The sequence below is a fragment of the Melanerpes formicivorus genome, unplaced genomic scaffold, assembly GCF_026170545.1.
Source record: "Melanerpes formicivorus ecotype bairdi unplaced genomic scaffold, bMelFor1.0.p_v2 SCAF_13, whole genome shotgun sequence".
Lineage (NCBI taxonomy): Eukaryota > Metazoa > Chordata > Aves > Piciformes > Picidae > Melanerpes > Melanerpes formicivorus.
Window position 1 is genome coordinate 6082515 of NW_027142365.1, and position 144179 is coordinate 6226693.

At 44.1% G+C, this 144179-nt stretch overlaps 1 protein-coding gene and 1 long non-coding RNA gene across 3 annotated transcripts; one reads left to right on the plus strand and one right to left on the minus strand.

The window, feature by feature from the left end:
* Positions 1-2994: 2994 nt before the first annotated feature.
* ACVR2B (activin A receptor type 2B) lies at positions 2995-106382 on the minus strand. Its single transcript, XM_068145945.1, has 11 exons — positions 105979-106382; positions 26747-26954; positions 22960-23069; positions 21490-21641; positions 20232-20375; positions 18991-19134; positions 17948-18096; positions 13059-13173; positions 10781-10919; positions 8251-8381; positions 2995-5862 (listed from the first exon to the last, which is right to left on the minus strand). The coding sequence occupies exons 1-11, from the start codon at positions 106028-106030 to the stop codon at positions 5668-5670; spliced, it is 1539 nt and encodes a 512-aa protein (XP_068002046.1). The 5' UTR covers positions 106031-106382; the 3' UTR covers positions 2995-5667.
* A 63-nt stretch (positions 106383-106445) lies between these two features.
* Positions 106446-116383, plus strand: LOC137444867 (uncharacterized). 2 transcript variants are annotated; one of them, XR_010988292.1, is made up of 4 exons: positions 106446-106709; positions 109947-110176; positions 111665-112655; positions 115556-116383. It is a non-coding gene; the product is annotated as an uncharacterized lncRNA (long non-coding RNA). The 2 variants fall into 2 exon arrangements; XR_010988291.1 differs by having other exon boundaries at positions 109947-112655.
* Positions 116384-144179: the final 27796 nt, after the last annotated feature.

Consider the following 144179-nt stretch of genomic DNA (forward strand, 5'->3'; position numbering starts at 1 on the left):
CATCTCTTACAACACACACATATATTTGAACGTGAGCCAGACACAGTTCAGCTCTGCTGTACTACTGCAATTTCATTAGCAAGTCACAGCTCTAGTGGCTCAAAAAAAAGTAAAAAATAAAAAAGCTATTTTAGTTCCTGTGCTATTTCCAGTTTCAAAACATGAACCTAAACTTCCTTCACCTAGGAAATCAGCCTAGCCAGAGCAATAAATTCATAGAGGCAGTTACTCCGGAGAGAGGGGAATTGTGGCTTCTGGTGTCAAGAAGAATTTTTACCCAGGATATTCAAGGTTACTATTCACTTAAACAACTGCCACACAAGATGGGAAGGTCAACAATAAAATTCTGCAGCAGTTTTTGAAGAGCTACTTCCTCTAAGTCTGAATGAGAAGTGAAATGTAGTGCTTAGGAAGTAACATAAAAGGGGTTGTACCCATCAGATTCAAGGGAGTGTTAAAAGAGCTGCAATTACTTGTTACAGCTACACCTATGGACATGCTCAATTGCTGACTTGGAAAAAGCCTCAGCAGTACTGACAGAACCAAAATCATGTTGTCAATGGGAGTTCAAATGCTAGATTAGCAGTGAGGACACTACTTGATTGACAGCTCAAGCGTTGAAAGACCAATAAATTAATCAGAGCCTGTCTTCATTAATAAATAAATACCAGTTTGAAAGAACAGCTTTAGCCAAACTGGTACAGGTTTGTAAATAAGCAAAAGTTCAGGATTTCCTTCCCTGCTGCGACAGCAAGACACACATACCTACAGACATTTAAAATCTGCAACTGAGCACACATGCAATTTAGAAACTCCTTTTAAAATCGGTTTCTGAATCCTGTTGACAAGATGATCTATAAGGAACCGTTACACCAGGGAAGATGCAGTCCTTTACAATCAACATTTGGTCAAAGTCCGTACGGTCGTGCAGTTCCCTGCAGTAAGATACGCTACACGTGAGAATTTTTGTTTATGCTTCCTCAAGAGAGAAGATTTCCGAGACTGTCTAATAGGCTATCAAAAATCATATGGCACTTTCAATAAATACTTTAAAGCTTCTTAAAGAAATCAGGATAAAAAAGCAACTGCTGTAATAAGCCTGTTTTAGCCATAATACATAATGCTGAAGGAAAAAATCCAGAACAGCAAACAGATATTAACAGTTAAAAGACAGTACAGCTTTTTTCTTTCTGCAGCAGTATGAACTGGCTCCCACTCGTGGGGAAATGGGAGCGAGCCCACCTCGAAACAAGTATTCACTCAATCGTAACTGCTTTACACTCCACCCCAACCCTTACATCACTTCACTTCTAGAACATAGTCACATTTTTCATATAAATCTCAGTGCAGAAATGTATTAAACATGAAAAATACTGATCCTGCAAACATTTACGATCATGCTTAACATTAAGCGAGCGCCTAATGTCATGACACCAGAAGAGCGACCTACACACTTAATGCCAAGCACGGGTATGTTGCAGCATCAGGCCCAAAGATGCAACCCACTACTGGGGACATCATCTGGGTGAAAATGGTATCGTTCTGTCTGGTTTTGTCACGGTGTTCTCAACAGAAGCACATCAAGAAACAGAAACTTCCAAACCTACACACGGAAATACAGTTACATGTGTGTACATACTAATATGCAATATACATTCAGTAACTTGAAAGAATAGGTTAAGACTTTATTCAGATAGACAAATTAAGGCAATTTTCTTAATGTCTCTTCAAGGTAAAGGACCATGTCCTCATCTGTGACCTCTAGGTTTTAAAGCTATATTTTTCAAGAAATGTATTTCAATTTTCTTTGTGTTTTTTTTTTTTTTCCAATTAACAATTTTGTTTGCTTAATAAATTAGATGGGTGCAAGCTGACAATTTGGCAGTGGCAAGAAGTCCAATTCATTCATATAATACAGGCTTCTCACATTTTCATGACAGGGTGATTAGTTTAGGACTGTATTTTGGCTTAACACAAAGCAAAATTTAGAAGTTCTGGCCATCCAATGGACTTAGCTTTGTCAGTCTAGCAAGACACGGAATTCATGTTGTGATCAAAGCCAACGAAATTGAAAGTAAGAAAGATTAAAGAAAAAATAAAGAAGGAGAAGAGAAGGGAAGGAGAAAGGAAAGAGAAGGGAAGGAGAAGGGAAGGAGAAGGGAAGGAGAAGGGAAGGAGAAGGGAAGGAGAAGGGAAGGAGAAGGGAAGGAGAAGGGAAGGAGAAGGGAAGGAGAAGGGAAGGAGAAGGGAAGGAGAAGGGAAGGAGAAGGGAAGGAGAAGGGAAGGAGAAGGGAAGGAGAAGGGAAGGAGAAGGGAAGGAGAAGGGAAGGAGAAGGGAAGGAGAAGGGAAGGAGAAGGGAAGGAGAAGGGAAGGAGAAGGGAAGGAGAAGGGAAGGAGAAGGGAAGGAGAAGGGAAGGAGAAGGGAAGGAGAAGGGAAGGAGAAGGGAAGGAGAAGGGAAGGAGAAGGGAAGGAGAAGGGAAGGAGAAGGGAAGGAGAAGGGAAGGAGAAGGGAAGGAGAAGGGAAGGAGAAGGGAAGGAGAAGGGAAGGAGAAGGGAAGGAGAAGGGAAGGAGAAGGGAAGGAGAAGGGAAGGAGAAGGGAAGGAGAAGGGAAGGAGAAGGGAAGGAGAAGGGAAGGAGAAGGGAAGGAGAAGGGAAGGAGAAGGGAAGGAGAAGGGAAGGAGAAGGGAAGGAGAAGGGAAGGAGAAAGGAAAGAGAAGGGAAGGAGAAGGGAAGGAGAAGGGAAGGAGAAGGGAAGGAGAAGGGAAGGAGAAGGGAAGGAGAAGGGAAGGAGAAGGGAAGGAGAAGGGAAGGAGAAGGGAAGGAGAAGGGAAGGAGAAGGGAAGGAGAAGGGAAGGAGAAGGGAAGGAGAAGGGAAGGAGAAGGGAAGGAGAAGGGAAGGAGAAGGGAAGGAGAAGGGAAGGAGAAGGGAAGGAGAAGGGAAGGAGAAGGGAAGGAGAAGGGAAGGAGAAGGGAAGGAGAAGGGAAGGAGAAGGGAAGGAGAAGGGAAGGAGAAGGGAAGGAGAAGGGAAGGAGAAGGGAAGGAGAAGGGAAGGAGAAGGGAAGGAGAAGGGAAGGAGACGGGAAGGAGGAAAAAGGGAAGAAAAAAAAGGAAGGAAAGAGAAAAAGGAAGAAAAGAGAAAAAGGAAGAAAAGAGGAAGAAAAAAAGAAAAAAGGATGAAAAAAGAAACAAGAAAAAATAAAGATAAATAAGAAAAAAGAAAGATAAAGAAAAAATATAAAAGCAGAAAGAAAAAAGAAAGATTAAAAAAAGGAAAAATGTAAAAAAAAAGAAAATATTAAAGAAGGAAAAGGATTTTAAGAAAATAAAAAGAGACAGATTGGGAAGAAAAAAAAAAAGATGTACTGTCCTTTCACTAAAACAGACCCAAAAAAATAGCACAGAATGGAAACAGCCTTCACAAATAAGAGTGAATAATGCCCAGGTACCTTATATAGGCAGTTATTCTACAACTGTATACAGTTATTTACAACGGTGCTTTATAAAACAAAACAAACCAAAACCGGTAGCACTTCCTAAAAGATTTTGGAACATTATTATTATTATTATTCATTTTATTTTTCCCCCCCTCTTTTTTTTTTTTTTCTTCTTCTTTTTTTTTTTTTCCTTTTTTTTTTTTGTGTGTTTCTTCTTTTTTTAAAACTCCCTTGTCATAAAAGCCAACTTACGTTAAAATATACTTACTACAAGACAACACAACTAACAAAATATATAATAAAACTCATACAAGTAGAAAATTCTGAGGTATTTCTGGTTTGAGGTGGTCTGTGGTCATGAAGTTTTTAATATTTTTTGTTGTTTTTTTGTCTTTTTTTTAAATTATTTTGCTTTTTTTTCCTTTTTCAGTTTAAACCTCGGAAGCCACGTAACCTGTGTGTGTGTGTGTTTGGTGGTTGGGTTTGGTTTTTGTCCTTGGTTTCGTTTTTGTGTCGTTTCGTTTTTAAAGTTGTTTTTTTTTTTTTCCTTTTTTCCTTTTTTTCTCTTTTTTTTTTTTTTTTTTTTTAAACATTGCATGTTTTGCAAATTAAAAAAATATTCTCGGTGTTGAATCAGCAGCATTAGGAACATTCACTGACTAGAGCGAGTTTATGGCGTAAAAAGAGCGACGGTGTTTTAAGATTATGCACCACTTTTAAGACAAAAAAAAAAAGACGTTTTCGTCACAGGGTAAGGAGAAAGCGGCGTCAAAGAAACCAGCCGGAGAGGCGCTGCCAACAGGCGCCGCTCCTCCCAGCTGCCTCCGCATCCTGCCGCTGGGCAGTTCAGAGGCTGCTCAGATGCTCCAGGAGCCATCTGCTGCTGGTTCAGGTATTTCCACCCCGCCCCCAAATTAAAAATTAAATAATACAGAGCCAGCTTTCACGCTTTTCCTCTTTTCACCATCTGCACCACTAGCTTGGGTTGTCAGACAGTCAACCCCAATGGCGAATTTCTTGATCCAGCTTGCACTTAAAGCAAGATGCAAAATTTTCCCCACCTTCCGGTATTAAACAAAGGTGCTTCTAAGAACTTTCCCACCTCTTAATGATTACACTGCTATACTATCTGGAGTCAAAAAATAAAGGTAATTTATAGCTCTGCTTTGTTCTTTTACCACCCGGGATACTGGAGGATAAAAGAACTAGCGCCCCGCTTACAATCATTGGCTCTTTAACTCTGCTTTCTCCAGACACTGCAGCGGTTAATACTCTGCCCAGAAATGTCCTTTCCCTCCTCTAATGGTTACCTGAGAAGTAGCTCCATAGCAAATGATGTTTCCCCAAATGCTGCCACATCCAACGTCACTCTCCCCACCCCTATTCTACTCTTCCCCCCTTCAATTCTACCATCAAGAATTAACATTCTCCGCCCGGTCGCCTCTGTTTGTTTGTTTTTTTCCATGTTACAATGACACCCGTTAGATCCGTAAAAGACACATCTGCTGTTTGTTTTTTTTTTTGAAGCTCACTTCCAAAAAAGAAAATAATAATAATAATAGAAAAAAAAAAAAAAAAAAGGAACTGAACCCAAAACCAAACCAAAACGGGGAAGGAAAAAACCCTAAAAATCCTTTTTGATGAAGGTGGATTCTTTATATATATATATATATATAACAGTCTTAAGTTTCCTCCACAGTTTGCAGCATTGTGTTTTCCAAGGTGGTAGGTGGTTGTCCTTTATGTCACAGATGCTCCACGCCGAAGACGAGACCGACAAAGAGAAACCCAGACAACTGAATAAAAAGAAAAACAAAACACAACCGAAGTGAGTTTGTTGAGGTTCTGAGGTACCTGCACCTTTTCTGCATTCATTAGTCGGCACCTGAATGCTTGCTGAAATGTCCAGTATTTTTTCTTTTTCTTTTTTTTTTTCCTGTTTTTGTTTTTTAATACAGTAGAGCAATGTGCTGGTAAAATTGATCCAATCCAAAATAACAATAATAATAATAATAATAACAACAATAATAATAAAAAGTCAAGATAAAATAGCAGCTGCATTCATGTGTTTGTTGGATTTTTTTTTTTTGTGTGTTTTTTGTTGGGTTTTTTTTTTTGTGTGTGGTTTTTTTTTTTCCTTTTCTTTTCTTTAAACTCCTTTCTTTTCTTTTCTTTTCTTTCTTTTTTTTTAAATCCACTGAGTCTGGAAAGACCAAAGTGAACCAGGACTTAGATACTAGACTCTTTGGGCGGCAAGTCCACGTTGGTGACGGACGTCACGATGGAGACGAGGCAGTCCGAGGTAGTGCCGTTTACGGATTTGCGGATCTGCGCAATGCGCTCCTCGACACAGCCCGCCGAGAGCCGAGCCTCCGCGTCGTGGTCCCAGCACTCTTCGATGGTCACGCAGAGCTGCGCCAAGCCCTGTGGATGACAAAGGGGAGAAAGCTGTGGGTTTTCCTGACTGTATCAAGTGATATGTTGACCCCGGATCTGCCGGTCTCAACATGGAGAGCAGAAGTCATAGAATAGAATCATAGAATCAACCGGATTGGAAAAGACCTAAGAGATCATCAAGTCCAACCTATTACCTAATACCTAACACCTCCTGACAATTAAACCACGTCTCCAAGTACCACATCCAATCCTTTTTTGAGCAGTTCCAGGGATGATGACTTCACCACCTCCCTGGGCAGCACATTCCAATGGCCAATTACTCTTTCTGGGAAGAACTTCCTCTTCACCTCCAGCCTAAACTTCCCCTGGTTCAGCTTGAGACTGTGTCTTCTTGTTCTGGTGCTAGTTGCCTGGGAGAAGAGACCAACCCCCACCCGGCTACAACCTCCCCTCAGGTAGTTGTAGAGAGCAATAAGATCTCCCCTGAGCCTCCTCTTCTCCAGGCTAAACATACCCAGCTCCTTCAGGTTCTCATAGGGCTGGTGCTCGAGGCCTCTCCCCAGCCTCATTGCCCTTCTCTGGACACATTCAAGTATCTCAATGTCCTTCTTAAATTGAAGGGCCCAGAACTGGACACAGTACTCAAAGTGTGGCCTAACCAGTGCTGAGCACAGGGGCAGAATGACTTCCCTGCTTCTGCTGGCCACACTGTTTCTGATGCAGGTCAGGATGCCATTGGCCTTCTTGGCAACCTGGGCACACTGCTGGCTCATACAACTGACAGACCAGTTATGAGGAGGTGACCACTGCCACGGGGTGGACAAAATGGCCCAGAGCTGCAGAACCAGTAGCTATTTATTAAGACAGCCATGAATGTTACACTTCCACTTTCCCACAGCCTACCTCCTTAAATCCACTGATGTATCTTTATGTGAACAGGTGCCTTTCTTCCCATTTGCATTCCCATCCATTTCTAAGAGGCAGTACTTTGTTATTTTTTACTCCCATCCTTTTCTCACATGGTTTGAAGCTACAACATCTCTTACCACCTCCAGGGCCTCACAGAAATGATGGCCACCTACACATTATTATTCACTTTTTGGGTTCCCACATCGAGCACCTTCATCAACAAAGTCTGTCTAGGGACCTTAGAGAAGGACAGGAAGAAGGACCTTGGAGTCCTGGTGAACAGTAAGTTATCCATAGGACAGCAATATGCCCTTGTGGCCAAGAAGGCCAACAGTATCCTGGGGTGCATTAAGAGCAGTGTGTCCAGCAGGTCAAGGAGGTTCTCCTGCCCTACTGCTACACCCTGGTGAGATCTCATCTGGAGTACTCTGTCCAGTTCTGGGCTCTGCAGTTCAAGAGACAGCAGGATATACTGGAAGATGGTTAAGGGACTGGAACGTCTGTTTTATAAGGAAAGGCTGTGAGGCCAGTCTCTTTGCAGTGGTGCCCTGTGACAGGATGAGGGGCAACAGCTTCAAACTGTTTCTGCTTTCTAACACTGTTTGGTCACATATGCTTTTTTTTCTTGGATATACCCCAAAATACTTGTTTTAGTATCAAACTACATCCCAAGATTCAGCAGTTAAAGTTTTAAAAGACATCAAGCAGTACAATTCCCATGATAAAACCATAAGAGCTGGCAGCACTGTATCATTTACTACAAAACCACTGCTTTGTTTGCAGTCACTTCTGTAGATCACCCCAAAATACCCAAATTCACACTACTGAAAAGCACTGCTCTCATTTGAACTGGAATCCTCCTTTTTATCTACAATCCACAGCTCTCCTTGACTTCTAGGCAAGAAGTTAGCATGCTGAGTCTAGCCAAAGCCATGGCAGTTTGGTCAGAATAGAGGAATTTAGCTTCTTACTGAAGCCCTGTGAGATTTCTTCATCTGCTCAGTCTCCCAGTCTGAAAAAAGAAAAAATCAACTCTCTTATAACATGAGCCTAAGATGATCTACTTCTGAGAAACCCATGCTGCATTTTGCTTCATTGTCTGCTTGCCTTCCCATCTAAATAATTTTTCCTCAAGTAAATGCTCAAGCCTTGCAAAGCTACCCAGCTTGTAAGGAACCTCTCCAATAGTATGGATCTTTTTCTTAATGAAAGGGATTATTTTCCATTCCTTCACCATATTAAAGGTAAATCACCATATGCTTCACATTCAGCACTGTCTGATCTTAATCAGTTGGTTCCTAAATACAAGGGACAAATGGAAAGGGGAGGATGAAGGTATGGAACAACTCCTCATTCTTGAGTGCATCCTCTCTAGCACTGGGTGGAGGTCCAAGCACCAGGTGGACTGGTTAGCTTTCCCCTGAAGCTTATGAGTGATGCCTAACCACATCCCTTGTTTCGATCACACAGGAAAACACTTTGCACCATCAACCAAGAGGGACATACAGGGTGTTTCAGCCAGTGATCCTTGAACACAGGGCGCATCTTCTTGTGAACCACCACTTCTTGCAGGTCCTCAAGGGATGGGTGCTGACCTATTTCTTCTTCAAAAGGCAGCATGTATTCATCCACGGGACCTATGGTGCACATGGAGAACTGGGTTAGTACAGAAATGTCCTCATCAAAGTCACATCCTCCCCATGCATGAGTGAGCTGCGGCTCCAGAGCAGCCTCAGCCACCACAGCAAAGCCTGCAGTTCACATGTCATTGCAGACAAGTGTGATTTACATTCCTCCTGCACAATGGACTTTGCCATCCCTTTTGCTTGTCTGGACATGCATTTTCCATCTCATCAAGTTTTAAATATAAACCACTCAGACAGGCCTCCTGATCCCACCTCTCTCCTTGAGGAGGCCTGCCAGGTAGCCTGTGATTTATTTCAATACAAAGAGCAAATCAGCCCATCCTCCTCACGTTTTAGCAGAGTGATTCAACCCACAGTAACCTAGAGGAAGGTTTCAGCATCACAGTAATTTCATTTTAGGCACTGACTAGCAAGGTCAAGCATTCACAGCACTTAGCATTTCTTGCTTTGTGATCTGGCTTGTTCATAGGTTTGAGTCAGTCCTGAGAGGCTGGAACCAGATGCACTTGTCCCAAGTACCAGCTCCTAAGTGCGAGATGATTTCTGAATGCTTTTGTTATACCACTTATGGCTGTGAACTGCCCTGGGCAATGGGAATGAGACAACAGTTTTGAGTATCAGTACCCATGCTGGATGGGAGCAATAACTTCTGCTTACTGAAACGTCATTTGGCTTTTAGCAATCCATAGATGCTCTCTCACTCACGGCAGCCCAGCTTAACTGATAGGCTTTCTCAGGGTGCTCCACAGCATCACTTACAGCTTCTTGGTAGCAAAGAGTGACTTATTTCAAGAATGGAGATATCTCAAGAGGGCCTTTGCAGACTGAAATATAAGAGCTGACCACTTGAGCTGGTCATGAACTGTGACACCAACAATATGATGCTTAGGTGCTCCAAAAAAATAAATGAAATCACTCAACCATCTCATCATTATCCTTGCTGACACAATGCCAGTCACTAAACCAAACTGAAACATTCATTCCAACAGATGGCACAATAACACTCATAACCTTCATCCTTCAGAAGGAATCAAGGCTATGAAGAGCAGCACTGATACTCTCCAACCAAACCTGCAGTTCACACAACATCACTTCTGAGCTAGAAGTACAGATGAGGTTTAGTGTAACTCCCCATCATCCTAAAAGAAGCTTTCCCTCTGATTTAATGGTTCTGTATATGGCACCTGGAGTCTCTTGGACAGCTTCTGCCTGAGAGGAGTTGGAAGGAAATCACAAATATGACAGCCTAAAATCCAAAGGGATATCTGGGAGACATCTACAGAGATAGGTTATTCCTACATGCATGGTCTGGGTACCATGGTTTCACGTTGCTGTGCTCCTACCTCCTTGCTCCTCGAGCATTTTATTTGGTTACACAGCAAATTTTTGAAGAGAAGACCTTCTTTTACCACAAACCTATGCAGAAACCCCAATTATAACCAAGCTCCTTGGTCCTAGTGTAATACTAACAAAAACATTTGAAGTCCAGGTGACATAATGTTAATTTATGAACTTCATATTGTGTCCCGAGCACCCATATCTGTACAAGCAGAAAGAAGCTGGAGTAAGCAGCCTTGGAGCTACTACAATGAAATTATTTCTTCCCTGATGAGGGTTAAGGTCCTGCAAACGGCAAGGATGTCACCAAAGGGCAGATGTGCCATTTGGACAGAAAAGATGCCCCATTTTGCAGCATCATTTTAGGATTTAAAACCCCCTGTGACTGCAAGCTCATTCTTTGGGTCATTCAGGAGAAAGTGAGATCCTTCAAAATTGCACATGGAATAACAAACTCTGCCCGCTGCTGAGGGAGTGCTTCATCAGCCACAGTCAAAGATTAATACCTAATGACTTATGACAGCAGGGAAATAGGCTTGCTGACCCAAGAAGATCCTTCCAGCCCTGTGTTCCTGCTGTTTCACCAAGATGCTCCACTTCTGAGCTTTCCATTCAGGCTACTACATTGCCCTGTAGGAGTGAGGTTTGACAGCCAAGCTGGAGTTGAGCACAGCTCTTCTCTGGAGTGCAAAGCCTGCTATAGTCACAGGCAGGAATGTAGAGTGCCACAGCGAGCAGTACAGAGCAGGTGCAGGACTAAAGGATGTGCATTGGTGATAGAGGAGTCACCTACTTCTCCCTCTGAGTTCTCAGCCCATTTTCAACGTAATCAGCATAGTTAAAAGCACTTTAAGACTTGAACACTACCAAGGCTACTATCTACAGAGAATGACACAGCTTATGTTAAACAAGCAAGTGAAAAACAAGTTTGCTGCTTAATGAAAACACGCTATTCATCATCACTTCTTTTAAGTAAAGCCAGGTCCATTCTCTGGACCACTAAACCACACTGAAACAGAGCTCTCTTCAGGGAAGATGATCCTTATTCTTACCATCAACAGCTCTACATCTGGAGACTAGCTCCCACAAGACCAGTCCCATTGCATACATGTCTATTCTCAGGAAGGCGTCTCGTTGGAAGTTGATTGCTCCCTCTAACACTTCAGGAGCCATATACCTCCTTGTTCCCACCTACAGAGAAAAAAAATCACAACTCAAGTTACATTCCAGTTGGATCCATCAGCCTCCACTGGTTGGAGATGAGTGACAGCTGGTTTAATTAGCCTTAAGGCTACTTCTGCTAAAGTTGCACTTCACTTGAAAAACAAGCAAAGAGGAGCTGTTTTTTTCTGACACCGATTCTCATTAAGATCACTCAAGTCTAGCTAAGTGAACTAAAGGAAAAAGCCGAAGTGCAAGGCTACATATGTGATATTCATTGAGCATACACTAAAGGTCTCATTTAAATGCAGTGTGGCACGGTGAGTCCGGATGAAATCCTGCCTTCCCCACGTCCCACTGCATCTTGCGCCAGCAGCGCACCCTGCACGAGAAAAAGCTGTCTTTGGAGACACACAAAACACCCTGAGATCAAGTCAGACTTGGTTATTGTAGTGGTTCAAAGTTCCACCTCCTTTTTACTCCAAAAAAATCATGTATGTGTGTTTAAAATAAAAGATAAGAATAGAACTGATGTGTTCCAAAGTGGTAGGAAAAGGTGTTGCACAGACAGCCCTGGATAACACAAGTCTCCTGAATCCACAGAAATAGTAAAGCATGAAGACTGTGACGTCTACCCTGCCCAGGCTTGCTGTGATCTGGTTTGGAAAAGCTCCCCTGTCACTTTGAGGGGGTTCAGTCCTCATTACAGTGCTTATCTTGTGTTTAGTGCAGGTAGAGCCATACTGAGCTCTTCATCTAGTTGTGGTTATATATGGCAGAATTATAGGCCATAATGGAAGAAAGGGGACAGAAGAGCAAGGAAGAAAGCACTTTTTTAACATGGGAATTGAAACTCCTTTACTGTTTTCCTTCATCTGTTCTTGCTGTTACCTGAAGCAGGGGAGATCAGGGGGAAGTCAGGACATTAAAAGGCAAAAGGACAAGTCAAAATAGGTGACAAAAGTGAGGAAAACTGAGGGCGGGGGAGTTAACCCAGAGAAGTATTCACTTCTGAGATAAAGGCAAAAAGGGAGCTTGCAGTGGAGATGGGTATTCAGAAAACCCTTCCAGACACATGGGATGCTGGTATGACAGCAGAATGCCTGGCTGGAGGCACAGGCTAACGAGAACCTTATGAATTTCAACAAGGACAAGTGTATGGTCTTGCACCTCGAAAAAACATAATCCAGGAGTGCAACACAGGCTGGGATCTACCTGCCTGGAAAGCAGCTCTGTGAAAAGTGACCTGGAGTCCTGGTGGCCAACAAGCTCAATATGCAAGAAGTGGCAAAGAATGCCAACAGGATCTTGGCTGCATTGACAAGGGCAGCACCAGCAGAGATAAAGCCATTATCTTAGTCTACTAAGTGCTTGTCAGGCCATTCCTGGAATATTGTGTTCAGTTTGGTTCTCCTTAGACAAAAAAAAAGATGTGGGCAGGCTGTGGAGGGTCTAGAGAAAGGCTACAAAGGGAAGGAGTTCTTTGGAGGAAAGGCTGATAGAAATGGGTTTGTTCAGCCTTGAGAAAAGGCTTAGGAGAGACATTATCACTAGGTTCCAGTATTTAAAGGGTGGCTCCAAAGAAGGAGAGCCATTTTTCACAGGGAGTCAAATAAAAAAGACAAGGAGTAATGGGTAGAAGTTACACCTGGTAGAAGTTACACCTGGGAAGATTCCAATTGGACATGAGGAAAATTTTTCATAATGAGAACAATCAGCCATTGAAATAATCTCCCCTGGGAAGTAGTGGAGTCCCCAGCATTGGACACTTCCAAGATTCAGCTAGACAGGGCGCTGGGCCATCCTGTCTATACCATGCTTTTGCCAAGAAAGATTGCACCAGATGACCCCTGAGGTCCCTTCCAACCTGGTATTCTATGATTTTATGAATATTTAATTCCAAAACAATAGTCAACAAGTCTTGTGTTTGAAGGAAGAATCCACCTGCCCCTGGGCCTAAGGGGACCTTTCCTGCCCAGCAGTCAGAAGGGTTTGAGCACTCTCTCTGTGCACCCAGACAAAAGCAGCTCCTGGAATTCAGATCTGAGCACAAGCTTTTTGTGGAAGACACATATTTCAAAGAGAGACAGATGCACCTCTACAAACTACCCCTTACCCTCAGAAGCTATGGCAAGCTCAACTTTTCAAAACATTAAAGATAATGATTACCTGTCCATGAGTGTCCCCTGGAGGTTTTCCAGGTTCAAACCGTACAGCTAGTCCAAAATCAGCTAGCACCGCTGTCAAGTCATTCTTCAGCAAGACATTTTTACTCTTGAAGTCCCTATGGACAAGCCAAAAAGCAAGTTTGGGAAGGGTTTATTACCACGTGTGTTTAAATCACTTTGCAACACACCACGTTGTAAGTCTATAGGCTTAGCAGCCCCCCAGTAAATCAGCTCTCTCCTTCCTTCTCCAGATGCCCAGCATGGTCAGCTATGGGAAATTTGGCTGCTAGTCGCTGCCCATGTTTCTGAAACACAGCCAAGCAGACCTGTACTGCCCAGCACAGAGCTGGCCAAACTCTATGGTGGATTAACCTCAGAACAGATGCAGAGAGTGATATGGAAGGGGTGTTTTAATTTGAGCAGGCAGTAAAGGCAGCATTTCATGCTCTGAGCACCAGCTGTGGACACCCACCTCTGGACACTTCATACATCTGAAGTGGTGAAATACTGGAGCAGACAACCAGCACTAGAACAAGAGGACACAGTCTCAAGCTGCACCAGGGAAGTTTAGGCTCAAGGTGAGGAGAAAGTGCTTCACAGAGAGAGTTGTTAGCCATTGGAATGGGCTGCCCAGGGAGGTGGTGGAGTCACTGTCCCTGGAGGTGTTTGGGGATTGGATGTGGCACTTGGTGCCATGGTTTAGTAGTCCTGAGGTCTTGGGTGACAGGTTGGACTTGATGATCTTCGAGGTCTTTTCCAACCTTATTGATTCTATGATAAGTTGCCCAGAGATGTGGTTGAGGCCCCATCCCTGGAGACATTCAATGTCAAACTTGATGGGGCCCTGAGCAACCTGATCTAGTTAGAGATGTCTCTGCTCACTGCAGGGGAGTTGCATAAGATGATCTTTGAGGGTCCCTTCCAACCAATGCAGTCTGTGATTCCTCACTCCCAACAACAAAAGCAAGACAGGGCAGGGTGGTGCATTCAGTCCTTATCCAAGTAACAATGTTTGCTCCTATCTACAAAATCAGATCTTCCTGGAAGTTACCAGGTGCTGGTGGGACTGTCTTCAACCTGACTACACACTTCAACAGACTTCTGCCATATTCATCTATTACCCTTATGTTTTAATTGCTGGATTGATCTCCCCCAGGGAATTTGGAAGGTTGGATGGGAAGCAGCCCACACTGAGACAAGCTGTCAGGGTCACACCAGGCAGCTAACAGGCAGATGTAAGCATTGCATTGGAGATGGTGGGTCTGTGCTTGAAGGGGTTTTTTTAAGGCAACATTTGTGTCAGTGCTGTGTCATTCCAGGGCAGCTCAGGTAAATGTGCAGGGACTGGAAAGCAGAGCAAGGGGATAGAGGAGGGTCACACTGAGATACCTATGCCAGTCAAACCCTGTTCCCTGGGCTTCCTGCATTTTCATCTGAAAAGGAATGTTTGGCAATCTAATTAAATTACAGACCTTAGACGGCAGATGGCAATTGTCCTGTATGCTCAGCATTATAATTTCCCTATCATCAATTCACTCGGTGACCCTGCTGATTGCAGGACATTGCAGGCCTGCACAAAATAATTAATGAGGGCAGATACAATTGTTCTGCACTAGAGAGACCTGTCAAAATTCTTTGGGAAGAGAGAAATTGCTGGACCATAGAGAAGGGCTCCTTGCTGAGGCCTCGGATGCCAGAACACCAGCTCCAAGTACCAAAAGCAAAAATCAGCCTGTACCACCCAGCTTGAAAAGCCAGAAGAAAGGATTACTTTTTTTTCTTTCTAAGATAAAGACAACATCATGGGCATTTCTGCCTCAGGGATTAAAGATGGGGAAGTGGGGGACAAGTTGGAGAGCATCACAGAACTGGGAAACACCAGCAGAAAGTAGCCATCATCACCTCGAGAGGACACAAGAGGTTTCTAGAAACACAGTAGAGTTTTGCAGAGCCTGCACAACATTTGTACCCCTCCATTCCACCATTTAGCTAATACCTGTCATCTTAGAGACTGGCTGCTTCCCTGCTATAGCAGCTTCCCTACAGGCTTAGGAAACAGCCATAATTTAATGACACAGATAAACTCTTTTGCTCACCCAGCCTTAGGGGATTATGCCTTCCAGGATGGGACAAATTGTGCATGAGAGTTTTGTAAAACAGTGTCTCTATGAGGGCCACACAAAGTATTGGACAGTCTGTCTGAACAAAGGGTTTCCAAAGTGAAGCGAGATGCAGGCCAGTATCATTGCCTGGGCATTTGCTGCCCTTTGGGCATGCAATAGTTAACTGCTTCATCTTGGTATGTGATGCAGGAATTGGCTTTTGGGGGGATTTTGTTTGTTTGTTTTTCTTTTCCCCCCCATTTCCATAAATTTCCTCATTTTTCTATGTGTTCCTTCCTGCCACAAACCACCTTGAACTGGCAAATGTGAGCTGCAATGCAAACACATTCAGGACAGGGAGAAGGACCTGATCCTAGCCACGCTCAAGTAGAATTCTCACTAGCATTAGACCATCCTAAAATGGGCACTGATGAAGGAAAGTGGCCTGGAAAAAAAAAGACAAGAATAAAAATTGTGTAATGCTTCAAGCTAGGGAATAAAAGAGCAAGTGGACTATAAATGAAAAATGTGTTAACTGAGTTCAGACACTGGAGATTTTATTTCCAGCTTCCACGTGGGGGCACTTTTGCACCAACAAGTAGTCCCCTAACCTTAATCCTCCTTGGAGTGTGGGGGCCAGCAAAGAGTTAGCTGAACCCCTGCCCAGCAGCGACTAGGGGAGTCTCACCTGGCAACCCCAGCATCTTTACATGCATTGTGTGAAGGCATTCAAAAATACACCCCTCCCCAGGTTTCAAATGTGGGGGGTTGTTTTCTTTTACAAGCAGAATAAAACTGAAAGGAGTGGGGTAATCCAAGGGAAATCCTTGTGTGTCCTGAACTCCCTCTCTTCCATAGGTATGTGCTAAGTTCAGACAAATAGTGCATTCTCCATCTTTTATCATTTGCTAAATGGATGAGGACACTAATGAGCACGATCTGTTGCTTTAAAGCCTTTCTATAGCCTTTCTCTGTTCCCCACCCTCAGGAATTTTTATGTATAAACCACTGCCTTTATTCCACAGGGACAAATGTCAGGGACACAGGGGTCAGCTCCAGGAGCAGCACAAAGGCAGCTGCAGGCTCTTTCAACAGCTCCCAGCTCTTACAAACCTTCACGTTGAGGGAGGGGGTGTGTTTTGGGGGCAGGGGCACCCTTGCACAAACAGGGATTATCTTGCCCTACATGAAGATGGTCCTGCTGGATTGGGTATAAATTGCTGCAGCTGGCTGTGGAGTGTAAGTCCCTACTAAACAAAATTCAGTGTGTGGAGGGGGAGTATGGCCATGGATTACCATGTGAATCCCTTCTGGAAAACTCCCCTCCCTTGCTGTGCTTGTGAACTGCACTGTAGAGATGCTTGAGTCCAGGGCAAGCAATGTGGGACTTCAGAGGTGGGCTATAACAAATAAATATCATAGCAATAAGGATGCTTTAACCCCCTGCTTTCTGGATTCCCACTATCTCCATCATGCTGCCACCCAGGAGGGTTGAAACATGTGCCAAGTGGTCTCAAAGGCACCATGGTGCCTACTTTAGTGTCTGTCATAAGCATCCTGGCAAGATTTGGGCACAATAAAACTATAATGGAACTAAATTCGCTGCCATTTTCTGCATTTCTACTGTTTCTCCATTTCTTACCTAGTGGTCAACAGCTCTGTGGCAAGACAGTCGAGTGATCAGTTTAAAACACTTAGGGGAAAAACAGGGTCCCAATTTTGGTACAGCCATAAAATGCATAGATTACAGTGTGGTTTATCAAGCACAGTACTTTCAAAGAGTGGCTCTGCAGCAACCAGAAGGGAAGCACCTATCTCTCAGATGCTTGCCATAAACCATAGCCAAGGGTACTGACTGTGTCACAGTCAGGACACTTTCTTGCCCTTCCCCATTTCATATGTGGTTTAAAAAAAATTCTTGTCTTAGCAGGGCATTTGTTGGGTTAAAAAGCATTTACTTTCTAAAAGCACAATTGCCACCTCTGATCAACATCATCATCAATTCCAAGCACCGATATAGGCTGGGCAGCAACCAGCTTGAGAGCAGCCCTGAAGAAAAGGACTTGCCTGTGCTGGTGGATGAGAAGCTCAACATGAGCCAGCAGTGTGCACTTGCAGCCCAGAAAGCCAATCACATCCTGGGCTGCATCAAGAGAAACATAGCCAGCAGGTCGAGGGAGGTGATTCTCCCCCTTTGCTCTGCTGAGACCCCACCTGGAGTACAGTGTCCAGTTCTGGACCCCCTATTACAGGAAGGATCTGGAGGTGTTGGACTGTGTCCAGAGAAGGGCCACAAGGATGATCAGAGGGCTGGAGCACCTCTCCTATGAGGACAGACTGAGGGAGTTGGGGCTATTCAGTCTGGAGAAGAGAAGGCTCCAAGGAGACCTAATTGTGGCCTTCCAGTATCTGAAGGGGGTCTACAAGAAAGCTGGGGAGGGACTTTTGAAGGTGTCAGGGAGTGATAGGACTAGGGGGACTGGAAAAATAAATAGAAATGGGTAGATTCAGATTGGATGTTAGGAAGAAGTTCTTCACCACGAGGGTGGTGAGACACTGGAACAGGTTGCCCAGGGAGGTGGCAGAAACCCCATCCCTTGAGGTTTGTAAAGCCAGGCTGGATGTGGCTCTGAGCAACCTGATCTAGTGTGGTGTCCCTGCCCATGGCAGGGGGGCTGGAACTAGATGAGCCTTGAGGTCTCTTCCAACCCTAACAATTCTATGATGCTATGACCACTTCAAACACCTGAAAGCAGCACTTGAATAGTGTCAACAGAAGCAGTCATACCTGTGTGCTATAGCAGGTTTGTGTCCTTCACCTTTGCACCAAGGGACATCTTCATGAAGATAGGACAAGCCACGGGCCATTGTTTCTGCAACATGGCAGAGCTCATTCCAGCTGATAATATTGCCCTTCAAATAGTCTGTCAGAGAGCCCTGCAAAACAGGACATTGTATGTTCTTAATCACAGCCCCTGCCATGTGACAGCTGAGGAAATGGTTTTAATGAGTGCCTGAGAAATTTGAACCTTGATTTAACAGCGGGGGAAAAAAAAAAGAGTAACGATTCACTGGCAAAAGCCAACAAGAAGAAATACAACCTAGGAGTGCTCCTGAGCTCCCCACCCCTGACAGCACAGAAAGTATCTGTATGTCTAAAAGGAATCTACTGATCTGCCATGAAAGAGGAAGAAGGTTAGGAAAGGGGGGGGAAAAACAAAAAGTCAGCTCAAGACAGAGCACCTAACCTAAGCAAGGGGAAAGCCTTCCATGCAAGATGATGATGCAGCGCATCAGCTGGTTGTGGCAATGATTGACTCAGTAGACCTTGGATTAAACAGAGGGATAATGCTAGTGGCTCAACCCCGGATTTGTACGTGTTTGTTTTATTTAAGCGTTAGTCATGTTTGATAACTAAAGCAATCCATGAAATGGGAGATATGCCCCGAGCTTCAAAAGCAAACACAGAGCACATCTGCAAGGGCTGAGTTGGGACTGCAACGCTCTGACACCTGGCTCCCATGTGCTCATCCGCGCACATTAAGGGATGGTGAGCACCACGTACGTGAGCTGTGTGGCCTTTTGTGCCTCTCTCTCCCCAAGTCCCACCTTTATCAATTTTATGTTTGTGTAGGAAAGCCCTGAAAGCTAACAGAAGGGCCTTGGAAAGGGGAGCAGGAGCACTCCTCCCTTACCACTGAGCCATGGCTCACCATGGACACACTGGATAGATTACAGGGGAGCTTCTGGGAGAATAGGGGACACCAAATCCTACTGCTTTACTGCCAGCCACTTCTGCCTTCTCAAAATGTATGTGCAATGATACATTACCTTGTCATGGAACGCTGTGATCAGCCAGAGCTCCGTCTCTAGGTTTGTTCCTCTTTTCTCCGCTGCGATAAATTGCAAAAGGTTTTCATGCTTCATGCCAGGAGTATTGAAAATCTCCCTCTCACTCTGCCAAGATTGCTTATCCTAAAGCAGGGAGAAATGTACCATCAAAGATCATGCTTCCCCTTAAAGCAAACAGCTCCTTCAGCTCAGTCAGGGCTGCTCACAGTCCTCTTAATATCATCCTCCAGCATTTGGATGTGATGTATCCCTTTAAAATGACATTGTTTTCCTGAAGAGTAGAGGCTGAAGAAAGACTACAAGTTGCTGTTCTCAGTCTCCCTTCTCCAAAATTATCTTCAGCTATTCCCAAAGCACACATGAGGAGGGGGGGAGGAATCCAAACTCAATGTCACTGAGAAATACCATTTGTCAAGATTTGCTAATGATGCTTGCAAGAATAAAGCCTGTGCACACAGCAGACAGATCTGCACTGTGGCTGTAATTGTTACAATTGCAAAACCTAATCTAGGCTCTATTGAATATTTACTACTAGGTCACAGCTGGCTTGGACAGAAGATGTGCAAGTCTCCTTTAGCAACTCTATGACAGCAAGTATGGGGCAAAACATTAACGAAGGAGAAGATGGTAGAGGAGCACAAAGATGTTTCAGCTATTCTTTCGTTTGCCTTTTGATTGCTTTACTCTTCCCATCTGCAATTCCTAGAGAGTTGTCAAGAGTGTTCAAAGGTTTCCTAGAGCAAAAGACGTAATCTGACAGAAACGCTGCGGTGCAATTAGCTTTCACAGCACCAGGGCTGTGATTTGTGGAGCTGTAAACTGTTTGCTACGTTTGGGACTGGATTTACAATCTGCCCAGGCACAACACACAAAGCCAGGGCCTTTGGTCCTTTGTGTGCACTTTGGGCATCACACCTGCAGGTTGCCTCACTGGACTTGATCAACACTGACATTTGCAGAGAAGTTAAAACACCCTGTAGATTTCAAACCGTGCTTGTTTTTGCCCTTCTTGCAACAACTTCTACCACAGGAAGCATTTAGTAATGAGACAACATGAAGAAAGTAGAGGAAGTCAGAGTCCTTGAACTTTTCCCCCCAGCAGAAGAGTCCAAATACTCTTACTAATATGCTCTTAAAACACCTCCACAGGCACTCAGAGCATCTCAGCACTGGTGAGGAAGCCCAGCAAGCGACAACCTAATGCAAAGTGCCCTTCTCACCTGAATAGGGAAGATTTTCACTGCTACATAGTCATTCATCAGCTGAGCCTTCCACACACAGCCAAAACGTCCCCTTGCCTTGATCTCCAGGAGCTGAAGAGGCTTTAGGCCAACTAGGGGAGAAGGAGGTGGTGGGCCAGGGTCCTGCACAGGAGAAAAACATGGTCACCAGCTGAAGATAGACAGTAAAACAAATGGAGCGGAGAAGTGGAGAGACTGCATATGGGGAAAGAGGCATAAAGAAGTGACATTCTATTTAATACAAATTATTTAGAGGTACTGTTTGCAGCAAGAGCAGCCCCAAATTCCATATCTTGCTTTGCAGGGTATTTGTATAGAACATATATAACTACCTATGCCTCCAAGTGTCACTTTGTATCCAACTATTGCCTGCCATCCTCTGGCAAAACCTGATTTCTCCTATATTTTCAAAGCAAAGGCTATTTGAGGCTGTAAAACACAGATGACCTCAAGACTACCTCCTGCCAAAAGTAGGAACTTTTTAACCTTTGTGACCCAATGTAAAATCTCCCATTGCTTTGCACTTCCTTAGGTGTGTTTCACATAACCATAGCAATGGGCAGTAAACAGGTCTGTCAGCATCATAAAGATCCTATCTGTTTAAACTCTGCATCTGTCCAGGAGAAGCGTGCACCCCCACAGGATGTATGGGCTTGGATCCTTGTTCTGTCTGCTTTCAGATGGAAAATGTTCTCAGTATAGACTGTAATGGGTAGATGAGGGAGGGAGTGGTACCTGGTTGGCTCTTCATTAAAAAACAGAAGGCTCAGGGCACAGCAGAGCCAACAAGGACCAGTTCTCAGTGGCTTCAGGCCATGAGGATGACCTCCTCCATGCATTCTCTTATGGCTCATAAAAACTAAGCTTCAGCAAGGAAAGCATCCCCCCTTCACCCCGTAAAGCTAATAGGAGCTTTATCACCTCTCTGGTCCCCTGCAAAGTTTGCTGAAATCAGGCAACAGGTTTGAGAGTTTAGGGACAGGGTAGCCACCATTCAGGGCTGTGTTAACTCCATCCATTAGGAATCTCGCACACAGTAATAACCCTAAAGCCATCAAACCCATCAGCTTCGCAGGGAATGCTATCACCATGATGGAGGCCAATTGTATCATCAACTTCAAAAAAGAGAAGAAAAGTTAGGCCACCTAAAAAGAGTGAGGCAAAAGTGAATGTGAACATACAGAGAGCAGCCTCACTGCTTTTGTATGGTCCAAATAAAGGGGAGTGACTCCCTCACCTCATTAATGTCGACGTGCCCGTAAGGAGGCTTGCGGTGCCGATACATCCAGAAGGCCAAGAGGATGGCCATGGAGAGAACAGCAATGGGGAGCAGTGAGTACACCAGGATGTTGAGCAGGGAGGGTGTTGGTGGTGGTGGCTCATATATGACTGCAAAAAGAACCCAAAAACAAAACAGCAGGGTAAACAAGGGAAAGTACCCTTCAGGCACCCAACAGCACCGTCAGCTACTTGTCCAAACACATCCAAACCCTTCTCCTCCAATGCTCAGTGGCATGTCCCATCACATCCAACAGTTTATTCTTTTCCATATGGCTATTACTAATGGAGTTACAATGGTCCAAACCACACTCTGCAAGTTGAGTCTCCATCTGACCTTTACTTAAGATGGGCATTTCTTGCTGGGATACAGAAAAGCACAACATTTCCTTCTCTTAACCCTTCCGAATGCATTAAGCAAGCACGAAATCCCTCGCAGCACTGCTTTGCCTTTTACAGTGATTGACAAGATGTCAGTTGTTAGTAAAATGCTGCTGGAGCCACAATCAAATGCACTATTCCCACAGTAGTTCTTGTTCCAAATAACATCAGTGCAGTTGAGACACAAACAATGGGAATACTAAATGGAGCCATGTTGCTATGTTGGAGACAGGGAAGGAAAAAATAGCAAGACTTGCCAAATTAAACAAAAAACTGTGAGAGAAAGAATATTTGCTACTAGGTTGCTAGGGGTGCATTAATAACAGGAGATAATAAAGCCCATGTAAACAATTAAAAACCTAACAGGAAAGCCCAGGAAAATCTGATAATGGTCTACTGGAAGATCTCAGTAAATGCAGGTAGTCAATAGCAAAAGAAACCATCCTAAGGAGAAGATCCACCTGCTTTAATAATTTTTATTGAATGATACTTCAGCAAGCGTGCAGCTAAAAGAATCATCATTTTTCCATTAGCCTCTGAAGAAGGATGTGCTATTACTTTCCTTCTTTGAAGTATATCCACAAACTCTTAAAGCTGACACAAACACCCATTCCCTCTCAATCTTCAGATCAGCAAATTAGCAATTGAATGCAAGAATCTCAGATGCTCAAGGTATTTGGAGACCTCTGCCCTATGAAAATTAATGAAGGTACCAAATATCTTCTAACAATTTGAGTCTTGATTCATGCTCTATAAATCTGCTGTCTTTCCCTTGCATGGGAATTTGTTTTGTAGTATTTCACTGACAACTCCTGCCTTAGAGAAAACCTGATCCTTGCTGATGGTATCTGAGGTTCCCACAGAGGAAAACAATCTTAAAAAGTTGTTCTTAAGGAATGGTAGCAGAAGGACTTCTGGATTTTGTAAACAAAATGGTACTTTCTGTCCTGTTGGATATATTTTTCTGCTCAACATCCAAGGACTCAAAATTGTCACAAAATAGGTCTAAAGGAAGAGACCCCAAATCCCCATCCCCCACATCACTCACCTTCTGGGCCAGTGACTTCAGGCAAATGTGTAAATTTCTCATTGCAGTAGTTGCCCTCACAGCAGCAGAAAAACACTTGAGGATTTTCTTCTGTGGCTACACACTCTTGCCTGCATCAGGGAAGGACAGACACAGCAGTGAAGGGAAGAGAAAAAAACATTAGCCAATTCTTGCCTCTTGCCTTGGGATCTGACCTGCTCCGAACTGTCTTCTCCACGTGCCTTCTCCTGCTGCTGTACTGCATAAATTGGCAGACTCCACTAACACAAAACAACTTGGCACTCAAATACCCCAGTGAATAGCAAAGACCCTTAAAAAGACCATAAAGGAAACAAATGCTTCCATATGTACTGATGGTGAGTAATAAATAACAGCCATCACCACTAACTGAACGAGAAGCAGAAAAACGATGAAGGAATGTGTCCTTCCCTGGACAGTGTCTTTCCTACTGCCTGTATGTTTGCTGTCAGGGGAGAGGAGAATTTGATCATGTAATTATAAAGACTGTGCCATGAAGCACATATGATGAGGGCTGAGCCTTGAGCATCACTAGCTCTATACCCTAGAAGGGCACCAGACACCAGCAGCAACAGTTCTGCTGCAAGCTGGAGGGAGGCTGCAGGGTTTGATTTTACTAGTTTTGTTTTGGGATTTTTTAAAGTTTAGTTTTCAAGTGCAACTTTCTTCTCCTTTAAAAAAATGTCATCCTGCACAAAAGCCTTTAAAAAAAATCAGGCTGCAGCTCTCAGGCTTTTTTACTTGCCTGTTATGGAGGCAGTGCTACAGTCTTCTCTCAGCACTGAGGTTTCCTTCCACACTGTGCAAGGTGTTAGGGTACTTCCATGGATCAGACCAACTCCAGTTCCACACATCCTCCCTCTCCCACAGATCAATGCCAAAAGAGATGCGCACTGATTTTTGCAGCACTCTGGCAGTCATTTTTTTCTCTTTCCTAAATGCCTACTTCCTGTCCCTGTTGCCTTTTGGTACGTTACCCTCTGCTATTAGTTATTAGGGCTGCAGAGCTGCTCTCCACAGAGAACTGTATCAAACTATTTCCTGAAGCCCAGCTAAATTATATGCATAACTTCCTTCCTTTGACCACTCAGAGGAAGTAGCAAAACAATCATGTGTTTGACATTATTACTCATTTATGAACCCATGCCAAGCCTCCCTTTCTGTGGTATCACTGACACACTACCACAAGGAGAATGGGAAGGGTTCTCTTCAGTCCTAACATAGGGCAGTTTTCAGTGCTTTATTCCTCTTGAGGGAAAGGTCTCCTGCAAGGTCTCAGCTTGGGAAGCACTTGGGTTTGTTTTTCAGACTTTTTTTTTTTTAACTTCAAAGATAAAAAGCAGCTATTTGACGTATTCAAATGAACAAAGATGTTTCAACAAGTTAAGCAATGTTTCCAGATGCTTTTTCGTGAAATCAGATAACGAGCCGTTTGGATTGAACGGCATCACTATCGGAGTCTTCAATAGAAAAACACATCCTTTGCTAAATCTGTTGGTTAAGAAATCAAGCTAATGAGTGAAAACAGCCTGCTCCACATCTGCAATTCATTATCCTTGTCTTTGAGTTGGTGTGTGCTCAGGGCAGCCATCCAGGTACAGATGACATGTTATACTTAGCAAATATTACAAATGAGGCAGTGGGAGAGAATGACACATTTTTCTGTGGCAGCAAGGCCACGTTTTGTAGTGCTTCATGTGCTCTTCAAGGCAACCCAAACACAACCTCTATGGTGGAGCTGTGTAAATAAATGAAGAGCACCCAAGTAGATTTTTAAACACTACCTTTTCCCTGTAACCTTAAATGCACATGTGCCACGTCCTTGTTTCCTTAAGATAAGGAACAGAGTAAGAAGCCATCACCCTCAACATCCCAACCCTTGCACTCCTGAATTTTTCACCTTCCAGAGACTAGGAGGCAGCCTTTGGCACGTCCCAGCATGTGCTGCCTGTGCTCCAAGAGGAGCTACAGCTCGGCAGAAGAGGACTGTGGCCTGCATCCAGGGACACTGTTGAAAAATATAGGTACAGGTGAATCTCTCAGGGCTGCACCCAGGAGCTCAGCATCCAAAAATGCTGAAGAGAGAGACAAAATGCATCATCAACTGACAAAAAAAAGAATCGTCCTTTTAGCCATTTTTCCCATCTTGGGATGCAACACTACCTGCATGAAAGACTGCTGAGGGCACTCAAGGGGAAAAAAAAAAACCAAAAAACCCCCATCCTTTATTTAATTAAAGCTAACCTTTCTTTCAAATGTTGCTTTCAACACTTGCACTGTTGGTTAATTCTCAGAAGATCTTTTAGCTTTGCCCCGGAACTGCAGCTTTGAAGAATCAAGCTGAAGGATAATGGATGCTCAACCCCAGGGCTGCAAAAAGGCTTGTGAGGAGCCCTGGAAACTTTTTACCATTACAGCAGAGCAATACGTTATGACAAAGTTTAAGAACCACTACATCCCCGCACCGAGACACTCAGTGACAACACAAGTGTCACTGCGTATGAGAGCAGGCACTGAAAGGAGAAATCTGTTTACAGTAAACACTTCTGCTTGGAAGTAGGAAACTAAAGTGACCTTCTGTTCTCAGAAAGATCAGCATTAAGATGACTAATGGGCCAAGGAGGATTGATTTATTGGGAAATAAAAATTTAACTATATATAGAGCTTGGCTACACAACTGGCAGGGGAATAGGTGTGGTGGGAAAGCAACCCCAGAGCTAATAATAGAATGAGGATGAGGAACAACTCACAGTTGGGATAAGCTCTGACAATGGACACAAAAGCAGGGACAGTGTACAGTGCTGAAGGGAGAAAACTCTCCAGCCACAGGACAAAACTAGTCCCGGCTTAAGCACCCTAGCTCAGGGTTTGATGTCCTGGAACTTCTGTAATGGGAAGCTACAAAAATGCACAAAAATGAGATCAACCTACATTAGTGTTCTATCCAGGGAAATCCTTGAATGCTATGTTCTGTTCATCCTTATTGAAGTAGCTGGGTTTGGGTTGGTTGGCTGGTCGTTGTGGTTTTTATTTTAACAGAAACACCGAGTCTAGAGCTACTGAACGCTGTCCTTTTAAACTGTGACATTTCAGAGGGCTATTTTCATCAGTTGCACTTCTTTTCCCCTCTGCAGAATTGCATCAAAGGAAATGGGAAAAGACCAGTTTATTTTCCTAGCTATTTAATGAGGCTGGAGCCTTTGTACTACAAAACCTCGCTCCTTTTCAGCTTGCTACAGGCGATGACACACGAGCATGTGTATTGCTTTTGCTGCCCTGTCTCTTAACTCAGATGAGGAACAGTGAAACTTTCTGCAACCTCACAAATGTCAGAATATCTCAACCTCTAGCCACCCCCAGATATCTGTGCTTTTCTAGAGAGCTCCAAGTGATTCCAAGTTTTCCTTTGTATCGCCAAATGCTCTTGGAAGAACATACTGCTCTTCATTTGATGGTACAGGACACGTTTTTCAACACATGCCAGAATTATCAAAGCTTTGCTGAGGAAAAGAAAAAAATAATAATAATAATAACAACCACCACAACAAAAACCTGAAAGTGCATTTTGCAGCTTCTATATAGAGAAAAAAAAAAAATCAAGGCAGATAAGTGACAATTCTGAGAGCTGCTTTAGCAACAGAAATAATTACTGGACATGAATGGGCCAATTGACTTGGACTTGATTCAAAAGTCACGAGCCTTTGCACTTAGAGGAACAATTAAACCTGTGTTCAACAAAAAATAAAATAAAAATCACTTAGGTTATTACCTGTCATAACAGTTGAAGTCATCTAACCAGCAGCCCTTCTTCACCAGCTCAATGGAGCCCGAGTTGTTCCTCCAGGAGGCGTAGCAGTGGAGCCGTTTGTCCTTCTCCCCCTCGCAGCGCTCCACACCGCTCTGGTTGGTCTTCTCCAACTCCCAGTTGGCATTGTAGTAGAGGCATTCTCTTGTCTCAGCCTCCCCATGGCCTGGTCCTGAAGTGAAATTCAAACCCCAAAGATGTTCAAGCAAAATGTGAAATGGATCCCAAGAGACACATCTCTGTGTGGCTATGCTTCCCTAGGAGCTAGGCAACTCATTGGCGTGAGCTTCGTCATGGTGTGGAGGGTTACTCTCCGTTAGAGAGATCAGGTTTGCCTTGGCTCACAACAGGCGCTCATGGTGAAGTCCAGAGTCCAGCTGAGATACTCTTCCTGGTCTCCTTTGGCCAGTGCTTCAAAACCAGGATCCTAACAGGGGTATGTACAAGGCAGCCCACACCCTGTATTTTCTAACCACAAAGCCCCTGTTTAGGAAAGACAGTCTCCTAGGGTGCTACTTGTCACTGCTGTGATGTCAGACAGTGGAGTTACCCTCCACTATTTTAGGAAACATCACCTGAAAATAAATAGTTTCTTCTATGAGTAGGATGTAACTGAAAACAAATAATATGCATCCCACAGAGGAGGGCCAGATAAGTTGCCTATGGCTTACTTTGATCCCAGTTCAGGAATATTTGGGTAAGTCTCTATGTGATAAATGCCATGTTTTTAGCTGCGGTTGACAGAGCTCATGCTGACTTTCCATGCAAGGAAGACCTTCAGCAAAATGCCTCTCTGCTCCCCAAACAACTCTGGCCATCACAAACAAAGGGATCACACCTATTAAAAATGGAGTTAAGTAAGGTGACCTGTATGTTCTGTCTTAAGCCTTAGAAATCCTCTCTTCATTTGGAAATATTCTGCTTTTTGGCATCTTAAGGATTAGTTTAAAATAAGAGTAAGCATTAAATGAACATGCAACACATAAGCACACAACCAGAAAAAGGCACCACCAAGCTTGTAATTTCATAAATCCTGAGATGCCCTGCAGCCATCTCTCCTTGGGATTACCCAACCTAAGGTAAGGTCAGACCTGGCTGTTATTTTGATGGATTGCAATCATGGAAAATGTAGGTATCCCAATAAAATGTGTTGACAACTGGTAGAAAACACAAATGGGTCCCATAGGATGGTGAAATGAAAGTGCTGTGCTCCCAGAATAGCCAGACCTTCCAAAAGAGCTGAACTAAGTTGCTGCCTGGAAAATTCTGCAGTGCTCTGATGACTCTCTATCTTCTCCAAAGACCATGCAACCTTTAATGTTAAGATTAAGCCAGTAAGGGCCATGTCTGGTCTATCTAAATGCAACCCTGCCTGTGATTCCCACTCAACATGGCAAACCAGCCACTTCTGAAAGGTACCTACAATTGCGGTGATGCAGTTCAGTCTTCACAAGATACTGAGCCGTGGGTGTTTTACATATGGCAGAGAAAACACCAAGCCTGGTCACAGGCACCAGCTCCAGGCCCAGATTAATTTCTATACCTTCATGGTTATGGTTTTCATACCTGAACATCCATCCACTACTGTTGTAAGCACCCTCACAGCACCCTGCTGGAGAAGACACAACGTGCCAAGATTAAACAACTTGTCCCAAGTGAGCAGGATACTGGGGTGGGGGGAGCCTGACCTGCCTTTCCACAGCCTGCAGCTTCTTAAGTTGCCAAGTTTCCAAGCTGTTACTTGGTGGCAGGACTCACCTCCAAATTTGCAGTACATTAGAATCATAGAATCATTAAGGTTGGAAAAGACCTCAAAGATCATCAAGTCCAACCTGTCACCACAGACCTCATGACTACTAAAGCATGGCACCAAGTGCCACATCTAATCCCTTTTTGAACACCCCCAGGGACGGGGACTCCACCACCTCGCTGGGCAGCCCATTCCAATGGCTAATAACTCTCTCTGTGAAGAACTTTCTCCTCACCTTGAGCCTAAACTTCCCCTGGTGCAGTTTGAGACTTGAGCTAGAGATAGCATTCCAACTATTCATTATAGCCTGATCTGCTGTGAGGAATCAACCTTCTGCTGTCAACAGGCATCAAAGCAAGTAGTGCAGATGACCTGGCATGGAACAGTTGAACTGCAAGAAGGTTGCAGGACAAACCATGGTTTCTGCACAAGCTCAGGGTGATGTGTCCAACCTGCTTCTGATACTAAAACTGGGACCCAGTGATGGGTAATTTTCATGGTACAAAGCAAATTCATCAGACTAGAAAAATCTCTTTGCAAGTAGACGAGGTGTTCAGTCCTTTTTTTTGGGTTGGGGGGAGAACATTTAATCTGCATTGTGAGAGAGACTGCAAGGGAGGAGGGGGATAAGACAATCATGAAGCTGACTTGTGAAACTGGAAATTGTATTCAAAGCACACAGGAACAAGAGCTCAATTTCAATAGCACCTGCAGGTTTTATCGGCACTTGCAAAGCTCCATCTGAGTTTTCCTCTGACAAGTTGCTTACTATAATAAAAACAACCTACCAATATCCCTCAACACAGAACAGTGTCAATATTGACACTGCTTGTTAGAGCTTTGATATTTGTTCTCTTGATACTCACATCGTGCTTTGTTAGGGCAGATTAAGCATTTTTCCTAAAGACTGGTTATATCAGCAAGAAAGCAAAGCAGCAGTGTTTTGTGTGCAGGGAGGGTGGCATTTTTCATTCATCTTAGCTTTATTGTAATACTTACACATAGCTCCCAGCTGATACCTGACAGCTAGCACTCACTATCACCTTCTGGCCCAGTTCTCAAAATACATTTTTTGTGGTATCATTTCCATCATCCCAAACTGAATCCCCAGATGAAAATTTCCTCTCCCTTGCCAACGCCATCTCCCAGAAAGCAAGAAGATTTAATGAACCATTTGCCTGGGAAACAGCCCCAAAATCTAATCCTGGCTCAGCCACCTCCATCTGTAACCTCCAGCAATACTATGCAGCCTATGTTTTCCTCACACGCAATGAAGGCCAATGCAATACACAAAGCTACTGTGAGATTTGCTGTTTCCACTGTGCTTTGAAAAGGGAATGTTGAAAAGATGTGAAGCAGGAGCTGTATCAGCTCTGGGACCAACAAACTGAGGCTGCTAAATCCTGTGCTGAGCCCAAGCTCCCTTCCCCCAAGACAGTTGTCTTTTCTGGAACAAGTTTCAGCTGAAGACTAAGATCTGCTTGCAAACACACAAACCCAACTCTGCAAACAGCAATCGTGCCAGGAAAAAGGCCTTTTGCAGTTTTTTCCTTGGTGTCAAAGTTTAGATGACTTGAATAAAAGCCTGTATAAAGTTTTGGGTAACTAAATATCTATGTATGTTTCCCTTAAAGCAGCTCCTAAGGATGTTTGCATTAAGGACACTTTAAAAACCTGCCTGTTTGCCACCTGCTTTCGGATTAAATTTTTTTTAAGCCCTTTAGGAAGGATCCTCATCCTGCTGGGTGCTCAGAACTGTATGAAACCCTTCCCTTTGTGCCCAAGACAGTCTCAGCAGGAAGGGCACAGTTCCAGTACTGGGTGTTAATTTACCTGCTGGTTTAGCTCATCAAGAAACACTCACACCTTGCTCTGTAATGGATCATGCAGAGACCAAAGTTTGTAGCTAAATGCTCTGTCTGCACTGGCTGAATTAAAACAGTCAACTGAATAGAGGAAGAGGGAATTGAAAAAGAGGTTTGTCCCTTTGAGGAAGAATAGTGGTGAGTAAGGGGAGGAAATCTAAGCTCTGCTTCTGCTTTTGCAGGAAGCCATGTGGTTTTCCCTGCCTCCTCTTCTGTCTTTGGGCAATGGGTATAGAAAGGCCCATTCCCTGAAGGTCACTGGAGATCTGTGCAACAAACCAAGCTGGGCACTTCTGCAGAGCAGCACCCACAGAAGAAGCACAGATCAAACAGGTCCTGCTTCCATTTCCAACTGCTGAAAAATCAGAGGGTACTGCCCCAAAATGGGCACAGGAAGCATATGTCTTCTTCCCTTGGACACAGCTCATACATTAGCACATCAAAGGTTGGGTTGGACTTCAGTGGGTTTCTCTTTAATGCCCAGCAGCATAGCCTGACTCAATAGAGGTGCTGAACCGAACTTGATCAGTCAGGGGAAGGGACAGGATTGATTTTGGTCACAAAAAGGCTTTCCTGAAACAAAAGCATTTGGATGCAGTCACAAACCACAGCCTGAGACGGACTGAAGGGGCTGTCCCCCTCAGGTCCTGCCCTCCCTCTTCCTACTTGCCATCTCGCTCATGCCAGCATTGGTATGTGGTAGGAAAAGTTCCTGACCTCCTTCATTTGGTGGCATTGCCTGGTAAGGACACCCTGCTCATGCAGGGTAGAAAATACACCAGGGAACTGCTTAACTTTTGGCAGACAGTCAACATGCAATAAGATATAAAACATTTGCTAAGGAAGTGTTTGAAGATTGCTGTCGGAACTTGGTTGAATTCATCGGGCTCCTGTTCCCCTCCCACCCAGCCCTATGCAACCAGCCACAAAGTAGATGTTGGAATAAAAGCTGCTTCCTACCCAGCAGAGACATTATATAAAGACAAGAGGTACAAATGCAGGGTGGGATGTGCTGGCCCTGTCACACATGCAGTTTGCAAAGGGAGATGTTTCAACCAAGTCTGCAAGAAGATACCACTGGCAGAACCACTTTGCTGCATAGGCAGCACTTTGGAGAAAGCACTGGGCAAGCAAAGCACAGGCATGCACATTGGATAGGAGCATGGCATCTCCAGCAGCACAGCTTGCAATAAGGACCAGTCCTCTCCATGGAAAAGAGCTTCATGTCAACAGCTGGGCAAAAAATGATAAACATTTTAAATCCATGACCCACAAACAGTCACCTAAGGAATAAGGTCTGAAGTCCTGCTTTGAAATGAAGTCAAAGGAATAATTAGGTTGTGCAGGAGGGTTTTTGATATCACACTAGATCCACATAGCACTTTGGGGATGATACAGAGTGGCTTCTCTCAATACCTTCCTTGGTAAAAGCCACACACAAACACCTTTACACTAAAAATAACCTCTCAATGCATCCTGAAGGCAGAGGGCTACCCACCAACACCCATTTTTGGGGTGGAAGTCAACTTTTTTACCTCAGTCCTGAGAAACTATCATTACACCAATTCCCTAGGGTCAATTTTCTGCTCCAGATGACTGAAGCATCACTTGAATTTTGCCAAGCAAGACCCCCAGCACCTATCTGAGGCACATAATGAAGGGAAGAGCAGTTGAAACACTGTGCAATGCAAGAAGACCTCTCTCCTCTACTTGGGAGTTGCAAGGCACAGAGGGAGCTCATTAAAAAGGGTCCTCTTGAACTGAAGGACTTCAGCCTGCTGAGGCATGGGACCTTGCTGCTGATCTGAGACTAAACTGTGCTCTCCTAATTTGGAGCTGCTGACAGATCACTGAGGCTGTGTCATTATCCAACAGCTGCTAAATTACAGCCAAGATCCAGTGTAGCAACTCCAGGTCTAGGTGTTAGCAGTTGCCGGGCTCCTAACTCATAATTAGATACACAGGGAATATCTTCCCCAAGGCTGAAAGCTGCTATAAATCTCAGCTCTTTATCTCTGCCTGTCCCCTTTTTAAAAACCTAAAATGAAAGTATATATGAAAAGATGGGAAGTGTCAAAATAGTCTGCATAAACACTGAGTGATTTCCCAGACAGTCTGTTTGCCTAACTGTCAAAACCACCGGGCTTTATACATGAAACTGTGTATGCAACTGAAGATATTTGCAAACACTTAGTTCTGTCCCTATATAGCTATTTGTACATGTAATTTTATAATATAAAATGACAGAGATTGTACACTGAATTGGGGTAATTGCCCTCTAATTTGGAGGGTAATTGCATGCAGCAATTAAGCAACTGCGGATGCATTCTTGCATGTGTGATTCTGCAAGTCGGGCCCTTTGTTTGAGGTTTGGGTTTGTTTTCAAGAGCTATCCCTCAAACCGTGGCATGGCTGAGCAGAGCTGGGAAAGAAGAGGCTGCTGGGCCCTCACCTTGCAGAGCGGTATCTGCTGGGACCAGCCACTTCAGTGCCAGCTCAAGCCTGGCCCTTCCCATTGCTCGGCACCTGTGGGGGATGCTAAAACGGCTGCCTCTAAACCCAGGGCTGAATTTTGGCACATCCTTCAGTGAAGGGACCACAATCTAAGCATGTGTGGAGCACATTGGGAAGCACTGGTGGGGAGGGAAAGGCAGAGAAGAGGATTACTGCCTCTCAGCTCCCCCTCTCCCGGTCACCTGCCCAGAAATTAAGCGCAGAACTACAAATTCAAATGTTTGTTAGCATTTAGAATCCCAAAATCAAGCCAGAGGAAGGCTTGCAACTGGGAAGTTTGGAAAATGTTGTTCTGAAGAGACCACCCAGTTGCATCTCTACAGAGCTGATAATGAATCTGCAATTAGTAAGTCTTGCTCCAGCACTTATTCCCCAAGCAGGGTGATTTCATTCCTGTTGGACTTAAATAATAAGGTCTAAATACATTTTTAGGCAAAGCATCAAACTAGTGATGACATCTGTGGTTAAGCACAACTGCACATGAGGATTTAAAGACTCCTCACTTGTATATAGTAGGCTGAACATGATCCAGCAGTGTGGCCAGGTGGCCAAGAAGGCCAATGGCATCCTGGCCTGGATCAGGAACAGTGTGGCCAGCAGGAGCAGGGAGGTCAATCTGCCCCTGTATACTGCACTGGTTAGGCTACACCTTGAGTCCTGTGTCCAGTTCTGGGATCCTCAGTTTAGGAAAGATGTTGACTTGCTGGAACATGTCCAGAGAAAGGCAACAAAGCTGGGGAGGGGTTTGGAGCATAGCCCTGTGAGGAGAGGCTGAGGAAGCTGGGAGTTGCTTAGCTTGGAGAAGAGGAGGCTCAGGGGAGACCTTATTGCTCTCTACAACTACCTGAAGGGAGGTTGTAGACAGGTGGGGGCTGGTCTCTTCTCCCAAGCAACCAGCACCAGAACAAGAGAACACAGTCTCAAGCTGTGCCAGGGGAGGTTTAGACTGGATGTTAGGAAGAAATTCTTCATAGAAAGAGTGACTGGCCATTGGAATGTGCTGCCCAGGGAGGTGGTGGAGGTGTTTAGGAGGAGACTGGATGGGGTGCTTGGTGCCATGGTTTAGTTGATGAGATAGTGTTGGATGACAGGTTGGACATGATGATCTCGAAGGTCTCTTCCAACCTGGTTTATTCTATTCTCTAGGCTGTTCTTTCACAAAAGCCTTGAAACAGCAGAGCCCCTTTCTTGAGCCACATCTTCACCCCACCTTTGGAGCTCCTCAATGGCCAGCATACACTCAGGCACAGAGGGATCAAATATCCAGAGCTTGCCCCTTCTAACTGGCTGGATGCAGGGATGGGCACTGTGGTGGATACTTAAAAAAGGGGGGGGGAGGGGGGAGTTGGCATGGTAAATTATTGACTATTGCAAAACGTTCTGGTTCTTACACCAGATCAGGTAAAACCAGGCTCATGCAGCACTGAGAACAGCAATGGTGTAATGCCAGGGGAAGACATTACTTTGAATTTTGTTTTCTGTCAATACATTTGGCATATCCCACGATAAAAGAGCACTAAGTTTTCTAGTCAATCAATGGCTGTTAATCTATTATCTCAGCATATATTGCCATGGTAACCTGCAATGATGCCATTGACAACCACTCTCAAAAGGACAGGAGGCTTTAAGTCATTTTCTTTTGAAATTAAAAAAGGAACTTTAATATTAAGAAATACATCCTCCCTGCTCACCAGGGATGACAACTCAGGGCTTCTATATTCACACCATGACTCACGCTTCACAGCTTCCACGGACATCTGTGTAGCAATCCCCCCCCCCCATATACATCTCTTTTTTAACTTGTGCTTTAGTCAGTAAAAGATAACAAGGAAATTATTCAGAAGAATTAGATCTTTATTAGAATTTCCCCCCAAACTGCCAGTAAAACCTGTTTTGTGAAATATAGGGAGCATGTTTGAAGAGTCATTACTAGCAGCTTGGGGAAAGGATGCAATAAAGGTTTAATTCTTCTGAATAATTTCCTTGGTATTTTAAGACAAATAGAGTAGATAGAAAAAGGATCTGGAGAAGGACATGCAGCATTCAGCTCCTTACAACTCCACAAAACCAGGCAGATTCCTGTTTTGGGAAGATGGAGCTGAGTAAGATGACAGCGTTATTCGATTTAGTGAAACACTGAGTACACACACACAGCTGATGAGATTAATCTCTTGGCCCAAAGGGGAGGATCACTCAGGAAAAGGTTTAGTAAATCATTCCTCTGGCCAGGCAGAGCAATCCAAGGAGGTTTGGCCAGGTCATGGGCTGGACTGGTGTATGGCAGGACAGAAACGTTGCCAGTAGTTAATCAATTTTTGGAAGCAGTGCATTTTTGACTCGAACTCAGCTGGTCGCTTCTATATTTTATTTCAAGACAAGATCATTTTAGTTATCCATTAGAAAAATTCTATTTTGTAGCATTTCAGTTAAGGACAAAGCCAAAATGTAATTAGATTTCTCCCTCCGCATCGCTAACTGTATCTGTCTCCCCAAAAAAGGTTTTAGTTCTTTAATAAAACCATCAGGGAGATCAATCAAAAGCATTTAATGCTGTGGTGCTTCTGCAGTTCATGTTTAAATGCACTTTGGGTCACAAATGAGGCAATTTGGACAGAAGAGCTCAAACTGGATTAGTAATAACACACCAAAAAAAAAGGGCCTTTTTTTCTTTTGCAATACAGATACACACTCCTCCACTACACCCAAGAGGATGAAAGCAAAATCAAGTCATCCTCAAGAACACAAAGTGATGCACCCAAAATGGGCATCACCACTGCCTGCCAGCATGTGGCACAGGTTGTTAGAGAACACATGAAGTAGCTTTCGGAGATGCTGAGCTGCTGTCTACCCACCTGTGAATGCCTCCAAGGATACCACATTGTGCAGGGCCCCTGCCAGAAGTGTAACAGGTGAATGCTGACCACTCCTCATCTAAACATAGTATTGTTTTTATTGGAAGTGACCTTTAAGATCATCAAGTCCAACCAGCACTGCCAGGTCACTGCTAAACCATGTCCCTAAGCACCACATCCACACATCTTTCAAATACTTCTAGGGATGGTGACTCCACCACTTCCCTGAGCAGCCTGTTCCAGTATGGGCAACCCTTTCAGTGAAATAATTTTTCCTAATATTCAACCTAAAACTCCCCTAAGTGCAACTTGAGGCTATTTTCCTCCTTGATGCCCACCTCACTACAACCTCCTTTAAGGTAGTTGTAGAGTGCTGGAAGATCTCCCCTTTAGCCTCTTTTTCCCCAGGCTAAACAACCCCAAGTTCCCTCAACCACTCCTCATAAGATTTGTGCTCTAGAACCTTCACCAGCTTTTTATTCTCTAGACATGCTCCAGTGCCTCAGTGTCTTTCTTGCAGTGAGGTGCCCAAAAGTGCACTCAGTATATGACATGCAGTCTACCAGTGCTGCATAGAGTGGGGACAACCACTGCCACAGTCTTGCTGGCCACACTACTGCTGATCCAAGCCTGGATCCTCCTCCATCCACCCTGCTAATGAGGAGACACTTCCTGACTTCCTTTGTAATGCCACACTAAGAAAATATCTTACTCCATACCAGATTTCCATAGGAGAGGTTGAGTTTTCCCCCAGATCACAAGTTTTCAAGCAAGCATATAGTTATTGAGGTTTTGGGGTTTTATTCCTTAAAATTGAAGTGTGCATTTACAAAACCATTAAGCAGACCATTTATTTGGCTTGTATTAGCAATGACTACTCTCTGGCATGAAAAATGGACCCTTGTGGGCTGAGCACTGTGCAAATAAGCCACCGAGAAGGTTGTGTCTCAGTTCCCAGACTCTGCAGCCTCAGTAACAGAAAATATTAGCATTTAATGACAAGATTAAGATATTTCCAACTACACTCCTAAAAATCAAATAGAGGACAAATTTTGACCAGATGCCACAAATCACTAAAGCAAAACATGCAGCAAATTCTGCAATGACATTTAAAAGATGATCAGTTGTTCTCTCCAGTTCTCTTTGGAAGCCAGCATGAGGTCTCCAAAGAGCACAGGAGGAGGAAGCAAAATCATCTATGTTCGTAAATATTTTCCCCCCACACAGTGAAGTTTTGAAAAGCTTTCAAAGCAATCCAACAAAAGACATTTCCTTCCAGGCAAAGGGATGAGGATACAGGAGCATCTCCTTTTGGAGTGTGGAGATTTAAGGAGAAGTGATCACCACATGGCAGCACCTCCCTCAGCTCTTCCAAGTGTGCCTGCTCCACCCCACTGTCCTCATCCTCCCATGCTGCTGCCACCAGCAGAAAATGCTTTTTGCAGCTCCTGATTTCTAGTGTCTTCTCCAGGGAGAGACTGCTGGGCATCTAACACCTCAGCAAGTTTGCTGATGACACCAAGCTGTGTGGTGCAGCAGACACGCTGGAGGGAAGGGAGGCCATCCAGAGGGACCTTGACAGGCTGGAGAGGTGGGCACAAGCCAACTTCATGAAGTTCAATAAGAGCAAGTGCAGGGTCCTGCATCTGGGTCGAGGCAATCCCAGGCACAAATACAGGCTGGGCAGTGACTGGCTGGAAAGTAGCCCTGAGGAGAGAGGCTTGGGGGTGCTGGTGGACAAAAAGCTCAACATGAGCTCTCAGTGTGCACTTGCAGCCCGCAAAGCCAATCAGATCCTGGGCTGCATCAGGAGAAGTGTGGCCAGCAGGTCGAGGGAGGTGATCCTCCCCCTCTACTCAGCCCTGGTGAGACCCCACCTGGAGTACTGTGTCCAGTTCTGGAGCCCCTATTACAAGAGGGATGTGGAGGTGCTGGAACGTGTCCAGAGAAGGGCCACGAGGATGATCAGAGGGCTGGAGCTCCTCTCCTATGAGGACAGACTGAAGGAGTTGGGGCTGTTCAGTCTGCAGAAGAGAAGGCTCCGAGGTGACCTAATTGTGGCCTTCCAATATCTGAAGGGGGCCTACAGGAAGGCTGGGGAAGAACTTCTCAGGATCTCAGGTAGTGATAGGACTAGGGGGAATGGAATGAAGCTGGAGGTGGGGAGATTCAGGCTGGATGTGAGGAGGAGGTTCTTCACCATGAGAGTGGTGAAACCCTGGAATGTGTTGTCCAGGGAGGTGGTCGAGGCCCCATCCCTGGGGGTGTTTAAGAGCAGGCTGGATGAGGCTCGGCCAGCCTGATCTAGTGTAGGGTGTCCCTGCCCATGGCAGGGGGGTTGGAACTAGATGGTCCTTGTGGTCCCTTCCAACCCTGAACGAAACTATGAAACACACCACAGCACACCTGGCCAGACACAAAGAGCTTTGGTACCCAAGCAGCAGCACCTCATTTCGTAAGATACATGTGGTCCTCTGAGATTTATCAGCAGGGACGTTTCAAATATGCTTTAAAATGTGCTGAGTCTACTAAGATTGGGCCCCAAGTGCTTTTCTATTGATTCTGCTTGACATTTCCAAATACCACAATTCCAAATTTAATTCACTGGTAATTGGAAAAACTGTAATGCATGTAAATGGACAAGAAGACGTTGGAAGTCCAAAAGGTCAAGCATCAGGGAGTGTGTCCCCAAGAACTAAATGATGTTTTGTCTGTCGTCTTGTCACCCTCTTCCACTTGAATAATCAAAGCTCAGAGCTGGGCAGTTTTCTCAGCAGGGTGGAGGAAGAAAGGAAACAAAACAAAAATCACAACTGCTCTAAGTTGTGGGACATGGTTCAAAAATTACTGCTTGAAACTCCATCGTTGACCAACATTCAAATACACCACAGAGATGACTCAATCAGCAGATTACATGAGCAAGGCGGAAATTCAGGGAGGCATTAATCTGATAAGTCTGTCAGTAGAACAAGATTCCCTCTATGAAGAAAGCAGGTTTCTGAGATTAACTTTCTGCTACTCTGTAGTTGTACAGCCACTGAGTTTATCCTTACCAAACAGTGGCAAAGTGAAGATCTTACTGTATGTCTAAGTTCAAACCTCAGTTCCAGTGTGCTGATGGGAAGTTGGCTGATCTCATTTGGGGTCTCTACTTCATTCACCTGAGAAAACCCAACTTCTGCTTCAGAGGAACCAAAGGCTTCAGCTAGAAGAAATGCTGAGAGGACCATGGGTGAGAGCTCTTGGTAACAACAAAGCTGATGGCTGCCTTCAGCATGCTTGAGGGGGTCAATGGATTGAGGCGTAATTAAATCCTGGTGGGAGAATGACCATTCACCTGTTATAGAAAACAGAGTATGACAAAATTCCTTTGTTTCTCCATGTCCTAGAGAATAAAGCCTGCACATTTTAGCTGCCAGTGAGACCTGTGCTCCCCAGCACACAAGCAAACGCTGATGCTCTGACACCCTGGTGCATTTCAGCTTAAAGGGTATGATTAAGATTGAAGTACAGTGTATGAACAAGCATGAGCACAATTTATAGCCAAAGTTACACTGATGAAGGACAAGCATGAGTTACCATGTCCCAGTTAAGAGTTTCCTTAGCTTAGTCCACAGCAGTATGCATAAAAATGCTTGGTGACTCCTTAGCACCTTTTATACTACATCCTAGATCTTCAGATCATTCAAGTTTTGCAAAAGAAACAACCACTGACTTTTAATAGCCCCTTTCCAAGCATGCATTGGTATTTCAAGAGTTAACAAGCATGCAAAGGCAGCTGAACCTAGCCTGAAAGAGAAGGCAGGCAGGAAGAAAAGCAACTCTCTAGCCCTTGCAATCACACACTAGCCTTAAGCCCTCCAAAAGGAAGTAAAGACATTCCTAAAATTCTTCAGAGGATGAGAAGCAAGTTGTCAGCTGGATCAGAAGTCCATTTCTCCTGTCTTTATGCTCTTAATGGTAAATCCCACACGAGCAATTTTAAAAGGCTCTTTTACAATGGAGTTTTCTCCCAAGTGGCTGCAGCCCATCTAGGCCTTGTCTCATGTTTACAGGAATGTACCTTTCTCCTTTGGGCCTATTGAAAAAAGCTCCAGACAAATGACCTGAGGAAGGAATGTAGCACAATCCAATACCATCATGCAATTTCCAGTGATTGTTTCTGTTACAATAATGAAAGGCACGGAAGAAACGGCTGGATAACTGCAGTGATTCTCCAAAGACAAGTTATAAAAGAGAGCTTGAAGAGATATTATGTAAAGAGGGGTGTTTGCAGGGGGGTTGTGTTGGAGAATCAAGTCACCTATTAGGTTTCAGCTCAATTGCATGCAGTCACCGGTGTCCAGATTCCACTCTGAAATAAAAGTGTTTCAGTAGATTGTCCTAGAAAGTTGAAATTCAGCCTGTTTCACAAGTAGAAAGCAATAAAAAAACCTGTGTGCTCTTGGACAGGTCTCATCCTTCCTGCTAACTGGTTTTACAGGTCTTATCCTTCCTGGTTTTACAGCTTTCTCAGACCATAAGGAACACTAAACCACTCTGGCCCACAGTGTGCACATGGCATGGATAGAGAAGCACTTAGTACTTACCATGTCCGAGCTTTCTCGATGACAGGAGCTTAACAGCTCCACCCCAGAAAATGGGTACATTCCCTTCCAGTTCAACTTTCTATTTAGATGCCTGTTCCCATGGTGACCAGGCTCCAGTATTACGTAAAACAACATAAAGTAATATTTTAAGATTCAGTATTATACTCTAGACAATTTCCTAACCTCAGACAGCTAGGAATCCCCAGGAGTCCCACCTCTGATGCTGCTTCCGCACATTCAGCTGCTGATACATGAGAACAAAGAGATGGAGGTGCCCTTGTTTGGGCACTTTCAGGGACACTACAACTATTTAGAGGGATTTATTACTAGAAATGCAATGAGAACCCATGAGACAAGAAGGCTCCAGGCAGACGTTATTGTAGACTTTCAATGTATAAAGACACAAGAAAGACAAAAGTTCTTTACTGCAGTGACAGGACAAGGTTTTACACCAAAAGAGAATAGGGTTAGACAAGACATGAAGAAGACATTTCTAAGGATGAGGGTGGTGAGACACTAGAACTTGTTGGCCAGAGAAGTTGCAGATGCCATGCTGAGTGTTTATGGCCAGGCTGGAGGAGGCTCATGAGCAATCTGATCTAGTGGAAGGTGTCCCTACCAGTGGCAGGGGGTGGGGTGACTAGATGATCTTTAAAGGTCCCTTCCAACCCAAACCATTCTGTGACACTACAATGGAGAGTTTGGTCTCTGGAACAGAAACAACAGTATATAGCTGTCAGCCTTGATCACAATACTGTAGTGGTGACAAGAGGTTGTTTGATGCCTGGCAATTTTCTTCCTGTTGAGTGTTACCAACTGTGACCCAGAGCACACATCACTGCTCTGTTGGCAAAATTGCCATTCAGATTCCACCATAAGGCTTAAGTGACTCCCTGCCCCTTTAGATATAAAGAGTTATCAACAATCACTGACATCTGAAGCACTACGTAAGATCCAGGTGAATTTCTAAGTGATCATCTCATACATCTCCTCCCTCTGCTAACTCAGTGGAGAGACCTTTCCTGATATCCGAGAGCAGGTCAGACCTCAACAGAGCAAGCCATTTGAAAATATATTTCTTTCTCTTCCAGATTTCAGTAAGAGGGCAACCAAGGATCAATTTGTCCACGTTTAAACCACCTTGCAAAACACTTTTCAAATACATCTGCCTCCATAACCTGCAACATTATCATTTTAGGCTGTAGTCAAGCTCTTCTGTTTCTCCTCAAGAGCTTCATCAGCAAGATGCAATAATCACTTTTTTTATCTCCATGTGCATGAGTTGTAAGGTGACAGAGGTACCTGCAAGAGGTCTGGCAGCTATGCATCAATGAACAAACTGCAGCTCCCAGCATATCTCCCTGCCTCTCCCTGTCCAGATACACCTTCAGGAAGACTAGAGGAGCATTTTAGCCCACCACTACATATACACATTCCCCTTGGGTAACGCATCACAGTTGAAGCTTTTCAATATAAACACTCCAGTACAGGATTCCCTTTCTTTACTACAATAACCCCAGCAAAACATAACCTATCATTTTAACTATCCTGGGACCTCTGGTGAGCACTAAGAGATGTGCTCTTCTTAATGCTGAATTAAGACTAGAGAATAATGTCACTATCAATCTCCATCTCCAAGATGGCCCCTATCTTGCAAGGCTGAGATGACTGATGAAAAGTAAGACAGCTGATGAAGTTACAACTGCAGTTAGTGGGATTCACACTCAAAACAAACCTAGGAAAAGCAGTCCTTCACATAAAAGACAGGTGACATGAGCACACCTTCTCAGAAGGTGCCCCACAATGTTTCAAAAAGAATCATGTGTACTTGCTTGTTCTGCCATTGCCTCCCAGGCACCTTTTTGCAACAGATGGGGTCAGACCACTGTGCTGGATGGGCTTTCAGTTTGGCATTGTCCAGTTCCTGTACTAAATCTCTTCAAACTAAAACCACCATCTGAAAACACTTCAAATGTTGCAAGACCCAAGCAGTGACTGGTAAACCAAATGCAGTATGTTACTGACTGCAACTTCACTCTCAATTTTCATTTGACCTCTCCAGACAGTCTGCATTTCTTTTCATGTTGGGATTCAAGGAACCCAATCCCTTCGAACAACTGCCCTGAGCCCAGAAGTGCCATTTGGAGTCAACAGCTGCTGGGAAAAGGACACAACGCCTCCACAAGTTCCTCTCTCTGCCAGAGCCCATCCCCGTTCCCCTTCAAATCAAGGCTCGCAACCACTTCCCAAAGGGGAGAGATTTTGCATGGGAGCTTCATCTGTTCGTTTGTAGTCTCCATCTTAAAAAGTTTTTCAAAGGTTTATGCAGCAAGGATAGCCCTGCCATTTAAAGAGGGAAGCATGTAGTAGTAATTATTCATTAACAACACATCATAAGTGACCTTTACACTGAAGCTGAGGAAGCTGCTGTGCCTGTCCAGCTGTATTCCAGAGGATGTGAGCCAAGAGTTTCAAAGGGAGTAAAGAGTTTCATGCAGGGTAGGCAGCCTAAGCTATCTTGAAAAGATGCCTGATTCCTGAGAGGAGCTAAGATGTTTAAAATGTCTCCCATTCAGTACCTGCAAGCCACTGCACAGTTTTGACAAAACTAAGCAGAGAAGTCACCATAGTGCTCAGTCCAAGCTGGTGTCTCACAACCATCTTCGATCCAGCATAGCAAGGAATTTACACATTGTCTTCCTTGACAGAAGAGGTACTTTTCTAGCATGGGGTAACTAATGGAGATTACCTATCTTGTCACAAAATCTGAATAATTCTGGTGTTCCTAGTGAAAAGCAGTTGTATGGATTGAATCAAAAGCACGGGCACACCTACAACCTTGCAGGAAGAGTCCCTTGTTTACAGCAGATTTTTCTAGTGGAATACAGACTACAAGTTAGTTATGCTGATACAAGCCACACATCTCTAGTGTAGCAAAAATATAACTCCTGTCCCTGTGCCACTGTTTTTTCAGATGGAGGTAATTAAGCTTTTTTTCTTCCCTTGGAAGAGGAAGAGGCCTAGTTCCACCTTTAGATTGCCATCTCAGGCATACATGGGTGCATGTAGGAAGCAGAGCACCATACACAGAAGTGAGAAGCAGAGCCAAGACACACACACACATGGTCCAGGCACCAGAATCGTTTGCACAGTAGAAATAACATGCATCACTTTATGCACAATTACATTTCCAAAAGCAAAAAGTGTTAGGAAATTTCTCTGAAGACAGCCAGGAACGTTCTGCAAGGATCGCTGACTCAAGCCCTCAATCTGGCTGTTTAGCTGATGACTGGAAAACAGCTCTGGCTGTGTTTATTCTTTAGACAAAGTCCAGCTAAAAATGCATCCAGGCTTAAATAATCTGCGTAACAATGACCTCAAAACCCCCAACACAACATTGCATCGCATGCAGGTTTCCCAACAGGATGAAGCATTGTCAGGGCTGACATCCAGCTATCCCCTTTTGATGCAGAGTCTACTATCACAGCGTTTTCATCTCTGTACCACCATTACTGCTCTTGAAAGTAACACACTATTGCATTTCCATTTGCATTTCAATATGGCCCCAAGGGCTTAACATACATCTGGTCCTCACTGCAGCTAGTCTCTTCCCAAAGAGGATATTGCCTAAAGAAGCTGAGACAAAGGATGCACCGTGTCTTGAGCAACCTCGTGACACAGGCTCTCGGTGAAACCGTGAGCAGAGCCTCCCACACAGAGCCCACAGAGCCCAGCAAAGCATCCCAGCTTACTCTGCAGCTCTCCACGCCAGCACTGCTTTACAAACAGCAGAAAATGTCATTATCCCAGTTATCACAGGTGGGGAGAGCCAGAGGAGGCACAGCTCCAAGCCCAAGGTTATACATCGGGTCGGGAATGAGCCACCAGGAATATTTGACTCATCAATGTCAGAAGATCCCAAACTTTCCATGTTATCTAAACAACAAAAGCTTAACACTAAAAAGGGTCTGCTGAGCACAGCTTGGGACCTGGAGATCTCACATGCAGGCTTGTAGTTTTATACCCATCACCTTGAGGAAAGTGCCCCTTCTCTCCTCCCCCTGTACATTCCAAACCAGCAGTGATTTTGCTCCCATCATGAACATTACACTCAGTGGGAGAGAAGGACTTAATGTATTTTTAAGACATTTATACAGCATTATTTTTCAGGATTTTTGAGCTATTCCAAGTAATGAAATACTGGGTGGTTTTTTTTCCAGAATTTTTCCAGTATTTTTATTTTCCAGTATTTTACTTTAATTTTCCAGTATTTTTATTCACACACTCAGTGTGTCCCACCACGATGCTGATCCTAACCCCCGCTTCTAACCCACAACGCTGGAGCTGAGCACAGACGGAGATGATAAATGAGACCGAGTGCCTTGGACCAGCCATGCAGCTGATTAACCCTCTCTCCTCCTTGGAGTGCTTGGGTCAGTCGCATCAATTCTGCTCGTGCTACCCAGGGAACTGGCAGCGGCCATGCTGGGCACGGGGAGATGGTCCCTCCCACCCAGAGTAAAGTCAGCCTCTGTCTGCTGGTAAGCAGAGAACTGCAGACAGGAGGATCCTCAGATCCATTTAAAAATAATCTTAAAATAGGGCAATGCCTCTCAATCGAGCAGGCAGCACAAGCCTTGCCAAGATGCTTAAGCTTTCAGCCGCTCACTTTTCACATTGGCTGTGTGTATGTTTATTCCTACCCAACCACCTGCACGTCCCAGCCCAGCCCCAGCCTCCACCATTGAGCTGCTGCACATGTTTGGGTTTTTTTTTTCCTATCATAGGTATGTTTAGCAAGGGCTCAGCAACATGCTCTGTCGTAGAGCAACATGCCATTGCCCTGGGATATCAAAATGCAAACTGAAAAGTCTCTCCAGGAACAGGATTTGCTTTCATTACATTTAAATCACCTAATTCATTTTAAGATTATATATAATTAGCCTCTCCCTCCATTCCTCCCCTCCCCAGTTCAATATTCTCTCCCAAGCAATTTCTGAACATACCACACATGCCAGTGGTGTTTCTTCCAAGGCAGCAGTCTCTTGCTTTGCAAATAAGAGGAATCTTCATTCCTTTTTTTTTAGCATTTTCTTTCAATTGCCAGATCTTTCCTCTGTGCATCAGCACCAAAAACTACATCCACAAGATCATTTTTCCTATTTGTTTGATTATTTTGGGTGTTTTTTTATTTTAAAAGCAAACATCTCTGAGGAACTTTTTACTTTACATTTGCCTTCTGACTGCCAGAGACTTCAGGCTACCATGCCTAATGTTTTACAGCAATTTCCCCCCATCACCATCACAGTCAGCACACTATCTTCATTTAATCATACTTTCATAGTTTCATTCAGGGTTGGAAGGGACCACAAGGATCATCTAGTTCCAACCCCCCTGCCATGGGCAGGGACACCCCACACTAGATCAGGCTGGCCAGAGCCTCATCCAGCCTGCTCTTAAACACCCCCAGGGACGGGGCCTCGACCACCTCCCTGGACAACACATTCCAGGGTCTCACCACTCTCATGGTGAAGAACTTCCTCCTCACATCCAGCCTGAATCTCCCCACCTCCAGCTTCATTCCATTCCCCCTAGTCCTATCACTACCTGAGATCCAGAGAAGTCCTTCCCCAGCCTTCCTGTAGGCCCCCTTCAGATACTGGAAGGCCACAATTAGGTCACCTCGGAGCCTTCTCTTCTGCAGACTGAACAGCCCCAACTCCTTCAGTCTGTCCTCCAAATCCTTTTGATTCCAGCAGGTAAACCTGCTGCAAAGTTTAATATGAGAGAAAAAACAGAGTGCCCAGATCTCTTTCCCATCAATACACTTCTACAGCACCATTCCTAGCAAGGATGAAATCTTGAACTAGAAAAAAAGAGTCCTGGAAAAGATTTTCAGCAGACACAAAAGGACACTCTTGAGATGGGCAAGTTATTGCCCATCTGACCAGCTACTGAGTATAAAGAAATTATTTCACTATTGCTAATGTTTAAATAGAGAAGAAGGAGAGTCTCTCCCCAGGATAGAGAGGTGACATTTGCTCCTTCCTCCTGCTCTCTTCCAACCTTCTGCTGAGATTTCCCTGAATTTAGGGGGAAAATCATACTAATTATCAACCATTTTAGCACAGATGATGTTGGAGCTAAATGAAAAGCATCCAATCTCTAAACAGCACAGCATCATGGAATCCCCTCTGCTATAGAAAAAGGCTGAGAGAGTTGGAGTTGTGCAGCCTGGAGAAGAGAAGGCTCCAGGGAGACCTAACTGCAGCTTTCCAGTACTAAAGGGGGCATCTAAGAAAGATGGGGACAGACTTTCTAACAGGGCCTGTTGTGACAAGACAAAACAATGATTTTAAATTAAAAGAGGGGAGGTTTAGATTAAATCTAAGGAAGAAATATTTTACACTGAGGATGCTGAAACACTGGAACAGGTTGCACAAAAGAGGTTGTATAAGCCTCATCCCTGGAAATATTCCAGGTCAGGTTGGACAAGGCTCTGAGCAACCTCATCTAGTTGAAGATGTCCCTGCTGACTAGAGGAGGGTTGAAGTAGATAACCCTTAATGGTCCCTTCCAACTCAATCATTCTATGATTCCACAAAACTCAAAGGAAGGAAGAAGCTGGGCTGTGCAAAAATAGGGACAGGCATTATGGGGAAGGGTTGTCTGGATGTATAAATAGCAGAAGCACTAAAGCATCACAATCTTCCATGAAATGAAGATTAAAATCAGAAGGGGGAGGAAGAGAAAGAAAAAGATGGAAAGTATAGCATCCTACACTACTTCCAACCAGCAAACCCATGCAACCATGGTGGCACACCCTGGATGCCACCAGTGCCTGTCATCCCTTCAACCTGCATGCAACAATAGCACTGGGTGTGAGGACACCAGCCCTAGGACCAACTGACCCACCTGAGACCACCAGCAGCACAGGCAGGTAGAATCACAGAATGTTAGGGGTTGGAAAGGACCTCCAGAGAACATCAAGTCCACCCCCCCTGCCTAAAGCAGGATCACCTAGGGTAGTCTGCACAGGCGGGTTTTGAAAGTCTCCAGAGAAGGAGATTCCACAAAGAAGGCAGCCCAGCTTGGAAAACTCTGCCAGTGTGAATGCATCTCAAGTGCACCTTCACCTCTGCAATCTAGGAACTTCTCTCCCTACCCCAAAAGCCGACTGAAGGGTTCAGAGAGGAGCACATCCAGAGCCGTGCACATCGGCAAGTGGTGAGAGAAGAGAGGGCGATGGGGGAAACCTGCTTATGCACCTTAAAAAGGGAAAATACAGTGACCACTTATACCCACCAGAGAGATGAATTTACTTTTAGCCTAATGACTTCCTATAACCCCCTTGACAATTTCCCCATCCCCTCATATGACCACCAGTGCAAATGGCTCCCACAGAGATGTCTCCCACTCAGAGCAGGCCTCACATGAATGTCCCAGAAAATGGTGATTTGCCAGAAATTTCAATCTTCCTGCTTTGAACATACTGATCATGATGAGGAGCACCAGCTCTGTGGTTTTTTCTTCCTCAAGTGTTTTTACTTCATATTGTAATGCCTGTGCACCGCACTGCAATTTCCCATCAAATCCTAGCAGTTTATTTCCAGCTTTACTTGAGTTTTTTGCAAGCTGTTCGACTGGGAAGCAAATGTGCTGTTATCCCTCCCTCCTAGCTGATCCTCAGGTATGACTGACATATCAGCTGCACAGGATTTTCCACATCACGGGCTCCCTCTTAAAATCACAGCAGACAACTGCTGCCTGCGATCAGTTTGTGGCTTGTGCACACAGGGAGCTGTGCCAGCAGAGCTGTTCAGGCTCCTGTTCCTCCTCAGTACCCACAGGCAAGCATCTTTATCCTGGAATAACATTGCTTTGTTTCATTGTAGCTTCATGGATACACTGCAGTGGAATATAAGAGATTAAAAATTAATCTCTGCTCTGGATTAGGAATATCTACATGCATGCAGCCATTTAGGAGCAGTTATTCCACATTAAATTCATATTAGGTTATAATTTCAATAGCATATCTGACCACATCTTTAGCAGCCACTTCTTAAAAGCTGTAGTGCTCCAGAGCAGGGAAGCTAATGAGCTCCTGCAGATAGTTTCTGTATTCAGGAACTAGTAACACTTTAAACCAGGTAGGCAAACACAGGGTGTGTTGAGCCAGAGCATTACAACAGCAGTCCAAAGAGCTCTTCCCAAAACTGCATCCAAGGAGCTGTTGGCAGCAGTGTGAGGCACGTTTGTGCCACTGGAGAAAAGCCTCACGTGGATGAGATTTCACTGGGCAGAGCAACACAGCTTCTCTGCAGATACTCAAAGTTGCTCACGCAGTTGAGACAAGGACATCTTCCCCACTGTGCCCAGGATTTTGGTGTCAAGACCTGCTGGCTGCATTCAACTTCCCCCTAGGCTCCCCTCTCATCCCCTGCTACACAGTGTTCTCTTGCTCACCAAGCAAGCGTTTACAAGCCAGAGAGCCACTGCTCAGAGTTTGTCTGTAATGAAAACCCCACTCACAGCTCCACAGATGCCCTCCATGTCTTCCTGGCATACACCAAAGACAGTGCCTAAGTTGCACGGGCACCATAAAGGCAAGACATACCGAGAGCTGCTGCAGAAGGGAAGTTAAAAGTGTTCAGGAATCCCAACTATCTGCTCTCCAAAAACTTTGTTTCAAAGAGCAGCAGACAGCAAGATCAAAGCACATGTGGAAGTCCCCACAGACCTGAGTAACTCCAGAAGGGGCTTCCAAATGCCTCAGCAGATATTTCCCTTGGCTTCTGCAAGTAGGGCTGAGTCAATACCGAGTGCTTTTGGGAAATCCTGCCTTGCAAACCACCCGCCTAAGGGATGGCAAGAACAGAGCACTCCGCAGCAGTGCTAGAAAGCAAGCAACTCTCCCAAGCATTTCAACCTACAGGGAAGCCTGATGAATCTGCAGGCTGCTTTCTGGGGCACAACAGGAATCCCTACCTCAGAGCATCATCAGTAAGAGATTAAGGATCAAAAAGGATTTTTTTTTTCAGAGGAGTCATCTGCATCAGACAGCCATGCCTTCCAAGTACTGCCTCCTGATGCTGTATTCTCTTATCTCTTTTTCCTAGGACAGAAGATTTCCATCTTCCACTTCCCGATGAAGGACACAACTTCTCCACAGTTCCTCTTGGAGGCACACAAAATTCTTATGGTGGACTAGAAGAAGAGTTCAAGCAGATGGGTTTCAGCTCCAACACCAGGCTGGAGATTAGGTTTCATTACAGTCAGATTTCCTGATCCCATTCCTTCAGCAGAGCTTTCTGTCAGTATCAACAGCCTCTGCCACACGATGGGTATCCCCGCAGGATTTGGAACCGATACACCCAGTATCATTTTGCTCCTCAGCCAACCGTGCTGTTTCCAGCTCTACTGACTGCTAAGCAATATTAGAGGCTTAAGTAGACTCTTATCTTAGAACAGATTTTAAGCCTGAAAAATACCCAGTAGAAAAAAAAGAAAAGAAAAAAAAAGAGAGGCTGCAAGTATCAAAGGTAAAAGTTCCTCTGTCCATGCTATGTAGAAGGTTAAATTTGTGCATCATAGCCCTCTTCAATGTTAATGTCCACTAAATCTCAAGCCCATCACACTAAACTTCTGGTAGGTGACTCCTCCTGTCACCTGAGTGCCTTCATGAACACTCAACCTGTGGCTGGGTATCACATAGCATCTGTGAAGCACAAAAAATGAGTCATAAATCCTGCTTCAGATAGCATCTCTCCAACTCTGTTTGACCTGGGGACGGAGTAAATTTGACTGGCTGCAGTTATCCCTGTTGTTAAAATGCACTTGTCAGAGAGAAAGCGAGAAATAGACATCCTGCCCTCCAAAAATGAGACATTTCAGAGAGTAAAGCACATGGCTCAGGTAGAAACCAGTTTCACTTAATCATGAAGCATTTCTCCCATCTGGCCTTGTAAAATGTCATGGTTAATCCAGGCTCATCATGAGTGGATATTTTTTGATAACGAATCAGGTGAAAGACAATAATTTCCTCCAGACAAGGCTGAATTAGGAGGTGGCTGCAGCAAAGGCAGCTTCAGTGGAGCCGACCAGGTTTTCTTCCTACTACATTCATGGAATAGAATCAAATCATAGAATCAGTCAGGGTTGGAAAGGACCACAAAGATCATCTAGTTCCAACCCCCCTGTCATGGGCAGGGGCACCTCACACCTCATTCCTTCTTTGTGGAAGAGTGGCACACGCCACAGATCTTTCACTTGGGCATTTCATAGGGTAAAGATCATTCTGGGTCTGCTACACAGGGACAAGCAGGCCACAATCTGCTTCTTCAGTCACTGCTCACCCAAGTGGGATTTCCCATGGCTGTCCCATGTTGCACAGACCTGAGCCCAGCTCTGCCATCTCCTCTGGGTAAACCACATCCCCCACACACGTATGAACAAGGCAGGAGTATGGGACAGAAAGGGAGAGGAATGGATGAGTAATCATAGGTATTTTCTATTCTTTTTCCCCCAACCAAAATAAACTGCTTCCATCATTAATGGCAGGTAGGGATGAGAATGTACTTTACATTCTCCACTGAACAATTGCTCTGTTTCAAGAGGATGAGCGATTCAGAAGGTGAAAGAGATACAGTCCTTGTGAAAGAGATACTGTCCTTGAAGCAGGACTTGCAATGATGTGTGCCCAAAAGATAAAACCTACTTTAAAAGATACCATAATGGTGGGAACCCATCTGGTAACATGCAGTAAAAGAAGAGTATTTCCATGATGGGACAAAGCCCAGATGAGGATGCCATGTGGGTAACCAACACAAGGCAGAGATTTTCACATCAATTCGAACAGTCAGAATCCTGTTTGCAGGATTTCCTCCCAGTAGCAAAAAAAAACCCACCTGCCAGGTTCCTGGCTGCCTTTAATTAATGCAGCATATCTGCTCCAAAGCCAGACTGCTTAACCTCTACCCTAATAAAAAACATACTTTTTTTTCCCTCTCCTGGTCAACATTAAAACATTCATGAGCCACGAGCTCCCTCCCATTCTCCCTTTCATTATAGCACAGTTACATTGAGAGTCACTGGCCAAACAAAAGCCATTAGTAGCATAGTGCTCAAAGCACAGTTAATCTTTCTGTATGTTATGAAACACAGATAAATCATTCACATACACTTATTTTAAATGCAATCTCCTTCACCTTCCACATTTTAATTTTTAATATCTTTTTTTTTTGGCTGGAATTAAATCCCAGCAGCAGGTACTGTTACAAACAACATTTCATATTCAGCAATCGATGCCTGGATGCTGCATCAGTTCAGCCTCCATCACTAACACAGCTGGCTAAATTTGCTGACCCCAGCTGTGGCAGGCCGGTGTGGCAAATACACCTCTCCAAGGGGTCAGAAAAGTAAGGTATGCATCCTGCCATGTAAATCACAGAAGCAGGAGATTTCAGTTTATTTTTCCTTCTACTGATATTTTTCAGCATTTTGCTGTTGCTGTTTTTAAATGGGATGGTGCCAATGAAAAGCACCAACTCCTTAGCAGAAGAGCCTTATTCTATGCTTACCAACAGCCTCAATATATCAGGTAACACAGACTAAACTGCAGTAACCATGGGAGGAATTAGTGCAAAGGCAGCTCACATCCTTACTAAGGGCAGAATAAACCCAGATAGAAGCAGCACATCTGCTCCTACCATCCTCAGTGTATTCTTCAAACAATGGGAAGAAAAGCCTGGAGAAGCACTGACCCTTGCTTCATTCAAAGGGTGCCCCTGCTCAATTCATGAAAGTTTGCCTTTCCTTTTCAAGTGAAAAGGCCAGAAGAATACTTGGGAAACCAAAGGATTGCTTGGAAAAAAAATAATAAAACCCCTAAACATTTTAACTGCAGGAGACTTCAAACCATCAAACCCCATAAACTTTGTTTAAAAGATTTACAACAAACTAGTGTGCAGGGGGTTTAATTTTTTCCTTCTGTGTTTTTAGCATGGGGGGGGGAAAGTAAATATAGTTTTTTAATCAATCCTTTCACAAAGAGATTTACAATGCTAATGTGCTGAAGCATAAACTGATACAGTGACAAACCCCCTTTCTCCTTAAATGTGCTAATAAGGTTGATCCTTTCTCTAAAGCTTTGTTCTTGGGAGGTTTCTGAAATGAGTTCACATCTTTCACCAGCACAGAGCCCTGCTCATGTGGAAATCATTGGGCTGAATACATACGCTGCCTCATCTGCCCCTCAGCATCAGGTCTCAGTTGGGATTGGAGGTGGTAAGGAATGACTGGGTAGCAATGCAAAAAGCAAAACAAAAAGGAGGGAAGGGTCACTTTTCCAATGCAAAGTGAAGCACCATTTTAAATTATCTGTCTGGGAGTGGGAACAGCTAGCACAGGGCATGCCAGTTCTTGAGTCCGGCTTCCCACAACCTTCATGATGAGCAGCATTCTCCTGTGGTGTTAATAGAGCCAAAAGGAAGGCCCATTCCCCCACTGCAAAGCTAAGGAGGCAGCAATAACCCTACACTATGAGCTTCAGAATGGAAACACTAAGCTGAAATTACCTGCAGGGGTAAAAGGCCCTAAAGAAGAAGGTTAAGCCAAACGTAAGAAATTCCACCCCACTGAGACACACACAGGAGCAGTTTGACTTTTCAGAAGCAGTGAGCTGATCAAAGGCATGCAGGGTTAGAGGAAGACAGTCGATTCCCATGGTCAATATCCATTTCACCTCGATGAGGAAGGTTCAGTGCCACGGAATGATTCCTGCAAAAGGTTAGGCTGGGACACCTCTCCTTGTCCCCCAGCTCTGTGCAGCAGTAACAGATTGTCACACTGATGAGCAACCTCTAAGATGCTCCATCCGCAGCTACTGAAGTTCAACTCAGCCCAGCAACCTTCAGGTTTTCTGCTTTTGCAGGTCATTGTAAACAAAACAAACTACATCCTCCAACCCACTCTGAAAATGGCTGCTAAGAAGTCCTAGTCTGCATCTACTCTTGGATGCAAAAGAAGGTCAATGGGGATTTTGGCTCTTGTAACGTCTCATGACTGCCACAGGAGCACTGTGAAGACAGCTCAAGCTTAAAAACAAACAAAATCCCAGTGACTCACAGTTGCTCTCCTGTATCGGGGCTGTGGCCAAGGAAGGATTCCTCCTGCAATATTTTTAGCTGAACATGTGCTATGTTTATTTCTTGGAGAACAGAAACCTCCTCAAGGCTATGGTGAAGACACATGTGAGAAGACATTTAACTCTTTCCCACTCAAAAGCCCATAAGACAAATGGATGGCTAAGTGTCCCTGCAGACATATTAAGGGAAGACAAGGATCTTCTTTAATACCCCACAAGTTTCATTTCCTGCCAAAACCTTTTTCTCTGCCCCTTCTCTGGAGACTTTCAAGACTCATCTGGACATGTTCCTGTGCAACCTGTGCTACATTCTATGGTCCTGCTCTGGCGGGGATGTGGGGGGTGGACTCAATGACCTTCAGAGGTCCCTTCCAACCCCTGACATCCTGTGAACCAAGAGGCACCTCTAATCCCCAATGGCTAGTTCATACCCATGTCCAGAGGAAGAAAATGTGTATCAAGCAATACTTTCTAGGGACTTCACAAATGGGATCATTATTATAATGTAGCAGGGCTCATGTAAACACACCAATGCCTAGCAAAAAAACCACACCAACCAACCAATGACAAGCATGAACCTGTACATTCTCCCAGCACAAGGAGCCTGAAAATCTTTCCAGTGTTTAAGTTGCACAAGGCTGAAGGAATGAGACAGGGGACATCCATACACATGTGCATATAGATGTCCTAAACCTTAACCCAGAGCAGGACCACATTGGAGGTGTTTAGGAGGAGACTTGATGGGGTGCTTGGTGCCATGGTTTAGTTGATTAGATGGTGTTGGACATGCTGATCTTACAGGTCTCTTCCAACCTGGTTTATTCTATTCTATTCACTCATCCCTGCACCACCAGCCCACTGTTCCCCCTTAGCTGTTACACAGAGCAGGAAACAATCCTTGGGAAAGGGTTGTATCTTATTTAACACTCCCTCCCCAGCCACACTCCTCCAGTCCAAGCTGAACACCATGCCCTATAGCCACCCTGCACTTCCTGCTGGCTGATGGTTAGAAGAGTATTTATGGATGGCAGAGGTCTTTCTCCACAAAATAAACATTAACGACTTAGCAGCACAAATGCAGGCTGGACACCCAAGGCAGAGTATAAATAACCTGCTTACCCTTAAAACCTTTTTCCAACTCACCTATGCCAAGTGTTTCTGCAGAATCCCCATCTTAATTTAGAAACCAAATGTATTTTGACCAGGAGCTGGCGCAGGGCACACTCTGCCTCCAGGCAAGCCAACGGGCCACGCCGGCGCCACTGACAAGCAAGGAGCCAGTTCCTCCCAGCTCACGGTTTCACCTTCCCAGCAGAGAGATATTGCAGGGAGTAAGGCAAGGAGTAAAATTGGAGGCGAATGCAAAGTCTGCTGTCAAGACGTGCCTTCTCTTTCCTTTCAAATGGGACCTGAAAGCATCCTAGAATGGCAAAACCCAGCCTGGAGTGCTGGGATCTGAGGAGGTGGCACTGCTGAGCCCTCAGCAGCACTCAGGTGAGCTGACCAAAAGGGATTTGAAGCTTTGCCCCAAGCCGGCTGTGTGCGTGCCAACCGCCTCCCAAGTCCGCCGCGAGTTCGGATGTAACCAAGGCTCTTAAGGACAGGAGTTCAGCTAATCTGAGCTCATCTCACCCAGCGCCACGCTGCTGAACTCAAGATGCTGACTTTATAGTGCAAGCCCCATGTTCACCCCTTTGCAGATGTTTTTCTTTCTGCAATTGGTCCCTTTCTTGTGTTTGAAGCTCAAAACAGCAGCCTCTGGCCAGAAATGCTTTGTTAGAGAGCAAATGGATAGTGGAGCACAGCTGAAGCCCTGCAGCACCTACATGCACCTTTTTGTGTGGCTGTTTGGCCATGGACTGTTGGCCATGCTCGACTGACTCAGGGACAGCTCACTCATGAGCTGGCAGCGGACTATATCACTCTGCTCTTGGCAGAGCCAGCCCAGCCACTTCTAGCACCTTCCCAGGCTGATGGGCATGATGAGTCAGGCAGAGCTGATGGAGAGGCAGCTCATGACCACATGCCTGAATTTTCACCTCTGGTAGCAAAATGTGGAAGGCCAAAACTCAATTTATACAAGCTGAAGTTCTGTTTACTTATGCAATAGGAGATGAACGGGGCAAGATTATCACAAGATAATTGCTCCCTTGATTAATTATAAAGCAAAGCCAGCTGCTTCAAATTCCTGCATGGTACAGGCTGCTTCAGAAGGAACCAGCCAGCACAGGAAAGTTTCACTTGCTTTCCTCCTCAACTGTTTTATTCTAAACTTGGGAGAATAATCACACTACAAACAGACCTGCATCCACCCCAAAAGTGCTCACTACTTAAACCGAAGGATCATTGCTTAAACATGAAACAAAAAATAACCAGCCCCTAGTCATACAAAATAAAAATCATTCAAGATTCATCTGTGCTCAATCAAAGAGCACAGGAGCAGCTGATGAAAACATTTACAAGACATTATTAAATCCTATGAGGTGGGGAAATCAAGAGGAATCCAGATATTAACATTTTTTACCAGGATTGATTTTCATTCCACATTAAAAGAGGGAAAAAAAAAAAGGTTAAAAAAAAAAGTTGTATAAGGGGTGTTTTGCCTCAACAGAATTGGTTAAGTGCAGCTGTCAATAACCATTGCAATAAATAAAACGTTTGCAGGAAAGAAAATACCTACATAATCATAAATTCGATGAAAGTGAAAGATGACTTTCCTGGTACGGGGTGTGCTAAGCATGAGGTGCATGGCCTGGCACAAATTAGTCAAATAGCAAAGTACTCTGGGGCTCACAGTCCAGAGGGACAAATGGTAACAGCAACTGTAAGAGCAACAAAAAAGTGGGACAACCCAGATGGATCCAGCATCCTCCCCGTTTCCCACAATACAGGCGTGAGTCAAGAAACCACTGAAGCTGCTGCCTTTCTTCCTAGTGAGGAAGGGTTGGCAGTTCCCCAAAGGTGATCCCAGAAGAAGAAAAATCCCCATTTCCTTTATTCCCACCACAACCCCTGGAGACTGGGCTCGATGATGATAGGCAGCTCAGCTTCAGAGCAATCCAAGGGCTGACTGCATGTCCCTCGTCTCCTTGGAGTCCACTGCTGCCCCTTGAGCCTCAGGACTGCTATATGACACTTGTATGAAAGGAAACCTGCACCGTGGAGCTGCTGCAGCAGGGATCAGGTGAGAGCCATGCAAGCATCCCTGCTCGTGTTTCCCTAGCAACTCCAGCTCCTGCTTCCCCTTACACATTCCCTTTCTCTCACTTCAAAGTAGGCCAACTGCTCCATCACTCAGCCACACAAACCAGAGATTAGGAGTTCAGTGAGCCCTATTTCCATCTAATACAGATTTTAACAGAGGATGCACATTTGCATTCAATCCTCTCTGTACACACACTCAAGCTTCCTGCAAATACAGGAGGGGATCCAGTTGGAGAAAGAGTGTCTCAGCATCCCACCCAAACTCTTCCAGCACTCAGTAAAACACAAGGACCAACTCCATCACCTCCTTGCAAACAGACAAGATATACCAGACTGAAGCTAAATCTAAACCCACACCACAGGAACCCATCTTCATCCCCATTGAAGCCAAGACCATTTTTCAGTCCCACGGACTAAAAGAAAACAAACAGACAAACTTCCCCCAGCCCCCTCAAAAAGAAGAAAAAAATATAGTCTTGTGAGCAAATAAATTGATCTCTGGTTATTCCTCCTGCTGTTTCACCAATGTAGAGAGAAGGGATCTAGGTGGCATTAAAAGCTGATGTAGCTGGCATTAAAAGCCAACCCACTATAACGCTGGGCAACTCGGTGCTGCATGCATGCACTTTGACAACTGAAGAACCACGCAACATGCTCAATAATACACACTCGAAACTCAGCTGCTGCAGCTGAGAACCACACGTGGGCAGAAAGAGAAAGCACTCCTGCGGCAGAGGAGTGGCTGTCAACGAGGTACCTTCGAGTGGAGCTCCTTGGTTTATCTCCTCGACTGCACAAAATCCATTACAGCCAGAGATGAAGTCAAAACACTATTAAAAAGAAAACACGGGAAAAGGCAGTGACTGCAAAAGCACAGAGTATTGACTAGTGTTGGGATGCAGCATCAGCCAGAGCTCTGCTGAACAGGTCACTGGAGGGCTGACCTGCAGAGCCTTCTGCAGCTCCATCTGGCAGATGGGTTTTGTACCCCAAAATGCCAAGCAGTCCAGGTAAGAGAAAAAACACCTGGCCATGAAGATGGCAGAAGCACAACTCTTTCAACCCATTCTTGGCAGAAGCACAACTCCTTCAACCCAACAGCCTTCCCTGGGACAGCTGTAGAAACACACATCACCTTTGAAACATCAAGGTGGCACCAACATCAAAACGCTGAGTGAGAGCAGAGTGGGCAGACATGGGATGCTATTGCCTGATACCCTCTTTAGGAAACACTTGGGATACGAAGAGGTCATACAAGGAAAACCTAAACTCTGAAGAAGGATTTAAACAGTTTTGTTGAAAATTGTTTAAAAGCAGGAACATTTATTTTCATCTGTATCTAGATATAGAAATGTGCATGATGAACGACGGTGAGTGTTAGAAAAGCAGACCATGATAGAAAGAGCTCTCTATCTACATACATCCTCCCAAAACAAGGCTCCTAGCATCTGGTTAATGCTATTAAAAACCCCAATCCAGAGAGCATCCAGATGACATGCCTGAGTCCACATCTCCCAGCAAAGGCCTTAACCAGAACATTAAGACTAAATATATATATATATATATAAATGTATGAGTTTAGCTAGAATTGCAAGATGTGCTCCACAGAACAGGGGCCAAAACTGTGACACAGGAAGACTTCAAACAAAATGTCATGCTCTGTGAGTGAGCTGATCAGCTTCAAATCTGGAAAGAAATAAGAAGAGAGAAGTTTTGCTTTGGAAACATCAACATGCTTGGCTCTGCCCTGCAGGGCCACCATCCAGCTGCCCTATGGTGAGAGACTTCACTGAGGGCACTGTAACCTGGAGACTGCAACTCCAGCTACAAGGGGATGGCAGGTGAAATTGAATTAAACCCCTGATGTACCACCAGTGAATGTGTGTTTATTTCATGTGCTGTATTTATGTGCACATGTTTGTATTTTTAAAATTCCATGGTAAACTTTTCCCTGGCCACAAACCTCTTTGTTGCTGCTGTTTTTTCCTCTTCTACAAAAATGAAGCATTGCCTGGGTTACCTGGTTAACTCTAAGAATGAGGTAGGGCACAGTAATGAAAAGGAGTGCCATGGATCCAGCCAGGCTCCAGCACACCTGAATCCTTTTCACACTGAAGAACATTCTGCATCAGCTCCATAAGGTTATAGAAGAATATAATTAATAAAGTGACATAGCCCACATAAATAACTTATGAGAAGCCTGCTGCTTGGAGAAGAGATGGTAGCCAAATTCACTCTAGTAATGGATTGGAGAGAAATACAAATACCTGGAACAAGCATCCATCTTTCAACTGTCAAATATCCTCAGCTAAGAGAAATCTGTGCATCTGCCTGGAAAATACTCATGGGTTTCTTCCCTTCCTTTCCTCAACTTTTTTTGAGGGTGAAGAGTGATGTTTGGGGTGCATTACAGCTTCAAGCCAGCATGAAAATGAATGAAGACAGAACTTCTGGTCAAGGTAAGCTTTCTGTTATCAAATATCTTGCAATCAGTTTCAGGTATCAGCCAGCCAAGCATGTCTCTAAACCACAGCCAAATCTGGGTGAGAAGCAAGTGCTGGCCAGGCAAAGGGTTTATGAGGAATTTCCAGGAGCTGCAGATCAGCTGTTCAAAGGCAGAATAATCCATAAATCACTCCTTCACATAAATGGATTTGCTTTTGAGCACAGTAATCTAACAGGCCAGGTACACAAACACAACTCCTCCTTAAAAAAAAAAGAAAGAATTTTAATCCCTTATATATTCCCAATAGTGAACATTAAACAATTTAGAAGTAATTTACTTTAGAGTTGACATCAGGGGCATCCACAAGGACATCTTCTCTCTCTTTTCCATCTGCGACAAGTGTGGAGCTTCTCTACATGTTCTTCCTTTCTGCCCTGCAACCCTCTACACGTTGGAGCTGCCACCATGAAGCCACTGAAGATACCAACCACCCTTGGTTCTGCCAGCAGCTCGGTCTCTGCAGCCCTCTCCTGCCATCATGACAAAGCCAACTTCTTGTGTTGCTTTGCAACACTCCTGCACTGAGGCCCTCTGAAGAAGGACAAGAAAAACCATCATAAGGTCCATCAGAACAAGGATCCTAGCATCCCCAGTGAAAGGGCAGAAGGCATTCAGACTCTCTATGAAATCTGCAGCTCTCAGACACAAGCACTTGAGATTATTTGCTAGTTTAGAACTGCCGAGCACGGGATGCTCTGGCACCGCTCCCATTCTTCGAGCGTAACTAACCTCCAAGACTGCTCAGACTGTCAGGAGGCTGATTACATGAAATAAAACACTGCATTTGACTATTAATTAATATTGACTTCACTGCCTGACCTCGGAACATGTAGAAATTTATAGGATCGCTCTCCAGGTTTATTAGGGCGCTATTAATAATCTGAGGAGTATTTGGAGTCAGTCACCTTAAGGAACTAAAAAGAGCTCTTTGGTATGATGCATAGACATAATCTCAGGCTACTTTTGGCTTGGAAAAGCATTTGGCTAATTTTCAATTTGTCAAGTGAGTCCCTGACAAGTTGGTAACATATAACAGAGCAGATCTTCAGGAATCTCCTGCAAGCTTTTTCTCAGCCACGGCTGGCCACAACAGCATGGCACAAGGCTATTACAAGAAGCAAGATAATAACCAGATGGAGCAGAGCAATCATCCAGGCTATTTTGGTAGATCCACTGCAGATGAATATGATACAAAAGCCAATTAACTCCAATATATCTGACACACAAAATAGTTTCAAATTGAAAGACAGCCTTTTTTTTCCTTCTTCTTCCACATTATTCCCCAACTGCTGGGACTTGTGACTACACGACATTCCCAGTTGTTCCAGCAAAATGGAATTAGCCTTTTCAAGCAAAAACTCAATTGAAACATTCTAGTACGGAGCATTTAAAGAACATTAGAAAGCAGGGGGAGAAAAAAAACTGACTACTTTTGTTACAAACTTGAGTTTCCTAAAAATAACCCCAGAAATCACAAACCAAAACCACAACCTCTCCACCACGTTGTTTTCAAGCCTTGACTTGCAAACTAGAAACCTGCTTAATCCCTCCCACGTGAAGTGAGCAGAGAAGAGAAGCCCCCCAAAGAAGAGAGATTGGTTTGGTACAGCCAATCTTATGGCAGATATTTCTCCAATGAAATTGTTTAGAATTATCTTTAGTTTTCCTTTTTACATCCAAGAGTGATCTATTTACATTTTTTTTTCTACTGTTCTGCTCAAAATCTGTCACAAAATTTTAAAGGCACAGCCTAAAACTATCACAGTTTTATTTACATATACCACATATTACATCGCTCAGGACTATGTTTTTGGGTACTTTATACAGTGACAGGGAGGAGACTCATGGAAAAAAAAAAAGTCTCCAGAAATCTTTCTTCTGAGCCATAATGTTATTTACAAAACCCAACATCATCCTCAGAAAGGCCAAATCCATGAATATCAATTGCCTAATGTTACAAAGGGTAAATTTATCTCCGCTCAAAAGAAGTAATAAACAACGTGTGCATTGAGAGAACTAACCAGCCTCCAGCATTTTATCTTCTAAATCTATTCGTGACTTACAGATGCTTAAAAGCAGTGGTCCAAGGCCTGGGAGCTCAGTGCCTGAGATGTTAAAAGCACTTTAAATCCTTTAGGCTGCTTTGAAAAAATCTCCGCGTCTTTGCCACGTGCAGATATTTTGCACCGCAGAGCCAGGAATCAATGCAAGCATTTAAACTTCCTTTTGTCAGGAATGACTTAAACTGGGAGAGCACAGAAGCTCATAAACAAAACTGCTGACACCTCCTGCATTACCGAAAGCTAACCATGATACAGCACTAATTCAATGAGCACCTTCAATCTGTCAAGTCAAACAACACCCATAGGGGCTGTTCCTGGCAAAGCTCGGGTTGACGCTGCAGCTGTCAGGGCCATGCCATTAAATAAGGAATTTTTCATGATACCTGAACAACTGTGACAGCACTTGGGCCATCTTGGAAAGATAAAAGGGCCAGCACAGCTGCTGGGACCATCTTCACAGAGCCTGGGCTTCATTATCAGTAACTACATGGCTCCTGTGAGTCTCACTCCACTTAAAGATTTCTTGCAGAGCAGCAGAAACCTTACTAGCACCCTGCCACCTCCACTGAGTCTACACTGCTCCTCCTGCCCAAGAATAAAAAGGTTCTCTGGCCCTCACACTGGTCATCCATCCCAAGAAAATGTTGAGATTTTATTTCCCCTGATATGGCCCAAGAAAATGGATGTTCTTCTCCTCTGTATGTCCATTCACACACTTGTATTATTTCCATCATGGAAATGACCAGTTGCAATAAGACAGCTCTGTTTTCCCCATCAGCTACTGGGAGGATCAGGTACTCCACAGCTTATCCCAACACAGAAAAACCCAAACCATTTCCTTCTAGCACTGCAAAATCATCACAGTAAAGGTGCTCAGTTTTGTGCAGTTCACTGAGGCAACAGCAAACAGCTACAGCAAAAAGGAGCATTCAAAAACAACAACAATAAAACTATTCAAAAGCAGTATCATCAAGAGGAGCACAAACCCCCATGAACTTCTGGGCCACCACACCAGCACAATTACTCCTGCAGAGCCCTCTCCACACCAGTTGAATGTTGCAAGGCCAAAGAAACGAGCAAACCCAAAATCCACTTTAAATGGCTCAACTCCTTAAAATAACTTTTACCATGAGCAATCAATCCTTCCAGATCTCTCCATGTTAAAACAAGAGAGAAACAGGAAAGAGGAAGAAGGTGCTTGATTTTAATCTCCTCCAGCTCCATTTACCATCTGGTCAAAAGAGACCTGCATAACACTTGCTTTCAAGGGAAGGGATAGAAAATGACATCTCCTGCCTTCAGTGGAGGATGCAAACAAACACAGCACAACATTAAAAAGCCAGCTGATTTAGGACCCTATGTATGACTAGCAGGGCTCCAAACGGCTAGAAAGAGGCAGGGGACAGAAGAAGGCCAAAGCCCAGCATGAAAACTACCTTCCCAAGAATCTCCTCTAATGGGGAAAAGCAGAAACCAGTGGAGTCTGGCCCCATGCCCATTTGATACAGCTAAAGCAACCACTAAACAGCCAACTGCTGATTATCATCAACACCTCACTAATGAAAAGGGAGTTTTCACCTTTCACTTTAACCATACTCCATCTTCTCCACTTCTATAGGCCACAGTATTTAACAACAGGAACTTCTGCTTGGCATGAGAATTAATTCTCCCTACTGACTCATTTTTGGTATAAACTTGTTAGCAAGAACACTTGAGTTCAGTAGACATTGGCATTATTCACTCTCGCAACTCAGGTACAAGACCCCTCTCAGATCTCTCTTGGAGTGAAATTATTGTTTTTTTCTTAATTACACCATTGGTTAATGCAACCTCCAACAGAGGAAAGGTTGAACATTTAATTTGGCAAGGTTTAGTGCCAATCTGCATTAGGCCACAGTGATTTAACCTCCATCTCTATGGCAGTGTGCCTGTATCATTCTCCTAATAGCACACATCCCTGCCCTAGTTCATTGGGGCAGTTCTGCTGGTGTGCCCTGGACCAGCAGTTCTCAGCACAATTATTAGAGAGACTGTGCTACCCCAGCCCTGCCACGAGTATTCTTCCTAGCCACCAATGCACTATTCTGGATGTCAAAAATCAAGGTTTTCATTCATTAGAAGGCAAATTACACTTCACACTCAAATGAGCTGCTTTGCATGTTTCCAAAACACAACTCTATACAATCTCACACTCCAAAGTTTACAGAGAGAAAGAAAACATGATCTAGCCATGCCTGCAACCCACTCTCCCAGTGACTGCAGATCACTTGCAGTGTTTTGGTCCCAAAATAACCCTGCAAAAGCCTCTCCACAGCATCAATGCACATTTGTGTAAGAAACACTAGTAGTACATAACAGTAGCAACAAAGAGCCTTGCTGGACACCTTGTTCTTTGCATGCTCAACTCACTCATCATGAAAATGAGAACCTTATACACATGTGGAGTTATCACAATGGCCATTTCTTGTACATATAACCTGGAGACAATTTCAGCACGCTTACAGACATGGGGTTGGGACACCAAAAGGCAAAGTGACTTAGCAAGGACCACAGGTGACAGCTTGGGAGACAGCAGGGGATCAACTTGGAATTTCCTTCCTCTCATCAAAGAGACAAAGCAAAAGCAGCCCACAAGCATGGCTATAGAGGCCATAAAACAAATAAGGCTTTGGGTGGGTGTTTTTTTGTAATGGGAACACGGTCATTTCCCTTTTATTCTGACTTAGAAGAGGAGTTAAAGTATGGGACTTAATGTTTTATCTTGCCTGTGGTTCAAACAAGCAGTGTGGTTTCAGTTAGTCTCTCACCACTGATGCCTGACCTTTTCAGCTGCACCTCGAGATGTGAATGCTTCCTGAAGCAGTGACACTTGGGTACATGGCACCACCACAAACAGAAGGCCTGCTAACTCTGTGCATTAGTTGCTTAGAGAAAAATCTCTCTCATGCCAGGAGATGTTTTAACTAGAAATACACTTGCTACAGTTGTTTTTTCTTAAAAGAAAAAAAATTTAAAGGTGGAAGGGGAGGTGAACAAAAAAAAAGGGGGGGGGGGGAGGGAGGGGAAGAAAGGAAAGAAAGGGAAAAAATGAAAATGTGTTATACCATAGCTAGCCACATCACATTTTAACCTCAGAGCCAGCAATAACAGCCTAACAACCCTCATGCTGTCCATGAGCTGTGCAGCCCAGGAGGACAACAACGTCTGCATGTGAAGGCCAACACCACCAATGGTCCCCAAAGTGCTTTTGGTGTTTGTTTCTCATGTAGCACCTCCCACCATTAACGTGTCCTTATCCACTATCTCTCATCTATTAGTGGACACCACTTCCCTATCAACAAGCTGTGCTGCCACAAATAAGCAACGGCTACTAAGGGGAGGGAGTTCACAGGGACCAGGCAGCAGCACTCCAAGTGCTTTGCTTGGCTCAGGCTCCTTAGAGCTGGATGATCTAACTCCTCCAGTAGTTGTGACTGTAAAGGGAGAAGGCTAGTTGCCAAAAAAAACCATAAACAGCATTTTATCACAGAGATAACAGCATTTCCCTGGATAGTAAGGTCTGGCTGTCTGAAAAGGCTCCTTCAGTAACCTCCCTGTGCAGTTCAGCATCACAGTGGTGCCAGGGAGCAGCTGGAGGGGTGAATGGTCCCTTTGCAGCCCTTTCAAGTAAGGTGAGGAGAGGCAGGGGCTGGGTTTGAGAAGTTGTCACTCCTAAGTGCAGGCAGAGACAAGCAGCCATGTGTCTCCTTTCAAGGGCTTCAAGCCACCTTGTTTTCTTGGCATTGCAAATAATCAGGGACAGACAAACAGCTACCAAACCCCTTCCCTAATTTTGGGGCTGCTTGAGTGATCAGAGCAGCATCTCTAGAAACTTCCCAGATCCACACACACAGTGCCAACACCAGAGGGGAAAAGCACATCTCAGGGGCAGGTGTCAAAGCTGGTATTGAAGGTGGGTGTTCCCATGTCCATGTCTTTACACAATTCCCAAACTATTGCTTGCAACCTCCCTGCTCAGCCTGGCATTTGATTTCTAACCCAGGCCAGAAAACACTACCATGCAGAACAAATTGTCTCATTTAGCAATGGGAAAAGACAGCCCTCCACATCTCAGTTTCACCTGGGAGTGATCTTGCAGCCTCAAAGGGGATGGTGCCCCAACAGGACTGGGGGAGGGGTCACAACCTTCACTTGGTTTAAGGAAGGGCTCCACGGACCTTCATCAATCAAATTCTCCTAATGGCATTTCCAGCCTCTGTCCCCCACCCCATCCTGCTCCCTCTGGAGGGTCCCTCTCTGATCCAGCCGCCTGAAGACTTTAAGGCGGGGGGGAAGCCCCCTTTGGTCTGCTGAGCAACCCTTTGTTTCACAGCATCCTACGTTTCATCATGGGGGATCAAAGCAGCCCCAAATATCCCTACAGTGCAAAGGAAACTTTGTATGAGGGGTTCTCCTACACCAGCTACTCTCTCTGCTGCTCTGAAAGCACAAATGACAAAATCCAGCCTAAACCTCTATAACAGAAGTATCAGCAATTCAAATAAGACAGATTTTTTTGGGTGAGGAGGGAATGCCTTTACTCTAGCTACAAAATTCAGTGGGGGAAAAAAAAACAACCCTGCAACACAGAAGATCCATCATAAAAACAATCAAATTATTTTTCCTCTAAACAGTTCAAATACAGAGAGTGCCATTTCTGCATTTTGAGACTATTCAGCTGTGGGGAGTGGGGGGAGAAGAAATTATCCAGCAATGTAATGCAGCTATAGCATTTGAATATCTATAAAACAACAAAAAATAGACTGATTTATTTATTAAACTGATGGTGCATGATCTGTATTTCAGGTTAATGAACACAATTAGTAGGAAGCTTCAAAAAGAGGGAAAGTCCCCAAAATATTTAAAGAGAGCAAACCGCACAGCATATGGGTTTTTTTTTTCTGAAGCATGCTCTGCTGGTCTGAGGTTATTCTGGGCAGCAATTGCTACAAGAACTGCTAGCTCATAGCACAACACAACCTAGATGGCCATGAACATCCAAATCTACTGTCCTGCCACATAAGCCATCATTAACTCACTGCTATCACTATTAAAAGCTAATGCTGCCGTCACTGGAGGTTTTCAGGAGGAGACTTGATGGGGTGCTTGGTGACATGGGTTAGTTGTTTAGGTGGGTTGGATTGGTTGAAGGGTTGGACACGATGATCTTGAAGGTCTCTTCCAACCTGGTTTATTCTATATCAGTCTGTGAGCTGATGCCTGCTGATTTTTTTGTAGTGCTAGTTCATCAGTTTCAAGAAATCTTACAGAATCACCAAGGTTGGAAGAGACCTCCAAGATCATCAAGTCCAACCTGTCACCACAGACCTCATGACTAAACCACGGCACCAAGTGCCAGGTCCAATCCCCTTGTGAAGTAAATCATGAATTGTATTTCTTAAAGACTATTTTATTATCTTCTTAAGCATAAATGTTTCTCATTCAGATTGCAAACAAATTATAATAGGGAGAGGGAAGAGGAAGTTAATTCTCTAAATATTTCTACTTCTGGAGTTTGTTTTTAGGAATGACAGCTCATTGAAATACTCAAGTTTCACTCTGAAATTTAGCAAATACAATCTGTACTGGGAAAAAAAAAATATTACTTTTTCATTGTTTTTCTTTTAAAAAACTGAAAGCCAAACACAGCAAAGTCTCCCCTCATCCTCTTTCCTTCCCACAAACCTGGCAGGCGCTCCAGGCTGAGCTGTGGCTCTTCCTAGAAAGCCTTTCATGTGAGGTTGAAATAACTGGACAGAGGGAAGTCAGTCAGATTTTCCTCAGTCCAATTCAGGCTTCATTGAAAAAGTCTCTCTAAGTGTTCTGATAAAAACTCATTGAATCCAACTCTGACAATGCCATTTAATCCATGCTCCTCTACACAGCAGTTAAAGGCACTTTTTATTTTCTTCTTTATTATATATAGAAAGAAGATTTTGAGGCCTTAATTAAAATTAGGCTATCTATACACCAAGAGGGAAAAATGTATTTATCAAGAGTCAACTCTGAGGGTTTTTTTTCTATTCTGTTTGCACAATCCCTATTGCACCAGGGTCCACTCACTGCTACAGTAACATAAGAAACCATCGCCATCCCCTGAGATGGAAGAACCTGAGTGCAAGGATGTGTGGGTTTGGGGTTAAGGGTGCCCAGCCAGCCCCAGAGGCAGTGGAGGTGGAACTATACATTATGGTTCCATCCCCCCTGCTACAGCAAGACTATTCCCACTTTTTGAGCTTGAAGGTCCATGATCACAACATGTAAGAGGTGCTGGAGATGAAACACCCATGAACACTTGCAACATCCCTGTCTGAATGCAAAGGTGCACTCCCAAATCAGAAAAGTGACACAAGAAACTTGACCAACATTAAAACACACCAGTAGCAGGGTGAAAATCATACCCCACCAGATTCCCAACCCAGCACCGCCTCTCCAGGGTTCATTTAGATAGAATAGAATTAACTAGGTTGGAAAAGACCTTTGAGATCATCAAGCCCAACCTATCATCCAACACCATCTCATAGAATAGAATAAACCAGGTTGGAAGAGACCTTTGAGATCATTGAGTCCAACCTACCACCCAACACTATCTAATCAACTAAACCATGGCACCAAGCACCCCATCAAGACTCTTCCTAAACACCTCCAGTAATCAACTAAACCATGGCACCAAGTGCCTCATCCAGTCTCTTCTTAAACACCTCCAGGGATGGTGACTCCACCACCTCCCTGGGCAGCACATTCCAATGGCCAATTACTCTTTCTGTGAAGAACTTTCTCCTCACCTCCAGCCTTAAATTCCCCTGGCACAGCTTGAGACTGTGTCCTCTTGTTCAGATGCTGGTTGCCTGGGAGAAGAGACGACCCCACCTGGCTACAACCTCCCTTGAGATAGCATCCTCAGTGCTGTGTCCTCCCCTAGGCTCACTCATTAACACCTTGAGGGAGCAAACCTGAGTAGGAAGCCACTGGCAGGCTGCAGCATCCCTGCCCTGCCCGCAGGCAGCCATTCATAAAATAAAACCCCAACAAAAGACGCACAGGCAGACATCCACACACACCTCTAACCGGAGAAAGACCATCTTACTCACTGCTCTCTCCTTCCCACGCTACCTCAAAACACTCATCTGCTGAAGCAATGCGCTGCTTGGCCAGCAGCCAGCTGGAAGCCAAAAGGGGCTTTTCCTTTCCTGCCGCTCAACCTCATTCAGGCACTTCTTGCTTGTACACAACGCTATTTATAGCTGCTGGCAAGCAACCAGGCGCAACCCAACCGCAGAGCCCCAGTGGTTCCAGAAGAAAAAAAAAACAGAAGGGGGGGGGGGGGGCAGAGATTACCAAAAAAAAAAAACCCACCCCAACAAAAAAACAAACCACACAAGTTAAAAATAACAATAATAACAAAACAAACCCAAGCACATAAACTCAAGTGCAGTTGGTTTGCCGTGCTGCTCCTGCAGACCTCGTCGCGTGCAAATGCGATTGCAAGGGAGAGGAGAAGCGTGGATGGGCTGAGCCGAGTTAAAAATAACCCAGCCAAAAAAGCCACCGCAGGGAAGCGTGACCTTTACTACTACTACAGGAAGAAAGCACGCTGCACCCTGCGCCTGCCCGGGTAGGCAGCGCTGCTTTGTAAGGCAGAAGTGAAAAATAAAAGTGGGGAGGAGAAAGGGAGCTGGAAGAGGAAAAGAAAAATAGGTGCTAAAAAAAAAACAACCCACCCAACAAAACAAAACCAACAACAACAACAACAAGGCTGTAGATAGCACAGACAAAAATAGTAACAATAAGGAGAAAAGGCTTTTTCCAGGAATGAGTCTATTTTTTCCTACCTCCAAATACCAGAATTCTCCTTGCTTTGGACACCTCTGCCCATGGAGCAACTCTGCAACATGGTTTGGGTTGGAGAGGATGAAGCAGCTTAGTTTCTTGCAGATGATTAACTAACATCATCACTACTGTTATTTTGGAAGGGAAATAAATATAGTAGAAAGGATGCAGTTTCACTCACAGGCAGAGCTGGCGCCAGGTGAAGCTGCAGTTGTGTGTGTTCACCCAACGGGTGGTGTGTGCGTGTGTGTTCATCTTCCCACACTATCCCCCAGTGCTAGGTGCTAGCAGCTACACCATCATAAAACCCACCCCTCAATCCTCCAGGTTTACACACATTTTCCTCCCAAATCATATTTAATCCCAATGCAAAGAAGCTGCTGCCCACAACAGACTTCAGCTACCACTCACATAGACCAAAAACATCCTTTGACCTAATTTGACCATGCAGCACCAAACTGTCTCCAAATCAGTGTCCGGAGCTGAGATTCTCACAAGGTCAGTGGGTTTTGGTCCCTTCCTTTCAGCTGTGACCTCCCTGGGATCAGTATATGCATCCTAAAGAGGACACTCAAAATTTCTTGGGTTTTGGGGAGTAATGGCACGAGCTGACAATGACTTGTCTTGAGCAAGTGTGCCCTCATCGGTGCCCATCTTGGAGGTCTCTTCCAACCTGGTTGATTCTGTGATTCTGTAATTAAACACTTGTCATAGACTGGACAGTTAAAAAGACAAAAACCATCAGACTTCCATGTGGGTGTAAAACAGGGGAGTGACCCTGCTGGTTGGCAAACATCAGTGGTCCTGAACTCTCTCTCTCTCCTCTCCCCCTCCCTGATTTTTCTCTCCCTAAATGAAAACACTTTGATTTTTGCCGAGACAGGTGTTTCAGTTACAGCTTGAAAACTAATTAAATCATATCTGCAGCCTGAAAACTAATTAATCCTTTATTCCCTATTATAATAGATAATTACAATGCATGATAGGAAATGACTTGTCAGGTTTTCTGTTTAAAATGCTCACACTTTATGGAAAATAAAATGGGGGAAACGGTTACAGGATCTTCCCATCCTCCTGCAGCCTCCCCTCCAGGAGAGGCTGCTAAAACGGGTGTGATGGGTTTTTTTCCACAAACAAAAAACTATCATCACTGAAAACAGCTTTGAGAACAAAAGACAACAGTAGGTCAGATTTCTCAGGTCCTTCTTGTTCATTTGAGTGTATGGTCAAAGGGCTACTGCTAGACTACAGCCTCCACGCAAGCCTACAGGAAGGCTGGGGAGGGACTTCTCAGGATCTCAGGTTGTGATAGGACTAGGGGGAATGGAATGAAGCTGGAGGTGGGGAGATTCAAACTGGACAAGAGGAGGAGGTTCTTCACCATGAGAGTGGTGAAGCCCTGGAATGGGTTGTCCAGGGAGGTGGTTGAGGCCCCATCCCTGGAGGTGTTTAAGCCCAGGCTGGATGAGGCTCTGGCCAGGCTGATCTAGTGTGGGCTGTCCCTGCCCATGGCAGGGGTGTTGGAGCTAGATGATCCTTGTGGTCCCTTCCAACCCTGACTGATACTATGATACTAAACATTTGTAATTAAAATAACAAGCAAAGCAGGACTCAACATGTTAGATGGACAGTAGAGCTGCTCCTTGCTTCCTCCTCCAACACCTCTTCCTGTGCCAGGATCACACAAAGTCAATAATCCAGCCCACCAGCAAGGTGTGCAAGCACCCATAATCACCCATCAGCAAAGGCAAACCGGAACTCACCTCCCCTCCTAACATCTCTTTAATGCTCCAGCACCTTTACTCCCACTGTGAGACAAAAAGTGTGGTCATGCTCAAAGTTTCCATAACTCCTTTGCAACAAAATAAAGTTTCCAATCTTGTTCTGCCTTTAAAAGAATAATTATTCTTTTTTTTCAAAAAGAGTTGAATGGGTCCCAGTCCACAAGCCGAAGCACATAACTGAAGAGATCAGGAGTTTTATGGTATTGATGCATAGGCTCTTAAGCATCCCAGGACTACCTGTGAAGGGTCTAGGAACACAGCATATAAAAGCAACTTTATTCCCAATACTATTAAAAGATGATCCCTGAGATCTCTAACTCCTCAGAAAAAAAGGTGAGAGGATCTACAAAGTCACACAGGATGAACTTCACCAGGTAGCAAAAAACAAAGTCCCATGTCAGGAGCCAAATAAAATGAGATGATTCCATTTGCACTCAAGAGAAATCCGCCCACAACTGAGAGGTCCTCCTTGACCATTTTCCACACTAATCTCAGTCTTTTCACATTCACTTTTGTCATCTCCTTCACCTGGCTGCTCTTCTGCAAGCTTCATGACTTCAACAAAGCTCCAATTTTGGGGAAACAAGACAAAATAGTAAGGGGAAGCAATCCTGCTCATTGCTTCTTTTGCTTCACACCTTCCATTTGGGGCTTTTATTCTTTTGGAAACAGATTTTTCTAAAGCATCCAAAGATGAGAAGCACCACTCAGCTGTCCACTGGGTCCACATGGGGTCCCCCTTCAATCTGCCTGCATCAGCCCAAACCCCCCAGAGCAGCACTGAAAAAATGACCACTGCCATAGAAAATGATCCAAAGCACAGTCCAGGTTGTTTTCTTTCCAAGGAAACTCTTTGCAGGAATATCTCCAGAATCATGCATAGCTGGCAGCAGGGAGAAGGATGACACAAGCAATTAGCACCATGGACAAACATCTCCAGCTCCAGTTCTGGTGCCAAACATGCTTATTGTCCTTTAGCAAGATATCCTTGGGAGCAATTGCTTAGAGATTGATTGAGACCCTTTATAACATATTAATGAGGTTAATTATAAACTCTGTTAACCAGCAGAGGGACTAAAGGGTGAGAAAACAACTCAAAAGGACCTACTCCCCTCTTTCCCAGCCCAAGGAAGGTGCCATTCAGCCTAGTTTTCCTCATTCCCTGTATAGATAACCAAAGATCCCACATCCAACACCAGTTTTAGCCTGCACTTCAACCCAGCAGAAAGTAACCCCCACTGCCAAAATTTCCATACCAACTCCTCCTAAAGTACCAATTATCCTGCAAGCCACATCTTTCTAACCCAAGAAGGTCAATACATCACCCAATTTCAAAACCAATGATCTGTTGCCAACTGGATGAATATGTAAAAGAGATTTGGGGAGGGGGAAGCCGAAAGAGGGGAAATGGGTTTTAAATCAACACAATTAATTGCTTCGGTATTTGTTCCTATATTAGATTAGTAGACTGGGAGGCAATTAAACATCTTTGACAAGAGCATGCCCCATGGCAAAGCTTACCCTGCTCCTCCTGCCATTCAAGAGCTTGGTATGGGAAGGGGAGAGGGAGAAAATTTCACTCCTTTGGATTATTTTAGGAAAAAATAAGATCATTTCAAACTTTGCACGACAGGTTAAAATATTCATTTGCAGCTAATCCTTTGCATTTATCACTTTCCTTTAAAACTACACATTTTATGTAACAACACTAATGCTGTGTGTTAATGAAGACTATTAGAGAGAAATTAAACCCCTCACCTCGTTTTGCCTATCCTGATCTATTTTCTGATTTTCACCCCAAACTGCTAACTCTTTCAATAATATTTAATGACGTCTGTAAAGGGAAGGAATGTTTCTTCAAGTGTTAAATCATCTCAGGATACTTAAATTGACCTTTTATATATAATAGAGGCAATCACAATAATCTCCTATCTTCACCTACTACCAACTTCATTTTCACTGCTATTGTCAGCATCTCATGGGGTTTTCCACCTGTGCAACACATACACCCTCCAAAGCCACTGAAGCATAGAGCTTTGGGTATGGATTTGCAATACAGCTGAGGTTATCTCCTAGTTTTGATCACTCAAGCAGCACAGCTTTCCCTTCACTTTGGTATTACTTAATCTCCACCACAATCCTAAACCTGCTTTTCACCCAAACACTCATTTCCTACTCTTCCAGTAATTAAGGTTGCAACGGAGCAGCGTGGTAGCACTTAATGCTGTTTTTATTAATGCTGTAATGACTCAAGTTACAAGATACTGAGCTATTTCCATGCTTTTGCAAATGAGGCTAAGGGTTCCCCTTCACTGCAGCAGGATTTCTGGTTCTCCATATTCCTATTCAACAAGGCCTTTATATTCCAGTGCAAGAGACACAATTCTAAGCAAGGCATGGCCCAAATGTCTTTGCAACTGGACTATAGAGTCTAGGCACACAGAATTTTCCCAAACTAATTATATTACAGCCTTGATTTGTGTGTGTGTGTGTTCAATTTGTCCAGCCTTAAAGGGGCTCAGTTTTCTTAAGAGACCACCAGCTCTTCATCTAAAACCCTTTAAAAACATAACTCTGTCAGCGCCTTCAGAGGCTTAGAAGCAATATTTGCAAGACACTGACCCAACATCTTGCGATGCTGAGAAATACTCAGTGGCATCTCTTTTTGGTCAGCAGCAGCAACATTTTCCTTAAGGAAACTTTGAAGTGGTTTCAGGCAAGTTACAAGACATATTAAAAATGACACACCATCTGCTTCCCCAATGTGATGTTTTAAATTGTGTAACTAAACCAATTTAAGAACTGAAGTCTATTTGACATCTAATTAGTCTGTTTGGTAGCCCGATCACTTGTAGATGTTTGAGGGGAAGAAGCACTTGTAACAATCTTGATCTTTTTGAAAAAAGAAAACAATTAAAAATAATTAGTCACAGAACTGTTTTTCCTTCCTAAATATTTTTTTCCCCATTTAGGACTCATGACATATGTTTCTTCCATGCCACCCTCTATTTCTGGAAGAATGTAAATCTAGCCATCCTTTTTTTGGGTACCACAATCACAGAGTTTTACCAGAGCCCTGGAAAAGGGAGAGGAACATTTCCTGGGTAGCAGAATCAAAGCCTCCATCATGAGTGCCTGACATCACATGGCGATTTGCCAGGTCATTTGTTTGCTTGCTTAAAGCTAACAGTATTTCTCAGGAAATGCGTGGTCACTTCAAGAGTGATTTATCCTGGCAGGGTAGCACTAGGGTAAAGAAGTGGTAGGCACAATCCAAACAGAAACAAACCAGTTCATACCAGAGCATTTAAAATTCAAAGTCTAGACTCCAGCTTGCATACTGTTCCAGCTCCTTCACACTACCCCAGCACAAAGCGGAAGGCAGCAAATAGGAAGGCAACATACCATCTCTTAAAATATCAATGCAGGTCAAACTCAAAATCAGAAGTACCTGCTGGCATCTACTCACCATGGCTGGGGATGTTCAGATTCAGGTATCCATTAAGAACACACAGCAAGAAACAGTTAACAAGCATCTTCAACAGGGACAGTCTGTATGGCAGTCACACCAAGAAGAAACAACTATTTTCACGTATTACCAGTGATGGAGAAGGAAGTGCACAGAAGAGCTCCAGAAGCATTTCCAACATGTCTTGTAAAAATCAAAGACACATTTCCAGTACTGCAGACTCACTGCATGCACCCACACAGCACTAAACCAGAGACAAAATTTGATTCCAGTGTCACCCATGAATGACAGCGTGCAGAAGCACAATGCACTGCTCCACATGCCATTCCCCCAGGAACGAAAAATAAATAGAGGGGATGGGAAAATCAAGTGGTTTTAACCCATGACATTTGTGTCAGATACATTTGTACCCTGATGAATCAGCTGGAGAAGTTAATGACAAGGTCCAGAGTCTTTCCCAGGAGCAGCTATCTCCAGCCACGCTAGGAGCTCCCATTCCACCTCTACTTGGAGGCAACATCTCCAGCACTCTCTGCCCACAACACACCTGCTGCAAGCCCCAGACCTACAAGGTTTGGAGATATTTTGTATGAGGAGAAAAAATTAATAAGAGAGAACCACAATTAGGCAAGGGTAGCAGTTGCAGGGAGCATTTGATCAGGTCACTCCTAGAGGTTATTGTTCCTGGAACCACTGAAGTTACAGTTTGCAGCTTTTATCAGGTCCTGCAATAACCTATGACCATTCTTCTGCCTGGTCTTGCTTTCCGAGTGTTATTTCCCATTGTTCTGTACCAAGCAACTGTCAACCCTTATCAGCACCTCCCCGGTCCTGCTTGTTTTCCTGTTACCTTCCCTTATATCACACTGCTTTTTCAGCCTTGACTGGACTGGCGTTATGGAAGGTGTGATGAGTTTGGCAGCCTGATCTAATTACTGCCTTCCCAAAACAAGTCACAGAGCAGAAGAAAGGGGAAAGGGAGGGGGTAAGAAATAAAATAAATAAATAAGTTTAAAAAAAGACCATTTCAGTTAGTTAAACACACTGCTACCCAAGAAAAGAGCTGGAAGGAAATGGGGGGGAATTTGCAAACTTTCACTCAGCGGCAGAGCAGAGCTGCTTTCAATGTGCCATATTGACTTACCGCTGCTGGAGGCACAATAAAGGCAGACCCTGGAGTCAATGTGGGCTCCTGCAGCTCTGTGTAAACTCTGCTTAAAATGTATTTCAAGGAACTTGATCTATTGACATGGCAACTGTGAAAACTTGAGTCCATTTGAAATTTAAATAGCATTTCCACTCTTCTCTAAATGCCAGTCGCAGGGTGGGCCCCACTGCCGTTGTGTGGAAAATGCTTTCACTGGAAGATATCTCCCCCAACAGAATGCCTCCAGACACAACTGCTCTCCTCAAAAGCAGCCAGCACAACCGATTGGGACCCCTTTTTGATGCAAATTCATATTATTCTGTTGGGGAACAGCAGGTGTTCTGCCATGCTTTCCTTTAGAAAAATTAGGACCTTGCTTTCTCCCCCTCCTTCTTGCACTTGGCTCCCAGTTAGCTTCAACCGCTCTCACCCTCGGTGCACACTTGGGTGCCTCCTGGGCTGTGAAGTACAAATCAGCACTCTCCAGGAATGGGACAGTGTGCGCTGCCAATCTGTAAATATGACTTTTATTACACATGACAAAAGCTACATGGCAAATGCCCACAGCAGAGTGCACAGAGTCTTCCCGGCATGTTGAGCACAAGTCCTCTTTCCCACTGCATAGCCATTGAGACCCAGCACAGCATGACTTGAGGTTAAAACACAGTGAAAGCATTTCACAACCAATTTCATTTGACTTGCAGAGCTGGACTACAGGAGCCTTACCACCAACCTTGCAACCCAACTTCAGGAAGAAAATAAAATGGGTCATGGTGGCGTACCTCAGGGTCACAGTGGTCTACACAAAAGACCTGTGAAAGCTGCCTACCATGCAGGGAGCACACTCCAGGAAGGTGCCAGTGGCCAATGTTGTTGGGGAGTTATGTGTCATCACTGAAAAGTCTACATTAAAGTAGTATTAAAAGGTATGAAACAAGATCAAGTTCTCACTGTGGTAGGAATCATTCAAGCAGAAAAGGAAAGGTCCCTGCCCTTCTTCCCTCTCTGCACTGCCACTCCACCATTTGCAATTTAATTTGGGAACAAACAATAGAAAGGAAGAGCAGCAGAGATAAGAACAGAAATCCACAAGATGACACACAGATAATGTGATTTTACATGGGCACCATCTAAAATTCATAGGGTTTGGAAAGTTAAACCTTTCAGCCTCCTATGGAATTGTAGCTCCAGGATTCCCTGTATTATCTATCTTAGGAAATCAAAAGGGCCAAGGCCTTTCTCCTAATATGTGTGAATAGCAACTCTGTGTAGGATCCCTGGAGTCTTAAAGAACAGTTTAGAGCAAAAAGAAGCATCTTCATGGAGCCATTTAAGGAGCACATGAAAGAGCAGCCGAGGCTGCCCGCAGGAGAGCCAGACAAACGGATGGTTAAGGCTCGCATCATCCGAGTGACGCGGCACAGCACCACATCACCTAAGCGACCAGAGAGGGAGCTGCAAAGAATCTGTAAAGAGGAGGAAAAGGAGATTAAAAAAAAAAAAAAAAAAAGAGAGAGAGAGATTGTATGATCCTGTGGATGAAGAAAATGTTGAAAGGGGCAAGGAAATGCTGGGGGATGTTCGCAGAGGTGATGCGGTGGGAATGGCTGGAGGGACTGTGATTGGAGAGGACAGGACAAAGGAGTAAATGCTAGGAGCCTAGACACAGGAGAGAATATAGCTTTTGCCCATTGCTGCAACTTATTTTATAAACTAAAACCTAAAAACAAACACACACCAAACAATAAGGATAGAATTCTCTCTCTCATGTCCTCTACTCATCTCACCTCAAATCTGCCATTTGCAGTTGAAAGAGCCTATTAAAATGTTAAATAACTGAAACTTCTTCTTACCACATTTAAAATCCTGTTGCTTCAATCCCCTTCAATAATAGAAAGGGAGGGGGATGAGTGATAAACCAAACAGGTTTTATTTTAGTGCTTCAGAATCCAAACGAGAGTCAATAAACTTGTGGGAATATTACATCCAATTTAAGTCTTAAATTCCTAATCTGAGCCCTGTTTGTTTCAGATGAATGCAAGATACACATCTTTAGCTGTAAAAAAAAAATAAATCAAAAGACACTTCCAGCAAATTTCCCAGTTTTTATTACCAATAATGACCACTGTCTTTATTGTGGGCTCTGTTGTGCTGGACTTTTGATAAAATACAATCTCTACCATTAAAAGTCTACCTGGCTGGCTTACAGCAAGTGAAGGACACAATGAACTGGAAGAAGATTTGAAAGACTCTTCCTTATTTTCTTTAAATGAAAATTTTAGTGAAAAAAGACCATTACTTGGTGGTTCCAGCTGCTATGCTTTTTGATATATCTTAATATTTAAACACATTTAAAATTTTCCTTTCCTTTGTTAAGAAGCTCCTCTTCGGAGCAGCTTGGTGTAGATACACAACCAGAGCTCCCTAAAGCAGTCCCAGCACTTTAGCAGAGATGAAGCACGTGGACTGAGGAATTAATCCAGAAAGCGCTGCTCACAGCACTAGCACTAAAGTGACCATCAAACGTTCAGTAGTGAAAGCTGAGTTGGAACTGGTCCAGAGGAGAGCCACAAAAACAATCAGAGGGCTGGAATACCTCACCTATGAGGAAAGGTTGGGAGATTTGGAGTTGCTCAGCCTGCAGAAGAGAAGGCCTTCAGGAGACCTTATTCTGGCCTTTCAATACTTTAAGGGGCCAATAAGAAAGCTAGGGACATTCTTTTTAGGAGAGCCTGCTGAGACAGAACAAGAGGTGATGGTTTTAAACTAAAAGAAAGGAGATCCTATTTTGTTCCCCTTTGATCTTAGTCATAGAGTCATAAAGCAAAAGCTGATGCAAAACAACCAGTTTTAAGCAATATCAAACTTTTAGCTCTTAAGTTTCTTTCCACCAAGAGATGAACACTCAACCCTTCCACAGCTACACTTGAAACTACTGCAGCAAGAGAAGAGCTGTCTCTGTAATTGCACAACAATTCTCAAGTGAAAAACTATCATGCAGGAAAGTAAGTTAACCCAAAAAACAATACAAAATTGAGGACATACAAAGCATGATGCTGCTAATACCCTGCAAGATGAATGCGTATACCAGCACTTCCAGTGTCGCTCTGGTCTGACAGGGGCATGGCTCCTCCTGTGACCTGCACCCATAGAAAGGATGCAGTAATAAACCCAGATTGTCAGAGAGAAATCTGGAACATCAATGCAAAAATATGTGGGAAAAATACTTGTCTGTCCCTCATTTCATATGCCTGGCTGAACATCCTTTAACAAATTAAAACTCTAAAAGACACGCTGAATCAAAGTCAATGTCAAAGCACAATGCTTGACATTTGTTTTCAAAAAATTAGTTGTTGGCAGCATCTAAAATGCACTGTCACAGCAGAATTACAGCCATATAATTCACTTTTTATCTGCTCAGAAACAAGGATGACAAAAATGCATTGGCCAGTCACACCACGGTTCGTACGAACAACATTCCCGACATCTGATCTTGCTCCGTTCTGCCTTTGGCAGAAGTTTTGGAGTTTCATTCTTGAAGTTGTATAATGGATACTTTTCATTTGTGATTGAATGGAAGCTTATAATCAACCTTGGGACATTCACTGATGGAATAATGCCACCCAGTCCACCATAAATATTTATCATTTTTTCCCCCGCATTTGTTAGTATAATTAAAGGGAATGAAATTCAATGCAACAGTTGGGGGAGGGAGGGAAGTAAAACCTGTTATTTACAGTGTCCTTTAAAATTAAATGTATAGACATTAATTGCTTATTATACACACTGTTATTCAACCAGCAACACACAGAAAACTGAGCCAAAGAGAAGAGCCTGCCGCTTATGAACACCCTGCCATAATTTGTCCCAAACCGGTCATTCAGGCAAGAGAAGGCACAGGGCATCTTGTTCGCTTCATTTGCACCAGCAGCAAACAGAAGATGCTACCACAGCAGCATGGGATCATTTTACACACCACAGCACCCGGGTGAATGACTGTGCAGTGTCAGATGCTACCAGCCCGATTGAGGACTATTTTATACTGGTACATCCCAGGCAAGATAAATACAATTGGCCCCTTTATTGCTATATATAAACCACCTAGGAGCACAGAAATGCAAGGGCATAGAGTGGTTAGGAAAATGCTGTTCCAGCCCCATCCTTACTGCTGCTCCTCTTAGAGAAAAAAAAAAAACCAAAATCAACAACAAAACCAAACAAAAAAACCCCCACACACCAAACAAGACAAAACCCACATCCACATCTGGGTACTAAATTTGCAAAGGCAAAACAACCACCTCACCACAAGCTGAGAAACTCAAGAGTTCACAGTGCAGTTCCTGAGGAGGAGCTCCCGTTTTCAAAAGGGTCAAATATTTTAGTTCAGAGGTTTTTAAAGGTTGTCTTCAAGTGAGAAGAAGGTAGATTTTATTCTGGTTCCATTGCCTATTCGTTCTTTCTTTAATAATACATGCTTCTGTTAAAAAGGGCAGTGTGCTATTTTTAGACTATCCCATAACATATAAGAAAGCATCAGCTAGGGTTTTTTTTTTGGGGGTTTTTTGTAGTCTTGGTACCACAAAGGTTTGGGAGCCTGGAAAAATGGGGCACAGGTAGGAGTCAGTCCCAGGCTGCGGGGAAGGACTGCAGACTAGGTGACAAAGCACCAAAAACGTGTCCAGCTTTCTTCAACTCTTTTCAAACCTGAAATATGCCAAAGAGAAAGTAGGGACAGAAATAAAAGAAAGAAAGAAAACAAACCCACTGAAGTGCTATTGCTTGGAAACCACTTTAATGAAAGCCACCACAGAGTATGACAAGATGCCTAACCTACACTGACAGGGAAAACAGGCAAATGAAATCCACACAGCCACTTTTACATGCCCTCTGCTACAAAAATAGCTGGATAATAACCACTTTGCAGCTGAAGACGTTTGCAGGATCCAACACCTCAGTGAATCTGAAGACTGCTGCTGTACACTGAGGAAACCCTTCTGGAAGCAGCAGCTTTGAAACAGGAAGATTCTGCTTTACTGTCGCTGTAAAGGACAAAGAGCTTACAGGAATTAAGGGATGTCTCAGTCCCTGCTCAATAAAACACTACTATTTCTTCTTATTTGCTTTGCTACAAATAGGCTTAGGTTTCTTGTTTTCCCCTATCTTTTCAACATGGGGATGTGGTGCAGTGGTTTGTTTCTAAAGGATGCTGCCTCTGTACTCGGTTTTAGGAGACCTGTGAGAAAGTCACATCCTTGCTCCCCAGTCTCCTAGGAACCTGGGAAGGGGAGCAGGAGATCCCAGTCTTTCTCATTTCACTCAAATTTTATTACTCTGAAGAAGCAGCAAAAAAAACCAAACCAAACAACCAAACAAAAAAAAAAGTTTCTCCATTTGGCACTGAAGCTGAACTCCTGTCCTGGGATTTGATAAGCAATGCTGAGTTAGGCTGATAAAGCCCTGACTCCAGCCACAAACGCAGGGCAGGTCAGACACCAGGCTCTACAGCAGGATCACATCCAAAACAATACACGTGGAGAAGGTCAGTGCTCTAACCTTTACTCATTAAACCCTTCCTGAAGCCCAGCACAGTTTGCTTTCTGGATATAACAGCATCCCCCCAAAAAACGTGCCAGTGATACACGAGCTTTAAAGAAGATCTCTGAACCCAAAAAAATAACTGAATGCCAAGTCAGACGCAGTTACATATGCCAAGGGACTTTTTGCTCAAATAAGCTCAAGTGCATTTCTAAACCTGCTGTGTTGCCTGTGTCCCACCCAGCACTCCAGAACTCCTCTTTGCGTACCTGGATATATTCTTGCACCATTTCAGAGAACATAGGTTGTTTCTTTCACATAAGAACAGTGAGAAGCTAAAAGGGATGGTACCATCTTTAGAAAGCCCAATGACAAATAGGTAAACCAAAAAAAGAATGACAACAAAACTCAACCCTGAAAGTAGAAAGACTGCTCTCTGGCCCAGTATTTTAAAACAACAAACAAAAAACCCCACAACAAACAAACAACAAAACCAAACAAAGCCTGCTGTGCAGGGTGCCCACTTCACACAGCTAAGCTGCCTTTATACCCTTATCCCACTTTTATTCTTTTCAGGTCACACATTATTTTGTAAAGAAATCCACATTCAACAGTCCTACACTTCCTAAAGCACAAGGAGAAGGTTCTCTCTCTTCTTCCAGCAAAAACAGAAGTAAACCAGCCAGGTACTAACACTTTGGATCCACAAAGCCCTATAAACAAGCATTACACTCTGTTTGTTGGAGCATTTGCAGGTACCACTGCAATGCAGAGGCTCTTCCAAGAGACTACAAACACCTATGATCAACTTCCAGTTCAGAAAAGCATCTTTTTCACTACTTTTAGCAACATCCAGTATAAGTGGCCTGCTGTAGTCAGGTCAAACTGGGAGTCCAACTAACCACTCTCATCTTTACCCCACCAAATTGTTCAACCAAGCAACAAGTGATAGGACAAGAGGAAATAGCCTCAAGTTGAGCTGAGGGAAGTTTAAATTGCATATTAGGAAGAATTTCTTTACTGAAAGGGTTATGAGGCATTGGACCAGGCTGCCCAGGGCAGTGGTGGAGTCCCCATCCCTGGAGACATTTAGGAGTTGTGTAGATGTGAAGCTTTGGGCTATGGTTTAGTAGGACTTGCCAGTGCCAGGTTAATGATTAGACTCTATGATCTTAAAGGTCTTTTCCAATCTGGGCAATTCTCTGATTCTGTAAATTGATTCGGGAAAGTGATGGTCAGGGACAAGGGCTGAGGTGCCTGAATTTTTCTGTATCCTCAGATCCCTCCTCCAACACCAATTGTTCTAGCAGACGAATGGGAATAGCCCCCCCGATCAATCACCCCTCATTTCAGAGACAACGTATTTGTCTGTCATGAGAAGCTGTTCTGTGATCGAGAAGATAAGATCATGACAATCTCCACCTGCTAAGAAGCAGAAAGAGCTCTGTCCTTTCCCCCTTCTTGGAACAGCAAGGCCTCAGTACCTTATATCCTCTTAAGAGCCACCACTGCTCCACATGCCCCTGAGAGACTTAGAGAGCCTCAGCAGGAATACGCACAAAATCCTCATCAGCTGATCAAAAGCTTTGCTTAGTACCACCCCTTACATAACCAGCTAGCACCATCCTAATTATCCAGCTAAACGTAATGAATTCAATTTGCCTTCATGCACTTTCACTGTTACACCAGACATAAATTAAGGCACGGGACAACTTGCCCCACAGCACATGAGTGAAAACTGGAGAGCCTAGCGATGCGGAAACACTGGGTGAAACCATTCCCCAAGTCTACAGCTGAAACATTAACCTAGATCAAGGCTAGCAAAATCTGAGTACACCCAGAAGAAAGCCCCATTTACTGCTCTGGGTGGGGTTTTGCAATGCTTTTTTTCCTCAGCCAGAGATGGAGAAGCAACAGAACAGCTGCAGCAAAGGAGTAGATGGGCACTTTTTTCCCCCCCCTGCCTTGGTCCAGTTCCCTATCACACTGTAAGTAATCTCTGCTCTCATCATCAAGAATGCTTGCAATGACTGCAGTATATAACTCAAATTTTCTCCATTGGGTCCCCCCAGCCTGACTTGGGTTAATCTCTCTATTGAGCTTTCATTTCCTAGCCTGAGTTTGCAGCTTGAGATTTGATTTTTTGGGTGTGCTTTCTTTTGTTTTGGTTTTCTGTTTTGTTTTGTTGGGGTTTTTTTTTTCCAATTGAACCTCCCTGTACTCCACATAAGCCTTGCACGTAACGAAGTAAACAGCACTACAATGCATTCCTCCACGCTAGCTGAACCACTAAATAGCTGCCTGGAGTTTGAGGCTGAAGCAGCTGGGTGTTGGATTACAAACGCAAAACAAATGCCAAGGCATGGCCGTGATATGTGCAATACATTGATGACCTACTGCGCTTAAATAACTCCTTGGAAAGCAGACAGGCCATTCAAAATGGTGTGGGGTTGGGTTTTTTTTTACACCTAAGAGGGGAAAGAAATTGATTTGCATTGATAATGCGAACTTGAAAGGTTCAAGGTAAAATTTTTGCCTAGATAAGAAATTACACCAGCAAGAGGGGGCAGGGGGAAAAAAAATTCAGCCTTGCAGGGCCGGCACGTTGGGAGGGACAGCATTTCATACTTCTGAACCATTTCCAAAGGGCATTATCCCTCCTCACTGACACCAGGAGCAAGACTCGTGCTCAACACGGTCAGGCAGAGGATTTCCGAGGGCAATGGTGGCAATTTGAGCCTGCTCAGATCCTCCTTTTTCCAACCTAGAGTACAGCAGTGCTTTTCAAAGCACGTGGAGTCCACAACGAAAAGTCCCAGCCAGATAGCAGACATAAACATTTTGCAGTATGCTGATGCACTGCACCAAGTAAAGCTATCCGTGGAGCTCTCTGAGAGGGTTCCACACGAGGTATGCAGGGTCTCTGACCCCATGCACAGCAGGATCAAATGGGTGTTTTCATTGAAGCTACAGAAGGCAGCCAAAGAGTAACATCCCCTCCAATTGTATTAGTTAGAGCTAGATCACTCTAAAATCATCACAAAGGCAAAGCAGAGAAGCTCTCACCCACAGTCAGTCAGAGTCCTAGGAGGTCACCCTACCATGTCGTCATGAATTCTACTTGTGTCTCATCTCTACTAAAATTCACAGCAGAGGAGGAAGAACACAGTAGCTTATTTCTCTGCTACAGCACACCTACTCAGCCACAGGTCCCCATTGCCTTGTCTTCCCCAAAGTCACCGCGGCCTAGTTTAAAGCCACATGTTGCTGAACCACAAGCAACATTTCAAACCCTCTGCTTGGTGCTGCAAAGTTAGCTACAGGGAGTTTGCACCATACAGCTGCTACTCTGCAACACAAACTGAACTGCATGGCCCTAAGCATCATCATTTTGATTAATAAAAAAAATGCATCAACATGCAGATCTTTGACCAAAGCAGACTGCAAGGAACTGGAGGAAGCCCTCCTGCAGCACTTCCAAGGTTCTCTGTACAAAGAGTGACAGAAGGGCTACCATCCACCCCCTCTCAGAAGGTAGACAGAACTTCTTTAGTATCTCAGCAGCAGATGGGATATAACCAGCAGCATCTCGCCAGTTCTGTCAACTTCCTGGTCAACTGTTTGGAGAAAGTTGCACTCTTGAATACAACATTTTAAAGTGTTCCCTTATTTTTTTCCCTTTGGGATGTTGAGGAAAAGGTCCCTCTTGTGTTCAAACATCCCTGACAGTAAGGCATTAAAGCTGAATTCATTAAAAAAATTATTAGTAGTTTACTGTAGCCAGTGGTGTCAAGGCTGTGTCTGGACTTTGCTGCTCCTGCACAGGCAGGAGGGAGTAGCTAGCTCTGGCTAACCTGTCTGGATACTCAACGATGGTGAACAAACAAATGCAGCAAGAAAACAAGAACAACATTCCTATCTGTGGAGACATGATGGGAAGCTTGATGGATGAAGAGGTGATCCAAACTGGAAAGGGGAATCATTTAAGAAAGGAGTCAAAAAGGAAGGACACATGCTTTATAGTTAATAAAAATAGGATCACACTGAAAATCAGTTTTTGCTTGATGACAATATTCCTCCCCATGAAAAAGGGGAAAAGATGGGAGAATTTCTGACTATGAATCCAACAGAGTAATTACTCAAAAGCCACTGTGGCTGCTCTGCTCCCTGTCTCCGTCCAAGCCATTGCTCCTGCCCCAGCACTCAGGCTGGGAAGGAGGCTCACAAGCCTTCGTGCACAACCACAGCCCTCAACTAAAAAGTTAGGATATACTCTCAGGAAGGCAGACAATTTCTGAGAACTGGATTGGGCTTGAGAGCATTATGAAGCAGATGTAAAGAGGAAACGGAGATGCTCACAAGTGCCAGGCTGGGCTAAGATCAGCATGGGTCTACCTGTCCCCAGTGGACCCCTCCTGTTCCCCCACTAGATGCTCTGCTGAGTTCTCAATTAACTGCAAATGCTTCCTTTACGCCTTCTGCCACTGGGCCACCCATTGAGCACAGCAGAGGAAGCCATGAAGGGGTTGGAAAGTCAAGGAAAACTCTGCTATCAGAGAAAAATACTTCCCTTCACTCTGTCCCCTCACACATGCTTTTGTCTCAGGTCACCAACCACCCGATGGATGCAGAGAAACCAGCTACCATGAAGGAAATGACTGCCCTTTCATGCCACAGACTCACAGCCCTCTCCCACTGCTGAGACAGCTCACATTTTAATTAAAAAGTGCAGGGTTGTGCTTGTAGCAGAATAAAGAGGGGGAAAAATAAATTAAAAAAAAAAAAAGAAAAGAAGTCACTGCAGTAAAATGCCATTTCTTTTGCAGCCCAGTGTGTACAAAACCCTGGCTAGTTATGCCAACAGCTGGTCCACAACCTGCACAGTATTTCCAGAAGTGTTTCCAATCCAGTCTACTCAATTTAGCTAGAATAACTCACTCATTTCATAACAGCAGCTGGAGAGGTTTGCAGTTTTGCTGCTTGTAAAGAGAAGAAAAAGTCTGGATGATTTTTAGGAATGCAAACAAAACCCAAGAAAATAAATAAATAGAAGCAATCCTTGGTTCAGCTGTGATTTTGAATTAGAGGGCACTCTCAAGCATGATCCTACCAGGACAACAACAGCTTTTCTGTGTAAGGATTTTCACCCAATGTAATTCCTTCTAGGAAGCAAAGTCCTGGACAGGTCTCTGAAACACACACTGCCACCTGAAAGCAAGGGGTATGGGAGAGCTGCTACATGCACCCTTCAAGCAGGTGGAAGCCAATATAACCCTTGCTCTCCTGGAATGGCTCTACTGAGAATCCCCTAGATGTCCTTCACCCTCCTGCTGCACCCACATTCCACCAACTAAATGTCCTCATCAGCCCTCATCCCAGCCCTGCATCCACCTGGGGCAGGATAGCTGTGTGCTTGTTCCCAAGCCTGCAGCAGTGGTCTACTTGCTCCCACCTTGCTTTGGAGAGCAGCTCCTGTCCACAGCCTGGCTGGTGGCTCATAGACCCACACAGAGCCAACTGGATTACAGTACGCTTTAAAGAGCACCCAGCAGGGTATCTCAGAGACAAGTGCTGGGCCAAGGAAAATCAGGAATGTTGGACGAGATGCAACTGTGGAAGGGGATGAGGGCAGAAGGCATAACGGCAGAGCGCCTGGCTCACTCGCAGCTGCAGTGCTCCCCTCCCTATTTCCTCACAGGACAGAGACCATCAGATCATTATTCTGGCTCTTCCCGCTCTTTGGTTGCGCCCTGAGGACAGCATGATGAGAAATGCAACCCCAGACCGGCCCATTGATGCACGAAGCAGAATGTGGATGGGACAGAACAGCAGCCACCCTGCCAGCCAGCTGCTGGTCGTTGGGAGAGCGGGAACAACGAGAAAAGGTGCTGACTTTCCTCCTGTAACAATCACATGTAACAACCAAAAATGAGAAACCCCACAAACTTTCAGTAACTTCTATTCCCAACAACAGGCATTTCATTGCCTTAAACTTCTCTGCAGCAGCTGCACCTGTTCTGCCAGTCCAAATACCAGTAGCTGGAATAAGAGCTGGGCATGTAAGAGCTCCCGTGCCAAGGCGGGACCACTCATATCTGCTGTGTGCTGTGGCACACTCCAAACTGTACAGTCATTGAAAACTGGCTGGCAGGTTTGGGAAACCCTCACCCTGGTACAAAGAGAGCATCAAGATGGCTCAAAGCTGATGCTGCTTCAGAAAGCCCAAGAAAGAAAGCAAGCAAGGCAGCAGTCTAAATTTCCTATCTGTGCTTATAAACCTTAGACCTCGTTTCAAATAAAAATATTAGAGTACAGAGAGGTGCTTTTATTTTCTGCAACCTCTAGCTGAATGCTTCATAAAGGAGGCAACTGCATCTAGCAGAGAGCAGAAAGGCTGCAGCAGTAATTCCTTCATCTTCGAAGCATGCTGCAGAATTCCAGCTTCTCTATGGAGAGCTAAAGGGAGAGCAGGAATGTATTGGCCCTACTTACAAGTAGGGAATGTCTACCACCACATCATCCATAAAACCTAAGTAGAGAGATAATTAAGGAGGCTTTAATTTTATAGAATTAATGCACAATGTTTATCTAGGTATACAATGGCTTCTCAACGTGCTTCAAGTGAGGCACACAAACATGTCGAGTATCCAAGCAGACTTAGGTGGTCCATGGAATGTGGCTTTGCCACATTAAAACTCCTTGATCTACAAGGCTGTAACCAACCCTGAAGATTAATACATCGTGAGGGGCTGCAGCAATTCAGAACTCACCTCACTGTTTCCATGCCAGACCTCTCTTTTCAAATAAGCAAAATGTCAGACGGCATCAGGTCAGCCTCAAATGGGATTTCTCTTTCCCTGCCTTGACTGCTAGCCACTTACCCAGCTTACCTTGAAGGACATGTGGTACAGATCAACCGAGGTGAAGCCCGACAGGACAGAGGTTACGTTATTCCCTTCACAGATGGAAAGTTTGCACATGCACACGGCAACCTTTGTGATTTATGGAAAAGATGATTTCTTACTTGAAATATACTGTTTGTCTCAGCCACCACGGCCGCTTGAGGAAGAGAGGTTGCAGTGTGCTCTGGCGGGCAAGAAACAAGAAACTGCTGTTGGGTTTTGGAGCGACATCCCTGTTACAGAAACTCTCCCCGACTGGTTTTTGTCTTTTCTTGGCCGGCACAGGGGCACAATTCCCGAAGTTTGTACTTTCACCGAGAAATGAGGGGGAATTAGTTCATCAGTCGCTTCCAGAAAGTCCATCTCTTGCACCAAAATCTGATCTTCATTACCGTCAGTATCAGCCCCAGCTTCCAGCCTTGGCTAAAGGCCACTGCAGCTCACAACAGGGGTAAGGCCCATGTCTTCACAGTGATGGCAACAGTAAGGAAAAATCTAAGTAGTTACAACTCATACAATGATACCAGACTGAGACCTTCCAAGCTGTTTTTCCCCCCTGTATTTTCCTGACATAAGGGATTTCTAAGTGGAGCTCTGAGACCCACAAGTGCCCCACTGTCAGTTTGTGCTTTCAACTACACGTCTGATAACAAACATGTAGGTCACCACCTCTCTGCACCACCACATGCCCAAGTGCCACACATCCAGCCCAAATGGATGAGGGACAGTGTGCTTTCAACAGAAAAGGTTTAGAGTAGGGACAGACAGATGTATAGGAGATGCAGATATCAAAAGCACCAAGCTGTGTGACATCAAGACCTGGAGGTAGATTTGTCTCTGGTCCAGAAGCAAATAAAAAAACCAAACAAATTTTTAAAAAATTAAAAAGAAAAAATAAAGGAAGTGGTGAAAGGAAGGACCAAGGAGCTGCCTTGTCTCTCTTTCTGAAAAACTTCCCATTGCCCCACTCCTTCCCCTCCCAATCATGCCAATGGTTGACATTACTTTTCCTTCTCTTCTCTGCCAACTGGACACTCCAAAGCTCCAAAATCAGGACCATCAAATAAGGGAAAATATAAAACATACAAAAAAAATCCCCAAACCACTCCCCTTTTATGTCTTTTCTTTTTCAGAAAACCCTTTGTAGGCCACTAAACTGTGGCCCTATTTTACATGTTCTTTTTCTGCCACCAGCTCGGCTTTGGCAACAGACAGGAATTGCTCCATTTCAGTTCATAACTGGTGAGAAATGCAAATAACAAAAAGCCAGGGAAACCAAGTAGTTTCATGCTATGAGAGCTTTCTTGGTTGGCTGGGGAGTTTAAGCACCATTAAAAACAAAACAAAACCCAGACCATTATTTTCCTGATGCTGACCACAACACTTTAAGCCAGGGAGGCCTCAATAAATATTTTTACTACAAAGCCTGCAAGAAAAGATAATACTCAAAACATTTATAGGACTTCTGTTTCTTTGTAAATGGATCATGAAAGTTGAAAAGACAGAATGACTACCTCTATTCTAACTTTGGAGAAATTAGGGAAGAGAGGAAAAGAGATTCCCAAGAGACTTTCTTGGGAGACACCTCTCTCAGGAGCTCCTATTAACTCATTCTTGCAGTTTCTTTGAAGTGACATCCACAACAATAATTTAATTTACAGTCCAGATAAAAGGCCTTTCCAAAGATGGGAGGGGAGGGAGAAAATGGTTTGTAGGGCAATACCAGTTTAATTCAGTCCAGTTACCTGCTGCCTGTTTGGATTTAACTCCTGACAGCTCATCCTCCACCAAACAACAGAACATCTATAGATAACAACATCCCCATTACCATAGGGGACGTGGGGAGAGATGAGTGTCAATGCCCATACACGAAAGAGGACCCTGTAACATCTTTGAGTTGCAGTCAAAATGGATCACAGCAGGCTCTGCCCAGATTTTGCAAAACAACTGTGACAAGCATGGTCATGCTGGGAACAGGAGCTCATCCTGGGGCAGTGGATCCTCCAACCCAGAGGGTTTGATCTGGCTCCACTCCAGGACCCTCTAAATATAAGGAGCAGGAGAAGAAATATGTATAAAGAATTTCAAGCATCCACCCCTGAACAGCCACTTGGGAGAAAGATATCCAAACCCCCTTTATCAGGAATGGTTTTAAGGACTCCTGACTAATGGCAAATCATCTGCCACTAGCACTCCATACAGTGAGTCAGAAAGGACCATCTCTCAATGGGAATAGGCCAAGCACAAGATTCCCCATTCCCAGTTAGGCTTCTCCAGCTGTGATAAGCAACAAGCAACTGTGGAAGGGACAGGGACAGAGTATATTGTAAACACAGAAGGGTTGATATGATCATCACTTCAGGGCAGCCCCTCCAGTGATGAGCATGCTGTGAGAGGGTCCCTGTCCACCCATCAGCTCTCTCCTAGCAGGCAGGAGGACAGGTTTGTTGGTAAAGGCACTGCATCAGTGGTGGTTACAACCACTCAACTGTCAAGGCTGACTTCAGGCTACCCTTTCTTGCAAACTGGGGATAAAAATCTGTAAAGATATGTAATCTATAAAGGAGCCTGGCTTTCCTAGCCCAACCATTGCTGACAATCTCAGCAGCAGTGCCCATAAAAACACCCTGACACATTCTCTGCACACATACACATAAATGAGCAAAAAACCCACCACGCTCAGCTGCTTTTGTTCTGACAAGTGAGAAAACATTTACTGAAGTTTGAGCAGACAATTTCTTCTAAAGAGAAAGAAAAGTGGAGAGAGCACAACCAAAAGGCAGGAAAAAAAAATTTTTAAAAGGCAAGAAATAATCAAGTTGCATGAGAAGTGGTAACAGAAAAAGGTCACTAAGAAACCAAAAACACAAACCAAGACCATGTATCACTTGCTACTGATTGTGTTTCCCATTAGGAGAAACCTCCTGTGAACACCACATCTGGGTGATGTGTGAACCAGGATGGACCCAGGGATGAAGAGCAGGTGACCAACATGAGGTACCAACAAGTCCTCCATCTTGCAGGAGATGCCTGATCCTGCACACTCCCATCAGGCAGCTGAAGAGAATAGAGCTGCCCTAATCTCTGGAGTTCTTCTACTGCAGGGTAGGGATGACATTTTGAGCTGCTGTAAGAACAGTTCCCCTTCCTGGGGAAAACATCACCAACTACAAAGAGCTCAGAGACATCAACCATATTCTGCTCTTCACAGAAAGCCTCTGAAGGATGAGGGCTGCTCGAATAACCCATTCTTCAAGCAGTACCTTAACCTGCAACTCTAAGGGATGCCAGCAACAGGGCAGGGCAACACAAAGACAAAAAACCCACACCTCTGTTTGAAGAAAATACCCAATGACAAACTTCACACCCTCATGTCCAGCTGGCAAATCTGTCCCTGCAGACATGGTGGCATCACTTCCTGCCATGTTCCTCCTTCCCAAGATTTCTCACTACCCAGTGAAGAGATGCATTTTTGTCTGCTACAAACTTGTGTCTGAGACATTCAGAAGATGTAAAACATCATCTTCCCTTAAAAAATAAAAAATATTAAATAAAATTGTTTGCTTTCAGCTCTCAGTATCTAAAGCCAGGTCTGCAGGTTTTACTAGAAGGGAGGGAGGGAGAGAGCAGGACAATGAACTCATCACATCCTGAAAATAATCTGCACCCCAGACTCGTCTGTCCAGCACAGTGATGGAAGGGAAGGAGCAGTAGTATTTCACACTCCCAGGACCATGGTCTACATCCATAATCAGCTCTCGAGTACCACCACATGCTTCAGGAGAAGATCCAAGCAGATTTATAGGAGGCTGATTCTGGATTACAAGTCCCCAAGGAAATTTTCCTCCCAACACCCACAAGTCAGAGGTTGATTTATACCCAACATATAATAGACTATATTCCTTAGAGAGAACTCCTTGTCTTCAATCCTGCTGCCATTCCTACAACTGTTAAAACAAACCAAGCCTCCAGTTGCAGAGTTTATAAATACTGAAAGCGGCACTCAATTTAGGCTGGAGACAGTTAAACTAGCTTAGACCAACAGGATGCCAAGTGGTAAGGAACAACAGTAAGCAGATGATGACACATTCATAACCCAAAGCTTTTATTAAAACCTTGCAGCCCAAGAAAGCTCTGCCACTTCACAGCAGAAACACTTGGTTCTTGTAATTGCTCAAACACAAAACTTTTGCACAAACCAGCAGAACCTGGGGAGAGCTCCTGAAGAGCACAGGTACCTGGTGGGCAGAAACTGGGAAAGTACCAGCCAGGAGGCTTGTAATGAGGTGGTGAACAACCCATTTCAAATACCTCTGAGCCTTTCAGTGTGCATCTACACAGCAAGCAGTCACTAATGGTGATAAAGACACAAGGTCAGGAGCCCATAGTAAGCAGAATCAAGAAAAGCAGCCCCTGTGACCGTGTGCCACAGGAAGAGTTCTGCTTTGGGCTGGAGTGCCCTCCCCGCAGAAAGAAATTTAAACACATTTGGATTTAAAGACAGAGAAAAGTAATACCAACCACATTGTTAATTAAAATACTATTTAATTAAGTTTTGTGGTTGTTTGAGGTGGTTTTGTTTGTTTTGTTGTTATATTTGTTTGTTTGGGGGCTTATAAGTTTAAACATAACAAATTAAACCAAGTGGCTGCTCTTTCCAGAATGGTCTCCTCCTGGCTCTTCACAACACAAGATGATGAAAAGAGGAGGTTGAATATCCCAGCCCTCAAATCCAGTTACATATGGAAATGTACAAAGAACATCTCAAAAAAAAAAATGGAAACCAGCAACTTTTCATTCCACCTCATCTTGAGACCTTTTCTCTCCATGGAGTTTGTGGAGTAAGGAAAAGAAAGGGAAGCCATAACACAAATTCACATGCAGAAGTGCATTTAAGAAAGCAAAGCATTAAGATTGATTGGAGTGTTCCACTGCTTTAATAAAGGGCTTAATGATGTCCAAATTATAGTAAAGCTCAATTGCGTAACCAAGGAGCCAAGATTTCATCCTTGATAAGGACATGGATTTCTATCTTGCGGGAGAAGCCTGCAGTTCACTAACAAAGATGACCTTTTATGCTATACCTTTCAAGGCCACAATTAGCTGGAGAAATACTCCACTAACTTGGCAACAAAAGTTTTCGAACACACTGCTAATTTTTAGCAGAATCTTGCCAGGACCATTACAATCTTCTAACAAGACAAAAAAAAGAGAAAGATTACAAATACAAAACCCACTGCTCTCCAGACCCAAATTACTTTCCACAATGCAATGCAGTTTTAATTAAGATGATTAAATTACTGCAAAAAAAAAAAAAAGAAATTATTAAGATGATATCCCGCAGCAAACCACTAAAGATGTAACACCTTAATCCAGAAGAAGCTGGCAGACACATAGCCGTGATGAAGTATTCATGAAAAGCTCGAGCTTTACACATGAACCAATTTTACATCACTCAAACAATACCTTGGGAGATATTTGTCACAAGTGGAACAAAAAAAAAAAAAAAAACAACCCACAGTGACATCCATCAACAGAGCACAGTTTTTTCTGAGACTACACAGAAATCTACACAGGAAAAAAACCACTATTGAAAAGGCTACAATTACTTTGACAATGTTTCTACAGCTCAAAGGAATTTGGGGGTTGAAATAAACGGTTTCCTTCTCCTTCCCAGGGCTCCCAAAAACCAATTTTATATATAATTTCTCTTTTTTTTTTTAACCCAGACATTAGATCAGAAATGCATGTGAAATCAGGTCACTGTAATAACCATGTACATGGTACATTTCCACTATTGCCTATTAACTATGGGGTTTAAATGAATGAGAGAAGTCTCAGATCCATATTTCACCAGTGGAAATTATTAATATAAACATAGCACAGCTCAGGTTTTAACCTCACCATCCAACTGGGCCTATCCTCCTTTGGAGAAGTGTAAATGGCATTAAGTTAGCAGACAAGGTTCAAAAGGCAGCTACATGGAGGCATGTAGCCCATTAAGACCTGGGAAAGGATCCTGTGATGGGAACCCTGGGCTTTAGGTAGCTTCTTGCGCTTCAGCACTGGAAGAATTAAAATCTGTGATCTTCAAGGAACAGAAGCTTCAGTGTATAAGAAAAAGCTGTGCCACTGTGATGAAAACCAGTTGCAAACCAGCTATTTCTAGGTGCTATATTCTGGAAGCTCTCTGCAGAGACAGAGAGAAAATGGTAGGAGATACTTGCCGAGAGAAAGAACAGTTGACATGGCTCTCGATGGTGCCTCTACCAACCCATGCCCAGAGGGTGGAACAAGATAAGGACAGGGCTCAAATGTGCCCATCCTGCTTGGATAGGAGGAGAACTGGAGCATGTGGCACCAGTCATGCCATGTCATGCTTTACCACTTGACCAGGGACTGTTTCATTCTGGAGTACAGATGTAACTCCTAATTCTATTAAAAGTTGTGGCTGATTACCCAAGATGACACTGAGGAACTAAGCTTTGCCTCACTCTGAACCCCTGCAATTACTCGAAGACTGACCCACACCAGGAGGTTTTGCAGAGCTAACTACTTCAGAATAAAGTCCCAGAATGTAGATTCCCCTCCCAAAATGCCACTACGCTTTGCACATGGGACTCCTCTGGGGCTGTTTGCTTGGTCACACTAGCTGTTACTTCTCAAAATGAAAGGGAGAGATCCCTAAATAAGAGGAAAGAAGAAACATGGGAATAGAATAGAATAGACCAGACCAGACTAGACCAGACGAGGTTGGAAGAGACCTTCAAGATCATCGCGTCCAACCTATCATCCAGCACCATCTAATCAACTAAACCATGCAACCAAGCACCCTATCAAGTCTCCTCCTAAACACCTCCAATGATGGTGACTCCACCACCTCCTCAGGCAGCCCATTCCAATGGGCAATCACTCTCTCTATGAAGAATTTCTTCTTAACATTCAGTCTAAACCTCCCCTGGCACAGCTTGAGACTGTGTCCTCTTCTTCTGGTGCTGGTTGCCTGGGAGAGGAGAAGTAGGGAGCTATTAACAACCCTGCAATCACCCAACCGCTCAGGGATTCAGGACAGTGTACTAGTGAGACTTGGGGGGGGAGGGAGAAAATAACAAAATTAATAGAACTTTGAATGCCTGGTTAACAGCTAGCTTCCTCCCAGTAGTAATTAGCTAGATCTGGCAAGAAGCAAGACCCAGTTCAGGTGAGAGGTCAACTTTGTATTTTTCTTTAATAGAGAGAGAAAAGTCTAAATGGCAAAAGATAAAATTCCAATATAAATCCTCCGCCAAGACTGCTATGAAATAACTCTTTTGTTTAATTATTATGAGCTGGATCGGCAAACACTAGATCCCGATGGACAGAGAGCAGCTGTTACTATAACAGAAAGACATTCATCTTCCCTTCTCAGGACCCTGAAACTCTATCAACAATGCCTGTAAAACGACCCTCAGCTCCCCCCTCTCTGATTTTTTTTCCCCCCCCTTTTCTTTTTCCACCCCTTTTTTTGCCTGGCTTTCATATTCAGACCTATTTTTAGCCAACTTTATCTTGCCATGCTGCACTTCAAAGTTTTGCACCTTAGCTAGTCTGAAATAATTTCCAAGCACAAAAAAAAAAGCACTGGGGACATCAACAGGCTGAGTCTCCAGCGCAGGCTGCAAGAACCGCGCGTCCCTGGCTCAGGGTTTCTTCTTTCATCAGCAATTCATTGAGCAGGAGCCTATAGACACAGTTACACAGCCAGATACACTTGCATCTCACTTACCTAACAGGGTAGGAGTGATCTCATTTACCTTTGGGGCTTACAGTTACCTTGGAAGGACTTCTTTTAACTGTTATTTACATAATAAATAGCCGATCTGTACAGGATTGCACAGGAAAGGAAGCCGTATTAACAAAACGGGGGGGAGGGGGGAAAGAACCCACAACAAAACAAACGAAAGGTTTCTCATGTTTGCTTTTAGCAGCACTAACTATGTCCCATTAGATGATAGCAGAACCTTTCTATGGAAAATTATCTATAGCCATAAAAATTATCTGGGGGAAAAAAAACCAAACAACAAAACCAACAACAACAAAAAAAACCCTTCCCCAGTTATCTCAGGTGCAATATAAATGTTAAAATACCCCCTAGGAACACACGCATCGGGCCAAGCTCCCTGCTGATACAGACGGGCACCGTGCCAGGCCTTCAGCCAGGCGACAGCCACGGGGACACGCGGGACGTTCAGTGGGTTGGGGGATGTTTTCTGTTTCCTTTTCTTCTTCTCTCTCTTTCCCCCCACCCCTCCCCCCTTCTTCTTTACATCCATCACCTTCAAAATTCAGGCTGAAAGAGCTTTGTGCCACCAAGCTGCACCCACAAGGGAAACTGCCCAGCAACAGCAAGAGTGCTCATCAGAAATGCTCCATCAGGCTCTGCTTTTCTTTATTGCCTGCATGAAGAGGCCTGGAAATCAAGAACAGAGGGCCACCGTATTGCTTCAAAGACTCTAAAAGGTGATTTAAATCTACATGGGAATTTCTTGCTATAACTAAATGTGCCAAGCCTGCCCTTTCTACAGGCCCCTGCTTCCCACTTTCACTTTGAAAAGATGCTCCAGGAGCCCAAGGGACTGAGGTCTGTTGTAACAGCGAGGCAATAAAACAACAGCGATCAGATAAAAATGTTCATCCCCACGAGTTTTGCTTTGTTGGGGTTTTTGTATTTGTTTTGGTTTTGTTTTTAAAAAGGACATCTGTCCTTTGAAATATTTCAAAGGAAGGCAAGGAACACGGACCAGGTGGCTCTGTGGCAGCGCACACCCTAGGAGAGCATCCCCACCCATGGGTCCACAGGCAGCATTTCAGCCAGAGATGCTACAGCTCAAGTAGCTCTGGTATTATCACCAGGCAGGCACTCACAAGTCCACACCACATCTGCTGGCAGCCAGAGCAGCCAGCCTGGTAAGGCAGCACCAAGCATCAAATGCATCATCCTCCTCCTTCAGGTTGTGCTTTGTCATGTGCATCCAGGATTTATTCCATGTAAACAGGAATTTCACAGCAGGAAACTGCTCCAGGTATGACAACAAGCATGCCTATCCCACCACGTCAAACATGATTTTGAGGAGTCAAGCTGATGAGCGTCAGCCAGCGCAACTACAATAGGTATTTGGGAAACTGCCTTGCTCTAGGCATTGAGAACGTGCTTTAGTAGAGACTTTGGTATAAAAATAAAAGTGACTGCTAAGTTGTGGGTGCATGTGAAAGAAGGGATGCCAAGTTATAACTTTTGTGCACCCGAGAGCCACCCAATAGCCGCTGAGCTGTAACTGGATACTCCCACCATGAAAACCCAAGGACAACTGAATTTCTCAGCCTGCATATATAGGGGAATTAGCATTCTTAACCCATTAATTACTCTCGGGAGCTAAAGTGGCAATACAAATCCTGCTGTGTTTCAATCATCATACTCGGGAAAGAAAAATAAAGGCTCGGTGAAACAAGCGAGTCACACCCCCACAGGTTGCATTGCCATGTCTTAGCCATCCCCAGAGTGAACATGCCAGGACAAGGCTACCACCAATAAAACCACAAACCCTCACTTCACTGAGCAGTCACATCCAAAGTCAACCATAATTTCTCCTTGCCAAGTTCAGGGATTCCTGCAAATCTGCACAGTAGCAAAGCAAATGCCTACTCACACTTAAGCATCTACAACACTCACAGGCTCTTCCAAGACCAGGACCATAGTCTCCTTACAACTCTAACGGTTTAAAGCTCAGCTTGCTGCCTGAACAAAAAACACCCAAAACCCAGACCTGACCATCAACAGTATGAAGCTTGAATGTCTTCCTTTCCCAGGAAAAGAAATTATCAATGGCAAATAAAACAACTGGAGAGGGGAGTTTGCAGACAGCTCAGCCAAGCTGCAGCAGCAACCACCAATCTGCAGAAGCAAGCCAAGAACTGCAAAACATGACTACAGCACTAAAAGGTCTTAAAAAGCATGAAACACTCTTGTTTTATGAAATGCTCTTTAAAAGACACAAAAAGAAGACACAGCTTGATTGAGCATTTCTTCACTTCAGACCCATGGTTGCATTCTTCCATCCCTAAGAATTCCAAACTGTCTGCAGAGGGCAATTATGTACAAGCAAAATATTCCTAAGAGCCAAATTTTAAAAGTTGCATGCATTACACATGGCATTTTAAACAGATAATGTCAGGGGAAAGAAGGGTTAGCCACCTAGCTTGACCATTTGATAGATCAGGCACAAATGGAGCTAACTTTATCCCTCTCATCCACTCAAAGGCTTATAATCTCACACCTTGGAGCAATAAATTAGGAAGGAGCATTACATTAGCACTACAGGCACCACACAGAAAATGTAAACTTCTGCTAGCAGTTTGAAAACAGGCTCTATAATGGGAAAAGCTTTAAACAAAACCAAAAGATAGACAGTCACCAGCACCTATGATACTACAGAGCAGTGTCAGATATCACAGACTTTTTAAAATGACAATCTTTGTAACTGTGGTCTGGGGCTCATTCATCACAGGCATGGGATTTTGGATTGGTCTGGAAAGTGCTAGAGAGACACTCATCTCTCCCATGTTTTGTTTATTTCCCTGTAAAAGTGACAGCAGCACATTCCATTTCCAGCTTTACTGGAAGAGGATTAGTGCACCCCTCTGCTCCCATGAGCTCCTTCTTCCATGATCAAACAAAGCTACATATTGGACATGAAGAGTCAAGTTCAAAATCCATGTCTTAATTTGCACGAGTATCCACTTAGATGACAATGCAGCTCAGGCTGTAAAGGGCTGCATCTTTTTGTGAATGTGCTTTATTCTCTATAAATAGAGGAAGAACTCGTACATGGAACTATTAGTATGACACTGAGACAGGAGAAAAAACAAAATGACACCTCTGGTTTCGTACAATTATCAGAACATTCCTTTTTTTTCCCCAGCAAGTTTAATTTGAGGAGGATAAAAAAAGATATTGTGGTGGTCAGAGCACCAGCTGTGGAGCCAAGAGGACAGGGAGCAATGCTTTTGCCCTGCCACTACCAAAATCTCAGAGAAGTGATTCCTGCCATGGAAGAGGTGGGAACACCTTGCAAACTTTGGTTATGCCCCACAACCTATGTACTATAGGCACAGGCTGCAAATATCCACAGATAAACGTTTCAACAGTTTATTTGCAAACCTCTTAACAGGCTCGTTCCAGCTCCTAAATGTACCTGTGCTTCTCAAAACCATCAGAGAGCCAAAATACGGTGCTTCAGGTCAGGGCTGCCTCCTGCCCAGCACCTCCAAGGCAACCTCGACTGCACTCAGCCTGGTGTCCGCCTCCGAGTAACCTCCGATCACAGAGCTCCCTAAACTCCGAAACCAAATCAGGGATGAAATGGCACACCAAGCTGGGAATTGCAGAATTATTAATGAGAATTTGGTAATTCACATCCTGCCCTGGCCGAGCACAAACAGGCTCACTCCTTCCGCGGTTTCTTTCATATTGAAATTTACAAACCTGCATGGGTGAGACAGTCCCTGCTTGTGGGAAACCCAAGCTAAGAGAAAAGGATATTCTCTGGGAGCAAAACCACACCAACTATCTCCAACAAAGTCACCAAAAAAACCCCAAACCTCCAACCACATAAGGTGGCCAGAGCTTGCTACCAGGTTAAAGCTTGATTTCTTCATGCCTGATTCCATCCAGTGCAGAAATACTTCTTCATGCAGCTATTTTTTTACTATAGTTACAAAATATTTGGTGTGACCTTGGGTGAGCCACTTGACGGTGCAGCAGAGAGCGCTTGCAGACAGTAACATTTTCTCATGCTTGGCCCCTCTGCTCCATGTTTTTGGGGCAGAAACCTCCTCTCCACAAACAGCACTTTGCAAAAGAGTCGAATTTTTCAAGGCATCTAGAAATCAGCAACATGTGTTTTTCTTAAGTAGCATGATGGACCAATGCCACATGCAATAAGATAATCAGAGGAACAAGACTCAAATACTAGCAAAGTAAGAGGCACTTGTGTGCTGGAGAGAAGCATATTATTATTTTACAGTGTACACTGACAATTGCTGCTCTTGAGTTTGAATTGAAGTTATACTGTAGTAAAGGAGGAAGATGACAGAGAGAAAAGAACATGAAATTGGTGAAAAAGACCAACAGTTATATTCAAATCTAAGCATAAAATGTGCTGGGTCTGCAGAATGCAGGCAGCGTGTTTCATCTTTAATTTACTTCTCTGCCCCTCTGACTTCAGTGGCTCTAAGAAAACTTGCAAGGAAGACTTGGGGTGAGAAATTATGTATATTTTTTCAATGTACCTTAAAGGAACAAATGGCTACAGAGACACAAAATTATTTCAGAACAAAGTAATAATGAAGAGAAGAGATTAGACGTTAGTTGATCCTCAATGGTTAATGGACGGGAAAGACAGGGGAAAGGGAAGCTTATACTGGTGAATGCTGCGACCACAAACACCTCTCTTAAACACATCCAATTTCACTGATGTGAAAATCTCCACATGAAGGAACAGGCGAAAAAGAGCTTAAGTAGGAACAGGGTGCAGAATGCCAAGTGCTACACTGAATAATTCAGATCCAGGCAGCGCTATTGGCCAGGCAAGAAAATCACACCCCCCTGCTAGTTTTAAAATCAAAGGCCAAGGAGGGATAAAAGAGAAAGACAACACCTCTTTAAAGCAAAGATTACCGCTGTGGTTCCCATTTCCCAACTTCCCACAATGTTTTGTTAGGAGGAGAGTGTGGAGCCAGGGTGCTGTGGTAGTGCTAAGGCAGGGCACCACGCTACCCGCATCCCTGCTTGCAGCTGGCCATGGAAAGCATCTCCGCCTTTCTGACACCACTCCTTCAGTCCAACAGCAAGAGACAGCCAACTCTGAAGCACATATCATCCAACCCTGACTTCATAAGAGCTACCTTCACAAGACTTAATTATTCAGTCCATAAGCAGTTCTTCAGGCACCAAAGCGCAGAAGGGTAAGACCCCATCAGGGCTTTCACTTGGGTCTTGATTACCACTTAACTCAACCAGGTCCTCTTCCCTGACTCTTGCCCTTCCCAACTTACAGAAACACTTCAACACTGGCTGACACAGCTGGACACACAGATTTGTAGGTGAGGGACAGGAGGCACCATACAGAGAGGCCATGCCCCCAGCACTGGGTAGAGTACTCCCTTGGGAAGAGGCATCCAGGAAATCACATTGCCTTGGCTACATAGAGACAGAAATGGGGGTTATCAAGTTGTTTCCACAACTTTTAGACTACAGTTATCACATTAAGTTTGAAATAACTGCCCTGGGTGTGTCTGGTAGAAAGGCGTGATATTTTACGGGGTTTGAAAGACATAGTGCTACTAAAATCCCCTTTAACTCTGACTAACAGCAGCTTCACGTGGTCAACTCCTATTAAATTTAACAAATGCTTCTAAAAGTAGGCCCTGAAATATGACAACCAAAACACCTTCCACAAAAGGGGCCAAAAATGGAGTAACTCTGACTTTTATTCTGGTTTTAAAGTGTCCTGGCTTTCTAGGAACAGGCATCATGTGGACAGAGCACACATGACGGGTGCCCAGCCTCAAACCATCTCTTCATCCACCTCCTTCACTCTCAGTAAATTAACATAAGCATCCCTTGGCTCTTTTTTACACCTGCAACACCTCGCAGCAGAACCCACCCCACACACAGGCAGGATGCAAATCACAGCATCAAAATTCCTACACTGGTCCTGTCATCCCATCACTAACTCTCCAAAAGCTGCTGTTCCTCCATCTCAACCTGTGTGCTGGTCCTGCTTCGCAAAACTGGTGAAGCTAGGTTGATCTGCAAAGCAAGGGGTGTGTGCGTGATGGGGAAGGAAGGAAAATGGTGGGAGAGAACAAAAACAACAAAACAATAGAAAAGGAAAAAAAAAAGCTTGGGGGGAGGGAAAGAGAAAAGTGAGGTTGCCCAGTTTCTTTCTTCTCTACCATCTATTCAGTGGCAGCAGGGGAGGTCTACAACTGTTGCATCACATAAAGCACAAAAAAACCTGACAAGCATGTTTAGGCTGATGGAGACCAGAGTGGACAGGAGGCTGGTGACAGCTCAAATGCACGGCGTAAGAGACCTCTGCTTTAATTGGCCATTTCTTACTATCTCATCACTTGAGCAGGAGCAGTAGAGCCTGGATGGGCTGCTCCAAGATAAGAAATGGCAGCAATTTCAGCATGTAAATACTTTAGCTAACTACCCAGTCTCGGGTTAGACTCATTCTGGTCCAGGGATACTGAATTTTTAACCTCGCCTCATCTATAAAGACCAACACCAAAGAAAAGGTACAGGAGATGCTTTGAAACGGAGCAGGGGGGGAGAATAAAAGAGGGAGATGCTAAACCACAGGCTGTGCAGGACCTGGAGTGGTGTTTATAAATAATGCCACTAAAAATAATACACTCTGCACTTGCATCTCTAACATAGCATTTTCTTCTCCACGGAACTGTGACAATGGTTATCTCTGAGGTGCAATTATCTAGATTTGATGACAGATTAAAAAAAATATATATATCCCTAACACCTGTTCAAGAGTTTTGTGTTTTTAAAGGCCATTGCCATTAACCTTGGGCCATGCACTTCATTGTGTTTAATTAGCAAGCTAATGAAGCCAGTTTTATTCCATTTCTCAAGCACAAGAGGATAAATACAAGACAGTGAAAGGGGGAGTCCAGATCCATTTGCAGCACAGTTCACTGCTTCGTGGCATTACTTAAACTTGTACCAAAATAAAAAGCAATGCAATGGCTCAGGAAAAAAAAAAATGTGGTAGCATGCATTCTGCAAGACCAATCCTTTTACACCTTCTGTATTTTCTAAAGCTCAGAGATTAAAACATGATTTCTGAACATTTGGGCTGCAGAAAATTTGCAAACAAAAGGCTAAAAATGAACATAATGTTTGCCTCAATGAATCCTCAGTATTCCAAAAACTAAGCCTAACAGATTTTTTTTTTTTTGGGTTTTGTGGGTTTTTTGGGGTGGTTTGTTTTTTTCTTAAAGAATGGCAGCCCGTGCTTGCTTTGTTACAGCCAAGGTAGCGATGAGAAGCATCAACAATGGAGGTCAAGCGATTTTTGAAAAGCCCACCACTTTCACACAGTCCTGACATGTACACACACAAAAGACATACTCCAAACACAGCCCAGTGCAATGAATCCCAGCCACACATTGCAACTTCGGGTACTGGAGGCTTTCGTTATGTTTTGGGGAGGGGGGGTTGTTTTGTTTTGACTGAACAGCTTGAGGAAAAACTGGACGAGGAAGATCACGTTGATAAATACTCATCAATATCACAAGAAAGGCAGAAAAGGATTTAAAAGAGAGGGAGGGGTTTACAGAATTGTTGATGCCCTGATTTAATGCTTCATGGGGACCTTTCCAAAGAATCAGAATTGCGTTCATTTTCCAGGGCTTCTTCATTGTATTTTCAGGGGGTTGGAAAAAGTCAGCATAGGTATGCCCTAGCAGATTATCCTTTTCATAACATCATATATATAAGAAGCTTTCACAGTTAATTTTTAAAGCAATATTTTTCCCCCCCTCTAACTTAGATTTTTGCCACTATTTGCACACAGCCATAGGATCAGGTTAAAAAAAAAAAAAGAAAAGCAACCAAAACCAACCAACCAAACAACAAAAACAACAAAACCAGAACAACCAAAACCCCAACCCCATAACCAAAACAAAAACAACAACAAAAAACACCAACCCGGAAGCCATCTCTTTTATTGGATCACCCGAGATAAAAGGATTCCAAGATATATGGAAAGAAAATACATTGACCATAAATCTCCTTTATGCACATAATAGAATTTTCCAGCCAAGAGAGCTGTTGTGATGATAGCAACGCCGAGCACCACGAATACTGATGGCAACACACACACACACACCCACCACCAGCCCGCTCCTTCCAAAATACCTGCTTTCCCTCAGCCCTGCTATGTAAATACGAGCCTGCACAACCCCCTCTCCTAACACATGGAAACAAAGCTGCGTACAAGTGTCCCAGCGATCAGATCAAAAAGCCCAAGCTGGCTTTGCTCACCATCAAATTGACTTATTTCATTTATTTCTTATTTTTTCTTTCCCCTCTCCGTTTTTCCTGCCTGCTTCTTTTTTATTGCCTGCCTGCCTGCCCCCCCCCCTCCACTCCCCACCCCCCCTTCCCAACTCACACTTTCAGTGTGATTTAAAAAACCGTAATAAAGCGATGGCACTGTTTCTAATGCCAAAGGCAGGCGGTGGCAGCGCATATTTAATGGGCACTCGGAACAAAGGAAGCCCGGCTGCAGGAGAGCCCTGGGGCCGGCTCAGCCGCCCGCTCTTCCCGGCCTCGCCGGGCAGCCCCTTCCCCGGGGCAGGGTGGGGGGCACAACGGGAGCCCCCCTCCCCTTACACAAACACACACACACTCTCACCCGCTTTGCAATACAATGAAGCCGAGGGGAACTCCCCGGCTGCCCATCGCAGAGTGAGGAAAGGGCACGGCTGCAGCATCGCTGCCTCCCACACCCTGCTCCCGGGAAGCCTTCGGCCACAAACAGACACCCCACCCTACCCCCACCCCCCTTCGGCATCCCCCCACCCTTTCCCCCGCTAGCCTCCCCTCCGGGCTGGGAAATGGAGGTAACGTAACAAGTTACTGCCCAGCACTGGGGCGGGGGACTACAATCTCAGCCCTTGAGGCGGAGGGAGGGGGGTGTCTCACGGAGGTCGTGGTGACCAGGCAAGGGGAGGGGGGGACACGACACGAAATTGCTGTCGCCCCGGTTCCTCCTTGGGAACATGCAGCAATAATAAAAAGGAAAGGAGAAAAAATATTAATAATTTAAAATAAAAACAAGGACGTAGAGTGGGGAGCGTGGGGATTTCAAGCGTGGCTGCATTTTCAGTGCTGGGGGAGCGGGACAAAAGGGGTCTGACCCCTCCTGCGTCCTAAGGGCTGCGGGATGGGGCACCCGACTGAGAAACCCCCCGACCTCTGAGCACTGCCCTGGTGCTCCCTCCTGCTCCCCCGGCCATGCCCGGGCTTTCAACGAACTTCCACCCGTGTCCCTCAAAAAAAAGCGCTCCCCGAAGCTTGGAGCTGAAGTTTGGGGACCAGCCCAGTTCCATCAGTGAAACGGGATATACACAAAATGAACGTGATACATACAAAACAAACACACCTCTCCGCCACAAAAGCCTCCTCTCGGGAGATGCTCCCCCGGGCACCACCACCCTCCCGCACACCCCCTTTTGCCCAACTTTCTCTCAGCTCCCCGGAGCGCCAAATGGCTCGTTTCGTGCAAAAAGGCAAATCTCGACGGGACCGCGGCGACCCAGCGGGTTGCGGGCAAACTGGGGTGGGGGAAGAGTCCCATCAAGGCTGGGGGGGAGGGGTCCCCTCCACCTCCCCGGGCTACACAAGCGCAGCCCGGCAGGAGCGGGGTGCACACATGGCCACTACCTGAGCGGCTCCGCACCATTTCAGAGCAAGCCCCCAGGTCTCCTCTCGCTGCTCCCAACTTCTATCCCCTCCAGCCTCGGTAACCTCCCCGGCTTCTCTCACTCCGGCAGCACCCGCCTAGAAGTAAATGCCCATTTTTGTAAAGTTTCCTCGATATCGCGCTGTGTTTACATTGCCACTAATTCCCACAGGCTGCCTGAAGGGAACAAAAAGCAGCACGGAAAGGCTCGTCCTGCGAGCAGCGAAAAAACGGAGGGAAAGGGGGAATGAGAGGGTGAAAAGGCACAGAAAGAAATTACAGAAATCATAATAATAAAGAAAATTAAGGAGATCACAGCGCTGGGGCTATCCCCCAGTTTGCAGGCTCGCTGGTTGCCCTGTTTCTGCTCTGTTTCAGAGGGTGATTGCAAATAATTGCACGGCCCATTCAATTCTGCATTTGGAGAGACGACCGTAAGCCCGAGCGGGAGGTAAACACACTGAAATGCTCTTACCTGCACAGAAAGTTCCACAAAGCAAGGCGAAAGTCAGCCACGAAGCAATCATATTCCTTTACTTTCTTGTCCTCGTGTGCTCGTCTATCCCCAAGGGAAACAAAATAATAAAAATAAAAAGATCGAGAGAGTGAAAGAAGCGGGGAGAAGCGAGGCTCTGCCCTCTCTCTCGCTTAAAAAGAAAAAAACAAAAAAATCCTGAAAAAAAAATAAAGAAGGGGAGGGAGGGAAGGATAAAAAAAAATCGGATTTAATTCCTTCGCAGTTGCAAAATGTATCCAGTGGAGAGGAACAGCCCCAGACGGTTCGACCTGCTCCTGCCTGGCCCCGGCGTTTGCTCCCGAGCTTTCCAAGAGTTTCTTTCCCTGGGCTTTTGTGCTGGGAGCGCGGCGTGCACCACACACCGACTCCCCCTCCTCCTCCTCCTCCTCCACCTCCTCCTCCCAACCCAGCCCCTCCGGCTCCCCCAGCAGCAGGGGCGAGCACACACTCTCGTGTGCGCGCACAATCCTCCCCCCTCCCCCCCCTTCCGTTGCAATGCACGCGCAGCCCCGCGCAATGCACGCGCATCGGTGTGCAAGGAGTATCGCGGACAGACGTACATGCACGCACACACTGATACACACGGACGGACGGAGATACTCCGCAAAGCACAGAAGCTTTCAGCGCCGGCGGCAGCGAAACTTTGGAACGTTACGGACCCCGCATCCAGGACGGCTGCGGAGCGTCAGGCAAGAGTCCGCGGAGGAGGCGCGGAACGGGCGCGGAGCGGCGTCGGGAGGCTGGTGGCGTTGGGGGGCCGAGCCGCGGCATCGCGGGCTGCGCGGGGCGCGGAGCGAGGGGGCGGCGGGAGCAGAGGCTGGGGTGGGAGCTGCTATGGGCATGGGAAGGAAAAGAAGAGAGAAACAAGGCAGGAAGGAAAAAAAAAAAGGCGGGAGGGGGGAGGTTTGTTGTGGTGTTTTGTTTTTGTTTTGATATTTTTTAAATAATTAAAATATATATATATATATATAAAAAAAAAAATTCCTGAACCGAGTCCAAAATGGCTTCTAAAAAAAGGGAGAAGCCAAAGCGGAGCCAGCGGGGGAAACCCGGATGTTTGATACAAAGAGGCTGGAGGGGGGCGGAGCGGCGCGGGGGCTCCGCGGCCGCTGAGTGGGGAGCGGCGCTGCCCATCACAGCCGCGCCCCGCGAAGTAACGCGCACCGCCAGCGGGGAGTCCTAGGGGGAGGCTCCTGGGGGTCTTCGGGGAAAGAGGGTGAAGCCGACCCAACCTCTCGGGGAAAGGGGGTGACCGCCGGGGAGCTGACGCCGGCTTCCCAAGGGAGGGAGCAGCGCGGTTCCCCCCGGGGTTAGGAATAAACCGTGTCCTTGTGGAAAAAAAAAACAACAAACGTACATCCTTCTCTTCCAGGCTGGTGAGAGCGGGTTTTACCTGCCCCGGACCCCCCTGCACCCAAAAAAAAAGTCCCTGACCCCAAGATGATGCAGGAATAATGTCTCAGGAACAGGGTCCAAGGGTGCCAGGACTGTAGGGGCACCTCAGCAGAATCTCTATTGCCAGGGTTCCAGGAGTCGAACTGTCTCCACAATGTATTTTTATTCTATCTAATACGGCACTAGGGAGCATCAAAGGAATATTAAGGGGAAGGAGAACGAAGGGAAGATACTGAAGTTGGGTCATTCCCAAGACTTTGGGTTTGCAAGGTCCACTGACTCATCTGGAGAAAGGGCTGTGGCACTTGGACACTCACTGTGTGGCGGCAGGGCTCTTGCGTAGGGTGGTGGATCTCAGGTCAGCTCCCTCTGATTTGTAAGGCTGAAAATATTTCTTAAACCATTTGGCTTTTCCCTCTGGAGAGAGATAAGAGCAAATATGAATCATTCTTTTAGAAGTTTGAGAAGAGTTTGTTCCAGGAATAAATATGTCTATCATTTCACATTAAGAAGTTATCAGGAAACTTTGGGAGGCTTTTCTTTTTTTTTTTTTTTAATAAGGATTTGTAACCCCTCTGAAGCTGAAGACTTTTTAAAACAAATATAGCACTTGTGTAACAAGGTCTTAATTGTGAATGGTACAGCTGCAATAAACTGATTAACAGCATCACGCATGGCATCATACCTCATATGTTTGCTGTAAGTAAAGGGTGATACGTCGGCAGGGATATAGTGATTGAGACTTTAACCACGATACTCTTGGTGGAAAATTACAGGTAACAAGCGTAACACAACAGACAGTGCAATTTGTAAAGCTGCAAAAAATGCTAAAAAATACTTCTTTTGAGGAAAAAGCAGAAAAAAATACCCACAAAGAACTAGCACTGGGCAAGTGCGTGGGCACAGAAAAAAAGCAAGGTGGGTTAATGTCACCCAGCTAGTCAAATAAAAGACAGAAAATAAGGAGGAAATGTGTCTGTCAAAGGGATGGGTCAGGGGTGATCCCTATTTATACAGAAACAAGCACAAGCAGGATTTGGTTTGGGTTTCTTTTTCTTTGTGTGGATGCAGCACAGGCTGATATTTTCACTGGACACTTGAGGGACAAATCACAGAGTGCAGAGTGCAAAAGGCAAAGCAAAACAGTGGTCAAAGGAAAAGTAAATGTTCTGGCTATGGGTTACAGCGGCTCAGGATGCATTTGGAGCCTCAAGTGAAGAGGCAAAGAATACATCAATATTTCCTGTAAGGCTGCTTTTTAAAGTTGGAAGCAAATAATGAGCCAATATTTCTGCTTAGTTCATTCCAAAAATAAGTTCTTAAACAGCTACCAAGTGGCTGAAGTGTGGATAAAAGTGTGGGGTGATAAAATACAGCTCAGTGTTTCACTGTACCAGCATCCTCACAATTAACTGGAATGAGGCACTTAGCTCATACCAAGAGAACAGCCCTCAGGAGCGGGCAGCATGGCCAGCGCAGCAATCGGTTGGGCTGCATCCGTGCCCAGGCTGAAACGCTCCCTGGCCAACACTGCTCCTATTTTTAATCACTGCGCTATGAAAAGCCTCATTTCACAGTACCTGAATTTGTGCTTTACAGGCAGAGAGACCTGGGAGCACGTTTGTCACGCGGCTGTCATCGCTTTTGAGGAAATGGGCCCAGCACTCTTTGGATGTTGTCCTAAAGCCACCCAATAGTGTGGCCTTCTGCGCTAGGACAGCAGGCTGCTGCAGGGTGCAAGCCATGCTGCATAGAGTAAAGCCACAGAGAGCCAGACCCTGCGTAATATTTGGGATAAACCATACCCTGAGCTTTCATTTATGAAATTGCAGTCTGCCTTGCTTACATTATTTCCTGGGGAGATTTTTACCCTCCTGAAAAGCTAAAAATGCTTTCTCTGCTTGCAACATAAAAGCCCAGGAATGAGTATTGTCACTGGAGATAATGTTACAGCCTTAGCAAGATGACACTTAAAAACTTCCTCAGCCTCCAAGAATTTCGGAAATGCTGGTGAACAACAGTAGCAAGTGTTAAGAGCAGGCAGTGCTTGCAAGAAGTGCCCTTACAAGCGGTGTTTTCAAGAGCCTTTTTTCTCTTTCCAGTTATCATTGGAGCTCACACAGCTCAGACCATTTTTAAATAATTACACTTAACAAAAAACCAAAAACCCTCCTGTGCTAAAATAAATTTCAGCTCAGATGGGTTTATGCTTTGTAGTTTCATATGACACTCAATCTTACTCGTGTGACTGTTGTAACAAGTCAAATTCATGTATTTTGATACCCTGCACTTGATAAAGATACTTGGATCACTTAAGCCTGTGCAAAACTGCCGTGCTCGCATGTCATTTATCTTAAAATCCTATTGTAGCTCTCGTGAAATGTAATTTCTTCAGTGAATGGGAATTTATATTGACAGAGGTGTTATAAAACATGGAAAACACTGGGGGAAAGGGACACGACGTTTCCTTTATCTCTTCAAGTATTCACTAAGGGGGATTTATTTTTCAGCTCAGTGTTGCTTCGTTGCAGGTTACAGAGTGCTGGTGCAATTAAAGGGACCCATTTCCAGGCTGCGTAAGGAAAAATTTGCATTGCTTGCAACAGGTGAGAAATGTGTGCTGCAGCCCCAAGACAGCACAGCCACCTTGTCCAGAGGCTGCAGTGTCTGTATCAGTTCCTAGAGCTGCTGGTGGGAAATCGCTCAGCCTGAAGAAACTCCTGGGATCCCAGCCTCTGCCTTCCCCTTTCAAAATTCATGGGTAAGAATAAAACAATTTATATTCATAACCTCGTGTAAATCAATTGTCATTTTAGCTACACATTTTATTGTAATTAAGCACTTCCCAATAATAAACAGCCCACACTATGAAGCAGTTTCTTAATATAACAGTAAGCTAAGTTCTCAGTTGTAAGCAGAATTGAGAAGCTTTTAAAAGCACAGACTAGTTAGTAGAGCAGGGAAATATTGCCTGATTCTCAACTTGTGGGGGGAAAGTAGGGGGGTTGATAAAGAATTTTATCCTTATCTTCAAGAAATGCCATTGCTGTGTGGTCAATATCTCACCTGCAGAGTTTCCCAGTACGATTTTTACCCAGTATTAGCCTGACTGCTCCTGGTGGCTCTGCCTAACTGGAGGAAACAGACCTGAGACAGATTTAAACCTTCCCCAGCTTTCTGAGGACTCACTGCTGTCACCTCTCCATAATGCAGCTACAATTAACTTTGCTGGAATTTCTATATTTGAAGCAGCTTTAAATTGGAGCCTGAACTTCCAGACGTGGATGCAGATGGGCTTTGCTACTGTCTGTGTGAGCCCTTGGTTTTGCACTAAAAAAACCCACCCATGCTGACAAATCTGCCCTTTGCAGTCTGGCTTTAGGGTGGCCAGTAAAAATAGTGGCGATATGGCAGACAGAACGGGTCCTCAACTATATGAAGGTATTTTTTGATAGCTTTTCTTAGCTGCAGACTAAAGAGCAAGGCATCAAATGTTGATACATTAGGAAGGAGTATACCAAGCAAGAGGATCAGTTACTGAGATGCCCACAAACTGGCAGTTTTGCCACTCTCCAGAATTTGAACTTTTCCCTTGGTTTTCAGTTGTATCTCAATTAAAGTGTAAATAGCAGCAACTGGCACATGTCAGCTGTTGTCAGAGCCATATGCCAAAGCTTTGTTCAGGTTAGATCTCTAGCTTAGCTTTACTCATCTGTGGATTTTGTTAGGACTTCTGGGGCATAGCTCATTATTTTTACTGCTGTAAACAGCAGAGTCGTCATATAATTATTTCCCATTAAATCCAGGAGAACTTGTCTGGTCCATTGGGTGGGGAACTTAATTGCAGTAAGCCTCTGGAGGACAGTTGGCGCTGGATGGTAGTGGTACTGTTATGTAAGCCACCCCAAAAAAAGGAATCCAGGCTCTGATCCATACCCCAAAGTCATACCAGCTCACTGGGAACTAAAGCATGCCTACACTCAAGTTGGAGACTTCTATGCTCAGACAAGAAGGATTATGGCCATCATATGACTAACTCTGCAATGACAGCGTGTGCTTAATTGGTAAAGGGCTGCATTTTCTATCTTTTTATAACCCAGGACATAGTGTCACAGAATCACAAGAGTCAAAAGTATGCCTGATGTTTGAGGTTGCTTCCAGGTGTTTCCTTTATTGAGATTCATTGTACTTAAAATTACTGTGGCCACTGGCTTTGTCTTATGCCCTTAAGTGCTATTGTTTTTTTCAGTGATGAGAAACCAGCATTCAAATTCCCTTGAAACACCAGGCTGTGCTGCTCTTGCAGCTCTCAGAGGGACTTCCATGAACCTCGGGTACAAAAGCTTCAGCTGTTGCAAAGGCCCGTGGCCAGGAGTGAGGAGAAGCCCAGTACTGGTGCAAGCAGACTACAGTACCAAACTTCAGACATACATTTTAATGTTCTGTTTTCAAGCTCTCTGCCTCAGTTTCCCTGTAAAACACAACTACAGCGTTGGTGTTGCTTAGCTCCTGAAAAAATATCTATCTCACTTCTGAGCATGTGTGTTGCAGTGAAATGAAGTCAGTGTATCATAAACCCAGTGGAAGGAAGATGTTTCTACCAGATGATGGTACTTAACCACTCAGACATTACCAAGTGGCATGGCAGCAAAATCCCTTCTGCTTGAAATGTTTAAGACTGCCCGGGTGCCTGTCAGGAAAATATGCTCCCAAATTGGTGGCAGCAACACCAGAATTGCATCTTGGTAACAATCCTGGTGACTGTGACAGCTTCCAGTAATGGCAACCTATTAATCTCTTGCTCTGTGCCCATGAAGTGCTCTTTTTCCCATGAAGCACTCTGTCCTCCTTCCATTAAAAGCTGAAAGTAAATAAATATAGGTCCCATCATTTTGCTTGCATAGAGGTTATCTACAGAGCCTCAGTGTGAGATGGACAAGCAGAAAGGCGAAAGAAAATCTTCCTGTCCTTGGGGTAAGGCTAGCCAGGGAGTAATGCTGCAATCTTGGGGCTCAGAACAGTGTGTTTAGTCACTGCCCTTAGGCTGTTCCCTATCCCTATGCATTTAAGTTACCATTGCACTATACCATACAATGTAGATTTTTACCCACAGCATCTTCAACTGTTGATGTCTTACCTGAAAATGCAATGGAAGTGTTTTAAAGTGCATATGGTGGCTACAGCAGCCTTGAGCCAAAGCCTGTTATATATCCAGCTTCCTCACCTTCTTCCCTCCTCAGGTATGTGTTTGGCAGAAGATCTTTTAAATACCAGTATTTTATTTAAAAGTCTAGGATCAGGGTTTTAAAACTGATTGCAGCTAAATTGAAACAATGGGGAGGCTCATGAGGAGGTGACATGTCTCTTTGTGAAATGGCTCTGCCTAAGAACAGCATCCACATCCTTCCTGCAGCCAGGCAGACCATGCTGCAGGGTTTACTTTCACTCATCTTACCTGTGGCCTTGTGCCTCCTGACACATTCCAGGCATGTATGGAAGGACCAATAAAGTATGTCCAGGACTGTTTGGTGTATTTTTAGAGTTCGTCCCAGATTATTGGCCTTTGTCCCAGATTTCAGTGGTTAGGGTATAAGAATGCCTGGTGGGGCTGAGTGCTTCCTGCATTGCTCTCAGGAAGATATTAATCAGGAAAAATACCCTCTCAAAGAAGACAAATAATTAAGTTTTTGTGGCAAATACTCTGCTGCCATTAGCAGAAGGTGATAAACACTCAAGACCACAGTATAAATAGAGCAAGGCAGATGTACTAAACTCTAAAGTGGAACATTACTGTGTTACACAGTATTGAGTAATGAACTGGGCATCACTAGCAAGGTAGTTTTCCTTTTGTCTTTATTTGGATCAGTTTGTTTTTACACCATAATGTGTCTGTCTCTACTACTCATCCCGGGAAATGCTGGTGTAAACCACCTGGAGGGAACTTACTCCACATGCTGGCATCTGGCAATTTGCAAGTGGGGATCTAATGCTGGAAGGGATCTTCAGAACAAGAGGACACAATCTCAAGCTGTGCAAGTTTAGGCTTGAGGTGAGGAGAAAGTTCTTCCCAGAGAGAGCTGGGCTGCCCAGGGAGGTGGTGGAGTCACCATCCCTGGAGGTATTCAAGAGGGGACTGGACATGGCATTTGGTGCCATGGTTTAGTAATCATAAGGTCTTGGGTGACAGGTTGGACTTGATGATCTTTGAGGTCTTTTCCAACCTTACTGATTCTGATTCTGGTACCCTAATGCTCTTTCTCAGATCATTGCCTTAGCTTCATAGCATAGGACATGCCATGTCATAGTAAGTACAAAGAATAGCAAACAGAAATCAACCACTGGTCCACCAGTTTTGTAGAGGGACAGGAGTGACACGTTGCCAGTAAAAGTGCAGGCAAAGTCCTGCTGCATTCAGTCATGCCTATGAGAAGAACCTACTTTCCTTCCTAGCACTCCTCAGCCTTCACGTCTGGGACATTTGGGCATATTATCAGTGATAAATGTAATTATGAGTGAAAGCAGCCAGCCCTGCAGGCTGTGATGTCAGGGTATTGTGGTTCCTGACTTGGGCAGTGCTCCTCTGTAGATAGAAGAAGAACAGGACAGAAAGATTTTTGTAACCAACCTCCATTTTTTTATTTAGGTGTAGGTGTCTTGGTGTCCCCTAAACTGAAATTGTGGCCTTTGACAGGAAGACTGCCCTTCATGCCTTGATTTTCCTGGCCCTATATTTACACAACCCTCTCTTGCTTCTAAAGATCACTGATGCTGTTCTTTATCCTTTATTCCCGCTTCTTAGCACAAATGAATGGCATTTGGTGGCAAAATACCGAATGCCATTCATTTGTGTCAAGAAGCAGGAATTGGCAGCAGGGAAATTATCAGCAATCCAGCAAGCAACCAATCTGTTTTCCACTTTTTGTGGCCTATCCATGCTGTGAGATAGTGCAGAGACCCTTAGTTATTCACCTACTGTAGTTTAGATGGTTGCAAGCAGCTACTGACAGCAGACTCTAAAAGAATCCAGTAATGATGGAGAGAGGAAAAGGTGGGTTTTCAAGAGAAACAAGGATGGCATGGGACAAGAATGAGAAGGGTGAAGGACATATGGCAGGGGTACTGTTTGGGGGTATTCTGGTGGCCTGAGTTCTAGCTCAAGCTTCTTCAGGATCTCTGATAGGCTTTGCTTTACTTATCTCTTAAATCCTGATCAGAATGGGAACAACGGGCTTTATCCACAGAAGTAATTAAAATGTTGCACTCCCTGGCCGGGGAGTTAAAATCAATTTCTCAAAGACAAGATGAGGAGCAATTGGCCAGGCTGCTGCTGTGCAGAAAAAGACCCATGGCTGCGATGCTAAATCCAGTGCTGCAAAAATCCAGCAAGCCTCTTGAGATACCTGTTCAGAGGGGACATTGCAGAAGGCATGGGACAGGCTTTCCATTCGACTTGGCAGTGGCAGAGCCTTCACTCAAGAACAATTTCAATGCCAAAGGAAAGATATGACTCAGCTGGGAAAAGCCAAAATATGTGCAAAAAGAATGACTGGAAGTGTAAAAAACCCTGCCTTTGAGGAAAGGCTTGAGAGAGAGGGAGAAGTGTTTGGTCTGAAAAGGGGACCAAGCTGAGACAAGTGAGGTTGCCAAATACATGCAAGGCTGGTGTAAAGAAGGGTGGCACAACGTGTCCTTGCGCCTTCTGCAAATAGGGCAAGTAGAGGACTTCAGCTCCAGCAGGAATCATAAAATGTTTCAGTTGGAAAAGACATCTGACTCCAGCCATTGACCTACCACCACCATGGACATTAAACCATGTCCCAAAGTGCCATGTCTAACATGTTTTGAACTCCAGGAAAGGTGACTCCACCACCTCCCAGGGCAGCCTAATCCAATGCCTGACCACTCCGTCATTAAATAATATCTTTTCTAGTATACAATCTAAACATTGTCTGATTTAGGTAAGAGACCAGGGAAAAGTTTCCAGTGCTGTGGATAGTTCAGGGGCATTCAGGTTATTGTGAAATTGTCACTGCAGGAAAGTGCTAGACAAAGATCTTGTAAGAAGGGTTGAGGTAACTGTTGATTGTACTGGGGGTCTCTTAAATGGCTTTATTCAACTTTCTTTTCCTACTTCCTGCAGTGGCCACTGAAATCATTGGAGTTCAGCACTTCAGCATTTGGGAAGAGCTGCCACAATGGTGATCCCCTGTTTGCCATCAAGGAGACTGCAAGGGCAATAATGTGCATATTTAGCTCTGAGGATTGTAGGGGTACAGAAACAAGCCAAGAAGGAAGTGTGGCTTAACTTTAGAGCTTGGTTATTCTAGAGCATTAAAAATCCAGCTGTTCTTTGACAAGGAAATGCTGCACCTGAGTGAAGCTGTTCCCTGTGAAATACTGCAAAGAAATCTCAGTTGTGTTTAGTGTTGGAGAGGCACAAAGGAAATCTCATTAGAACCCACTGACCAATGATCTGTTGTAATGGGAGCAGGAGCAATTGTGAACTCTTGGGAAAATAGTGCATCTCTGTTCTGTCCCTGTCCTCACTCTCTGCTGCTACTTTAGGACATGGATTTCCTGAGAGAAGGATCTGTGCCTTCCTGCCCAGTTAGCTCTTAAGCATCACATTTTATTTGCCAGGAGACTTGAACAATGAGCAGCAAACACTTGGTCTTATTTTAAACACATGGAAACTGCAGTACAGAGAAATAAAATTACTTGTGCAGAGTCACAGAGCAATTTTGCAGCAGGGCTAGGACCAGAACCCAGTTCCCTTGCTCCCAAACCCATGTGCCAGCCTTCAGCTCTTCATTGACCTTTAATTTTAATCATTTTCCATGGAACTCTGTTGGCCTCTTCCAGCTGACTTCCATGGGAGTAATGCCAGCTATCACATGAAGTCACTGGGAATATCAATGCAAAAGAAGCCAATATTAGATGCAAAAAATCATAAATAAATAAAAGAAAAGACCTGATGGAAAGGGAAAAATTGTTTTTACCCAGAAAAGGAGTAAGTTCTAGTTGTCTCTTCCATAATATCATTACCCCTTTAATTTGTGCCTGGTCATAATTAAAGAAAAAAAAAAAAAGATTGCTAATATTAATAGTTGAAATGAATCTTGAATTTTATAATAGTGGAGGAAATGAAAGGACCAAAGTAATATTGTGTTGTTAACTGAGATTTTAATAATGATTCTGTCCTCAGTTGGTGCATTTATTCCACGGGAAGTAAATCATTAATGAAGAGGTGGGGAAAACAGTTTCATGGTGATGGATTTTTGAAAGAAAAGTTTAATTTCACTTCACTTCTGGAAGCTCTGAAATATGCCTGCAGCTCTCAAACTGAAAGATAAACACCTCAAAACTGGTCCACAAAGGTGGGATTTATCTGAGTGGCTAAGAGTCCCTGGGCTAGGATGGAGCAATAGACATGGCTTCTCTCTGAGAGAGCTGGGGGAAGAGGAAGAAGTAGGTTAGAGATACTGGTTTTGATGGAAGAAGGAAGGTTTTAAAGTTTACTCTTGATTGGTTGCGTTCTCATAGCTTCTTCTGAATGATGCCTGGAAAGCAGTAGGGACATTGTCCTCACTCTAAATCAGAAGACTTGTAACTGGGCTCATCATACAGTTTCTGTGAACTTGTGCAAGTTCTCTTCCTGCCATGACTTTTGCAGGGTATGGATGGACTCAAACCACTCTCAGTGGTGTGATGGTGTTTGACTGCCAAGCTGACAAAAGACCTGTTGACCTACCCACCACTATCTTCAACCACCTCCAAGGAGTCCCAAATAAAGGGCTCCATGGAGCAGCATCTCATTTCACACCAAGGTCCCTGATTGAAAGTGCCAAGCATAGGGAGGATCATGTTCTCACAGTGGAGGAGAAGAAAAATATGTCTCTAGTTGGGATTTAGTGCCTAAGAAGAAGCAAATATGAAACATGCATGCCTGTGTGTTCATGATTTCTTAATGAGCACAGCACCTCAACAATGAATGTAGAGATTTGCAAATTTAATGGCATTTCCGTATTTAAATCAATAAAGAGACCTAAACATTAAACAACATGTGAGAACCTGGAGTGTCACCACAAAAATTAAGACTGTGTAATTAAAAGTACAATGCAATTTATTTTTACATCATTCTTCATTCAAATCAGCAAATCTTATTACTTGCCCCAAAAATGTAAAGCAGGCTGCACAGTAATTCAACAGATGAAGACAGAGTGACTATTGCAAAACCTCTGTTTCTTGGTCCCTTAGATCTGGCAGCAGTCATGATTTAATATTTAACTACAGTAATAGGTTATGCTGCTGAAGAAAAGTGCATTAATTACTATGGGAAACCTATATATATGTATAATTAAGAAGAAGAGGACAATCTTTCTTACTGACTGGGAAAAATAAAACTATGTAAAAGGAAATGAAGGATGAAAAAATTGAAGACACCCAAATATTATTAAACATGGTCTGTGCAGGGTAGAAAACACATTTCTAGAGTTGCTGGGGGATGTGGGTTTGAATCTGGCTGGAGACCACACTAAAGCTCCTCTCCAGTGTCTCACCCACTGGAAGGACCTTCTAATTAGCTGTTGCACAGGGAGCTGGGTTTGCTTTCAATTCTGCTCGACATGTCCATACAGAGTCAGCCTCTGTCTGAAACAACAGGCCAAGAGCTTGACATTGCACTGCATTGCTGCGTACAGTGCAGGCAACAAAATAATTACCTCAGTAGTTGCCACCCTTCCTAAAAAGGTGCAGGGGACACGTGTAAGAAAGCAGTCCTGTGTTCCAAACCATGCAAGACATCATGCCTGCAGACACCATAGGGATGAATTGCCATGGGCAGATATAAATCTGCCTTTTGACCAGCCACAGCTCTTTAATTTAAATCATAGAATCATATGGAAAAAACCTTAAAATCGTTGAGTCCAACCATAACCTATCTATCTCCCTATACACAACTGTTAGACCATGTCCCTAAACACCTCATTCAAACATCTTTTAAACACCTCCAGGTGACTCTACCACTTCCCTGGACAGCCTGTTCCAGTGCCTGGTGACCCTTTGGGTAAAGATGTTTTTCCTAGGCTCTAATATAACTATCCCCTGCTGCGACCTGAGGCTGTTTCCTTTTGTCCTATCATTTATTACCTGGGAGAAGAGGCTGGCCCCCACCCAGCTACAACTTCCTTTCAGGTAGTTAGAGCAATGAGTTCTCCCCTCAGCCTCCTCCAGGCTGGACAAGCCCATCTCCCTCAGCTGCTCCTCACAGGACTTGTGTTCAAGACCCTTCACCAGCGTTGCCGGCATGAACCTTTCTGTGTGAAATACCCACCACCTTAGCTCCAGCTAAGGGCATCTCTTGACTTTGTCCCCAAGTAGCTGCCAGAAGGGGTTGCCTTTACAGGATCCCCAGAGATGCAGTGGCAGCCAAAAATGGTAGGAGGTGTTTGACCATTTTTCCCAGCTGTGAAACTAGATGGGCCTGTGCATGGTTTTGTCATTGCTGGGACTGAGTTCTGGGGCTGTGATTTTCAGCTTTCATCTCAATTTGGAATAAAGGTGTGGTTATTTCATGAGCATTTTCCCATCTCTATTTTCTGCCCAGCTTTACTGCATTCATTCCTAAAGATCCCACTGCTATCAAAATGTCTATGGATGATAAAAAGAAGGGAGGGGATGCCTGAGGGTCAACAGCTACACTAAGTGTTTGGACAAATACATGCAGTTTAATTACTTCAGCTGATAGCAGTATTAATGCCTCTCCAAGCCAGAAGTTATCCTTTGATCACTTATATTTACTTCACATATAAAGTAGACTACAGCAATTTGGCCAGTTATCTTGTACTGAATCCAATAACTTGTACATCATTAATATCTCCAAATATGAAAAATTAGTAGTATAAATTTTGCACAGCCCTTCCAGGATTACAAATCTTCATCAAAGGCAAGAGGAATTGTCTGAGGAATAAGAACTTCAAGATTCATTGAGTGCATGCTGTGCCAGAGAGGAAGAAACTAAGTGAAATCTGTGCGACAAATGATGCTATTACAGACATGTGCTTGCCCAGAAAGCCAGAGAAAGGGCACTGCACCACCTCAGCTGTATTTTGGTGTTATTACTGACACTAGAGTTGCACAGCTCTTTACTCGAAGGGAAGCATGTTCTCCTGTCTAGCCTTCACCTGTAGGAAACAAGGCTGCAAAGCAAAGAGCATAGGCAGGGATTGTTTGAAGGGAAGGTTGTTTGACTGGAGGTTATTTTGCAGAAGAGAAACATCTGAGCAGTAATGCCTTTTGATTAGCAAAGAATTTTTATGCTGAACCTTGCAAAACACACAAGGATTAATCATGAAGGGTGTCACATAGACCATGTGTACGGTATCTACACAAGGGTTGCAGAAGTAGCCTCTAGTTATAAAAATAAGCAAAGATTAAATGCACTCTCTGAGGGAAAGATAGAAGGGGGTTTTATGTGGTAGCATCTGAAGGCTGTTGTATTGAGACATGCCATGCTGTACATCCTCTACTAATCCAGGATCTGTAGACTTAAGAACTTTGTATAGTCTAGCCTGAGCTCCAGCACAACCAGACACCCAGGAATGATGCAATCCCAATGCACAGCTCCCATACTCCATTTTGAGTCGTGGCTGTCAGTCATGTGGGGTTGAGGTCTGGGGACACATGGGGGAGCCTGGCACTATTGATCAAAGGTGGTACATTTTAGCTACCTGAGTGTGGAACTGCTACTCTGCCTCTGGCATCCTTCAACCCAAATGTAACTCTCTTGCATGAAAGGACACAGGGCAAGCTGCACTAGCAAATGCCTGAGGTGCACAAAGAGCATCAGGGTGGGGAAAAGTCCTGAGGGCAGTAGTGGGATTAAACTCACCTCATTTCATACATTTACAGAGTAGACTTCTAAATGTGAGCTGTCACGCTGGGCTTTCCAGGCAGCAAGAAGAACTAAGAGTTTTTTATGATACAATTCATCTGTTCTGTTTTAACCATCTACTTTAGGAAGAAATGGAACACCATAGACTCCCTTGACTGTATTGACTGGCTCTCCATTTACTGGCAAGGAAGCCTCAAGTGTAGATTTCTGCTTTAGTTGGTTGAATTTAGCAAGTGCCCACAGTGTAAGACTTGGCTGCTCTGAACAGCTCAGATTGTGGCATTTCTGTCAATAACTTGTGTGGCAAGCACAGTGTTTCTGGAGAATTGACATCCATCAGGAGGAGTTTGCAATATAAGCAGACGAAAGAAATAGCAGGTGGAAAACAGGTGCCCCATGATCAGCAGGAAAGAAAGTCTGTGCCTCCTGCACCATGTTCATCAAACTCTGTGTCTCTAGTGCAGCAGCTCTGCATTTCTTCACAGGCACTGTTTCAGGTACAGTCTAACCATGCTTATGATGAGTTTATGATGATTGCTGTCATCACACTCTCTCTCCAAACTGAAGAGGTCCTGCTGAAGCCATGTCTCGTCCCAAACTTTATCCTCAGTGCATCAGCCACTTCTGAGAAAGTCTTGGGTCATGAGAAGAGAAACTGCCTGGATCGTCACAGAAAGCATAAACTGGGAAGAGGGATGAAAGCATTCGTCTATAGGAGGGTATGCCATTAAAAGCAAAATCCAGCCTACACATGTAAGAGTGGCAGCCTCCACAGTGTGCTGTGTGTCCACACGCCTAGCCTGTTGTTCCAGAAACTCCATCTCCCTTCGGCTCTGATCACTCTCCACTGTTTGCAGTCTGTGTGTGGTGACGTGCATGGAATATTACTATGAAAATGTGCATTCTTGTTAATAGGTATAGTTTAGGATGATTGTTAGCAGAGCATAAGGCCTTATTGATTGAAAGTGGCATATGGCAAGGATGTATAATGATTCACTTTGGCTGCTAGTTTGAAATCCTATTCACGGGTGGAAAAAAAAGATCCCCCGCTCTCCTTTGCAGTCAGGCTTCATTCTTTCTGCAGCATGTTTTTCAGACCAGGCCATTTTGCAAGTGATTCGTAAGAGAGATTTCCTGCTCTCCTGGGTGTGTGCTCAAAGCTCTTTTCAGTCCTGCAAGGGCAGGTCACAGGAACAAAAGCTGAAGTTATCATATGCCTCCCTTTGAGGGAAAGGTTTGGTCGCCTTGCAGCTCTCTCCTCTGAAATTCTTTTTCAGGGCATTTAGTGTTTATGAAAGGTTGTGGACTTGAGAACCTGATGCCTGGTAAAATGCCAGGGAGAGGTATGGCCCAAGCAATGCCCTTTACCAGCAGCACACCTCGGTGCCTGGTGAGAGTGTTTGTGAATCCCACACCTGTGGCAACAGCCTCATGAAAATGGTTTTGACATTTTTACCAATTGCAGTTTTGAAAGAGGAAGCTGCCAGTGTTCCAGCAAGCTGCAGTAAAGGTGAGTGAGTGCTTCTCTGGATCCAGCTCCTCTCCACCAGCAGGAAAAAGAAGCATGTTCCTACTTGGCATTAGCAAACACAGAATAATTAACCTGAAGTAAAATCTCAGTGAAGGCAAAGCAGGCAAAGTATTAATACAAGTGAACTGACAGAGATAAGCCTTGAGGACCTCATCCATCTTCCTCCTGTGTTAGCAGGTCCAAGTGAAGCTTGAGTTGTCTCACCTGGTTTGCCATGTTTAGACTGACAAGGTAAGCAGGGACCTTGTGGCTGGGTAAAGGTGGCACTTTGTGTGTCCTGAATGCGCCCCCTGCCACATCACTGATGCTCCCAAGGAATGTGTTGAACCCCAGGAGAGGTGTCCTGAAGGATGACACCTCAGAGTGACCCTGCCCCAGTGCTTGATAGCAAATTTGGCTGCAATTGATGGTGATACTAAGCCCAGAACCTACTTCTTCACCATTGCCAGGAGGGCAGTGCAGGGAAGGGTTTTGCTAGGTTGGCTGAACAGGAAAAAAGAGAGGTGATCCCAGCAATCCCTCAGAGTTCTTGCAACCTCCACCATGCAGCAAAATCCTACACAGACTGGTCCTAACCCACCACTGAATCAGCTTATCTGGGAAGATAATTGATGGAAGGAAAGAGTGTGACCTCTGCCCTGCAAACCTCCCTGACCTTTATCTGGCTAATTTAATAGCATGATGTTCAGTGATACCTGAATATTCCTGTTGGCAACAGCACCACAGACAATTCAAGTGGCACTGCCCTCGCTACTGGAGGTACAGACCTTATGTTGCTCCACCAGCAGATAGAGTGCGACTGTCGTATGTCTCTTATGGGAACCGATGCTTTCCAGGAATTACTTATGAAGAATTAAGTAACCCATAGGACTGTCCTCCAGAAGCCCTGGGCTTGCTACACTACCTCACATGATTCTTCTTTTTCCAGAGAGATACTTTTTCAGGATGGTCTTGAGGATTTGCCTGTGGTAGGCAAAACAGAGCTCCCTTGAATAAAACAGCTCTGAACAAGCAAATAAACCGAATGCCTTTCATTATACCTGTCACCAGTTTATTTACTCTGTGGCCTCTTTCTGCCATAAAAGTCTTGAGTGATTTCAGCATACTAAAACATCTGCACTCATATTCAGAAAATAACAGCAACTGCCAATGTATGAACTCACCATTTTCTCAGAACGCCTATTGTTCAGTGTCTGACCCTTATTGTTTCTCCTCTCCTGCGAGTGGTTTACAATGAAATCCACTTTATTTACAGTGGAAAGCAAAATATGTTGGAGCAAGACAATCGACTATAAGCCTGCAGTCGATGACAGCTTATTTTTGTGCATGCTAAAATGTAGTCATTTCTTGCATTCATTGAAATCAGTGGCAAGATTCCCAGTTGGAGGTGTCTGCTCAGTCTTGTGCCAAATCATGGAATCCTGCTAAGTGTAAGCTCGTACACCTTACCATGCACCTTCTAAAACCAGATCCAGCATGCACAGGCTATCTTTTCACAGGCTCCAAGAGCCAGTCTACAGTGGGCACTACCAATTTCAGACCTTGTACTAGAACAATACTTAAGCATTGCTCAACTGGTTTGCTGATTAGGAACCTTTGTAAGATACTGAACTGTTGACAGGTGAATCATCTCTGTCCCACAGTATCTCAGTCTTTACTCTTGGTTTGTGGCCAGCTTCACTCCCACTGAAGGCCTTTCTTATATAGTTTTCCAGTGAATGCTTTCCATGGGGTCATCACATCTCAGAGATAAACACTGAAAAGCTGAAGCACGCTATTAAGCTTCTTAAAACATTAGAAAGACAATCATTTTGACAGAACAGATGTTAATCACACTTCTATAAAAGCTTTTCATCTTCAAAGCATTTAACCAACATTAATTACATGTAATTGGCTTTTCCACATACGTCATGCAAAACACACCTTTCATGTCACTTGTCACTGCTATCTTACCTGGCATCACTGAGAGAAAGCTGTGCCTCTTCAGTGCAGTGCCTCTTCCTCAAGCTAGCTGAGGCTTCATCTTGCAGATCACAAAGGGCAACATTTAAAGCAGCAGTTGCACAGAATATAGGCTCTGCAGCAGAACTGAGAGATCTGTGGCAAAAAAATAAATAATATCATCCCACTTGGGTGCCTGCAAAGTTGTAAGCATCTCCATTTCCCTGGCATAAGTTTCTGGGGAGACATTTTGGAGTTTTGCTGTTCCCCATGCCTGGGGATATTCATGTCTTCACTAAGGCCCTCCAGGTCCCACATTCATACCCTGCTGTCCACAGGCACTGCTGCTTGCCTGAAATGACCAGGATGCCTTAACCAGAAGGCAAGATACTTCCTGGATTCCAGCAGTGCTGTGTTTGAAAGGGTACAGTGAAAAAGAGAGGATCACATTTTCCATAGTAACCTCATCTTCCAGTGCTTACCCCAGAAGCTGAAACTTGGGTCCATTCCCTTCCTCTGCCTGAGGAGACCTGAAACCCTGATCTGCCAGCACCCTGTCATGCTTTTCTTGCATGACCTTTTCACTGAAACAACTGCCACATTCAGCCACAAGCTACTTGAAAAATTTAAGATTTTTATTCCAATTTATAGCATGTGGGACAAAAAGAAAGAAAATTCTTCCCAGAACTGTCAGGATTCAGCTAGGAAATATGAATTCCATGTGTCCTTGGAAGAGCTGGCTAGCATTCAGGTTCCCTAGTGCTCCCTGCTGAAAGAAAAGGATTTTGGAAGCCTTAGTTCCCTGGACCCCACCCTCCAAGAAAGAAAAAAACAAAAAACAAACCACCAAACCCACCAAACCAAACCCAAATCCACCAAAAAGGATCAATCAAGAAACATTCTGAGAAAAGAAAAAAACAAATTGCATACAGGCACAAGATCACAGGGAATGGTTCCTGGAGATGAGCAGTGGATGGAGGCTAATGTTCAAAAGAGGTAAAAAGCCAAACCCAAGCACTATCTGTGATCAGTAGCAACACCCAGGCCAGAGCCATAGGACCTTTCCTATCAGAGATCAGAGCAAATCTCTGTTTGGCTGTCTCTCACAAGGCAATATTGAAGGTGGTATTACACTGGTTTTCATATTGAATGTAGCACCATTTACAATCTGATTGTCCCTGTTCATAGGTGTAGCTAATAGAGCTAAAAAATACGCTGTGAGTTCAATGGCTCATAAACAGATGAAGGCTCCATCTGGTGCTCCTGCATTGTGTTGTAGTAAATAAAGGTGATTTCCCAAAAGCCCAGGAAATTCTTGACTTTTATTCTTAACTTTTATTCTTAACCCTAGATGCTACAAAGGCCAGAGACTGAATTGTCCACAGAGCTGTTTTAGAATAGAATTAACCAGGTTGGAAGAGACCTTTGAGATCATCGAGTACAACCTATCATCCAACACTATCTAATCAATTAAACCATGGCACCAAGCACCCCATCCAGTCTCTTCCTAAATAACTCCAGTGATGGTAGCTCCACCATCTCCCTGGGCAGCCCATTCCAATGGGCAATCACTCTATGAAGAACTTCTTCCTAACATCCAGCTTAAACCTCCCCTGGTGCAGCTTGAGACTGTGTCCTCTTGTTCTGGTGCTGGTTGCCTGGGAGAAGACGGTCTGGGATAGTAAGTTGCAAACCCCTCAAACTGTCTTGTACACTGAAAGACTCTCCATCTTTCATTAACATGCATTAGAGAGAGAGAGAGAGAGAGAGCTGCACTATGGTACGGTCAGGATGAGCAGGAAAACAGTCCTGCTGTGCAGAAGAGAACTCAAGGAGCTCAGGGACCTAACCTCAAATCATAGGAACGCAGATATTTAGAAAAGCATTTAAGTGGCAGGTTCCAGTGCAATCCATAATTGTGCTCATAAATCAACAAGATCCTTTAAAAATCCTACACAGTGTCACCTGCCCTTGGTAGCTGGAGTGGCTGTTTATTTTGCAGACATCTTCACAATTTGTTTCTCAAGATTGTAATTCTGTTAGTGGTAACACAGTCCTGTCAGACTACTCTCACCCTTGAAGTTAAGTAAATGGTTAAGTGCTTTATTGGTTCAGAACTAGAAGACTCTCCACCTTGCAGGACTGAGCCCTGCAATCTATTCATATTTCCTTTTCAACTTCTACAAGTAACCCCAAAGAGGCTGGGAACTGTAAGTGCAAAGTTAAGGGAGATGACTGTGGCAATTGCTGAATGACAAGAGCATTTAAAAGAAATGTCAAGAGTCTGTGGGCTGCAAGCTTTTATGTTTCAAGGAGAAACAAGAAGAAAGGAGGGACAATAAATCAAACACAACAGCTTAGCATGCTCCATGTCTGAGATTTAACCTCTTGAAAGCCATGTCCCCAACACAGCGTGGGCCACACTCCTTTGATCAGGTCCATTATATTCTGCGAAGGGATGGAAGCAGCAGGGTGGGCTCCCCCACACAAGCTCAGGGCCCATGCATGCTAGGCTTTGCTTGACATGTGCTATGCATTTATGGGTTAACATCAAACATGAGCTGATTTATAATTTTTAATCAAAAAAGGATTATAACCTAATAAATCCTAATAGCAATTTCTGTCTGGAGGTTGTGTGCTGTAGTCCTCTAATATACTGGTTGCCTTGCTCTCCTGAGCCTGGAAGATGGGGTGAAGTTTTTTACTTGGCAGTAAGCTCTTTCTTGGAAATGTTTAAATGTGTCAATACCCTCAAAGCACCATGATGCAAATGGCCATCCCCTTGGATGGAGCCTTTCCTGCTATTACACGTTTTGAAGTACCTAGACAGCAACATCCTGGGAAGCTTGGAGCATCCCTGTGTACTGTGTATCTCTGGTCTCACTTTCAAAGGCCAAGTACTGCTGGTTGAGGGCTAATTATTGGCAGTTAGCTAGCTGGATCTAAGCAGTAAACGTATCAAACCTATCGTTGATGATAGTCAGAGCCTGAAGGAGCCCTCAACAACAAACTGCTAGAGGCTAGCACTTGGTTTGTAAGGTCCCACAATTTTATGAAGTCAGCAAATTATGATCACACAAGGCAAGAGTTAGCCCTCTCTACTGCATTTCTTAGACTGTGGTTCTCCCACCCAGATAGACAGGTGTTATCTGCAAGTAAGCCAGACCTGACAATTATCAGAGGAGATTTCTGAGCCTTCTGTTCCCAAAGAATGATCATCTTCCCTCCAATCCATACTCTGCCTCCCAGCAAAAGGCTGTCCTGCAAGAACATTTACTTCCCAGGAGACCTAATTAACATTAGAAGACAAATGGAAGCTAAGCATAAAGAATTTATAAAAAGTTCTTTGTCTGCAGTGCCATTTTTAAAGCTTCTCCTCCCTGCTCTTTGTTTGCACACAATAGCTGAAACACCACAGTGAGGATGTGGTAGGGGTCAAGAGGTCCAAGATATTTTCAAGCTAGTTTTACTATCTTACTTTCCTGCTCTGTTTGCACCCATCTGGGTTTTTTTTAGTGTTCTAGCTGGGGATGTGCTTTTTGTGTGCAAGGCACGATGAAGCTCAATGGGTGGTCAATGAGCAAGACCTCAACAGAAACTGCTACTCTTGCTGCACCTTCACTGCTACTAGAGAACAATGTCAATGAGAGCCTGATCCAAGCCACAGCTACCTCAAAAGGAGTTTGGAGTAATGCCTTTATGCACTGGTCTACTAATTAAAAAAATAAATAAAATCAACCCAATCAGACAGAGGAATCCTTCAAGATCAATCAACTTTACACTAGTAGAATTGCTCTCACTCAAGTGTCCAGTTTGCAAAGAGGACATTTCTCAGAGGTGACCAATCTACAACTCCTTGGTTTGGATTTTTTTTTTCAGGTGAGCTACAATCTTAGAATCATGGAATCATGGAATGCTTTGCATTGGAAAGGGCCTTTAAGGGTCATCTGGTCCAATTCCCCCTTCAGACAGCAGAGACATCTTCAGTTAGATTAGGTTACTCAGAGATCTGTCCAATATGAACTTGAATGTTTCCAGGGATGGGGCATCTGCCACCTCTTGGGGCAACATGTTCCAGTGCTTCAGTGTGAAAAATGTCTTCATTAGATCTAGTATAAATCTCCTTCTTTTAGTTTAAAGCCATCACCCCTTGTTCTATGTCAATAGGCCCTAGTAAAAGGTCTGTCTGCATCTTTCTTATAGGCTCCCTTTAACTGCCAGAAAACTGCAATGAGATCTTCCCTGGAGCCTTTTCTTCTCCCAGCTGAACAACCCCAACCCTCTCAGGCTTTCTTCATGGCAGAGGGAATCCCTCTGAGAACCTTTTTTAGCCTTCTCTGGATTTTCTATGTCTTTCCTGTGCTGAGGACTCCAGAGCTGGATATAGTACTCCAGGTGAGATGTATGCCTACAAAAGGCAGCTCTTTGGGCTTTTTTCCAACTAGACTACAGTTAAAACTTTTTGTTTCTCTGGGGCTCAGATAAAACAAGCCTGGGCTGACAGTCCTCAGTTGCAACCTTTTGTCATAATTAACAGCACTTTGCAGTAGGTCTTGGACATGAAAATTCATACACTTTTGTGTAAAGCCATTGCTCTTCAGAGCATCCTAAAGTAAGTACTGCTTCTTGCACCAGTGTTTGTGGGAAAAGGGCATGCAAAGAGTGTCTTTTCTCTCCCTGGCTCAGAGGAAACAGTTGCCTTCAATTTTTATTGTTCTAGCATTGACTCTATTACTATAATAAAAGCATCTGCCTAGTATTTTGAAACTCCTCTCCTGGGAAATAATAGCTGCGCTTTCACAGTCTCATTGAAATTCAGGATGAACAGGGGTGTCTGTATCCCCACCTAGGCCCAGACATCCACACTATTTCTTTCTTTCCACAGTTAGAAAACATCTTCTGCTCTTCATTTCTCAACTTGTCAGAGCATTAAGGTTCTCATATAAAAGCTGCGAACGCAGCCAGCACGCTGCTCCTGACAGCCCAGTGAGCTAACCAGGATGTTCTCAGAGGATCTTAGATCTGAACGCACTTCCTGGGAGAAAGAGATGAGTGTGTGAACAAACAAAAGCTCAGCCAACTTCTCAGAAGAGAAAGTTTTCTGAAACCAGAGCGAGATTTATATGAAACCCTGCCAGAAAAGAAAACTAAACCAAGCCAAAACAAAACAAAACAAAACAAAACATCCAGACTTCCAGGAACAGGACTTGTTGGACCTGAGAGAACATACCCAAAATTCTACCAATTAGAAAATTACTGTAATCAAAAATAGTAATAATAAAAGGTAAATAAATACATCCCTGTTGTAAGCAAAGTGCAGCTATGAAGCAAAGGGAAGCAAAGAAATGTGCCCAGTGCAGACCAAGTTTTACAAACACAGTGCAACCTTGCTCATCCCAGTCACTCCCCTTCACCAGCAGCTTTCTGGTATGAATAAACTGGGATTTGAAGCACAGGTAATTCACAGATCCCAGGCAGCTTTTAATTCTACTTAGCTCTTCACACAACTCAACACTAACCCTGATCCAAAAGAATGCAGGTTACTAATGGGTGCTTTCAACAGGCAGCTTCCAAATCTCCTCCTTTCCCTCCAGCCTGTCTTTGCTCTATCTGCAGCATCAGACTGTAACCTTAATAGCTGTCTTGATAAGGCTGTCTATTACAAACACAGTCTTTGCCAAACCTGGAGGCTTTTAAGCCTAAAATGGTGAGCTGCCACCAAGGACTGTCTGGTTGGGGCTGCAATAGATCTCTCCTCTGAGAACGAGATAACAAGGGAGTCATGCAACACACACCTATGGCTTGTATCACCCATCTTCTTGATTCAGCCTCTTACAGGCATTTCATAGCTGGTGTTTTGAGGAAGTGGAGATGCAGTTGTAGGGTGCAAAATGACTGCTGTGATCCTGCTCAGTGACATACAGCGAGTTGGGAATTTCTCATGGAGGTTGGTTCTGCACCCATTGATGTCCCTGGCAAAAACACCTCTGAGATTTAATGCTGTGGTTTTAGGTTCAGTTAGTAATCAAAGTCTGCTCCTATATTGCAGCTCTTAAGGACTATACCTGGTTTTCTAAAGGCAAAACAGCCATCAAGGACTTCTTTAATTGCACATAAGACCTGGTCTTTGCAGCTCCAATTTTATAAACACTATTCAGCTCTTATTGCCTTAAACCATCTGAGACTACCGAATTGTCCCTGGTTTTTTTTTAAGCCCTGATTTTTTCAGTCATGTTTTAGAGTGCCCTGAGACTTTTTGGAAAAATGAGATTTTAGTCATGCTAATAAAGAAGTGGTAATAATTAGAAAATCTCTTGCTTAGTGCAGATTTTATAACTCCACAGATACCATGGTATTAACATTCTGTTTGTCCACCTGTTAGAAGAAACAGATCTGAAGAGTCATAACTCTAAAACAGTGGGTGACAATTTAATGAAAAATTGAGCTCTGCATTTAATTTCCTTTTAAGTTCAGCTGAGCATTCTGCAAGATCAAAGGGGCTTTGTGGCTTGCAAATGATCTATGATATCAGAGAAACAGATTATAACCCAGGCGCAGTTTGGTATTTAAGTAAGTATCCGCTTTTAATACCGATGTTTAAAGCAGGCTAATGGAACTAAAGCACAAGTATAAATTCCTACGATACAAGTCTCTAATCCAGTATAATATGTCAGTCAAAGGCTAAAAGCATATTGTGAATTTACTTCCATGATGGGGTCGCATTTGGAATGTATCCTGAGACATCATAAAGCACTTTTAACAAAACAAGAAGTCCTTCCCCAGCTGGTAAGCTTTTGGGGCAGGGACGGCACATGTGCATTTGTAGAATGCCTGGAGAAATGGCACTCTTGGGTTCGGCATAAGCAACAGCAATGCTCTGTGTCAGTGAGGACTTTCTGTCAGTATGAATGCTGGAATTCTGCCTAGAAGGCATCCTGAAGCTGACATCTCCCCCATTCACATCCATGCAACATTATTGTGAGCTGTGGACTTCAGAAAAAGAGAAAAAACTACAGTATTCCAGATTATTTTGCCTTTCAGAAATGATCATGCTCCAACTTAAACCTAACCAGGTTAGGTTTTTCCCCTCCATGGTTCAGAGAAGAGGCTGCTATGGACTCACTTCTCCTCTCACTTACACACCTTTCTACTTACTGGCTTAAATTTATGAGCAATTCATTCTTGTTTATGCTTGTGCCAATGTTGTCCTTCAGGCTAATAGGTCTATCCTCCCCTTGATGTTTACCTCCCTGATACATTTATAAGCGGCCATTATATACATTTGTCTTTTCCAGGCTGAAGGAGTCACATTTGTAATCTCCTCTTGCCAAGCAGTCTGTTCGTTTCCCTGATCAGTGGTCCTTCCCATTTCGATCTGAATTCATCAGTTTTGAACACCAGTGATGGGAATTGTACGTGCTGTTCCAGAGGAGGCCTCATCAGCCGCCTGTACAACGGCATTAATACAGCTCTATCTTGCTAGAAATGTGTCTCTTGGTGCATCTCAGGATTGTATTAGCCTGACGTGACGTGATGTGATGTGACGTTGGTAGCTCAGACATCTCATGATGAACCAATATATCTAAGTCTTTCTACTCTGCAATCTCAGGGAATCCACAGAATTTCTGCTTATGACAGGAATCAATGCAAAGTGCAAAGTCACGCTCTCAGGATTCTAAGGTCTCATCCCATTTCTGCTACTCCAATCTGTAAGGTCATCCAGGTTTTCCCAAAGGACATCTGGAGCCCCTTCAGTACTGGCAAAGCTTCTCAACCTCATGTCTCCAGAACATTTTATTTTCCTTCCACTCTTGGTGCCAAGCTCTATTTGTATCTTCTACCCCATAAAAGAGGTCATTGCTCAACACAACCAATGGTCATTTCTCCCCAGGCTAGTTTCTTGCCTCTCTTGTAGTCTGCTGCTTGTTCTTGTTTACTCCTACTAACTCATTATTTCGCATAAGAAACAAGATGAGAGTACTGTTTAAGGGAATGGCAGAAGCTCTCTGAAGAAAGCAGCTAAATGGACAGGGATATCCAGGTCATCCAGGGCAGGTAGGCACAATATAAAATCTACTTGTGCTTCTCTGCAGCAGTAAGTGGGAGATGCTAGACCATGTAAGGTGGCACTAGACACCCATCTTCAGGCAACTGAAGCATGTCTAGTGCAGACATGAATCACTTGCTTCCTCTGAATAATGGATAGAATTTGCTCTGGAGGAACATTGTTAAACAAAGCTGCTGCAAAAGAAAGACTGAAGTTTCAGAAGAAGCTGAAGACCACAGATTTGAGGTCAGCAGAGAGCAGAAAGATGGGAAGAAGATAGAGTTCAAGGAGAAGAGCAAGAAGGAGAAAGAGTAGGAAAGACCCCAGATTGCATCCCAAAGACTTCTTTATTATCATTGACCCCACTGGGCCATTTTTATCTGAGTTCCTCATTCTGAAGCTGGACAGATTGAGGTCAGCATCTTTGCAGGAGCAAGGAGAAGCACAAGGCAAAGTGACTTAGAATCAATCGAAACAGCAAAGTATCAAAACTAGGTCATCAGTTGCAGTATAATAGGATAGGTGGTTCAGTTTTCACCTCGTTAATCCAGTTGTCCCACTGGATAAACAACTCGGCCTGGTAGTTAATCTTCAAATAAATATGCTCTTAAAACCCAGTGGGTATTTATCTAATATAGGATAACTGTCTTAGTGAAGCTAAATTAAATGCTTTTGGATAAACTTAATTTAGGTTCTTGCTGGAATGGTTTCCTGAATGAGGTGAGGGAGAGGAAATGCTTAACTGATGTCTGGAGCAAGGATGGTGACACCAAAGGCAGCTGGAACTTCTTTCTGGGGACTAATTCTCCCCTGGATCTAAGCACACATTATGTAACCAAAACCCTCTGTGGCACCTTTGAATATTAGATCACCAAGCTTTGAGCATGATCGGTGTCACGGATGTCATTTTACATGTGAGGGAGGCATAGTGTGGAGGAGAGCACCTAATAAAACAGAGGTAAAGAAGCTGTAAGTACAGCCTAGGGCCCCTCTTCTTCATTCAGAGAAGCAATGCCAAGCTGTCTTGCTTTCTCCATGCCATTGGGAAACTATAGTTGCACGAGAGCTGATCTTCTTGGAGGATAGCCCTTCCCACAGACACTGTATCTCAGGAACAGATGTCTGGCCACAGCAAAACCAACCTGCTTCTCTCCTGGCCTGGACCTTCTCTCACACTATGTCAGGCAAGGAAGCCATTTGGAGACCACGTTCTGTGTGATAACCTCATCTCTTCTCTTGATGGTTATGAGATGATGCAACCCCTGGAGCTGGAGAATGCTTGTTTGCTCCAGTCTGTTCATGTTCACTATGGCAACACTGGGTTTTAATTCCTCACAAGAATGGTCAGTGCCTCTTTGAATCTTTTTAAGTCCTTGACTGCTACAACACCTAGTAGAACTGAGCTCCACAAACCCAGCACGTTTTCCACGGTGACATTTCTTACTAATCCTTCTACTTTTGCAATTTTATGCCTTGTGTTGGGAGACATGAAAAAAAAAAAAAAAAGCTGGCCCAGACTGTTTTCACTATTTCTGATAGTCCATAGAGTTCTGGTGGGAAGTTTTGGCAACCAGTGTGTCCCCCTTGCACTTGGAGCCCAAGTTACAGCCTCGGCGTCGGTGAGACTTCTGGCTCTTTCATGTTCCCAGCTCTCCCACCACCCTGCCTGATGTCTTCCTGAGTGGGCTCAGCAGCACCTTTGCATGCAGGCTTAGGCATGCTCACACCTCTGGGGTTCTTTTCACCATTTCCCCTCCTTCCCTTGCCACAGCCCTGACAGCATGAGCTTTTATTACAGTCCTTCTTATTTAGCTCCCTTCCACTGTAAACACCACTTATCTTTTCAATCTCTCTCTCCATATAAGATTTTTTTTTCCCCAGGTCTCAAATTATTCTTGTCATCCTTATCTGAACATCCTTTAATTCCCTTGGCAGTGACATATAGCATTCTAAATGAGAGAGAAGCCTTGGGTTTATACCATGCTAAAAATTTACTCCTTTCCATTTCTTACACATCCTAACCTTTTGTTTGCCTGTTTGACAGAAGCTGAACCCTGAGCTGAAAACTTAAGTCAGAAGGGTGCAATAATGATTCAGAGATATTTTCTGATGGTCACTGCTGTTACTAAGGTGCTTTATTGCTTCTCAAGCTTTCTGCAAGCACATTCCCCTTTTGAGCTCATCTTTTCTCATGCAATACTCCAAGCAGGGAGCTAACTACCTTTCAGTGTTGACAGCAGCTCAGGTCCTCCAGGGTGGAAGAGGCACCTGTAATTAGTGGCTGCAGAGAAAAACTCTTGCTAGCCCCCACAAAGGACTTGTATTCAGCTAATGTAAGTCAACATAACTCACTTTGCTTTCTCTTAATTAATATTTTTTTAATTAATAGCAGATTTTTGTAAGCCTTTTGAAGTCCCTTTAAATTACCCTGAGATCCCTTGCCATCTATCATTGCAGCAGTCTTATGAGAGTGCCCTGTCTGCAGCTAATAAGAGTACTCAAATTCCTTTCCACTCTTTTTTTTTTTGGGCTATGGATTATTTTGCATTCAGCAGCAATGGTTTAACTGAAGGATAAGAGGGCAAGGACTCTCACCTTGGTCTGGGTTTATATGGTGCCTTAAAATGTAAGACCTTGATCCACAGCTAAACCCAGGAAATAGTGGTACTGCCAATACTAGCTTGTCATGTATGTTCACGCTGTCCACTCACCTAATTCAGTTATGACCTTCAGAAATTCTTTATCACCTATTCTGGACACAGGAGTGATGTTAGCTGTAAATTTTGCCGCCTCTCTTGCCCATCGTTTTTCTGTATCGCTCTGTCTTCTCCTTTAGTTTGTGTCCTCTTGCCTGCTGGTCTTAGTTTTCAAGCTGTTGTGGACAAGAACGTTCCCTTGTTGAATATATGGCCTAGCACACAATCCACTCTGCCAGAAATAAATACAAATTAGTGGTATCTTATCATATCAACCATCCCATTGAGGTTAAAGAGCTCCTGGTGGGAAAATGCGCAAGATAAATAACAGTAGTGGAATTTGTCCCTAAGAGTTTGTCTTAATTAAAAGTATAACTGCACACATTAATAATTTACAACTGGAAAGGTTATGAATGTGTAATGTTTAATAACAGTAATGCAAAAAAGGTGATATTTAGTTTCTAGCACCCGCACGAATGCTCAGAGAGCGAATTTAGAAATGACTGTGGCTGTGTGGTTTGGTCTGTAATTAAGATTTGATTAATCCCTAAAGCTCAGTTTAACTTAGATTAGACCTATATTGATTTGAATTTCTTTACAATTATACTCCTAGTACAGCAAACTTACCTGCTCACCGTGATGCTGTTCACAGTGCTGGAAATGGCTTTAAGGGATCCATCTGATTTTTGACCAGGGTGTCACTAAATATCCTACAGAAAAAAAAACCCACATCAAGGAAAGGCTTCCAACTCTCTTGGTTGTGCATGTCTTACTGAGAAATGACTGATGTGATAGAAACAGCAAACATAATTTCTTCCAGAAACAGCTTTTCCTCTCTTGGGCTGCACGATATGAAACATAAACCAATGTCCATCAAAGCTGATGAGAACTCTTTTCCCTTAATCACAAACACACAGCTGTGGGTCTTGCCATGAGTTTATCTTCTGACAGAGAAGGCAAAAAAAAATTCACTGTGGCACAAGGCTTTTCACTGCCAATGAGATGTGGTTTCAAGAACTGGATGAGATATGGGCACAGCAATATGAAGATAAATTCAGCTCTGGAACTTTACAAGGGAGGAATAGATCCCAAGTCTTCAGGCAGTCTCCTAAAAATCTCAGTGATGGATGGTCCCATGGGGACCCACATCCCCTCAGTCATTACAAAGCCATGAAGTCCTGAACCTGGTTTGAGCAAGTCCAACTTTCCTGGATTTAGCAGAAATGCAGATGATTGTAATTACTTTCCCCCAGTGACCTCAGTATTTAATAATTCAGAATAAACCAGGATACAAGCTATACTCAAAAGAAACAGGGAATGATGCAGTGTTTCTACTACACTTTACAATAATCATCCCATGATAAGATTAGGGAATCATGGAAAGGAAATTTCTTCTAACCCTGAATGAGTACTTAGAGAACAGCTCTGTCCCCAGAGTCCGTGGCTGCCTCTAATCTACATCTTGGTGACAGAGTTTTGGCCTGAGTTTCTTCCCTCATGCCTTACCTTGCTGATTCAGACTTAAAGGAGCCTATCCTCTCCCTAAAGTCAGAGAGCTTCTGCCTGAACACAAGTTGTGCTGTTCCTGGCCATATATAATTCCATATTCACCATTGCCTTCACCCAGACTGGCCTAGGATCTAAATCCAGAGATATGCTAAGCTGGAAGGCTACTTGAATGCTCAAAAAAAAATCCTCACACAGCTGCTTGTCCTGTATCTAAAATCCAGCTCCTCTTATCCAACTTCTGAAAGAAACCATCTGTTAAACAACTCCCCAGATCCACATCAGCTCTGTGGGTGCTCTAGAATTACAATTGCAGAACCAATGCAGCCAGGCTTAAAATGCATTGTTAGGAGGATTCATGGTGACTGCATAACACCCAGAGAAATTCTGTTTTCCACAACTATTTGCCTGAATATTTATTTTTCAAGACCGATTGGCTATGTGTTAACATTATAGCCTAAAATGGCACTTCTAACTAGCCAATTAACCTCCCCAGGGCAGTCAGCATTGTGCCCACCTGGAAAGTGATCAACATTAGTTTCACCTGTAAGAAAGCCTAGTAATGAAGAGCAACTTATTGCAGCTGTTACAGGCAGAACTAACGAATGTTTGTCTCACCCTTCTGTTGCAGCATCTCTTTTCCCCCTAGCTCAAAGGTCTGTTTGTCTTGGGAGGATGGTTTAAATGCTCCCAGCTCAGTTTGAGTAGACTCCTGTGAGAATCGAAATATTCAAGCTTAAGGAGTTTCAGTCTGGGTTTCCTGTGATGCTGTAGAGCCTGAAAATGGTTCTAAGATATTTCAGTTCATGGTTCCTCCTGCTTCAGGAGTTTGTCTAAAACAAGTTACTTTATACACAGATTCTGCATCCATGGTTGCTTTCCCTCACTGGTGTGACCTGCAAGGCTCACTGTTTCTGCCACTTCTCGGGACAGGGGAAACTGGAATCTGAAAGAGATCTGAAAGGGATGTTTAGCTTTCAAAGAGCAGTAAAATTAGGTCTTCAGATAGTCCCAAATTTCACTTGAACTAAGATGGCTGGCAGAGCTTCCCTGAGAACTGTCATCATGATGTTATAGCAAAACCAATCTTTGGGCCATGAGTTTCAATTCTGATGAGTCTAAGGTCCCTTTAGACACTAGCTCTGGAAGTGGCTTGTACCCTTCCCTGTTCCATGTGAGCTCTGAAGACCAGCTTCTGTAGACTTCAAAAACGACAGGAAATTACCCCCTCACCCAAACCACTTGCATACCGTCAGCAGAGCTCCCAGACACCTCAGCAGTATGAGAACTAAAGATGCCAATGCCACATTTTAACAGCACTCATAAGCCATGTGCATACCTGACACACACACACTATGATAGAGACCTACAGGAACATGCACCTACAGGCAAGAGAATCCTGAAGATGATACTGAAGCCCTTTCAGAGAGACCCCAAAACATCTTGTCCTTGATCTTTTGTTATGCATTCTGTAAGTCCCATTCACTGGGAAGAGTTTTGCTCATACAGTAGCTCTCTTTGCTGATACTTGTGCCCTTCTTCAAATACCCACTTGAGATAATTCCAGGCCCTTCTTTGGTAGCTTGTTGCTGACACCCATCGCAGGAGAAGACCATCCCAGAAGAACAATGGTCCCCAGAGTTGTAGCTAGATCACCACCCACAAAGACTTTCCTCTAAATGGATTGTCTGGATTGGCCATAGTTATTAGCTTCCTTTTCTGCTCAGAGTATTCTCCTGTGTTTTCTTGAGTATTTCAGATCAAGTCCTTGCACTTTTCAGAGCAGTTCAGACCAAGAGAGGCACATATTTGCAGAAGCGAAGGCACAGTGTCATTTGGCAATAAAAAAAGCATTCATAAAAAAGAATGAGTTTTCCCAGCACACACTCATGTGCCACTATCACAACTGTCTCTGCTGACCAAAATAGACTCAAGAGGGGAGAAAAAGGGTCAGCGTGGAAGTTCCATTCCTCCTTCTGTCTCTGCGCCCTGCAAGTCATCAAAACTTTCTCGCAGTGTAATGAATTGTCCCCGGAACAAGGGGACACAGTCTCAAGCTGTGCCAGAGGAAGTTTAGGCTCGAGGTGAGGAGAAAGTTCTTCACCAAGAGAGTCATTAGTCATTGGAATGGGCTGCCCGGGGAGGTGGTGGAGTCACCATCCTTCGAGGTGTTCAAGAGGGGATTGGATGTGGCACTTGGTGCCATGGTCTAGTCATGGGTCTGTGGTGACAGGTTGGACTTGATGATCCTCGAGGTCTCTTCCAACCTTGGCGATACTGTGATACTGTGATACTGTGAATCTGGGAGGGCAAAAGCATAAAAGCATAAAAAGACAAGGGGGACCAAAAATCATGCAAAATTTCACTTTCTTAATTCATCTCCTTACTGAGAATTTGAAGCTCCACAACATGTACTCCTTGGTGATGAGAATGAAGGTAATAAACACTGCCACATAACCTTGGCTCTTCCCTGCAACTGCAGTTACCCAGAAGCCCAGTCACCTAACATAAAAGGAAACTATCCACTTTAATTAGCAGAGCAATCAAAAGACTCTTACACAGGAAAGCATTTATCACCAAATAGAAAATGAATGATACTTTAAAATTAGAATATGCAGAATTTGTAGCCAAAGGCACACAGGGGGAAAAGAGCTTTGCACCAAACCAGACAGGGATTTTTTTTATTATTTATTTTAATGTATTATTTTTTCTGGCTTCAGTCTAATGAACTTTAACAACAGATATCAAATTCTGTCTGGCAGCACATTTTAGCACAGGATCAGATTTTTTTTCATGATTGCTAAGCTTCCCTCACAGGTGACAGGAGGAGGAGATTGGCGTTTAGACAACTCTTATTAGCCTGTATTCAGACCTCAAACTCAGCTCCTTGGAAATTCATTTTGTAATAAAAACAACAATAAAATAATAAACCTTTGCCTATACTTTCTGAATGCAGTACAAATAAACAGCCAGGAAATGTTATGTTAATTATTCACGTTGATGAAGAGTTCATCGTATCCCACCTATGGCCAAAAATGCTGATTAGGGAGAAACCAGGCAACAGTGTGCTTCATTATCAGGAGGATGGGCAAGTTTTGAATTGGAAGATGAGAACAAGCTTCTCTGGGTCTTCAGTATACTTAATGAAAAAGCTGAGAGTCAGGGAAAGGCTAGAGATAAAAATACCTTCCTGTCATCTTGGAATCTCACAGGGATTTTGAGATATAGGTGACTAGAGGTATTTTGAAGAAGGTAGGAGATGCTGTCAGCAGAGTGGTCAATCTTCCTAGAGATCATTAAAATGCAAAATGCACAGTTTTCCACTGGGTTTACAAGCTTCATCTTTCAAGGAAGCCAAAAGTCAAGAGCATTGAGGTTCAGCTCAGCTGAAATGCTTCCTACCAAATGAAGTCCAATAATGACTGCAGAAAGACAACTGTAAGTCAGCCTGCTACAGACTTCCAGGCACAGATGGGATTGCTTGACTGTAAGATTTCAAAATGCACAAGGTTCTGTTTCCATGAACACAAACTACACAAGTCAGCTTGAGTCTGAAAAGTTAGGATCTCACAAGTTGAATCCAACAGGAAAGTTGGTCTGAATGCCAGGTAAGGCCATAATGACAGATTTACAGCCATTTGATGTATGAAGAACACAAAGGGAATGAGACAGGGTGTGTGTCCTGATAAACAGGAGGGAGACAAATGAAGAAGTCTGTTATACTCAGTCTATTTGTTTCTGCTTACTTCAAAGGCTTCTCTCTGCTTTAAGAAGATCTGTGATTTTATAGACCCACTGAGGTTGCAAACTGTAACATCTAGAATTAGGATATCCAAAAATTTCCGTGTCTAGGGAACTGAAGATAGGTTTTCAGTGCATTGCTCCAGCTGCATATTCCTCAGATACAGCAGTTCCAGGAGTGGTCAGGTTTTATCAGTGCCTTTGCTTACAGCTGAACTCTCTCAACTCTGTTCTTAACAATTATTACAAGCAGAAGCACATGCAGCTTAGCTACAACAGATCTGCTGGATCAGAAAGAGGTAATGCAGAACAGTGCAAAGAAGAAAACCACAATCCGACAACAAGAAGGTCCTTGTCTGAACCCAGCCTCACTTCACATCTCCACAGAACTAAGCAACCCTAATTCCATCTCCTTCCAGTTGGTACTTGCCTTTTGCGCTTGGTATCCAGGCTGTTCTGTGCTTCAAAGACACAGTAACCACCAAGATAATTCTTGAAGCTCTGTGCACTAAAGAATTAAATTTGTCTGCAGAGATTTTTGAAACACTTAGTAAAGCCTGTCTGTTACCCTGCTGTTTGCATAAAAAACCCTCTTAATGCCAAAGCGTCCTTGGATGTCACAGTAGCAGACCCAACACAGATATGCACAGGATAATCTAATGCATCCCTTGTTACATCCTGGTGGAACAATGACTTCCTCGTGGCTCAGCAGAAGATTTGAACAACTTCATTCCCTTTTCTTTGAAATGTGGCTCACCTACTAGCCATAAGCTAGAGAAGCAGGAAAGCTGGTGTCTGGGTAGAGTCTTGCAGATCAGGTCCGGTGCCATTTCTCAGGAACAGCCTCAGAATTACTCAGGGTGGCAAATTTTTCCATTCATGGCTTCAACAGGAGTGGAGCTGGAAGAGCCCTTTTGGATGGTCATATCCTATTGCTGATTTTTATTGTTGCAGATCTAGATTTACATGTCACAGGCAATAGAGCTGACATTGGAAGTCATTCCATAGTGTAAGATACCTACTTGTTTGGAAATGATCATGATTTCTACAATGCCATTCCTTTGACCCAGTCTTAGATAGTCATAAACACCATAGTCTGGACATATCATCTAATTGAGATGCCAAATCTACTTCTGAATAGTCAGTCTTTGTTATGCAGCACTGTGCAACACCACACTGGTGCACTAGCTTGAATTAGTCTTAAAGTACCCACAGGAGCTTGGTGGTCTGCACAAGCTCATTAGGCCTCCCTTTCAGATGCAGTCACATCTACAGGTTTGGTGTAGATATTCTTCATCCTTCTAGACCTCTACCCTGCCTTAATGAAGTCTCCAAGCTGATCAGTGCAGAGACATTACAAAGGCCATACCTTTGCAGCAAAAGATGTTTGCAATTTTATCTTGAATGATTTCCACCTTGTTGTAAAGAGTTGTAAGTCAGTCCATCATGTGTTTACACTGATTTGACCATAGCCTGAAATAAAGAGAAGGGAGATCCATGTGAGCAATGTTTTAAAAGTATATACAGTCATGGAACTAGTTATGGCATTGAAGGAAACAATTTGCTTGTGATGATGGTTTACACAAAAGAAAAGGAAAAGAGAAAGACAGTTTTCAGAGAGGACTACAGGCAAGGCTTGTGCTGTCCATCTACACAGTCAGCACAACTCCTGCAATCACAGGGAACTGTGCTCCTGGGAAGGGAGCACCTCTTGACAGGCCTTAGGGATGAGTTCCAGGAATGAGGGAGAAAGGAGACTTTAATAAAACCAGCTCCATGTTTTAAAACACCATCATCATGTTTGTACTTTGGCTGTGAGTGGAGCCTCTATAATATTTCCGCTGAGAAAGCTCCAGGGTTGGAACAAGTGACTGGTACAGAAAGGCAAAAGACTTGATTTATTAAAGGCACTCACTCTGCAGGCAAATGTACTTGTTTGAGAGTGGTGTGGAACATGCTGTTCATTGGCTTCAGCATCTCTAAGTCCATTCTGCTCATTTGGTCTCACCTCCCTCACAATGTAGGCTGAAGACCCTCCTTATGGGAATCATGCATCAGGCTTTTGAATTTCAGCTGATTTAGAGTATATTTTCTAGGAAGACATCCAGACTTCATTTAAAGCTGTCAGATGATGGGGAATTTAGGTAAGTTGTTCCAGGAGCTAAAAATTACTATGATTAAGAGTCTATATGCATTTTTAGTTTGGATTTTGAGAGATTTATCTTTCAGCTATCTCTCATCAACATTTTGACCTCTTCTGTGGAGGGAAATCATCCCTGTCCCAGGTGCAGGTTGTAAACGTACAGCATGGTAATGCTAATGCACCTTGTAGTAACTCTCTGAATGAGAGAAAGTTTACACCACTTTGAAAGTGAAATTGCCCACCTTGTATTTACTGAGCCAGGAGAGTTAATGCCCCCTGTACTTCACCGAGCAACAGCTTCCCCAGGTAGCCTTTAATCTGCAAGATGAAAGAGCCTTCTAATAGCGTATCAGGAAATTTACTTGCACAGTGTGATTAAGTCTCACTTAAATTTGTGTTTGTTAGGTTAAACAGAATAAACATTTCTTCCCCTCCCTCCCACTTTATGGCTGGCACAGAAGCTACAGGATGTTCCAAATCCCAGAAAACCCAGCTCTCTTCTGTCCAAAAGGCATCTAGCTCTTTCTTCCTTAAGTCTGAAATTGCTAAAGATGTACATTTTAAGATACGCTGCAGACAGAGATTATTATTTTTTTATACACTACATGAAATAAGGAGACATGAGCAGAATGCCTATTAGGAACCCATCTAATATGAAAGCATAAAAATCTTCTTGTTGTTAAAGACTTTTATAAGATGCTGTAGGATCGCAGGCTATTTACTCTGACGTCTCTGTAAAAGTTGCTGAAGCTGCCAACATTAAAAAAAAACACCCTGCAAAAACTGTGTCTGTAGGGACTTCTCCAGTGATAGTTCTTTATTTATGACTCCATTTAAAAGATTTAACTCAGTGCATTTGTTTACTTAGGATAGGACTGGCTTCTCCCCGACCCACATGCCTTCGCAGGGGAACAAAGGAGTGCCGAGAGCTAGCCCTATAGCAAGCAGCCCCATGGGCTGTGTTAGTGCTCACTCTCCAGCGTTTTTCCCCATTATGCCCAGGGCAGGTAGAGAGTCACAGCTTGACATATGGGAAGCTGAGAGGAAATGAATTCTGGGGGGCTCATACTCAGGACTTGTGACAAATGAGACAGCACTAACTGGTCCTGTATGGGTAAGGTCAACTCCCAGCATTGGATGTGCCCCACAGAAAATTTCCACATGGAAAAGAACCACATTCAGATCCTCAATGCCACTAGGGAGCAAACCCAGACCCTACCAGCACCTACATCATCCTCAGAATTAATACTCCCTTTTCAGTCTCACTCCATTGTGAATGCAGATCGCTACCACAGCCACAAAGAGAGGGCTGCCCCTTCTCCTTGCCCCCAGGCAAAAAGGCCTCAGGCCATTTGGGAGGAATTAGAGCTAAAATTGAGGGAGGAAGTAAAAAGCCAGCAAAAAGCCAGCCAGTACACTACAGGGAATGAGAGAGATGTGCTCAGGCAGCAGGTCGCTAAAACCTACAGCCACTTGTATTTCCACACCGGCTAGTCAGCATAGAAAGGATTAACCACCCTCATCATTTGGCTCTTGGAATACCCAGGAGTGCTTAAGCAGAGGAACCCCAAGGCCTGCTGTTAGATCTTCCTATACCTTAATATCCCTGCATCTTGTGGCAGTAAATGGGTGCACAGTTTTTGAAATCAAAGCTGGAATGAAAAGGTTTCAGATGCACTGGATTTCTGCCTCGCTGCAGGACTGGATTGTATTAGAGAAACTTCGCAGTGGTTTAAAAGGGATTGTGTAAGGGCAGCCATGCCCCTCCAAAAAATAAATGTCTCTCTGGCCTGAGTTTTGTTTCCCCATTGTCTCCCTTCAGCAGCCCAGTAATCCCACTGCTTTGCTGTTTTGCTTTGTCCTATTCAGAAGGAAACTCCTTACACAATGAGACCCCTTTGGCACAGGCAAAACACCAGGGGTGTTGAGCTGTGAAGAGCTGTGTCAGTTGTAAGCCTAGTCAAAAACAGCATGGATTCTTTTCTCCCCCAAATTGGATAGACACAGAGAAAAAAGGAAGGAAAAGGAAAAAAAAGTAAAGAAAGCAGGGGTCAGAGGAGTATGTGCAGACCTCCTGAAGTCTCAATGATCGTAGGAATGACCCGTTCGCAAGTGCCACTTGCAAGAACAGTCATGCACATGAGAAAGGGGAGCTGGAAATCCCACCTCCATGGGCAGGGTACAGCTGGGCAGATGCCTCTCGAGCTCACAAAGCCCCAGGCTCCAGGGACAGGAGAATGGTGAACCTTGCCACAGCCTCCCACAGA

What these genes read in the sequence shown, in the direction of transcription:
- ACVR2B (XM_068145945.1), bottom strand. Translation starts at nt 106,030, where the DNA reads ATGATTGCTTCGTGGCTGACTTTCGCCTTGCTTTGTGGAACTTTCTGT. An exon ending in TGAAAATCTTCCCTATTCAG is followed by an intron (nt 19,135 to 20,231) that starts GTGAGAAGGGCA and finishes TCCCTGCTTTAG; the next exon opens with GATAAGCAATCTTGGCAGAG. An exon ending in ATCACTGGCTGAAACACCCT is followed by an intron (nt 5,863 to 8,250) that starts GTATGTCCCTCT and finishes TGTCATCCACAG; the next exon opens with GGCTTGGCGCAGCTCTGCGT.